Source organism: Crinia signifera, chromosome 3 (genome assembly GCF_055691185.1).
Source record: "Crinia signifera chromosome 3, ASM5569118v1, whole genome shotgun sequence".
Lineage (NCBI taxonomy): Eukaryota > Metazoa > Chordata > Amphibia > Anura > Myobatrachidae > Crinia > Crinia signifera.
The window spans coordinates 285,935,325-286,079,503 of NC_139219.1; the positions used below are offsets into that span (position 1 = coordinate 285,935,325).

Below are 144,179 nucleotides of genomic sequence, written 5' to 3' on the forward strand. Positions count from 1 at the left end.
CGGTTAAAATGCAGGGTCCTACCCATTTCAGACCCGGTATTTTGGGATCAAAATCGGGTCTGAAACGGTATTTAGGACCCAGCCAATGAGCTGGGTCCTAAATTCAGCGCAGTGAATATTTAATGAGCGCTCATTAAATATTCATAGCACTGGAGCCGCCCACCGCCGACCCCCCCGCAAGCGTTAACATTACCCGATCTCCCGGGGTAACATCCCCCGATCTCCCAGTGCAGTCTTCAGCCCCCCTCCCCTCCGTGCAGCCGGTACCTGAGTTCGGTTGCAGATCCCGGCAGTAGTAAGGACCGATGCGCTTATAATTTTCTTATAAGCAGCAGGAGGCTGCTTATAAGAAAAGTGACTTTCGGAAAATGGCTACCCCCACACAAAAGACAGTTTTTTTAAATGGATTTTCCTATGGGGCAGACATTTTCCGAAAGTCACTTTTTTTTATAAGCGCATCGGTCCTTACTACTGCCGGGATCTGCAACCGAACTCAGGTACCGGCTGCACGGAGGGGAGGGGGGAGCTGCATGGAGGGGAGGGGGGGGAGGGGGGACGGGGGGGGGCTGCACGGAGGGGAGGGGGGGGGAGGGAGGCGGCGCTGAAGGCTGCACTGGCTTTGACCCTGTATTTGGAAAGTTTCCAAAAACGGGTCTGCCAGTGTCAAAAAATCGGCACTTAAACGGTAATATACCGTTTAAGAGGTGCGGTGTGAAAGGGGTTTTACCTGGCAGACCCGTTTTTGGAAACGTTTTCAAATACAGGGTCAAAGCCAGTTATGCGGTCTGAAAGCAGCAATAGATGACTTGGTTGTAGAAAAATGTCATTTTGAGAAGGAGGTATGAGGACTTATGTATAATTATTGTTGAATGCCAACATTCACTGGAATGAAACATTTAAAATATGGTTAGAGGTAAATATCTACCACTGAAGGTCAACAAGGGCTTAGGTCGACGCCTCAGAAGGTCGATGTGGGCTTAGGTCGCCAGGGTCATTAGGTCGACACAAGCATTAGGTTAGCATGGGCTAGGTCAATAGTCAAAATGTTTACATGGGGGTTTCACTTTTTTTTTTGTCGACTCAGTCGACATGGACACAGTATTGCAGTAATGGTGCACCATGTCCCCTCGCATGGCTCGCTGCGTTTACCACGGTGACTCGCTATTCTCCCTCCACGCCCTAGTGGATGGTAGGGCATGAAATACCACCTGTCGGCACATGTCGGCTCAAAAAATGTGTAAAACCCATGTTGACCTTTTGACTATAGTCCTATAGACCTAGTCCAAATCTAATGAGTAGAGACAACCATGTTAGACAAGTGTAGTCAAAGGGGCATTCAATCAGTAGGCAATAGTGGCAGTTGTTTTTAAACATGATTTCAACTGTATTTTCTTTTTCTCTTCTTAATGCCTGTACTGAAATAAGTATCCAGTCAGTTTTGGAAACCCTTACCCCCTGTGTGGTTTACAAGTTCTGTACAGTGTAACAGTGTAATATCATATGTGAAAAACCGTTAACAGGTCATTAAATGCAGTCAAATATTTATTGAAACTTTGTCAAAATCATCAGCCAGATTCAACCTGATATACTGTTGGCCACACAAAATAAAGCCAAGACGCTTCCTAAAAGTGTGTCACATTGGGAGTATTAGGTTTTGACATATAAATGGAATAAAAATGTGGTTCTATGACACAATCACAAGTACAAATGGTCCTGTACTGACATCTGCGGCACTGACAGATCATAATGATGGTCAGATAGAACCTTTAGTTGCTTCTTTTTTCTGCATATAAATATTTTTTTATATGGTGCTGCAAGGGACTTTACCATACAGGGTTAATAAAATGAAACATCAACACATCGAATAACTATAATAAGACTATACAACCAAAATGTACAGTGGTGTTAATGGGGCACGTGTGTGAAAGGGTAGAAAGGCTCATTATGGCTAGTGGATGCATGTAATGAAACTTTGCTTGGGGGAGTATGACGGAGCAAGAAGTAATTTGCGATTCAGGGGGTGATTCGGGTATGATCGGTCCACATATAATTTGCTGCGTGGACTGATGTTCCGGGTGTGCGCAGGCGTATGGGTGAAAATACGCATGTGCAGGCCCAATGTGTGAACGCCTTCGGCAAGGGAGGGAAGGGGACGGAGAATGGACTGGTGTATGGGAATTTCAAGCATTTTATGGGCGCCCCCAGGAAAACACTGGCCGTTCCCCTTGGAACACAGGCGGGCCAATGGCTGCTCGTAGCGGGCAGCTGATGTCTCGTGACGTCAGTGCCTGCTTTCTTTTCGACCATCTCCGGCCCAGATAAAAGTCAGTTCAGACTGACTTATCTGTGAGCGGGCAAAAAACCGTTCGATGCTCGGCGACCTTCGAATTATTTTTTGCCCATTGGCCACATCCGAATGGATCTGTAAGCATACACATGCAATCGCATGCAGGCGCGGACATTTGGTTGGCGGTGGGGTGGGCAGGCATTCGCTCCCCTGAACGATGCTTAGCAAGCGGGTCTGAATCAGGCCCACAGTGTTCCTGTGGGTGGACGCACAGGGCCAGAGTAGCTGGTGGGAGATGGGAGACAGGGATTCAGAGCTAGTTGTAGTTTTGTGAAATTTCGCATACGAGTGGGTAGAGTAAAGGCTTGAATCTTCGTCCCCACACCCATGGCAGTGGCAGCTACATTAGCTATCTCCTTCCTCCGCAGACTCCAGGCAGCTCCTGTGTATATAGCTTTATGGGGGCATTATATGTGTGGCAATACAGGGGGCGTTATATATGTCGCACTACAGGGGCATTATGTGTCTGGCACTATTGGGGCATTGTGTGTGGTACTAAAGGACCAGCATTATGTGTGTGGCACTACGGGGAGAATTATGTGTGTGTCACTACGGGGGACATTATGCATGTGGCACTACAGGGGCATTATGCGTGTGGCATTATGCGTGTTACACTATGGGTGGCATGATGCATGTAACACTATAGATGGAATTATGTATGTAGAACTAAGGGGGCATTATAGGCGGGCAACAAACATGTAATCCCCCCAGACAATGAGCATGTAAATTCATGGACGTGCAGTGAGGTAAATTGCTCAAGAGTCCCTGACAAGTACCAGAACCAGATATGCACACAATATATGAGCCATGGGGTACATACCGGCATTATACACATGTGCAGCTGTGTGTATTGATGGAGATTCACTGAGTTTTGATAAGAGATGTGCAGAAAAGGTAGCCAGGTGAGGCACTGCCTCACCTGCCATAGACTTTTTACTCCAGCATTTTGACTATAAAAATGATTAGAATAATAAAAATAAGAATTTTTTCATAAGTTATTTGTATTTTTGACTTCATTTATCAATTCAAAGCGCCGGCATATGCGCTAGTATGACAGGAAAGGCTGTGCCTCACCTGCCTCACCCCACCGCACACCGCCCCAAGCAATGAGCATGTAACCCCCAGGCAACAAGCATCAAATCTATCCTGGCAATAAGCATGTAACTACCACTGGCAACAAGCATGTAGTACCTGTGGCAATGAGCATGAAACACCCCCCCCCCCCTTATTGTGTCAAGGATGATGTAACCCCTGGAATCAAACATGTAACTCCTGACAACGAGCATGTAGGTAAGCACACTTATATGGCTTAATATGTAATGGGCATTATGGTGTGTAGCATAATGTTTAATGAGCAATATGGTGTGTGGTATAATATGTAATGTATACATGTATACACCATATACATGTGGTATAATGTGTCATGGGCATTGCTGTGTGTGGAATAATGTGTAATGGACATTACACCGTGTGGCATAATGTGCAGCACATACTTTTTGTACCGTACTATGTGATGCGCGGGAGCGCGCATCGCATATTACAGAACGGAGCCGGTCCACAACGGACCGTGTATGGGCTCCTTTACAGTGTATATTTTTGGCACATGCCTTCGGCGGACTCTGGGGGGGGGATGATTAATTCTGAAGTGCATATACATAAATAAGTCACCTTCTATTTAGTTTGCATTTATGGTCACAATGGTGCACCCCCTAAGCAAATGGTCTGCACACGCCTATGATCGTATCCCCAACCTGCTGCTGGAATTCTGTAAGAGCAACTCATTCAATCTCCAGGACAAAAATCTCTTGCAACCTCAGATGGGAGCCCAAACTAACTTCCATTGTCAAAAAGGCCCAACAGCGGCTGTTCTTCCTGAGGCAATTGAAAAAATTCAACATTCCTGCGGCTCTTTTACACTGCTATCGTGGAGTCCGTTCTATGCTCCTCTATTACAATCTGGTATGGAGGGGCCAATGAATCTGACAAATGAAGCCTGCAAAGAGTGGTGAGGACAGCAGAGAAGATTATTGGGACAGACCTCCCCGGATTCAGTATGGAATCCCGACAGCCGAAATGCCGACAAGGGGGGGACGTGGATCGCCCCCCCTTGCGGGCTCGCTGCGCTCGCCACGCAGCAGGCCCGGTGCCTCGCTATGCTCGGCACACTAATTTATTCTCCCTCCAGGGGTGTCGTGGACACCCACGGAGGGAGAAAGTGTCGGGATTCCGGCGTCGGGATTCTGAACGCCGGGATCCCGACCGCCGGGATGGTAACTGCATCCCACTCCCCCTGTAAGGTAACAATACTTAAGCAGGGCCAAGAAGTGCGCTGGGAAGATCGTGGCGGACAAACTCCACCCTGGCCATAACTTGTTTGATATTCTCCCATCAGGTAGATGCTTCAGGTCCATCACTGCCAAGTCGTCAAGAACCGCAAAAAGCTTCTTCCCGATAGCTATTCACCTATTGAACAATGTACTCTAAGGTACTGGTAATCTAAACATCTCACTGCCCTGTCTTACTTTGCAAATCATAACATGTGAATTGTCATTTGTATGCCCAACTGATGCAATGTATGTATGTCCTGTCCAGGGACGTGCAGTCAGGGGAGGCAGGGGAGGCAGAGCCTCCCCTGTCATAATGATGAAAATGATAAAAAGAAGATATTTATATATCTTCTTTTATTATTTTCATCATTTCTGCCTCTCCGGCTGCCTCCCACCATCTTACACTGCTGCATGTGAGGATGGGAGGCAGCGGGAGAGGTGCCTCCCGCTGTTAACATTAAAACTCCGGGCAGCGGGGGGCGGGTAGGGGTGGGCAGGGGGCAGGGTGCAGCATTGGGCTGTAAAAGCCCATTAAAAATGAATGGGGAAGCGTCACTTATACTGATGCCGCAATGACAGGGGCACCAGTATAAACGCACGCCCCCAGATGTGATTGGGCCAGCAGATCCAGTGCTGGATCTGCTGTCCAATCACATACATGCAGGGCCCTGGAGAGGATGCAGCAGCGCTGGCAGCGGGGAGTTCGGTGCCTGCAGGGAGAAAGCAGATGTCACTCACCCGTCTCACCGCCGAGAGGACTGGCCGCCGCCACCGCCGAGGACAGGTGAGTCCGCCGGGTGGTGGGAGGGGAGGGGAGGGGTGGCGCATGTACCGGCGGCCGCTGCATATGTAGCACCGCCATGTCCGGGGGGGGGGGGGGGTGGTGGTGAGGTCAGTGCGGGAGGCAATGACCTCACCGCACGTCAGTGGGCCTGTCATCCCTCTTGTACCATGCTGGAAGCTGCACTGTATCCACAAAAAATTCCTAGTATACGAGAGTATACATGGCCAATAAAGTGATTCTGATTCTGATAAGGTTTAGAGTGCGGATTTAGTAAAGTCAGAGTCAAGAAGACTCGGCCTACGGTGGTCTACCCATGAAATATGGCCTACAAAGCCTGATACAGATGGGGACAATGATAGTGAGGGGAGGTTTAGTAAATGCTAGTGGTATTGCCAAATATTTTTAATTAATCTTGTAAATAACAATTTTCGCTAGAATTTAATAATTAGACCCTTAGTGGTTGAGGTACTAAGCCTGGCAGGGAGCGATGCACTTAGCCTGGGTGAGTGATAGAGGTGTGGATCAGTTGGTCACCAGCAAGTTGTTAGACAGTCATTAGGTAAGCACTATTAGGTTGACATGCATTTAGGTCGACATGCAGGAAGGTCGACATGGGTTAGGTCGACAGGGTCATAAGATCGACATGGTCATTAGGTCAACACGGGTTAGATCCACCGTCAAAAAAGGTCGACATGGGGTGTTTCGCTCATTTTTTTAGCCGAATGTCGACACAGTCGACATGGACACAGGTTAAAGTGCACCGCGTCCCCACGCATGACTCTCTACACTCGCCATGCATCGGGCTCAGTGCCTCGCTATGCTCGGCACACTATTTTACTCTCCCTCCACACCCTAGTGGATGGTGGGGCACGAAATACCGCCTGCTGGTACATGTCGGCTCAAGAAACAGTGAAAAACCCCATGTCAACCTTTTGACTGTCGACCTAACCCATGTCGACCTAATGACCCTGTCGACCTAACCCACATCGACCTAGACTCATGTCGACCTTCCTGCATGTCGACCTGGACACGTCAACCTAAATGCATATCGAGAACAAAGGAAAAAAATCACTATGCGCCGTATGTACACACAAAAATACAATTTAATAACAAATGATAAATCACAATAAAATCAATTAGTTGCATGCATGCAAGCTAAAAACTGGGAATACAATTGTTACCAATTAATAACCGCTTGAAGTAGATGTTCATAATTACCAGTACTGGTCCCAGGAATGCAAAAAAATTCAAAAAGTTGTTTCACAGATAACACAGCAACTTGCTGTCAATCCCTGCTGCGGGATAAGTGTCCCATCAATTCTGAATCGAAAAAGCCGCCCTGAGCGCGGAGAAACGCGTTTTTGAGGACCCTGTACCCCCTGAAGCTGAGGACCAGAGAGATATGCAAGCCATAATCTGACTTTGCAATTTCAACCTCTCAACTTGTCGGCGGGGATTCATACCCTTTGTACGGCGCTGCGAAATACTTGTGGCGCCTTATAAATAAAATTATAATAATAATATAATAATGATGTCATCGAAGTGCTAATGATATAGGGGCAGATGTAAACTGGAGATAAAGTGGAAGGAGATAACGCACCAGCCAATCAGATCCTGTCATATTTCAAACACAGCTGATTGGCTGGTGCGTTATCTCCTTCCACTTTATCTCTAGTTTATCTCTTCTCCAGGCTTAATACATCTGCCCCATAGTCTCCTCTCTGGGCTTCTCTAAAAGTAGGTAAGCAGGTCTCTGACCACTGTATCTCTCTCCAAGGCTTAGCACATAGCCCCCTTAATCTCCAGCTACATGTAGAGTTTTTGCACATCATGGCAAAGTACACAATATATATACAGGTATTAGATCTAGGGCCAGATTCTCTAAGCTTCAAAAGTGATAAAATGGAGAGTGATAAACAGCCAGCCAATCAGCTCCTACCTGCCATGTCACAGGCTGTGTTTGAAAAATGTCACACAGGAGCTGATTGGCTGGCTGTTTATCACTCTCCATTTTATCACTTTTGAAGCTTAGAGAATCTGGCCCCTAGTCAGAAATAGGACCCAAATATTAACCATCTCTATATTGCACCATTTTTCTATCCACAAGTGGTGCCTGAAGCTTCCAGCTTTGGCAGTGCGGAGGCATGTGCGCCTAGCAGTATATAAACACTCGCTAGTTCGCCTGACTGTGTGACTCCAGTTTTTTTATCTGCACAGTTTTACACTGGATTTACAAGTGCTAGCGAGGTGTGTATATATATAGAGAAAGAGATAAACCCCATGTCTCTGTGCTCAGTGGCTATAGAGTGTAATCCTTTTACTTAACGTTCCTAAGGTCTGGTTACAGCTTCATACCAGGCCACCTCCTCTGCAGATTTCTCTTTATGGAAGTTTGGCAGATCAGCAGGAAATGTTTTGGCTAGCAGATCAGATTCATTACAGAGCTAATGCAGAGGTCACGCTCTGTCCTGAATTACTAGGATGACCCTTTTTGTGTGCAAACACGGTGAAATGTTTGCAAATATTGGTACCAGGTGGAATTTTTGCCGATAGGAAGCTGCCAGCTTTGCTCAGGATGTTGTGTAAGCCTATACGTGGCCTATTTCTGTTCCTGAGGCCAGCAGCAGCCCTCTGTCAGGGAAGGGGTTAACAATCTATCCTTAGAAGCGCCACTGCAATTTGATATCTGTAAATCAAATTTGGGACCTCTGTATAACAGGACTGGAGATGCCGGCCTTATGTACCATAAATCAAGGAAAACTGTTTTGGGGGTTAATCTCTGCTCCATAAAAAAAAAATACCATAAATGGGGGGTTGCTGCAAGTTCTGACACGCAATAACAGCTACATTTATTTGTTGTCATGTTGCACTCTACTAATAAAGTTTATTTAAAATCTGTTTGTTTCTTATTAGCCAATCCATTGTAACCCATGGTAACAGTATCTTCTGCAGTGCTTGACAGTGAGTTTGCCTTTTACATGTATGTTAACCTCTTTTTATAGTTGTTTTTCCAAAAACTTGGTGGTAACCTCACTTCTGCCATTGGAGGCTTTATAAAAGGTTATCTAACTCGACTAGTTTACAATACATAGCACTTATCCTCATGTATCAAATTATAATGTCTCTATAGATTGTAAGCTTGCGAGCAGGGCCCTCTTATCTGTTATACCCCATTCTTGTTTATTACTGTTTAGTTCCCAATTATAACGTTTACCAGAACAGATGTCACTTTGGTCCTGATTCGGGGGCAGTTGTAGACAGCAGGGACGGACTGGCCATCTTGTAGTTCTAGCATATACAAGAAGGGCCGATGGCCGGATGGGGCGGTCCAACCAAGCCGCACATTAGCCTCCCATTTGGCTTCTTGGCTGGTGGAGTGATATAGGGGGTTATTCTAGTTCATTCTTTCTGACAAAATCCTTCTTAGATGGACAAAACCATGTGCACTGCGGGTGGGGCAGATGTAACTTGTGCAGAGAGAATTAGATTTGGGTGGGGTTTTTCTTCAAAGTGAGATCTATATTGCAGTGTAAAATAAAGCAGTCAGTATTTTCCCTGCACAGAAACAAAATAACTCACCCAGATCTAATTCTCTCTGCACATATTACATCTGCCCCCCTGCAGTGCACATGGTTTTGTCCATCTAAGAAGGATTTTGTCAGAAAGAATGAACTAGAATAAACCCCATAGTGACACACGCCTGCTGTGTATCAGCCACCAACATTTTACACCACCTCCCCATCCGGTCCTCCACAGGCAACCAGGGTACTCGTTCTCTGGGTCTCACAGGTACATAATCTCATTCCTGATACCGACACCAGATGAGCAGGAGGCACTTTGGAGGTTCCTCCACACCTTTCCCTGGGACAACTTCAGGCTTTCTGCTGGTAAATAATTACAGTACCTTCTTTCTGAAATCCATCAGCTGGGACGCATGGTGCTGTTATTAGGGTCATGTATGGGACATAGAGGCATACCTCCCAACTGTCCCGTTTACCACGGGAACGTCTCAGTTTTTGGGGATGTTCCCATGTCCCCCCCGGGGTCAGCAGTTGGGAGTCCCCGCTGGCACCTGCTGGGCCGCTTGTCAGCGGTGAATGGACACTTTGGGCATGCGCACAGTGTCTATTCACTGCAGGCAGAGGGGCATTAGTGGCAAAATATGGGTGTGGTCTGGCATGAGTGACGTGATTTGAAGGCCACGCCCCCAAAATTTCAGGCACTCGGCTGTGCCGCACGTGAAGGTCCCACTGAGCCACCAATGAAAGTTGGGTGTTACGGAGAGGTAAATGTATGATCCTCCATTATGTACATCTCCCCCATGTATTACAGTGACCATGTGTGCCTGGTAACAGGGGCACTATGCGCCGCTGTCTATATCAACTATCTGTAAGAAAGTGTGCCGCAATGCATAGTTGCCTACCCTCCTGCATTCTGCAAGAGACTCCCTGAAATAACAGCAACAGCAGGAAAAAAGGAATGAGAGACAGATACATTTACATTGAATCATCAGCACCATTTCCCAGCACTTTACCAAGTATAGTAGTTCTTACTAACTGCTTTGGGGCTCATCTACATTTGTCATTTTACAAGATTCCTCTCAGATGTAGCACTACACACCCACGCTTCTAGGTGCCATGTTCACAATCTCTTTGCACAATCTCTTCATATATGGGACTAGACACACCCTTTGGGTGGAGCATGACACACCCCCTCAATGGGGCGCTGTGCAAAATTCTACCACCAACTATAATCTCCCTGAAACTAGTTTTCAAAAGTAGGCAAGTATGGTGCAATGTAGGAACGGTCAGTAGCACTGACTGTTCAGACAGCTGCAGGTAAGTCACCATGGCCCTTATTCTGATCGGTGCGGACTTTTCCGAATTCTTTCGGATGGCGTTTTTTAGCCGTCTGCGCATGCGTGGAGAACGCTACGCGCATGTGCCACGCATGGTCTCCGTACTTGTTCTCACTAATACCGTACAGAAATGTGCACCGCAATCACTCGGCCAATATGGGTGTGTTATGGGCGTCATGCGGAATGACACAGGGGCGTAGTTTCAAAGTGGGCTAAACTGGGCGGAAACATGGGCGGACACGGGGGAGTACACACATTTTGGTAGGCGTGCATTCGGACAGCACGCCGAATGCACGCGAGCGAAAAGGGAAGAAATGTGCGGTGTACAAAAGGTTACTCTTGCTTTGCGGACACCACTCGGTCATGCGCTAGGCAATCGGAACGCCTAATCAGGACGAACGCACCTCAACCAATGTCACCTGAACCCAATACAATCACATACTTGACCCATTACTTGTTAATGACACGCTTCTCACTGCTACAATTGGAAGCATTGCAGCTTAAAGGGAACATTACATGCTGCACTTGTCACACACTTTTACACTGCAAATAATCAACACAACTTAATATTAATAATACTAATACACATGGCACTTGTGCATGTATCAATTAATACAGACATTTGGGGGGCCAACATAACATTTATTAAACAAACTTTGGTAAAAATTTCAAAACCATATCAAAACAAATGGTACCATACCAGGACAAAAATGACATAATACATAATAAATAGCCACAGCAGAATCATTGGGAACACATCAGGTGGCTTCACAACAAAAGTACAGCACCAACACTTCAAGTACAGCACACAGTAATGGTAGCCGAAACAGGGCAACAGGTGAACCAAACATGACATTTGAACCGCGGGCAAAAGTGGTGACCCTGGGCACGGATTTGGACACAGGATGCTGACACACACAGCTCAATGGAAGATTTGGGAAGACATAACGGAGAAGATTAATGGGGACACAAGTTCATTTGCGAGCACGTTTGCCCCTGGCAGGCTCCTTGCCACGTGCAGCAGCTCTTCGACCTCGTCCACGGCCAGAGTCCGATGGTGGCTCATGTGGAGCACGTGCTGGTGAGGGGGTGGATCTTCTTCCCCCTCTGGCAGCAGGGAGTGATGAGGTTGGTAATGCACCCGAAGCGGGTGACATTAGGGCCCTATTGCTGTTAACTAGCTCCACCATAAGTTCATTATGGCGGAGGAGGAGGTCGTTTTGCCGCAGGGCTTGATCAGCCAGCACCTGCAGGCTACCAGCAATAGCTTGGTGGCTGCCAGCCATAGCTTGCTGGCTGGCACTCATAGCCTGCAGGCTCTCAGCAATACTCTGCTGGCTGCTGGTCAAACCCTGCAGCACCTCCTCGGCCCTACGCACCCGCTCGAATGCCGACTCTCCCTGCTGCACAATACTATCCAGCACACGGCCCCACATGGACAATTCAGCCGCAGACAATCCCGGCGGCTGCTGCACGGGCCTGCTACTGGGGCAAGGTGGCACAGACTCCACAACCTCCTCAAGAGAATCTTGACCAAGCGGTGGCGATGCTGTTGAACAAGAAAATTCCAATTACCACACATTCCATGCAAAATGTAAAACATCTACTTATGGCCTGGCAAATAATTACCTTCAAGAGTAGAAGCCATCACTTCCGCTGGGGACTCGCTGTCTATAGTGCTCACCCCCCGGACCTCCTCCACTGCTATACAGCACTGGGCCATCTCTTCCAGGGGGGTGAGCTCCAGCTTGGCAGGCATGGGGCCAGCCCCAGAGGTCTGGCTGTGTTGCCACCGCTCGGTCAATTTCTTCTTGAGGTTGCCTTTGAAGTCGTGCCACCTGCAATCAAAGTGTACATATTAATACATGTAACTCCTCCTGTTTGCTGTAGCACCCATTGCAATCTGAAACATAATACAACATGTGCCTACTGACACCAAACTTACATTATATTCTTTTTTCAAACCAACCCTTAGAAGATACAAAAACAGTCACCCTCCAATAACTATTAATTCAATGTCATGGCCAACATGTCTGTGCGTCCAAGCAACGTGAACACCCATTGCCCAACTCCATCTAATATTGAATGTTAACATTACTGGACTTGTACTACTCAAATGTTACACACATGTACTTGCCTCTTCTTAACGTGCTCCGTCTGACGAACTTGTGGAGCCACTGCATTAATCTCCGCCGTTATCTCCTCCCAGATCTTCCATCTCCTTGTGTGTGTCAACTTCACTGCTGGACACTCAATTAAATCACATGCCCGGGTCACCAGGATGTCAAGCTCCCGCGGTTCATATGCCATGTTTCGTGTTGTTGGTTCCCGTGTTGCCCCACTGCGGCCACGGGCACGGGCACTGCCACGGCCACCGGTTGCTGTACCTGAAGTGCTGGGCTGGCTACTCTGTTGGGAAGCCACCTGCTGTGTTCCCAATGATTCTGCTGAAGCTGAGGATGGCCCAGCAGCTGATTGGCCTGATGTTGATGGGCCATCTGGGTCCTCTGGGTTGAGGGGGACATAGGTGGTGTTAGCCTCCATGCGTGCCAAGAGATTCTGCACCACCTGGTCTTCTTCTGAGTCTGAGCCTGGCATGTTTGCAACAACTGTTTGCCTTTCTAGGTCAACTTTAAATACTATTTCTGTAATTGGCGTTAATCAGCTGCAACCTGCGTTCCGTACGGCCGCGTCCCGTACGCCAGCGTCAACCGTGCGGCGCATACGGCCCGCCCATTGGTGTTGACAAATAATTCACAAAAACATGGAAAACTCAGTAAGTCTGATTTATTTGCTAAATGCAGATTCCAACACCAATGACCAAATACAACTGTGGTCAGACATGCAATGTATATTTGCATGTACTTCTGTACTGTGCACTTGTTTGCTATGTAGTACAACTGACACTACTCATTCCATATGTCAATCCAGTCCACCACTTAGCCACAAGTCATTAGTGCTAGCATCCAAATCACATGTGAAAGCACTCCACATTCAGGTTAGATGCTAGCTACTTTTCATTCCACCTCTGTAGTAGGGGCCAGTAGAAGGTAAGTGTACACATGGCAGAATGTGGAGTTAGGTGTAAGTGTCTAGAGATGCACACTATTTCACCTGTTGCTTATACCCATGTTTGGTGAATGTTATAGATTAGATATAATATGTTTCCATCATATTTTACACTGTTTAGAATGGGTGTGCGATGCAATGGGTTAGCCGTCTGTTCGGGCGCATACACGCTGTTAGTGTAAAAATGAACAATAAAGTTAATACCAAATATCACTCTGATCAACCAATGACAGCACATGATTGTTTGATTTGTGCCACTCCTAAAATGGCGGCTTATGGAAGAGCAGCACCCTTTTCTGCAGCCGAGCTGAGGGCACTGGTCTCCGTTATGGAGACCAGGCTGGGGCGTGCTGGCCCCTTCATTACAAATAGGCAGAAACGTTCTGCCTATGCGGTGGCCCGCCGGCGGATATACGCCGGAGGAGGGGGCCCAGGAAATTGAGGATGACGAGGGGTGGGCTGTGGAGGCACTGGCACCCGTGGAGGACGTCAGCGAGGCCGAGGATGGCGCATTGGAGGCCCCTGAGTAGGAGGTGGAGCCCGATGAGGTTGTCCAGGCGGCCGGAATTGGTATGTATACATAAGGATTTATTTATCCGTTTGGCATGTACTATTTGCTATGTAACACTGGTGATTCAATTGATTTTTACAATACTATAAAATGACAAAAGAAACGGGATAGCAACAGACACACTTTGGGGTTAGATAGGGTGGGCAAACCATCCCTTTCAGCCAGGACACATATTAATGACACAGGTTGTGAGGATGTCTTTCATCTCGATTTTAAGTGCCACTGAACCTGTGTAGTTAATCTGTATCCTGGAAGAAAGGGAGGACTTGCTAATGTAAGTGTTTCATGTCCCTGCTGCTTGCCTACAATCTGTAGCCTCATATAGGGTGAGTAGAGTTTACTGGTGAATGATCTTTGTAAACTAGATTCAGTATGGCATAAATGGAGTATGGACAGGCGTGGCTTAGACTGGAGTAACAAGTGGTCAGTGCCCCTGGGCCCTCCTCTAGCTAACCACCCCCTGCGGCCTGCATGTATGTTTTGCACCATAATTGTGTGTGTATTTGGTCTTAGTAATGCTTTTGAGCATGGGAGTGGGTTAGTGCTGCAGCCTCCCCTAACTGGCATTCTGATAATGATTTCTGGAGCAGACCATCAGCAGGCAAGCCATGCTTGATTGCACAAATGTACTGAGCATTCCTGAGAGTTGTGTAACTCCCCTGCCAGGCTCCATCATATAACAGACACTGAACTTTGTTTGCCGATTTGTGATTGGTGCAGCGCGTGGCATGCTTCTCAGAGCTTAGTCATGGGTGGGTTTGGATTGAGAAGGAGCAGTATGATTGTGAGGTGTTCTACAGAGTAAAGGGTAGAGGGCCAAAATCAGGCTTTCCATGTAGTATGTATGCATGTATGTATAGGTGTATGTCTCATATATATAGGTAGATATGTGTGTATATATATAGAGTTATATATAGATATATATATATATATATATATATATATATATATATATATATATACATATACACACACACCTCTCAGAATGCATGTTTAAAATGTAGGTTTGACTATGTTAAATGTATGCAGGAATATCATTAGTCATTTTTCATTTTGAATTTCCTCCACAGATGAGCCTGCCCAAGCAGAGGAGGGTCGCCGTGGGGCCCTCGTAAGACTGCGAGGCCTGATGCGCCTCATGTTAGATGAAATGGACCGCCTAATAGATGCGGAGGATTAAATTATTGTTTTGTTGCCATTTGGTTAATAATAAATCGTTATTTAAAGTTCAAAGTTGTCAGTGTTTTTTTCTAACATGCTAAAGTATATGTGTAAATTGTTTAAAATGTTTAAAATAAGCAAAATGTACATAGTGTATATAGATGTATGTTAGGGTCACATGCTGTAAGGGTTAATGTGTGTAATGAATGTAGTAGGAATGTGGGTCAGTATAGATGAGCATTTAATTGATTGAAATTGATAACAATCCCTTTTTCAGGAGGTTGCCTAATAGCCTAAGTGGGTCATGTGATCGCTGTGTGTACTCAGTACAAAAGTGTTGGATTGTGCATAAATACTCCGCATCGGGGCGTACGGACAGCTTTCCGTACGTTCTCACGCGGTAAGACCGTGCTTGTGCGGGAAGACCGTGCAAGAATCTGTACGTTTCCCCCGCACACGCACGGTTTGTATGTCGTCCGTACACACGCCCTGTTCTTAAAGAGTGACTCCGTCCGAATGCGGAGGACACGTGGGCGTTTCTACGGACGATGCCCGCACGCCGCCGCACAGCGATTCGTGCGGCACGCACCGTAAGAATTCGGGAATATCCGCACCGATCAGAATAAGGGCCCATATTTGTTACAGATATAGTTCTATACAATCACAATGTATAATTAATAACAGTATTGACTAGTCAGATGTTATAGGGGACAAGTACATTTCCTGCTCCTTCTATGATCAGACCTGCTGCAGCATGCACAGATGCCAGGATCATTTGTAGCCTTATAGCTTTAGCTGCCAGGTTATGTGAGCTTGTAAAGTTTTCTGACTTTTCTACTTGCCCTATATAATAATATATTTATTTACATAAATGGTGGCATTTGTAAACCCTAAATTGTGTCGACAAAATCAATTACAGTGGAATTCCAAAACATGAATTTCTCCCAAGAAGGATCTACACCCTAGGCACTGGGCATGGCATGCTGGGGGCATAACCACCAAGCCATTCTGTACCATAGGCCTGTCATCTCATTCACACATTGCAGAAACCTGGAACCAGTACTATTCTTCTGGAAAATAGGTCCAGGAACTCCGAGTCTGGGGTGGTTCGATTTAACAAAAATAGAGAGAGAGAGAGAGATAGAGATGTATACATTGTATTTACAAACAAAATCACTCACAGGTGACTTTAATATAAAAGGTATCTTATGGAAAGCACTGTAGGTTTCAGGAACCCAACTACGTAGCATACAGTATTTACAAAATGGTGGCGGGCCGAGAGTGAGCACACCCTTGTGGAGCTAAACTCGGCATACTGTGCAGTAAACCAGTAAAGGTGGTCAGTAAATGGCGATAGCACTTCACATATCCATCTGCGGCACTGTACTGTAGTTTTCATTAGTGGAGCAATTACCACCTAGCTGCAAAGCAGTGTAATTACATGCAACGGCAGGCTTTCACCATAGTACACCTTAGTGCGCCATAACAGGACATTCCTCATGGCGTCACAGCGAAGCCAGGACGGTAGGCTAAACAGGATAGTACTGTTTTTGGCAGGTATGGAAAAAATGCTGTTAGGTACGAATGCTTTCAAAAATAGATGTGTTAAGAGTTTATTTTTATAAATTAACAAAATGCAAAGTGAATGAACGGAAGAGAATTCTAAATCAAATCAATATTTGATGTGACCACTCTGCTTTCAAAACAGTATCAGTTCTTCTAGGGACATTTGCACATAGCCAGGTGTATAATAGCCTAATTATACCAAACAGGTGATAATGATCATCGTTTTCATATATACAGTAGGTTGAAACACAGTCAATAAAAGAAAGAGCTGTGTAGGATGCTTAAATCTGGGCGAGGAACAGACAAACTCTGCTACAAAAGTGAGGCTGTGGAAGACAGTTTCATGTCACTGGTCAACACCATTGCCAGAATGAGCACAGCAAGAAGACACAGGGTAGTTATACTGCATCAGCAAGGTCTCTCCCAGGCAAAGATTTCAAAGCAGATTGGGGTTTCAAATGTGCTGTTCAAGCTCTTTTAAAGAAGCGCCAAGAAAAGGGCAACATTGAGGACAGAAGATGCAGTGGTTGGCCAAGGCAACTTAGTGCATCAGTTGAAAGAAAGACACATCATACTTATTTCCCATCTAAATCAGAGGATGTTTGGCAGTGCTATCACCTCAAAATTGGCAAAACCAGTGGGATCCAAGTACACTCATCTACTGGTCAAAGAAGTCTTGACAGAAGTGGTCTCCATGGAAAAATAGTAAAAAAAAAGTCATACCTGATGTGTAAATGAGGCCAAGCGACTCAGCTATACACGGAAATGCAGCAGGTGCTCTGGACTGATGAGTCCAAATATTAAAAATGTGCCTGTAACAGAAGGCAGTTTGGTGAATGGCTGGAGAGTTGTACAATAATGAGTTTCTATAGGCAACAGTGAAGAATTTTGTAGGTTCTTTGCAAGCGAAAGATTATATTTAGCAAATGGAGGTAGGGATTTGGTCAGGATTATTGGTGCCCTCAATGCTGAGAAATACATGCAGATACTAATGTACCAAGCAATACAGTCCAGGAGGTATCTGATTACCTTTAAATTTATTCTGCAGCAGGAGAACGACCCCAAACATAAAGCCAATGTCATTAAGAACTATTTTCAGCGTAAAGAAGAACAAGGAGTCCAGGAGGTGATGATATGGCTCCCACAGAGCCTTGATCTGAACATCATCGAGTCTGTCTAGGATTGCATGAAGAGAACGAAGGATTTGAGCAAGTCTAAATATACAGAAGATCTGTGGTTTGTTTTCTAAGATGTTTAGAAAAACCTTGCTGAGTTCCCTCAAAAACTGTGTGCGTGGTCACACCAAAATGTATGTAATACAAGGCCAGATGTAGCAATCTTCTAAAAAGGATTAATGGTGAGTAATAAAGAGCCAGACAATCAGCTCCTAACTGCCATGTTACAGAGTGGGTTTGAAAATGGCAGGTAGGAGCTGATTGGCTGGTTGTTCATCACTTTACACTTTATAAATTTTTGAAGCTTTATACATTTGGCCCTATAGTCTGTTCATTCTCTTTGTATTTTGTTAATTGATAAAAAATAATCTATTAACACACACACACACACACACACACACACACACACACACACACAAACACTGCTATCTTTGAAGAAAAATAGTTTCCTGAACCCTTGGGATGGGCAAATGTGGGTGGTATTGTGGGTAATATGGGTGGAGGTGTAAATAATGTGGGCAGAGCTACATTGGTCGAGACATCTAAACTAATTAAACTAATTAAAAAAATCTGTAAAAGCAATAATAAAAAAATTGCAAATTAACCCCCCTATTGTTTTTAAATTCCTAGACTCAGGTTTGGCTTGTGTCCTCTTGGGCTCCAGGCTCCCAGCTCTATACACTTGAAAAATATCTTAGAGAAAACTTCATCACACATTTTTGTTTCTATTTCTACATTGTACTTTATTTCAGTTTTATTGTGATTATGCATTCACAACAATACTGTACAACAAACATATTTTTCTCTGAAGATACAAGATGCCATGTAAGTCCTGCAAAAGAGCTTAAAGGTCGCCATCCTCCAGGTGAACAACAAAGAAGATGCAGTGGAAGTCCTGAAAGGATGGTAGCCAGAAAAAGTCAAAGCTCGAACATGGTGCCCTCTTATGCTAATTTATTCATGAGCATGTATGAAAAACAACATATTATGGCCCATCCCACTTATTCAAAATTCATCCATTTTTACAGTAAATAGATGATTTGTTTCTAGTGTAGACTGAGGGGGGTGCAGGCACTGATTGAGTTCATAGATGCCCTAAATGCATTGAACACCACAGTCAGGTTTACTATGTAATTTAGTGAAACTACAATTAGTTATCTGGACGTCTGTATTGTTAGGAAATTGATGGATAAAAACTCCCTACTATCAGCTGACTCATTTCATCCTTTACCCCTCAAAAGAGGCCTACCACTATTGCAATTGCTGAGGGTTGTGTGCATTACATCTGATAGGGATACCCTTCCACAGGCATTATCCGAAATGAGTGCACGCTTCCTACAACGTGACTATGATGCCAAAGAGATCTCAGAGGCTGTGACAGGGTGCTTGGAAACCCCACATGATAATAAGTTATCTAAACAGGAGAAGAGTTTGGTCAATAATAGACAAATTTTTTCAAGCACCTATTCGATTGCCTCAGTTCACCTCCATAAAACTGTCATGAAATATTGGCATATAGTGCAATTGGATTCAAATATAGGACGTTTTTGCCAACAAGCTCCACTTTTTGTTACAAGAGGAGCCGTAACCTCAGAGATGTACTTGCCCCTTCGGATATCGGACCTATTTAGAATCGTACTTGGTTACAAACAAGACATGGAGCATTCAAATGTCATGGCTGTGTGAACTGCCAGTTCTTGACTGTTGGTGACAAATTTTTCGATCCGAGTACTGGAAAGTCATATGAGATACGACATCATCTAAATTGTAATAGTCGGTATGTTGTTTACGCAATTGTTTGTCCCTGCCGACTAATCTATGTGGGCAAGACCATTCAATTTTTGAAGGAGCGAGTAGCACTTCATCGTTCATCTATCAAGAATGTTTTTGCTAAGATGGACAGTAACACACCCAAAGTGGCAAGGCATTTTGCCACGGTCAAACATTCCATACGTGATTTTTGTGTAATGCCTATCGATCAGATTCCACCTCTGAGACGTGGTGGAGACCGCAACAAGTTGCTTTTACAGAGGGAGTGCCTGTGGATCCATCGTCTGAATTGCACTGCTCCCAATGGTCTAAATGAGTATCAATCATTACACTGTTTCTTATAGGGTTACCTGATTGTGGTGTTCTTGTTCATATAACCCATTATCGGTATACTTGCCTGTGAAAAACTCTCTTCTGCACATTCACTTATCTGTTCAGATCTTCTTTGCTTAGTTTTGGATTTTTTCCTTCGTGTTGCTAATCACTTTTCTTATTTCAACCTTTTTTTTTTCTGTATATGAGCCATATACTATCCTTGTGTAGCATTCCTATGTTCACATTTTTTTGTTTGTTGCGTTATTTACATGTGTGTCTGATCTACCCACGAACCCTGAGAGTGTCTCACCTAATATGTTCAAGTTTTGTAACCTACTACTGTTATATCCGTTTAGGAGGAGTAGCAACAGTGGTCCTGCTGTCCCTCCGTGTAAATAAATGTGATTTTCTGTTTTTTAGGCTTACAAAGTGACATAATAACAATGTCCACCTATCAGGTAGCCGGAGTTGTTTACCTGGTTACTAGGTTACATAGTAGTGACAGCGCGGCTCTGCTGTCACCTGACTTCCGACTTCCTTCGGCGTCTATGGTCACTATGACGATTAGCCTGTATTTCCGGTCTTTAGCGTGATCTGGAGGAGCAGCGGCGTACTACAGGTGAGACAGTTTCTCTTCTCCCAGGAAGGAGACAATCAAAGTAGGCAAGTATGATTTAACAGACTCCTAGAGCGCTGGCCATGCCCCCACAACAGCAAAAACAGGTGTGTGGTCTCACAGGAGTGCCGCGATTGTAGGCCATGCCCCCTTACGGCGAGGCTACGCAACCTATTTGGCTTCAGCACGCATATATCCCAAATTCAGTCCCCATAAATTTGGGAGGTATGCAGTCCTATGAACCAGTCACTGACCTCCTGGTATAACTGTCCTGCACGGAACCATTACATCGTTTCAGTCTGTTTAGAGTTGCCAGACACCTGATAACTGCTTCCAAAATATACAAAGCAATTAGCCTGTGATTTCATTAAAAAAAATTTATACTGTTTTTACAGTAGTGATCATTCAAAATGTAAGGGAAGGACTGACCAGGTCTATTTCTTCAGCAAACACTTCTGGATTATGGAAGACAATGCACTACTGTTGAGCAAACCACTCTATTATCAGTATAGTTACTATTATCATTGTTGTTTATTCATAAGGTGCCAAAACATTGGGGGTTATTCTGACCTTATCAGTTCTCTGCTAATTTCCAGAGCCCTGCGATCATATAGCCACCGCCCTGCCAGAGTGAAATCCCGCCCTGTGAAAGGCTGCGAATGGCTTGGTTTTGCAAAACACAATGATGGTTTTCAAACTAGGATGAGCGCGGAACCCCGTGTTTTGATTTTGGTTCTAAGTCATCATTTTGTTTTGGATAAAGCAAAATCAGCCTCAAGTGTTCAGTTAAAATCATTCAAATAAATCAACGAAAACAGCTAATATTTACAATCTAAAACCCGAAATTCAAATTTAAAATTTGAAATCCAAACTTCATAAATATCCAAAGCGGGACCCATTTTGGAACAGATCTCCAGAGGAGATCTGGACTGGGTTTTGGCTTGGTTTGGATTTTTGGAGAACTGAACACACACATCTCGAATTACAACCAAAACCAAAGTACTAGGTCTGTGCATAGAACTCATTTCTAGTATAAGACTATAGATAACCCCACCAACTTGCATGTTGTCCAAGGCATAATACAGATAATTGATTTTGAAGACTGTCCATTGTTTTTTTTTAGATTTTCCTGTGGAGACTATGGGCCAGATGTATCAAGCTTCACAAAGTGATAAAATGGAGAGCGATAAACAGCCAGCCAATCAGCTCCTACCTGTCATGTTACAGACTGGGTTTGAAAAATGACAGGTAGGAGCTGATTGGCTGATTGTTTATCACTCTCCATTTTATCACTTTGTGAAGCTTGATACATCTGGCCCTATATCCCCATCAATGTTACTTAGTAACAAAGTTATTAAATTAAAATTAGCCTTTCTAAAAATAGTTGTTCTAGTTGATCCCAGATAACATTGCTATTATGGTCGCTCGCTGTCATAGAAGGGATTAGAAGGAGAGGATTAAGCAGTAAGTATTTTCTGGATTTATCATGCCAGCGTTATAGGCAGAGCTTTATAGGATTATAACAAAGGAAAGTACAGTATAGTTCATTACTTTACAGTAACAGGAAATTGCAGCGAGTTCATCTGCACAGCGCCCTTTAATCTATGTAATTTATAATCTACCGGTGTTCATAGAGGATGATAACATGGCAGGTGCGAAGGATGACAGACATTAAAGGGATTGATCACTTAGAACAAAAATCAGAAGATGCAAAGCTATAAACACATTTTTACATATCACATATCATTATTATTTTTAATATCCTTTATTTATATGGTGCCTCAAGAGTTCTGCAACACCTAACAAAGTACATAACCAAATGAACAATACAAGACCCCCACACTCCCCCCCCCCCCACACACACATGCATCACCTTTTATAAATACATGTTATGCATATTATGTTTCAAATAAAGAGAGTGTGGCATATATGGCCTGCTATGGGGGAGAGTCAGCTTCAGAACCGTTATCATTATCAACCGTTATCAACCGTTACCTTTCAATTGAGTGATTTAAACTTGCAGGGAAGGAGAAGTGCCCCCTTGGGAGCAGGAGCCTGGCAGCAGATGACTTCATTGCCTCCCAGAGTTACGCTCTGCATTGCTGCATCAACAGGCATCACACTGAAATCGGCATCCAGGTGACTGAAATGTGGGATAGGAACATGTTATAGGAGATAGTTTATGAAGGAGAAGGAAAAACACATGAGGGGAGAGAGCCCTGCTCGTGAGAGCTTACATTCTAAAGGAGAGGGGCAGACAGATGGGGAATGCAGATAGGGAAGAAGTGAGCATGTACCACAGGGTTAGGAGGATGAGAGAGCTGGGTTCAAGGTTGGATTGGCCCATGGGGGCATAGGGGAAACCTATGGTGGCCCCACTTCCTCTTCTTGGGATCAGGTTCCAGACTATGCACATTATACTATTGTGTAGTTCCTACAGTGCAGTGCTGTTATTAATCTGTTACATTACCATACAAACACTTGCTTTATTTGCAATATACTGTATATCGTTTTATCAAGGGATCAAACCATGCTCTCTATAATGGTTAGAAAACTGCTGTGGTGGCTGGCCACACCCCTTCTGGAGACTATCTACACCTATAACTTGGATCCTTACCACTGCATTTCTCCAGTGGGCCCTTTATGTCCCAGTCTGACACTGCCTGGGTTTGAAGAAGAGGTGAGTCTTGAGAGACCGTTTGAAGTTTTGCAGAGAGGTGGAGAATCTGATGGGGAGAGGTAGAGAATTCCAGGAGGAAGCAATCAGTTAGGTGGAAATATTCAAGTGTTCAATCTCAGCAATGACTTTATATTATATATATTATATATTAAGGGAAATGTTTTTATAACTTTAAGACAGTGGTTCCCAAACTGTGTGCCATGGCACTGTGGGGTCCCATGGTTGGTGGTTCAGAGCCAATTCAAATTATTTATGGTCAATGTAATAGGCAAAACCAGTGCTTGTGGCTTCCAATCATAAAATACGTGGACAACCCTAACTGAACCTGAGGATGACATATAAACACAACTTATTCTTATTTTATATTTTGGGGGGAATTTCTCCATAACAAACATTTGCCCCAGGGGTGCTGTGAAAAAAATTCTGATAAATTAGTGTGTCATGATTCAGAAAAGTATTGGAACCACTGCTTTTAGAGATGGTAGTTTTCTAATTTATTAATAGGAAATGTGATGTTGTCATTGCCGACCATTGATTATTAAATATGATATAAATATTTAAATAACTACATACATTCTGCACACAAGGAAAACATACTGACACAGTGACACACACATACTGACAACTGAGAGTTACTATCCCTACTAGCAATAGCCTGGACCAGCGGCCACATATGGCAGGACATTGGCACTCATATTGGCATGCACACAAAAAGACATTGGCACACACAGAAAGAGATTATCACAGATATTGGCACACAGATATAGAAGGATATTAACACAAATACAGACTAGACACAGAACCCAAAAAACATTTAGACCAAAGAGGCCAGCAAAATGATGAGAACCCCATTGAAGCATTCCCTGACTGTGGGGACAGAGAAGGTGACGTCAGGAGCCTCCTCCTCCCCATGGCCATCACAGCGCCGAGTCAATACTTACTTGGTGCTGCAAACAAGGGGAAATCATTTGATGGTGAGTGATTGCAAATGGTTTTTCCCATGTGCATGCCTGTGATCGCATCCACAGCGGTGCACAGGGGTGGGGTAAATCTAGTGGTGTGGCATTTACCTGATTGCTGGGCTGCGAAGATTCGCAGCCCAGGGATCCGGTCTGAACCAGACCTTAGGACCCAGAGTCTGCAGAGAGGTGCAACCTCCAACTTGATGTGCTACTGTTCTTGGCAGCAATGGACTGGGCCACCAAATCGAACTCTCCCGGCTTGTAGGAGGGGAATAGTGGTGTGTGATGCCCCCCTCTCTCCTGGACCTCAGCGGTGCACAGAGAGAGCCGCCAGACCCACCGCAAGTCCAGCTGCTCTGTGCGCCGATCGGTACGCGGAGCCTCCACCTTGCACAAAGAAATTGGCCCCTCTGGCATTTGCCGGAAGCGACTGCCAGATGGCCAGTCTAGTCCTGGTTCTTGGGCAAACAACATGTATCTTAGCCTATCATGAAGTCTGCCTTCAATATAAATATACCAATGGTGGACATGAATGGGCTACAGAGCAGAAATTATCATTACAATTGCCTTTAGCAGACACTATACAGTAGTGACATATTCTCTGCTTTAGATTTTGCTGTATAGTGTAGTAAAGATACAAAAGAATACAAAAAAAATCAGTAAAACCAGAAATAGATGTAATTGTAAATTAAGCAAATAAGTGTGCAAACTTTGTACCTGGAACAGTGCTACAGAATTCAAGTAATGTAGTCATTATAGAAAAGTCCATCTCCCAGCATGCTTTGCCTGGTAGGCATTGTTTTAGTCTGCTTGAAACACTCAAACTTAACTCTTGTTAGTAAACACATTGCAAAGTCAACTGCAAATAGTTGATCGGTCTCTTCCTTTATGCCCTTCACATTCATCCCAGTCTAGATTTCCAGGACATGTGCATGGGCAATTAGCGCTCGGGGAACAGCTCGCTGCAGGTGGAAAGAGAGGGAGGAAAAGGCAAAAAGCCATTCTAAAATTATCCAATGCATCCATCCGGCAGGAAGATCTGTGCCGGCAGCTGTTCTTGGTTGAGCTCCAGGGAGAAAGTTAACAACTGAGAATTGAAGGTCTTATCGTGTCACATGCAGGATCACCACACATGTACCTATAAGCTGGGAACCTTTGTGCATGCTAATGTAGACCACACAGTCCTGTATATAGGGATTATGCTCGTTCAGGTCTGTGGAAATGACAATATGTTACTGTATTGCTAAGACAGGTATTGTAATCAGTGTATATTATTATCATGGCATACATACAGTATGACCAACCATAACACCTGCCGTAGGGGCCAATTCTGGACCAGCAGTAATCTGAATTCGGCCCCTGCCCTGATGGTTGGGGTTTGCGCATGCGCAGAACAAGCACACACTGACAGCGAACAGCTGAAACGAGTTAACCACTCAACGGACCATTCACAGCGGGGAAGGAGGGAAGGACGGGGGTGGACGGGGGGCGGATGGCAGCGGCGACGAGGATCATCCATGCAAATGCCCAGCCTTTTATGAGCCTCCCCATGAAAACGCTGGGCAGTCCCATGGGTACGCGGGTGAGACAATGTCTGCCGGGGGTGGGCCCCATCTTCGTCCCGGCATTCGAAAATATAAGCTTACTTGCCTACCTGCCCCTCTCCATGAGGGAGAAAATGCTCTGTTCCTGGACTTCCCTGCTAATGTAGGATTGCCATCACCTGTGGCAGTGGCATAACTACCGAAGGTACAGGGGGTGCAGCTGCTATGGGGCCCGAGCTGTCTCTAGGACCCAGTCACACTGTACTGCACCTTAACTACTTTACTGTATGTTAAATGCAGCAATATGCTTTACAGATGAGCGCTGGGCTAAAGGATCGCTGAATACAGATCCCGCACAGTAACTAGAAATGTAAACATACAGTACGGTACCGTCTGTCTCCCACATGGAAGCAGGGCTGCAGATTGCTTTCAATTTACTAGGATAATATCACTCATGCTTTTATTTCTGCTGTTAATATATGGTACTGTAAGGTACAGTACCATTCACAAGCTGCATTAGGTGCCAAACTGCCTTATCGGAAAGTGCTAAAAAATACCCCAAAAATGATTTTATTTGCAAAGAAGACTTTTGTAAAGCAGTGCACCCAGTAAGCTCACATTCATCATGTACACTATCCATTGAGGCCTAGCGGGTATTGCTACAACATTAAATGGGGCAGATGTATTAAGCCTTAACAAGAGATAAATGCCAGGGTGATAAAGAGAGATAAACGTCCAGCCAATCACCTGCTAACTGCCATGTTACAGGCTGTGTTTGAAAAAAGCCAGTAAGGAGCCGATTGGCTGGACATTTATCTCTCCTTATCACCCTTGCATTTATCTCTTGTTAAGGCTTAATACATCTTCCCCAATGTACTGTACCTGGGATTCAGTTCCCTCTTTTTGTGTCCACTGGGATTTTTGTACATTAAAATGTATATATATTCATTTTTGGCTTCCACTTCACTTGAGCACATACTGTAATTTGAGGTGCGCTTGGCCAGTTTCATACAAGGTGCATACTATGTGTGTGTGTGGACTAATGTTTAGGGACTATGCTCCACTGTCTCCATAGCTAGGCTCCTACCCCCAAACGTTCATCTCTATGCTTTGCCACTCAGCTACGTTGGATGCTAAATCGCTATTTGCTTAGTTGAACATATGGCCAGCGCTTCACTCCCGAGCATCGCTGTTTCAACACCCACACAGTCTGGAAGCTCACTGCAAACAGCTCTGTCTCCTACATATTTCTTCAGTGGTTTAAAAAAATAATTTGATTTTACATTCGATTTTGCATTTAGTAAATCTCCAACTGCAAAATCTAATAAAAATACACAAACCCCCTGCTCCCCCCAAATCAAACATTAGTAAATAAGGTACTTATGTAATATCTGGACTCCCGTTTTTCTTATGAGATCGCGTCCGCTCGCCACGCTTCGGGCACGGTGGCTCGCTGCGCTCGCCACACTATATAAAATCAACTCCATGCATAGTTGGATAGTAGGGGTATGAAAAAATGGGGTGCATTTAACATGGGAGCCCAGATAATACATAAGTACCGTAAATAATTTTCTGAACCTTTCATACTCGCAACACTCCCAATCCCAAATTCACCAGATATCTGCAAATGTTCACTTACATTTGAGCATCAGTGGAGGAATTCATGCTCTAAAGTAGACTTCCTCCATTTGAAATGTATGTTCTCATCCTACAATGCTGCCATTTCCATCTCTAAACAGTCATACATACTACTAAAACCTCATCTCCTCTCAATCTTCAAACCACCGGCTACTGCCAGCTCCCTCCTCGGCCCACCCGACCTTCCTCACTCTCTGCCTTTGGCTTTGCCACCTACTTCACATCCAAAATTTTGTCTATTCTTCAAGACATCACATCCCAACAGACCCTCAACACCATGCCACCTCTTTTTCCTGACCACCCCACCCCATCCATCTTGCACACTCTGACTTCTTTTTCAACTGTATCTGGAGATGGAGTAATGGCCATCATCTGGTCCAACCCACAACCTCTCCATTTGATCCTATCCTCTCCCTTGTCCTCCACCACCTCTCTCTTTCTGCCTGTTCCATCTTGCCCACCTCTTCAATATCTCACTCTCATCAGACACTGTCCCATCGGCCCCTTGATCGTAACACTACTTTCAACTAATGACCCATCTTTCTCCTCCCTTTTGCCTCTAAACACCTTGAGCATATTGTCTACGGTCACGTTACTGTCTTTCTTTCCTCCTGCTCCCTGATTGACCCAGTTCAGTTTGGCTTCTATCATGTCAAATCCCCTGAAACTGACCTTGTGAAAGCAATGACCTCCATTCTGCCAAATCCAAGGGCCACTAATCTCTGCTTATTCTCCTTGACCTATCGGCTGCTATTGACACTATGGACCATTCTCTCTTCCTTTGGTCTACATGATACTGCCCACTTTTATCTATCCTACCTCTCTGACTCTTTTTATGACTCTCTCACACTTCCCCTAACTTGAGGTGTCCCCCTGAGGTTCTGTTCTTTTTCCTCTCTATCTGTCCTTTTATGGTAAGCGTATTCACTCTTTGGACCTCCAATATTATACCTTTGGTGATGATACTCCAATCTACCTTTCTTGTCCTGACCTCTCACCCTTTCCCCTCACACTTTTTTTAGTTGTCTTTCTGCTATTACTTCTTGGATGTCTCAGCACATGTCTAAAACTGAGACAATCATCTTCATACCCTCTTATATAACCTCCCACATATCAATATCTATTGATGGCACAACTATCTACTCTAGCCGTCAAGTATGCTGTCTTGGAGTTATTCTTGATTCTGTCCTCTTAAAAAAACACATTCAGTACTTCTCGCAGTCCTGCCATTATCATCTCAAATATATTTCTAGGCTCAGACCATTTCTCAACCAGGATAAGACCCTCATCTACTCTCTGGTCATCTATAGGTTGGACTTCTGTAATTTCATTCTGTCTGGCAACCCTGACAAATAACTTTCCTCACTCCCATCTATCCTCAATGCTGCAGTCTGGCTCATCTTCCTCACAAAACATACTACACCTACTCTGCTAACTTCTAATGTAGACACCCAAAGGAGGAGTTACCTTATGGATGCGGTGGGGGTTGTGCTTCCCCGATTTCACGGATCTCAGTCTGGAGTCTTCTCTTGATACAGGAATGGATACAGAACACTCGACTACTGGGTTAGGTTGACCTTTTATTTCAGAATCTGTCCCTGAGGATGTCAACCTCTTTTATTGAATAATTTAACAGTATTAAAACAACAAGTGAACAAAGTGCAATAGTGTAGACAACATGAAGGAAATGTTTTACCATACTATTAGATAATGCATAGAAGGAAACGTTTTACCATAACACTAGACAATGCATAGAAGGAAACGTTTTACCATAATACTAGACCATACTCCTTACTCATGAAATCAATCAGTGCTTCTGACATCTATTCACCATAGACTCTTGGCATGCACATAACCTAAGGTTACCGGTAACCATTACCATTAACTAAAGTCCCGGACTGCAGGTCCTAGTAACCTGACCCGTGCACAGGGATTTCGGTGGGGCCCAAACGGTGATCCTATCTGAAGATGGGCCAGGGGAAAACCATAGAAGAAGGGCTCTTGGTTTGCTGTGAGTGGGGTCGCTTTACTAGGGCGTGGGTGACTCCCACTTGGAGTCCTGGAAGGATTAGCTCAGTCTCAGGTGTTGGTAAGGAGGCCTTTGGGCCCTTATAGTTACCCTGTTTCCTTACCGGCAAGGGGAATGGGAGAGGGGCCTTGGTGGCCAGGCTGTTACTGCCTTTTCTATTCCTAGCAGTGTTCAGGTCACAAAGGGCTTGAGGTTCTGTCCTTATGCTCTGTCACCAGGATGGGCCTCTGGGACAGGCGTCTCAATGGGGAGACAGTCTATGTGCCTTACTCAGTGGGCAAGTGACTGACAAACAGTGCCCTTGGGAGAAGCTATAGCAGGGATACTGTGACTGGGTGCCCCGAGGGCTGACTTACTGTTGGCGTCTTCAGAGACGGGCAAGATGGCGGCCAATGCGAATGGCGGGGGATATAACCCGTCTTGCTCTCTGTGTCCCGCTGGCTGTGGTAGCGGGGGTCACCACCTTCTCCGCGGCCTTTCGGATGCTGGGCAGCACACTCCGCTGTGCTGTTTCTGTCCCCTCGTGGATCACAGGCACCAGGGTGGGTTGGGCGCCTCCACGCTGCTCTCCATGTGCCTCTGTAGGCGGCGGGGGTCGCGCGCTTCCATGCGCCGCGTCACTTGGCCCGGTGCGGGTGCTGGAGGTCGGCGGGGGTTTACTCACCAGTCCCTCCGTTAAGTCTCTCCCCGGCGCGCAGCTGTCCAGCTGCTCCGCTGCCGGTCCTCGCCTCACACGCTCCGCCACGCTGCTCCTGCACACGTGCGTCCAGCCTCTTACTACTTCCTCCTTCCTTCCGGCTCCCTCCTAGTCTCTTTCCTCCAATCAGGTACGCTCCCTGACCTGTCCATCATGGGCTGCCGCCGGATTAACTCTATGTGCGCTGGCACTGACAGTTCTGGGGCTTACACTAACCCATGTCTCACCCTACTCAACTTTTATATCCTCACTTCTACCCCTTCTGTGTCACTCCTGTCTGTCTGCCCCTCCCCTTCAGAATGTAAGCTTTCACATGAAGGACCCTCTCCCCTCATGCGCATTTCCACTATTAAACCATTTTGTACTTCCTATAACTGCACCTAGCCCTTGATATCTGCCAATCTGATGACTATATAAATGTCCTGTCTTCTGATGCAGAAATGTTTATATATCATGTAATTGTCCTACATTGTATTGTACTGTACTGTACTGAAAGAGCGGAACCCAGGATAACATAACCCCTGTGCCCCTTTTATTAATTGGGCTCTGGTCAGGAGATAGAATCAAATGCTAACGTTAGATTACACAATTCATACACAGTATATGAGGTGTGGCCAATGAATAATGATACTGATGCTATTATTTTAATTGTACAACATGTATTTGAAATCCATTCCTCTTCTATCTACTTCCCTACTGTATCCATACACCTCGGCATTCCTGTCTTAAATGTTTCAAAGCCCTGCTGTATCTCATTATCTGTCAGATGTCCAAAGTCTTCTGTCGTTGTCTTCTTTACCCCAGTATCTGATTTCAAATGGGTTGCTTTGTGTAGAGATTTGAATTTAGTTAAATAGCGAGGTCACACGGTGCTAGGTCTGACTAGTAAAGAGGGTGTTCTAACACTAAAATGTGTTTATTGGTCAATAACTGCTTCACAGAGAGAGCTGTGTGGGCTAATTCGTCATCTTGATGGAGGATGAAACCAATTTTCCACAATTTTTTGTACATAATCATAATTTCCAACAAAGTATGGAACATTACATTAAGTAATTTTGATGCAATCTTGTGCTTTCTAGAACCCAGTCTGCCAAAATAACACAATTGATATCAAAGAAAACAATGGACATGGCTTCTACTTTTGATTTGACATATTTTCTTTGATTGTCTTTTCCAGTACGCCGACTGGTGTTTTGCTTCATAATGGAAGATCCATGTTTCATTACAGGTAATTACTTTATCTAAAAAGGTGAATCTGCTTGAATGTGTTCCAAAATGTCTGTACAATTTAAATTTTCTGTTTGACCGGCAATGAGAAGCTTTGGAACCATTTTACTACAAACTTTTGTAAGTTGAGATCTTGATGAAAAACTCTCCTAACATTTTCTTTATTAAGGCTTAGGCCACTGTCTTCCCCTTTCACAGATCATTTGGGAATCTGCTTTCTTCATGCAGATTGTCTGAGAATATGAGTGTAATAATAAAATCCAGCAATCACACTACTAATAGTATAAGTGCCAGTCGGAGCAGTTCAGATGCACTCGGCCAATTAAAAGTGCTCGCTGATCATTGTCATCAGTGCAAATTTTACACAAGGGTTGGGATTGGAGCACCTGTAAGGGATCTGTCTCCAGAGAGGCTCATAGTCAACCTTCTTCAGGACAACATAAGACACATTTGCACAAACATGTCCTCACTGTACTTTGGCTATGCCTGCATGCCAACTCCAACCTCCGTACCACCTCGGTAAACGTAAGCTGCCATAAGGATGCTTTGTGTATTGCACAGTGGAAAAACATGCAGTTTTCTGTCTTTGTGTAATATCCAATTTCACAATGTACAGTATGTGGAACAGGATAGAAAGAAGAGAGTAGTCAGTATTCAGTATATGCATCTCTCTTGCAGTATATTGCAGCATTGTTTGCATATAATCTGAGAAATGTGTGCATATGAAATTAAAGTGTTAGCGATTTTCCCCAAGGTGGATGGCTTTCCAAAGCAGGTAATACCAGCAGATGAGTGGCCGGGCCAGCAATCCGCTCATCATTGCCCCGTACACACAGGGCGGCTTTCAAGCTGTATGGGCCTTTAGAAACTTTGCTTTCTGTAGTGAATTCCTAAAACAGCACTATGGTAATTATTGTCTAATACTGAAAAACTGCTTAGCCCACCCGTGTCTCTCCAGCTGCTGTGTAACTATAAGTCATAGGATGCCCTGACAACCATCGAGTGCAATCCTGCCATACTGTATGTATGACCTGACCATCCTAACACCTCTCCTAGCTGTCTGTTCCCCCTATCTAATAATCACATTGCATACTGTATACACAGACCCGACTTCATTTACACCACAGGAGGCCTAAGCATTAAGAACTTAGTTTAGAGTTTAAATAAGGTTTTAGCTTGGCACCCGTCCCAAGGGTTCGCTTCAACAAGCTTATGCAGAGCCAGGGAAGGCTGGCACATAATGCAGAACAGGTGGGCAAACTGCTGCTAAACCATGTCCCAGGGAAAACGAGAGGAAACCCCATCCGCAGGGGGTCTCATTTATCAGAGTAACTGAGTACAGAATCCTCAGGGTCCCCTTTCTCCAGGGTGCTAATGGAAAGCTGGAAGCTGCAACCAGAATTTTGTTAGCATTGGCTCTGTAGGGAGGGGGGAAGGAGAGAGGACTGGAAAGTAAAAGCTGGAGTCTGCTGCTTGTTGTCCTGCAGAAAGACTACACAAGCACTGCAGCAGCTCCCTGCTCATCTGACTGCCAGTACAGTGTGTGCTACCGGGAATGGAGATAAGGCAGGACTGTAGCTCCTTACGCATTGATCTGATGCTTGTAGTTCAGTCTCAGGACAAGCACATAGGAGCAGACAAAGATGAGGATTCTGGTCACCAAAAACAAGGTACAAACCAATCAATGCAGCTATGCTAACAACACCCCTGCTTGTAGATGTGCATGGTGTGTGCAAAAGCACTAAATAAATTCTGTTAACAACAAAAGTATAACAAGACAACTGCAGATGACCAGTGTAGCTTGGACTCTGGTGCCGGAGAAGCCATCTTTGATGTGGGCAAAATAAGGAACTTGCTTTGAAGGTAAAGAAACACATAGTACGTATTAATATTGGCTGCATTAACAGGAGGTGGTGCTAGGTTGCTATATTCAGACATTATATAAAGAATAGTTGTTATAAATATTATTGGAGTGTGTTTTGTTTATTATGTTAGTATATGATGGAATAATGTCATAAGATTACAATTAATTGTGCGTGACATCACTGGCGCTATGCTGCAATGGTTCAGCGCTGGATTTAGCTGCAATTCCAAAGCAAGACTATGATTTAATTTAGCTGAGGAAAACAAGCAGTAGAAAGGTTTTACTATGTGTTATATTAAAATAAAATGATTGTTGCAAATAAATTCTTAGGGATTTCATTTAGAAAACACGCTTGATTGGAGGCACCAGTTGCGGTGCATACTTTCATTTACATGCCTACTGGTGTGATCTACACAAAGGGTCACATGTAACGCTGCCAAAATTCTATACACTGGCCGGATCAGGAGTCTAGTGCGAGAATCCACCCGTATTATGAGTTGGACACGTTTCTGCCACTGCTCGCACCAAGCCCTCAGCTCACTACAGCACCATCATCAGTCCGCACTTACACCTACCCCATGCTAGGCAGAAGGGATGCAACTGAAAGTAATGTCCACCAAGCATACATCCAACTCAGAATAGGACAGAGAGACATGACCATGGTGCCTGGAGATACACAAAAATACCAAAGCTCAAGAGATGGATTTTACAGATGCAAAAGTAACATTCCTATCCCTTTAGGGCTACATTCCTAGTTTTCCCTCTTTTCAGGCTCAGGTATGGAATAAATTATTCGACACAGTAAAATACCATTCTGTACTGAAGTGCATATGGAACTTGTAAAACACATCATATTAAAAGTATAGTGTGAGTCCTGATTTCCCCCAGATCAGAATTAAGTACAGAAGAGAATAAGGCTAAGGCGCCTTTCCACTGAGCAGGGAACACCTAATACAGTGCCTGCTTTATTTTATTTCAATAATTTAATTTTGCAAAGCGAAAATGTTATTTAGCTCCACTTGTGTCAGTACAGTGATAATGCCGCGGAACTAATTACAGCAGGCTTAATATAATTGTTCACACTATAATAAATAAATCATGTGAGTGTCTCAGAAGTGTTTTTCACTAATTACTGTTCATTATTGCCAGTGATTAACATGGATATTATATACAGCAGCATTTCAGTCAAAGATCTCATTGATCTGTTTTTCGCTTCAGAACTTAATTTACTGACAGTATCAAAGATATAAGTTGCTATTTCAATGTCAACTCATTCTGTAATTTATTTATTTTTTATTATTGTTCTTGTAATGTGAGGTCCTTTCGTCAAAACAACAATTTTGTTTTATTGTGGTATATTCAAGCGGACAGGTGACCTAAGTAGCTAGCACAGCCGATAAATGATAATGGTTGGTTGTGTTTATTGTTACTGGTCAATGATTACTCATTGTATGCATCATCCAATGACATCTGATTACCATCCCCTCACACAGTGACTCCACCCCTGAGGATGCCTCTGGCTGCCAGACACTTGATCAGTAGCTATGAGAGCCAAGGTAAGCCTTACTGACCTTTCCCTTTCAACTCGGGTCCAGATTGTTGATGTTAATCATATATTTAGTATGTGACATTATGTATATTTATCTAAAGCAATGTGCACAACTATGGTCAGTGTGAAATATTTACAATACAATTATTAAGTCGCAAATAGCGATTAAGGAGTAGATGTATCATAATGCTTTTATCGTTCCTTAATTGACATTATACGCTTCACCATATTACCGTGGGGAAGTGGGTCCTGTTATCGGCAGCATGTATTATTATTGTTGCATCCGTTATGGGAGTGTGTATCCTCCACCCGACGGGGACACTTGTCCTCCCATAAAAGATGTCTCCAACCTTCTAATATTCCGCACCGCTTGCTGGTCTTCGGCATCTTCAAATTAAAACAGCACATGTACAGGTTGATGTTCACATGGGATGCTGGGAAATGGACGACGCTGTTTACCTGGCGCATGTGCTGTTTTAATTTGAAGACTCCGAAGACCAGCAAGCGAAGCAGAACATTAGAAGGTTGGAGACCCGCAGCGCCAGAAAAAGCTGGTGATCAGTGAAAGGGCCGCATAAGGAACAAAGTCGAAGTTCATGCGATTTTTCATTGTAAAGACCCGATTTTTAATTGTATAGTCAACCATGGGTGATTTCATACCCCCACTATCCAACTACGCATGTAGTTGACTTTATACAGTGTGGCGAGTGCAGCGAGCCACCGAGCCCAAAGCGTGGCGAGCGCACGTGGATTACTTTACATGTATTCTGCGTCCGCTCGTCACACTTCGGGCTCGCTGCGCTCGCCACACTATATAAAATCAACTCCATGCGTAGTTGGATAGTGGGGGTATGAAATTACCCATGGGTGACTATACAATTAAAAATCGGGTCTTTACAATGAAAAATCGCATCGTATGAATTGTATGCCACTATATTGCATGCGATGGGATGAAAAAATCGGGTGCCCAGATATTACATAAGTACCAAAAACTGTGTGTACTCTTTTTAAATCATAATGACAACAGAAACTACCCAAATGACCATGATCAAAAGATTACATACCCTGGAGATTTTGGCCTGATAACATGCTTGACACAAACAGGTTTCAATGGCTACTAAAGGTAACCATCCTCACCTGGGATCTGTTTGCTTGTGTGTGTGTGTATAAAAGGTCAGTGAGTTTCTGGTCTCCTAAAAGACCCTTGCATCTTTCATCCAGTGCTGCACTGACATGTCTGGATTCTGAGTCATGGGGAAAGCAAAAGAATTGTCAAAGGATCTGTGGGAAAAGGTAATTTAACTGTATAAAACAGGAAAGGGATATAAAAAAGATATCCAAGCAATTGAGAATGCCAATCAGCAGTGTTCAAACTCTAATTAAGAAGTGGAAAATGAAGGATTCTGTGGAAACTAAATCACGTTCAGGCAGACCAACAAAAATTTCAGCCACAACTGCAAAGAAAATCCACAATCCACAAATAACTTCAGCTGAAATACAGGACTCTCTGAAAAAAAGTGTTGTGGTAGTTTCAAGATGCACAATAAGGAGGCATTTGCAGAAAAATGGGCTACATTCGAGTCGCCAGAAGAAAGCCATTACTACGCAAATGCCACAAAGCATCCCACTTACAATACTCCAAACAACTCAAAGCCTCAACATTTCTGGAACAAAGTTATTTGGAGTGATGAGACCAAAATTTTACGTTTTGGCTACAACCATAAACGTTACATTTGGAGAGGCGTAAACAAGGCCTATGATGAAAGGTAAACCATTCCTACTGTGAAACACGGAGGTGGATCGCTGATGTTTTGGGGATGTGTGAGCTACAAAGGCACTGGAAACTTAGTCAAAATTGATGGCAAGATGAATGCAGCATGTTGTCAGAAAATACTGGAGGAAAATTTGCACTCATCAGCTCGGAAGCTGCGCATGGGACGTACTTGGAAGTTCCAATATGACAATGATCCAAACACAAGGCCAAGTCGACCTGTCATTGGCTACAGCAGAATAAAGTGAAGGTTCTGGAGTGGCCATCTCAGTTTCCGGACCTCAATTTCACTCTGGGGAGATCTCAAACCTGCAGTTCATTCAAGACAGCCCAGGAATTTAAAGGAACTGGAGGCTTTTTGCCAAGAAGACAGGGCAGCTTTACCATCTGAGATAATAAATCGCCTCATCCACAACTACCACAAAAGACTTCAAGCTGTCATTGATGTTAAAGGGGGCAATACACGCTATTAAGAACAGGGGTATGTACACTTGATCAGGGTCATTTGGGTAGTTTCTGTTGTCATTATGATTTAAAAAGAGTAAACACAGTTGTTTGTCAATAAATGGCTTCACCCAACTACTAACCATGAGTGAAAGAAAAGTTTGTGTGTTATCATTCATATTCTCTGACAAATTGACAGAAAATCACACATTCTGCTAGGGCAGGCATGTCCAAAGTCAGGCCCGGGGGCCAATTGCGGCCCGTGCTGTCATTTCAAGCGGCCCCCAGCCTCCAGTTGGAAGTGGGCAGAGCATCAGATGTGGGAAGCACAGCACAGGACACTAAAGGTGGGGCCCCGGTGAGCGCGCCTTTACCTTGCTGTCTGCTGCAGTGAGGAGGTGCCGGCCCCCACAGTCAGATGTGTTTGGTGTCCTAACCCTGCTGCTGCAATAGTATATAACCCTACTCCACAATCACAGTGACAGCAGTGTTTGGGGAGGGGAGCAGCAATGGGGAAGCTTGCTCCCGTAACATGCAGAGCAGAGAAGGGCAGCATCGGGAGCCCAAGCATCTCCTGTCCTTGCAGTGCCTGCTTTGCCTCTCCTTCCTCTGGCTCACACAAGGGGTTGGGAAACATACAGAGAAGGGAGGGGGCAGAGTGGGGGACATACAGTGAAGGAGGGTCAGGCTTGGGGACATACAGTGAATGCAGTGAATGGAGATAGTGATGGCCATTCAGAGAAGGGGGAGCAGGGGCAGGCTGGGGGACATACAGTGAATGGGGGCAGAGTGGGGTACATAGTGAATGGGGGTCATACAGTGAATGGGAGTCATACAGTGAAGGAGGGTCAGTCTTGGGGACATACAATTAATGGAGGCACTGATGGACACTAGGAGAAGGAGGCAGGCTGGGGGACAAAGTGAATGTGTGCAGAGTGGGGACATACAGTGAATGGGGGACATACAGTGAAGGAGGGGCAGGCTGGGGAACATACAGTGAATGGGGGCAGGCTGGGGGAAATACAGTGAAGGGGCAGGCTGGGGGAAATACAGTGAATGGGGGCAGAGTGGGGGACCATTCTGATGTGATTAATGATTCAAAGAATGTCAGGCTGAATGGTCGGCCCCCACACATTTACACTTCACCAAATCTGGCCCTCGTCGCAAAAAGTTTGGACACCCCTGTGCTAGGGTATGTAAACTTATGAGCACAGAGCAAATGACAACTGCCTGTGGATGTTGGGCCCTCATATCACCCTCATGGAGTCTGTTTCTGACCGTTTGAGTAGACACATGCACATTTGTGGCCTGCTGGAGGTCATTTTGCAGGGCTCTGGCAGTGCTCCTCCTGTTCCTCCTTGCACAAAGGCGGAGGTAGCGGTCCTGGTGCTGGGTTGTTGCCCTCCTCCACGTCTCCTGATGTACTGGCCTGTCTCCTTGTAGCGCCTTTATGCTCTGGACACTATGCTAATAGACACAGCTTGCACTGATGTGCCATCCTGGATGAGCTGCACTACCTGAGCCACTTGTGTGGGTTGTAGACTCCATCTCATGCTACCGCTAGAATGAAAGCACCGCCAGCTTTCAAAAGTGATCAAAACATCAGCCAGAAAGCATAGGAGCTGAGAAGTGGTCTGTGGTCACCACCTGCAGAACAACTCCTTTATTGGGGGTGTCTTGCTAATTGTCTATAATTTCCACCTGCACAACAGCATGCGAAATTGATTGTCAATCAGTGTTGCATCCTAAGTGGACAGTTTGATTTCATAGAAGTATGATTGACTTGGAGTTACATTGTGTTGTTTAAGTGTTCCCTTTATTTTTTTGAGCAGTGTATGTATGTATATATATATATATATATATATATATATATATATATATATATATATACATACATATATATATGTGTCCAGTGTCCGTGTGACTCCGAAATACTGCCATCTGTTGGCAGTTAGTGAAACTAATTCTACTAGCTTTCGGAGCATTAGCTTCGAGCACGCTTACTAAAATGTATACACAGCCCTTGGGGGTGTGAATTGGCCCTACGGATAATAATGCTGTTGTGTGTACTGCTATCCGTTGTTAAGTATTATTGGCCTTTTTAACTACTCTTGCATTAAACAATTTGGATTATTTAATATGGATGTGCTGGGATTTACCATTTGCCTATCCCCTGGATTTGCTCAAGTGGTTTTATGATGTATGTATGTATGTGTATATATATATATATATATATATATATATATATATATATATATATATCAAGTAGGTTCTTTTGAGCACTAGGGACAAGTGTGCTGTGTGATGTACAGAATGCTGCCCTCTGGTAGAGGGATGCCGCCCTCAACAGAAGAAGCTATACACGGAAAAGAACCAGTGGGCGCCTTCTGTACACTATAAAATGTATTCAAAAATACACAAAACATATATCACAATTCACAGAAAACACATTAACAATAACTTTGCATGCATGCAAGAAAGTAAGAAGTATATATATATACTCTAAAAATAACTTCAATGCAATTGCATAAAAATAAAAAAATAAAATCTGCAGCAGATAGTTACCAAGTCCCAATTGAATGGTATAGTTGTTGGGGTAGAACCGATATTTATAGTCCCACAGGTGGTCAAGACCTTTCCCAGAGAACAGGTGGCAATATATGCAATATTGGGTAAATTCCAGAATGGATCAGACAGGGGCAAGTAGATCACTTACTCGTCACTCTGTATGGAAGCCCAACAATGAGTAGTGGCGTATGGCTGCAAATCGAATGGCACTGTCTCTCACAAGATAGATGGGTATGTCAGGTAAGGTGCTGTATGGGGGATTAGAGAGGGTTATTGTCTGCATGGTGGAAGGATGACTTTTTCTTCTCCGTGTTCTTGCATGACCTCTCAGGTTACAGTGCCAAGCCCACGCTTGTCCTATACTAGGAATATTCCCCTTTTGCACTTATTTAGGAAATCACAACAACTAGCTGTATTTTTACCAAATGAATAGAAAATCTTCAGACACTTTAAGGTGGCAGAACTTGGACTATATGTCCCATTAGTTTTATGATTACATCATGACTAAGAGCTAGATCATATTTCAAAAGGATTTACCTACATCATTTAGGAGTGTTCTTCATCTCTCATGATTCAGCTGTTCATCTTCCTCTGTTACATTCACCAACTCACCACATTTCACTTTCTAGAAACTACACCAACTGCTTAACATAGTATTTTATTTTTGCCTTAACTGACCACGGGATACGGTCATTAGGTCTACACCAACTAGGTCGATACCACTAGGTCGACAGGCAGCAAGGTCAACTTGGGTTTTGGTCGACATGGGTCAAGGTCGACATGGGTCTAGGTAGACAGGTCATTAGGTCGACACAAGCATTAGGTAGACATGGGCTAGGTCGACATGGGGTTTTTCAGTTTTTTAAGCCGACATGTGCCCACAGGCGGTTTTTCATTCCCTACCATCCACTAGGGCATGGTGGGAGAATAAAATAGTGTGCTGAGCGTAGCGAGGCACCTTACCCGAAGCATTGCGAGCGAAGTGAGGGGATGCGGTTCACTGCAAACTGTGCCCATGTCGACTGTGTTGACATTCGGGTAAAAAAAACAGTGACAAACCCCACAACGTCCTTTTGACTGTCGACCTTGCCCATGTCAACCTAATGCTCGTGTCGACCTAATCCCATGTCGACCTAGTGGTGTCGACCCAATGCTTGTCAACCTAGTTGGTGTAGACCTAACAACACACACCCCTGACCACTACCATTTTATAATTTATCACTTATACCCCCCCCCCCCAATATATAATGATCTAATTTATTTTAACAGGATTAAAAGTACAAAAACATACAAAAATTGTCACACCCCTACACCCCTAACAATAGGACACCACCAGATTAATATCTCAAAAGTAGAGGTTATTTTTCCCAACTTTTTTTTTTCTCCTTCATGATTTTGCATCGCCTCTGGGCTTGTTGTATAATAGAAATGTTACTTATTTCACACATCTATTGGAAAGCACATTTCTTGTGCTTTCACCAGTCTATTAAATATTTTTAAGCATATTAAAGCACTACATGTAAAGAAGACAATCTGAGATCAAATTTTTATTTTATTTTTTTATTTAATTAATTTGAGATCAAAAGCTACAGTAAATCAAGCAGTATTTAAGGAGAAAAGGTTGAAGGTTTGAATAAATAAATGGGTGGTCCTTACGTGGCAGTAGGGTTGAGCTTTGAATCATGTACATTCAAAGATGCTTCCGAAAACTTGAATGTTAGTCGCAGATTTACTTTACAAGTGCCGTGAAGCGGACTTGGGTCTAAATGAGATAAGGTCCCTACTTTTTGCAGTTAGTAAATAATGTCTTCTGCATAAAGAGGCCAATCCCAGGCCATTTTTTTTTTAATCCTGCGACTTAGTAGCGGTTCGGTTAGTAGCGGCGCGGTAAGTAGCGGGATGTACTGTGCAAGGTTGGTGCATCCCGTCCTGTAAAATTTTTCCTCTCTGTGCATTATTCATATTCCGAAACATCTGTGAAAATAGGACACATCTTCCAATTCAAGCATCTAAATGGTAAAACAGGATGTGTCCCTGCACCGCATGATGTGCTAAAAGCTGCAAGTAGCTGCTTGTGCGTCACATCTTATGGTGTTTCTGGGTAGCAGCGGGGCGGTAAGTTCCAAGACACACAAAGCCGCTTTTTCTGATGAGACTGTCGTAGGAGTTTTGTGCCTGCTCAATCACAAGTGGAGGTGCAACTGATCTGATTTGTACTTGTGTGGGCTTGATTCAGGAGCATGCACAGGGCCTTCAGGGGGGTGAGCTGGGATGCTGTTGCTGATGTTTGCAATATAAACTCAATGCTCTCAGGGCTAAGTGAACTGACCCTTGATGTAGTGAAGGCATCAGTGTAATCATCTGTGGGCTATTTATTATTCTACATAGACATAGTTGATCATAAAAGATTATGGGGTAGATGTATCAAACCTTGGAGGGAGATGAAGTGCTAGCTAAAAAGCTTCTAACTGTCATTTTACAAACTGTACTTGAAAAATGACAGGAACTGATTGGTTGGTCCTTTTTCTATTTCCACTATACACTCTCCAAGGTTTGATATATCTCCCTTTGTAAATGAAGCTCCGGTCCTCCTTTATACATATACGTATGTCTTCTAGGATGGCGGAAGCCTCAGATTGTGACCTGAAATCACAGGGATTTAAATCCCTCTGGAGCTCCCAATTCTGGGATTAGTAGGCGCATGCTCAATTGATACCACACCTATCCGCCTGCCCTTCGTACCACGTCTGTCCATCTGCTGTTCCAACACACCGCTCCCGGACACCGCTCCATCCAAAAAGGTGGTCCTGCTGCTGCCTGTCACCACCGCCCAGCCCTGTGTCAGTGCAGGGTGGGGGGTTGAGTTTGTCTTTACATTGACTAACTCAATTCCGTGTATCCTGGGAATCCTCAGTGTTTTTCAATCACGGAATTGAAAGAATGCCCCAGGATTGGCAGCTCAGATGTCTACCCTGCAATACATCATCTGCCAGCTGTCATCACATATAGGAAACACAACATAATCATTACCTACTGTATCATGATTCCCTGAACCCACTGCATTGCTGGTGTCCATTCCACATCATGCGGAAACCACCATGCTGTATTGTTTCCTGCTGCAACTGTATTCACAGTACATCAGAAAATAGCTTCCTGCACTGAGAGACTGCATGTAATCAGGTGGGCAAATGATGCAGCAGGGAAGAATAGTGTATCATCCATCTGTATCTACAAATAGCATGTGGCTCCTGGCAACTTCTCTGTAACAGCAAGTGGTGCATGTCACAGAGAGGGGATTGTTTTGGAAAAATCTTAATTTAGCCATAGGATACCAGTGTTCATTCTAGCACCCTGCTTCTTTCAGAACCATTGCAGTTCCTCTGCCCTGCCTGGGGTGTCGCTCTCTGCTGCGATGCTTATAGCAGTGTGATCTGTATTATAAGCACTGATATACAGACCAGAGCTGTGCTCGAATCCCCACAGCAGACATTGGTGTTACCCTTTATTTGGGCAGATTCAACACAATGGGCATGGTGAGAATATAGGGATTATCAGATGGAAGCATCCTCAAGTATTTTCCTATGATGCATTAGTGTAAAATACACATGTAACATTTTGCATGTCATTGAAACATATAAAAATTGTCCTTTCTGTATCAGGAAGTCATGTCCGAGTAGAAATTCATCCCAAAAATAGTAGGCCCAAGATCTTCAACAGGCCGCCAACCCCAAAAGGTAAGGACTGTTTTTTAGAGGTTAATGAATTTTACTTTGAAAAGTATCAAGATTTAAAATTGTCCTCTTAACCCTTTAAATGCCAAGGTTGCTGTGAGAGATGTGAAAAATATCCACTAAATATGCAAGGGTTGAGGTCGAGGAATACGAATCACCAGAGCTGGCCCTAGGCATAGGCAAACTAGGCAAATGCCTAGGGCGTTTGGAATGCCTAGGGGCATCAGCAGCTTCTGCTGATTAAAATGATATGCAGCATGCCTATGTGTGTGTGTGTGTGTGTGTGTGTGTGAGGCTGTATCTGCATATGAAATATTCATGGAAATCACTGTAACATAACATTCTGTATGCAGGTACAGACACAGTCGCACACAGAATATAGGCATGCTGCATATCATTTTAATCATCGTAAGTTCCTTGTGTGTCCTAGTCACATAACAATTCAAATAAGATGAATTTTCAGCTGAAAAGGCATCCAACGTTAGCAGAACTGGCCAGGAGCTGCATGGCCTATTGAGGCAAGATGTATGAGGAAACATCTGTATCCAAGCAGAGGCAGAGGTCACAGTGTTAGCTGCTGTGCGAGTGCTGTCTGCGGGTGGGTTGGTTGTGCAATAGTGTTCGGCATATGTGTAAGGGGCATTATGTGTGTCATGTATAAATGCATTAATAATGTGCGACATATGTGTAACAGGCATTATGTGTGTCAGGTGTATAAGGGCATTAATAATGTGCAACATATGTGTAATGGGCATTATGTGTGTCGTGTATAAATGCATTAATAATGTGCAACAAATGTGTAAGGGGCATAATGTGTGTCATTATGTGTATGAAGGGCATTAATAAAGGTTGGCATAATGTGTAAGGGGCATTATGTTTATAAGGACATTAATAATGTGTGTCATGTGTGGTATTATCAGGGGTGCCGAGAGAAAGGGGTAGGGGGTACAAATTACCCAGTCCAAAGTCTGATGGAAGGGCCCAGTGGGGGCCCCGGTCCCCCTCCCCTTAAGTGACAGCAGCAGCTGCAGCTCTTCTCCTCTGCCCAGCACACACTGCATTGTGCTGGGCTGCAGTGTGGCCATTGAGGTGCACAATACAATATTTTCTCAGGAGTTTTTTCTAAGGGTATAATGTGAATAATGTGAGAAGTAATGTATATAAGGTAAAGTGGTACTACTGTGTGATGTAACGTGAATAAGGGACACCATCGCATGATATAATGTGAATAAAGTTGCACTACTGTGTGGCATAATTTGAATTGGGGGTACTACTGTGTGGCCATGCCCCTTCCCAGCAAGAACACACCCCTGTTTGGGCTGCGCACCGAATGTGTGCACTGTTTCTATTTAAAATATTGTGGGTAGAAGCACCAAAATGATGACTGCTATGAAGAGGGTTGATGGTGCTGGGAAAGGAGAGCAGGGTCAGAGGCGGAACTAGTGGCGGTGCTAGGGGGGCACCAGCCAAAACCTTGCCTAGGGCATCATTTACGCTAGGGCTGGCTCTGTGAATCACTTTAGTTATTGCAGGCAAGTGATTTGAAGTCAATTAATTGAAGTTTTGTTGAACATTGCACCCAAAAACAGTCGCTGTGAGCGACACTAGCATTTTTAGCAAATATTTTGCACATCTCTCACAGCAATGTAGGAACACAAAGGGTTAAACACTCTGTCAAGCAGTGGTTTGCCTAGTACATTTACCCCAACCTCCTGTCCTATACTACCATTATGTGCTGTGTTTTGCGAAGGTCTAATTAGTATATATTGTACATGTCCTGTTGCTCATTCATGTCATTCCAAGGGACCGGCTGGTCCAAGGGATACGGCCAGTGGCAGCGAATGTTTACATTAATAGACTATTATGGGAAGGAATGCAGAGATAGCTAGACATGACGATATGACAGCTGTGACCTACTGCAGGATAGGCATGGTGAAATCTGCTATAGGACGCTTTATATGGACCACTGACATCCAGTTACTGTAGCCTATAAACCAGGGGTGGCCAAACCGGTCCTCGAGATCTACCAACGCTCCACATTTTGCAAATCATCTAGCTGGTGCACAGCTGTAGTCATTGCTAACTGTCACATTTCCCTGTACACCTAGCTAGTGCACAGCTGTAGTCATTACTGACTGTCACATTTCCCAGTACACCTAGCTGTTGCACAGCCGTAGTCATTACTAATTGTCACATTGCCCAGTACACCTAGCTGTTGCACAGCCGTAGTCATTACTAACTGTCACATTTCCCAGTACACCTAGCTGTTGCACAGCCGTAGTCATTACTAACTGTCACATTTCCCAGTACACCTAGCTGGTGCACAGCTTTAGTCATTACTAACTGTCCCATTTCCCAGTACACCTAGCTGGTGCACAGCTTTAGTCATTACTAACTGTCCCATTTCCCTGTACACCTAGCTAGTGCACAGCTGTAGTCATTACTAACTGTCACATTTCCCTGTACACCTAGCTAGTGCACAGCTGTAGTCATTACTGACTGTCACATTTCCCTGTACACCTAGCTGGTGCACAGCTGTAGTCATTACTGACTGTCACATTTCCCTGTACACCTAGCTGTTGCACAGCCGTAGTCATTACTGACTGTCACATTTCCCTGTACACCTAGCTGTTGCACAGCCGTAGTCATTACTAACTGTCACATTTCCCAGTACACCTAGCTGGTGCACAGCTGTAGTCATTACTAACTGTCACATTTTCAAACCTGCTGAATTCATTACTACTATAGATCCACAGGTTGCCTGAAACACATGAACTGTTGGTAGAGCTTGAGAACAGGTTTGGCCGCCCCTGCTCTAAACCTTCAAGCTTTCCCTGGAGTCACTTCAGCAGGTATAATTCCCAGTCACCTTCAGAAATGTCCTCATATATTGCCTTATAGCCACCCCTCTATACCAATCACACATAATGGGCATGATTCAGACATGCTTGCTAGGCTGCATATATTTGGAGCCTAGCGAGCAGGTTAAAGCGGCACGCCTTCCCCCCCACCAGATCACCTCTCTACACTGCGAGCAGATGTGTACACTTATACCTGCGCTCGCAGGCATCTGCAAAGAGAAATGATTAGATAGTTGCTCATCATCAAATGACTTTTCCTCTGTTCACAGCAGAAGCCAGGGCTTACTTTTCTGCTGCACGCTGATGTCCGATTTGGGGGCGGGCACTGATATCATGTGACGTCATACACCCACTCCGGGCAGGCCAGGGAATGCCTTCGTTCCTTGGGGCCCATCCAGCGTTTCTATGGGCACGCGGCCTACAAGTTAGGTGTCCATCCCAGAATGCCCCTGGCTGACAATCGATGTGCCAACATACATGTACTCTTACTATGTTCAACAACCTACAAACCCCAAACAGTGTTGTGCGGCTGGATAATAAAGCCAAACTAGGGGCAGAATCAGTCAGCTGTGAGCAGCCATAGCTGCTTGCATTTCGTTACGTTAGGCAGATTCTTATTGCAGCATAACCTGCCTTCTGTACGCAGCATGTGTAACCGAATCAGCCCCAATATAAAACTCGCTTCCTATATACTGTATTGCGCCTTGTTACCTCTTTATATGCATGTTGTTATTATCCGGTTGGGTACTTGTTTCCTAGCACGGCCACACCGATTCTAATCGGGGGCATCGCAGGTAAAAAAATCAAATCGGTCGCATCGCATGCGTGCTAAAAATCGCATGCGATGGTCCCGACGCGATGCCCCCGATTTCCCATAGGGAACAATGTTAAATGCCTCAATTTACCCAAATGAACAGGGAACAATGTTAAATGGTCCAGAAACCCCCCAAAACACCCCAGAACAGTGAAATGGCCCCCCAAAATTAGTTAACGCCACCCCACGATCAACGTGAACCCGAAGCGTGGCGAGCGCAGCGAGCCCGCGAGGGGCGGCGGTACGCGTCCTCCGACCTTTTCATACCCCCACTATCCACGTCGGCGTGGAGTTGAGAATAGAATAGTGTGGCGAGCGCAGCGAGCCACCGAGCCCGAAGCGTGGCGAGCGCAGCGAGCCCCGCGAGGGGACGCGGATACCTTCACAGTTATACGCGTCCCCTCGCGGGCTTCACAGGTGTCCGTGGCGACGCGGACACCTGTGAAGCCCGCGAGGGGACGCGTTTACCTGTGAAGGTATCCGCGTCCGCTCGCCTCACTATTCTATTCTCAACTCCACGCCGACGTGGATAGTGGGGGTATGAAAAGGTCGGAGGACGCGTACCGCCGCCCCTCGCGGGCTCGCTGCGCTCGCCACGCTTCGGGTTCACGTTGATCGTGGGGTGGCGTTAACCAATTTTGGGGGGCCATTTCACTGTTCAGGGGTGTTTTTGGGGGTTTCTGGACCATTTAACATTGTTCCCTGTTGATTTGGGTAAATTGAGCCATTTAACATTGTTCCCTATGGGAAATCGGGGGCATCGCGTCGGGACCATTTAATGCTTATTTAGCCGCATGCGACGCGACCGACGCGATTTTTTAACTTTTCAATGCATTTCAATGGGAAATCGGATCCATCGCGTCGGGGGCCATCGCATACCACTATTAAGGGCACAAGATCAATGCGATTGTGGCCGTGCTAGGAAACAAGTACCTCCGGTTGTTTTATTACCGTGCTTGTTCCCAAATATAAAGCGCTGCATAATGTGATGCCACTATATCATAAATGTTATTGTTATCATTATTATTAGTAATAATAACAAACTCTTTTCCTGTTCCATGATACTATAGTGATATAGTGTTAAGCTGGCCATACATCTACAGATTTATTGTCAGATCTGGCTGGTTGGAACATAAACCTGGTAATGGATGAGAGCAAATGACAGTTGACCATTTGCTTTGAAATGCTGGAAAACTGCCAAAAACTCAGATATTACCAGGTTTTTGTTCCAACCAGCCCAATCTGGCAATCGATCTGTAGATGTATGGCCAGCTTTAGTCAAGCCTTTTTATATTTCCAGTTTATTTAGATATTTCCATACACATATATGAAACATAGCCCAGGCTATGATTATTCTTAATTAAACTCTGATATATAAAGCACTCATCTCTCGTATCAGCATTGCTGCCCCTGTATACAAGTCATAGGGTAACACCTACACTGATGATAACAGCATAAGGGTAATTGTGAAACATTCTGCGGAAGCCTCTGTACCTTAATCATCAGAGCTCCAGGTGGCTAGTAATACGCGGACAATGCACAAAAGTGCCCTGGGTTAGATGCCAAGGCACTGTAAAGTCTTCCTAAACGGTGCTGAAGTGTAATGTCAGTGAGTACTAGAACATGTTGTCTGTTTCTTGCAGATATGCCAGTTCCTACTAGAAATGGCAGCAGTTGGGAGCAGATGCCACAGCCCAGTGCCAAAGACTTTTATGGTAAGGTGCCTCTGCATTACATCTACAATTCCCCAACGTGTATATAGTTCCTAACACTTCCTCATGTATCTGTATACTGGTTTATTTGAACACACTGGAAATGAGGAAGTATTTGAAAACAGTAAATTCTAAGATAAGTCATTTACCTTCTACCACACTTTTTGTACATGTCCCAAGCTCATGAGCAAATTATCCTCTACACATAGTTGTGCTGCTGCAGGCAGGAAGAAGCTGCAGACTGTATTAAAGTGTTAATCCTTATGGCTTTACAGCTGTGATGGACAACGGCAGGCCGTCCTGTAAGGGTACAATGTGCCACTTTAGTTCTCTTCCTAGTGACCACATGTCACAGCACACTACAATCACCGATTCCATGGTCATATCGCAGGTTGCTTCTTGCAGTGTCAGTCTCTTATGCAGCCCATATACTTGTGAGATATAGGGTACAATCATGCGATTTCTTCAAATCGCATGGATCGCACGCCAATCACGTCACCCGACGCGATGCACGGGCACATTGGTCGAATCTCGCATCTTAAGATATTATGTGCTGCACATAATATTTAATCGCATTGCATGTGGTTTTAAACACATGCAATTATCGCAATGCGATGTACGATGTACGGCCAGTTTATTACCTCCAGATAGACCAGCCCTGATTCCATCACCCAATTTCAGGTCTCAAGGGGAATCCGATTTATCGCATGATTGCATGCACCTCGAATGCAAAAAGAAGAGATTTGAGATGCGATTTATCACACGGGGAGCTTCAAAGTATATCGCGAGCCATGTGTGGGTTCAAGGCCAAATGCTAGCCATCAATCTTATACACAATGGCTGTAGCTAGTTACTATTAATTCCTGAAATTAGTTACAGTTGGAGGTGGGTAGAACAGAGCCGGCCCTAGCCTAAATGACGCCCTAGGCAAGATTTTAGCTGGTGCCCCCTAGCACCGTCACTAGTTCCGCCTCTGACCCTGCTCCCCTTTCCCAGCACCATCAACCCTCATCACAGCAGTCATCATTTTGGTGCTCCTACCCGCAATATTTTAAATAGAAACAGTGCAAACATTTGGTGCGCAGCCCAAACAGGGGTGTATTATTGCTGGAAGGGGCATGGCCACACAATAGTACCCCCAATTTAAATTATGCCACAGTGTAGTGCAACTTTATTCACATTATCATGCGATGGTGTCCCTTATTCACGTTACATCACACAGTAGTACTACTTTACCTTATGTACATTACCATACATTACTCCTCACATTATACCCTTAGAAAAATATCCTGAGAAAATAATGTATTATAAGCACCTCCATGGCCACACTGCAACCCAGCACGAAGCAGTGTGTGCTGGGCAGAGGAGAAGAGCTGCAGCTGCTGCTGTCACTTAAGGGGAGGGAGCTTGGGGCCCCCACTGGGCCCTTCCATCAGACTTTGGCCTGGATAATTTGTACCCCCTACCCCTTTCTCTCGGCACCCCTGATAATACCACACAGTAATGCCCCTTACACATGACACACATTATTAATGTCCTTATAACCATAATGCCCCGGTACTTGTGTACTAGCACGGCGCCCATCGCAGACCATATCGCATGCAATGGTATGCGATGTGACGCGATATCGGCCGATGTTGTACAATGGCATACAATTTTAAAATTGTATGCCACTGTATATGGCATAGAATGCCATACAATGCGATGCGATTATAAATTGTATAAGCACCCTAATGGGTGGTTACAATGGTTAAATGCACCCCCACGCCACCCCCAAGTATAAACGTGAACCCGAAGCGAGCCCGCGAGGGGCGGCGGTAAGCGTCCTATGTCCTAAGCGACCTTTTCATACCCCCACTATCCATGTCGGTGTGGAGTTGAGAATAGAAAGCGTGGCGAGGGGACGCGGATACCTTCACAGGTATCCGCATCCCCTCGCGGGCTTCACAGGTATCCGCTTCCGCTCGCCACGCTTCGGGCTTGGTGGCTCGCCACACTTTCTATTATCAACTCCACGCCGACGTGGATAGTGGGGGTATGAAAATGTCGTAGGACGCGTACCGCCGCATTTAATGCATTTAAGCATTGTAAGCACCCATTTGGGTGCTTAAAAGCGCTTATACAATTTAATATCGAATATGAGTTAAAATCGCGTCGCATCGCATGCCATTGGGTGTATGGCATACGATTCGATTAAAAAAAATGGGCGACTAATTATCGGGGCGCCGTGCTAGTACACAAGTACCAATGCCCCTTACACATTATGCCAACCTTTATTAATGCCCTTCATACACATAATGACACACATAATGCCCCTTACACATATGTTGCACATTATTAATGCCCTTATACACATGACACACATAATGCCCATTTACACATATGTTGCACATTATTAATGCCTTTATACATGACACACATAATGCCCCTTACACATATGCTGAACACTATTGCACAACTAACCCACCCGCAGACAGCACTCCCACAGCCGCTAATACTGTGACCTCTGCCTCTGCTTGGATACAGATGTTTCCTCATATTCAATAGGCCATGCAGCTCCTGGCCAGTTCTGCTAACGTTGGGTGCCTTTTTTGCTGAAATGTCGTCTTATTTGCATTGTTATGACCAGCACACACAAAGAGCTTCCGATGATTAAAATGATATGTGGCATGCCTATATTCTGTGTGCGACTGTGGCTGTACCTGCATACGGAATGCTATGTTACAGTGATTTCCATGAATACATTATTTCATATGCAGATACAGCCTCACTCACACATAGAATATAGGCATGCTGCATATAATTTTAATCAGCAGAAGCTGCTGATGCCCCATGGCATTCCAAATGCCCTAGGCCAGGCATGTCCAAACTATGGCCCTCCAGCTGTTGTGAAACTACAAGTCCCATTATGCCTTGCCACAGTTTTGCTACTAGTTAATGCTGAAACAATTGCAAGGCATGCTGGATGTGTAGTTTCACAACAGCTGGAGGGGCACAGTTTGGACATGCCTGCCCTAGGCAATTGCCTAGTTTGCTTATGCCTAAGGCCGGCTCTGCGGGTAGAACCTGTAGTCAAAAAAGGCAGTAGAGCGTTGCAATATTATTTATTGTTTTAAATAATAATAATTTATTTGTATAGCACTCTTTCTAAAACTGTACACAAGGTGCTATAAATAATTATAATCCCAATTGTTACTGGCCCAATGTGTAGGATGTCTGAGTCAGGCCTTATGGGCAGAAAGTAAAATGTAGTATTTTCCCAATGACAATGATACTTGTTTAAGACTATGTGAAGATAATATTCACAAAGGTTGTCTGACATGGTTTGTAGGTACTTATATGTCAGTTGGGCGCCCACTAAGCTATTTGCTTAGTTTTCCCCGGCCCGTCACGGGACTCACTACGGTCACCACGCTTCAGGCTCGTTGGCTCACTGCGCTCGCCACACTATATAAGGTCAACTCCATGCCAACATGGATAGTGGGGGCATGAGCGTACTAACTATAGTGGGCGCCCAACTAACATATAAGTACTGGTTTGTATTGTAATATAAGCATTTGTGTGGTACATGCCTGTTTATTTATCTGCTCCAAACACTGTATATTTTATCAGCTTACCCTTGGGATAAGTCCAGCCTCAAAACAATGCCAATCAACTTAAAGAACTTTGAGAAACTGGATGCTTATGCTGTGCAGGTAAGTGGGGCGAGGCCTCTTTACTGCATTACTCAATCAGCTATTAACGGGCCAGATGCACTAAGCTTCAAATGTGATAAAATGGAGAGTGATAAACAACCAACCAATCAGCTCCTGCCTGACATGTTTCAAACATAGTCTGTGACATGACAGGTAGCAGCTGATTGGCTGGCTGTTTCACTCTCCATTTTATCACTTTTGAAGCTTAGTGATCTGGCCCAATATATGTTATTGAATCAGCTATTTTAATTACTTATTAAATTGGTTATTAATGCCTGTAGTTGAATCAGCTAATGTGTGTTGTTAAACTGATTATTAATGTCTGTTATTAACTTCTGTTATTGAATTGGCTATTAACATCTATGATTGGAATGAAGTAGAGAATGATGCACATCCCAGCATCTGCATGTTAGCAAACCCTATAAATGACAAGAATTAGGTGCAGGGGGCTAAGGAAAGTTGATATGGCAAAATAAAGGTAGGAAGGTGTCCTGTCTCACAATGTAGCTAATGCTAGGTACACGGGTGTGGACAGGGCCGGATTATAATGGAGGCACAAGGGGTCAGTGCCCCTGGGCCCCCCACTAGCTAGGGGCCCCCTGTGGTTGGCATGTATTTTTAAAAAAAAAAAAATTTTTTTTTTTTTTTAGCTAAAGGTTTTGTGCATGGGAGTGGGGTAGTGCTGCAGCTTCACCTATCTGCCAATGTGACAATGATTAATGGTGCTGAGCATCAGGAGCCAAGGCACACTGATTGCACAAGTGTGCAGTGCATTCCTGGGAGTTGTCTAAGTCCCATGACACTTTAAACCAGAGGGCAGAGGCTGAGAGGATTGTGCTGAGCTCTTATTGGTGGAGCTCATTACATGCCCATGGAGAACAGCAGCAGCAGCTTAGTCATGGGAGGGTTTTTAATCAAAGGCAGCACTAGGACTGTGAGGTCTCCTACAGAGTAAGGTGCAGAGGGACAAACACAGGCTTTTCATATGGTATGTATTTATGTGTATGTGTGTGTGTGTATGCAGTTACCCAATGACCAAGTTTATACTGCCTTTACTCTGTGTTTTGACAGTGTAATATTCTCCCATGCAGTGTGCGGCCAGTAATGACAAGTGCAAGGGGGCCCCCCTGGCTAAAGTACCCCGGGCCCCCCGAAGGCTTAATCTGGCACTGGGTGTGGATCGTTTTATCGACCACACTTAGGTCGACAGTCATTAGGTCGTCACCGTTGGGTCGACAGGTGGGAAGGTCGACAGGTGGGAAGGTCGACATAGGTGAAGGTCTACAGGTGTCTAGGTCGACCTGGGTTTAGGTCCACACAGCGTTAGGTCGACAGGTCGACTTTTTTTTACTGTTTTTTACCCAAATGTCGACCGACATGGACAGAGTTGGAAGTCAACCGCAGCCCCTCGCATCGCTTGCTTCGGGCAAGGTGCCTCGCTGCGCTCGGCACACTATCATAAGTTATCCTACTGCCCTATACTCTATATAGCCCACACATCCTCACATATTTTGTCTTTATTTACCACACATCCTCCAGCCCGTTGCAATCTGGCTGGACCATTTTGAAGCTATCCTTGTGAATCATTGCCTATTTTCCTATAGAGTGTAATTAATAATGCCACTGTATAGGTCATTGGTACGACCTCATCGAGAGTACTGTGTTCAGTTCTGGAGGCCATATCTCCAGAAGGATATAAATACATTAGAGACTGTACAAAGACGGGCAACTAAAATGGTGCATGGCCTACATCACAAAACGTACCAGGAAAGACTAAAATATCTTAATATGTATAGTTTAGAGCAGAGAAGGGAAAGGGGGGACATGATAGAAACTTTCAAATATATCAAGGGTTTTAACAAGGTACAGGTGGGAGACATTCTTCACAGGAAGAGGAGCAACAGAACACAAGGACATGCACTGAAACTAGAGGGAGGAAGATTCAGGGGAAATTTGAGGAAAAATTACTTCACAGAAAGGGTAGTAGATAAGTGGAATAACCTCCCATCAGAGGTGGTAGAGGCAAATACCATAGTACATATTGATATCCTTACAAAGAAATAAGGATCAAATATGGTTGAGGTAACATGTTTAGAAAAGGGGCAGACTAGATGGGCCAAGTGGTTCTTATCTGCCGTCAAATTCTATGTTTCTATGTAAGCTTTTGAGCTGGGCTTTCCTACCTCTGTCTGTTATTACCCAGTTGTGTTCGATCACTGGTGTTTCCAATGGCAAAGCACAACGGAATTTACTGTGCTACTGTTTATAGGAAACGGTTAATAATAAAATAATAGTTATCATTGTAAGGGACACTGAAACAAGAAACTTGTCCAGTTACTGTGGTCATCTGTTACTATGTCAGCATGGCAATGTGTCTGTTTTCAGGTGGGCAAACCAAGTACAGTAGAAGAACTAGTGAGATCCCTGGTAAAGATGGCACGTACCGATCTGGAGAAAGTCCGGGCCATATGGATGTGGGTCTGTCACAATATAGGTGAGAACAAATGCACCAATCCAGCATATTGTAGCATAGTAATGGTAACAAGATCAGTGTCTTCGGATACAAAGTATGGACCATGAAATACTCTGTGTGTCTTTGCCACATACTGTATGCTCCTGTTGAGATATTTACTGTATATATAATGCTGAATTTTGTTCAGATAATTATAGATATTCGGACACAATTATATAGTATCAGAAAAAAGCCTGAATGATCACACTGGCAGACAAATGAGGCACTTGCCGATACTGGGGGGCGACGGTTACCATGTTGCAGCATGGCATAGCTAGAGATGCCTTCTTCATGCCTGCAGTAAGGCCAACCAAAAGACATTGCTAATAAAAGGCATTGGCACGCAGGCATCAGACATACTGTGACAAGGAATCACATACACTGGATAAGATGAAGTCTGGTCATTTTGTAGCAGGCAAACAGCATACCCAGCAAGCATGGTTACAGCATTGCAGCATACAGGTGTCACAGCATACTACAAACTCCTCAGTGTGTTCCAGTGGTCCTTACCGTAGCCCACACCCCGGCCTATCACCTGGTGGCTATTCCATCATCAGAAACCATGACCTCCTGCCTTGTAAACACTCATATCAGGAGAGCACAGGTGCTGCTAATCAGCCCAACCCTGATCACATTCATTTTCCTGCTGCTGCACTAAAACCTGGACCAGATCCTCCACATTACATTCATGTGGAAGTATGCTGTTCCTACCCCAATACATACTGCCCAATATGTCATACCGATCTGCTGGATTGGACGACATATCGACTAGTGTGTACTCAGCTTAAAGCCTAACAAGAGATACAGTAACCCTTGGTAATGTTGCTACACAGCAAGTTATGGTATAATAGATGCAACTTCATAAATCCTGCAACCCACTGCATTATAATTCCCAGCACATGGATTTAATAAGTTGCAGCTATTATACCATAACTTGCGGTGTAGCACCAAGAGCTACTTTATCTCTTGTTAGGCTAGAGAGCCCTAGTTTACTTCATGTTGTTTTAGACCAGGGGTGGCCAAACCGGTCCTCGAGATCTACCAACTGTCCATGTTTTCCATATCACCTAGCTGGTGCACAGCTGTAGTCAATACTAACTGTCACATTTTCAAACCTGCTGCATTCATTCCTACTATAAATCCACAGGTGGCCTGAAATACACGGATTGTTGGTAGATCTTGAGGACAGGTTTGGCCACCCCAGTTTTAGACATTATTTAAACGCATGCTAAACAGAGGTTTCTTAATTGTGTTGGCTTAATCAACAAGCATCATTGCAACATTAAATCCGATTTCTCCTCCCATGTAGAGTATGACTTAGAAGGGCTGGAAGACAAGTCAAGGTGGTCTAGTGACCCCAGCCAGATCCTTCTCACTGGGAAGGGAGCCTGTGAGGGATATGCAGGCCTGTTTGAGAACATGTGCAGGTAAGAGGCAACACAGACAGGAGGACCTCAATGGAGTTGGATTGAGCAACAGTTAATACTAACAGGATCACATCGCCTAGAAATAGGTAGATTATGTTATTAGTAGTGAGAAAGTCTGTATAATGACATAATGAGTAACAGGTAATGACCTATGGAAGGAGATACACCTGAAGGATTCAGGTTCAATTACACATGGTCCAGTAAAAAAAAATTGGTATCTACCATTTTCTTAAAATACCTTTCACAGGGAAAAGGTAAATGGAGTATTGGGTCAGGCTTCAGGTGCATGTAAAAGCCTGCAGGCATCAGCTGGTTCCAAGATTCAAGTCTGCCCAATGCTTCAAAGCAGCAATCAGTAAAAATGCAAAACAAGGATGGTTTGATCTTTCTAATGATTGTTTCTTTAAAGCATTGTGCTGTTCACAGGCTATTACATTTACCACCGGGCCTCTTGGACTTCTGGCCATCGATATATCCTGTGGTGACTATATTAGGCCAATGGAGGTTGTAATGTAAGTCTTTGGTAGTGCAGTCATCTTCACAGCTAGTACTAATAAAATGGCTGTGAGTCTGCGACAGCTAATACAGCCACCAGCATTAACACACCCATAACACACCTATGATAATCCCATAACGTGTCCATGATACCCCCTTAACAGGCCCATGATACCCCTATAACACACTCACAGTCCAGTCTCTTTTGTGTTCACTTTTGGCCTTCAACCCGGCGCCCATAAATCACAGTGGTCTTCAGACCATTGTGACCCCATACAAGTTGTGAATGCCATGTTCATATAACTGGATCGCCTTTCTGGGTATATGCAGTAGCATGTAATTACTGAAATACATAAATATTGGCATAGGGTACATCTCTGAACCTGGCCCTATATGCAATGTGTCTTACAATTGATTTCCAGTGTAGACAACCGATCGGAGTATACATGCAATAATTGAGTCCATTGCATATGAGTATGTGATGTGAATAACTACATGCCTTCAGGGTATAGATCAGTGGACTGGCTCTTGGGTGTTTGGAACACAATACGAAACCTCCCGAAAGGCCCCCATACATTAGCCCAACTTGTCATAATGTAAGGACAAGTCAGACCTGATGTACCCGGCAGCTCCTGGGAGGGCTCAAATACGATTATGCACTTGATGTGCCAAGTTTTGGTCAAGATCACCTACACCAGGCATGGCCAAACTGTGGTGAAACTACACATCCCAGCATGCCTTGCCATAGTTTTAGCATTCCTTAATAGCAAAACTGTGGCAAGGCATGATGGGACTTTTAGTTTCACAACAGCTGGAGGGCCGTAGGTTTGACCATGCCTGGTGTAGTTGATCTTGTCCAAAGGTTCCTCTGCTATATCCGTGGCTTCCTAGCTATTTATCATATAACTGAGCTGTATTACTACAGCATTACTCGTATGTGTTTCTTAATACTTTTCTCTTTACTCATCTCCAGACTGGCCGGCATACAGTGTCTGAAAATCGGTGGCTACTCTAAAGGCCACTGCTACGTCCTAGGCCAGACTTTCTCTGGGGAGACGAACCATGCCTGGAACGCTGTGTACCTGAACAAGAAATGGCACCTTGTAGACACAACATGGGGAGCAGGATTATCGGACAGAAGCAGTAAGAAATTTAAGTTTCGGTAAGCAGATACCTGTAACTGTGAAGGTCATTCACAGACAGAACTTCTGACCTGTGGTTATCTCATCTACACATAAACCCAGCTTCATACTTTTACTCCTTTCTCACTAGAAACGTCACATTTTTAACTGGTACAAGTGCGGTTACATTAAGTCAAATATGCCTTTATGGGCTACTGACTAGTACAAACAGGAAGGTGCAGACCAGAAAATAGTTAGTGGTGGAAGAGAATATTTAGCCTCACTTCTAAGCTGCACTTGGTACTGAAGGGGTATGTTTCTTATTAACAATCAATCAATAGCATTACATCATTAATAAAACACCAAGGAATGTCCTGTAGAGGTTGGCGACGACCACATCTCTCTTGATGTGACTTGAATGTCCATGAAACTAATAGCATTCAACTCAATACAGATCATGTGGTAGGAAAAAAAAACGGTCACAGACATACATAATGGGGGGTATTCTGGTTCACTCACAAAGGCAAATTCACTCTCTAATGGACAAAACCATATGCACCGCAGGTGGGGCAGATGTTACATGTGCCTTTAAAATGCCCAACAAGCTATAAAATAATGTTATGTTGGGTTTTACTGCTGCTTCCAGGCAGGTTGGAGGTGATAATGTAAAGCTGGCCATACACTTATGCTATTTTGCCCGATTACACCTGATTTCGATGCATTGGGATGACAAATCATGTGATAAATGGTAAATCGCCTGTGTTTTAGGTCCGATCCAATGGCCCGTGTGCATCGGATCAGAGCCTCTAGATTGCAAGTACTGCAATAAGGATCAGTCGGATTGGATAGCCTCTGGCAGCACTTGCTGAAGTCGTATACGGTGTATCATAGGTGGTCCTGATGTCCAGAAAGCTGCCAGGCAGCTCAAGGAGGATCGGCTGTTACTTATCCACTTGGGGAAGTCCCAGCAATGTATGGGGCCAATACTGCACTTGAAGTCAGCGCACAGCTTTATACTTACCATGAGTCTCGTCTTATATTTTCCCCTCCAACCCACCTGGAAGCAGCGGGCATCTGGTCGATAGGTCCACAGTGTTTAGGTCAAAAGTCATTACTTCGACACCATATGGCCAACATGGTTGACAGACAAAAGGTTGACACATTAATGGTCGACATATGAAAAGGTCAACATGCATTTTTTTTTTTTTAAATCTATACTTTTTCTGAACTTATTCATGTTTTATCATTCACGTCACCTCCTACTGGGACATTTTGTCCATGTCGACAAATTGTTGTCGAGCTAGACACGGTCTACCCTTTATACCATAACTGAAGCAGCTCGCTTACAAAAGCCCGTTGTCTTAAACCCATGCGAGTGGAATGGCCACAGCGAATGTCTTCATAAGTCTCTTATATACGTAGGTACAATGAGTTCTACTTCCTGACTCATCCAGCTCTGTTCATAGAGGAGCATTTCCCCGACAACCAGAACTGGCAGCTGCTGCAGGTCCCGCTCTCTCTTAAACAGTTCGAAGGAAGTTTGCGTCGGATGAGCAGCTTCTACAATGCTGGACTAATTGCATCCTATCCGGAGACGCTCCAGGTGGAAACAGGTACAGCAATGCATTTAATGCAACCAGCATGCTGGAGGTTCTCCTCTCACTATTGTTCACTGGAATAAAGAACTTATAGAAATATAAAGTAAGGAATACCACATGCTAGATTTGCTATCCGTCGGGATTTCGTGATCAATGGCTTTGACCAATGAATAGTAATTAATGCCAAATAAGTCTGCTTTAGCATTAACCCTTTGAGTGCCAATATTGCTGTGAGCGGTCCTCAAAATACCCGCTAAAAAAATCACGGCGACTGCTCTTTTAGTGTAAATCAATACACACACAGCCAGGTCAATTATTTGAAGTGAAGTTAAATATTGCACCCAAACAAAAAACAGTCGCTGTGAGCGCCGCTGGCATTTTTAGCGGATATTTTGTGGACCTCCCACAGCAACATTTGCACTCAAGGGGTTAATTACTATTGTCCTTTGAAATCCATCGAACCAACTCCATCTGCAGCCATAATGTGTTCTGTGGATCTCTCCCGACAGTTAAAGTCGGCCTATTTATTGGTGCAAAATATCTGTCACCAGCCAGAACTCTCTATATGGACATGCCCTCGTACATCATGCCTCAAAATGCGAATATTCCTTATCTGCCTTAGAAATGCTTTGCTACGGTGTTTTCCTAGAAAACACTGTAATATAGCGTTTCATATGCAGATACAGGCGCTGTCGCATACAGAATATAGGCATGCTGCATATTTTAATCAGCTAAAGCTGTTTGTGCTTTCAGCAGGCACGCAATCAGACTCAGAATTGCCTGCAGATCTTCAGAGATTCCTTGGTTCAACTGGATGACCTAGAATAAATGCGCAAATTGAAAAGTCCCAGATAAGGCTTATTTGCACATTAGTGTTACTGTAGTTAAATAACAAAGGAAAAGCATGATGCCAACATTATTTACAAAGAATAAACATGAACCAGTAATTGTGGAAAGGTTAATGACCTCAATCTCATTCTCTTTCAGTGAATGGAAAAGCCAAATTTTCCATTGAGGGACGTTCTCCTGCACTCTTTTCATTCACCCTAAATAAAAAGGAGAAGCCTGGAATAATGACCTTAACTAAAAATGGGATGCAGCTGGAGGTGTACCCACAAGAGACCGGAAGACATAGGCTAGAGCTGTTTACCAAACCTTATGACAGCACAAAGGAAACTTATGAAAATGTTGTTGAGTATCTCCTCGACTGTAGCTCTGTAGATCCCGTGTTCAAGATTCCCAAGGAACTTGATGTTATAGTTGGCCCAAGCTGGTTGACAGACCAGAAAGGGTTATTACAGCTCACATGCCGGGAGCCAGTGATTGATACTCAGGATGGTCGCTGTACAGTTGGGTTCACTCTAGCTAAAAGAAACACTGTCGTAGCAACTTTACATAGCGACCACATGAAACCTGATGATGAGAGAAGGTATGTCCTTCAAACCCTACGTGGAAACAGGGTGGAGTTCAAAGTCCATCTTCCACAACAAGGTCACTATGCCTTAAAAATACACAATTCCACTGGCCCGGGAAAGTTTGAATGCTTCTGTAATTACCTTATCATATGTACAAATGCAGAGGTGGCTTGGCCACCCTTCCCGCAAATGTTGCAGAACCCTGTTGGGCCAACTGCACTAATGGAAAAGAAAGGTCTTCTGCAACCTTCTTGTCGAGATCCTATTATTTATACATCAAATGGACATTCGTCCATATCGTTCACCTTAAAGGAAGATATCAAAATTTTGACAGCACTTCTGTGCGACGACGTGACTCTGAATGACTGTGGGGAGAAACGCTATGTGACACAGACGCAAAGAGGGCAGCAATTAGAACTACAGGTGCGGTTGCCTCAGGCTGGCTCTTACGTTCTACAGATATTTGCCAACAGCAAAACCTCGCCATCCGACTTTGAATATATCTGCAATTACTTGATGTGTTGTTCTGATATAGAAACAACATCCCGCATAGAGTCACCCTTTATACCACAGATACCAGTAGGCTCCGGCAACACTGTAGACAAAAAAGGTTTTATCCAACCAGCACAGTTAGGACAAGTGATCAATAGCCCAGATGGGCGCTGCTCCTTAAGCTTTGCCCTTGATAGAGATATGAGCTGCTTGGCCACCCTTCACTCTGATGATAACAAATGGAATAGTCAAATGGAAAGACGTTACATCTTGCAGGTCCAGAAACAGCGTCAGGTCGAGTTCTATATCCAGCTTCCCAGAAATGGTTCTTATGACCTCAGAATCTATGCAGATAACAAATTTCAGCCAGGAAACTATGAGTTTGTGTGCAGCTATGTTATATCATGTTCGAATCTGAAGACACCATGGCCTCCGTTCCCCAATCTTCTGCAGAACCCTGTTGGGCCTACAACTGTGTCTGAGAAAAAGGGCCTCCTGCAGCCCTCCCAGACCGAGCCAATCATCCATTCAACTGATGGACGCTGCTCGTTGTCGTTCACACTCAAAAAGGAGATGGGAATATTTGTCCGGCTTCAATCAGAAGATGTGCTGCTCACAGAAGAGGGAGAACGGAGACATGTGCTGCAAGTCCAGAGGCAGAACAGGGTGGAATTTCACATACAGCTGCCACAAGCAGGGATGTATGTCCTGAAGATTTATACCGAATCCGGGCAGGGCAATTTCAAGTTTGCCTGTAACTATCTAATTTCTTGTCTTAATTCTCAAGTGAAGTGGCCCCTGTTACCATCGGACCTATGCAACCCTGTTGGACCTAGCTATCTCTCAGACAAAAAAGGTCTTCTCCGCCCATCGCACCTTGAGCCAACCATTCGCACAGATGATGGTCGTTGTTGTGTCAGTTTTGCTATGGATGAAACGATTGATATTATAGCTACCCTCCACTCTGAGGACATCACATCAGAGGAAGCCAGGAGAAGGTATATATTCCAAATGGAAAAAGAAGGTAGGGTAGAGTTTCAGATCCAACTACCTAAAGCTGGTAGCTATGTGCTGAAAGTGTGCACCAAGAACAAGTCAGACTTAAGCAATGTTTACGACTATGCCTGTAATTACCTTATTTGCTGCTCGAACACAAAAATAAGGTGGCCGTTCTTCCCCATGAGATATAACTCTTGGAATGAGAGTTACGAGCTGCTGGAACCGCGGACTGGTATTCTGCCAGCCAACAGTGAAGTACGGTTCAGAATCAAGGCCAGAGGACTTGCAGCAGTGTCAGTCAAAGGCAAGAACTTTTGGCCTCTGATTCTAGGTCGCGACGGATGTTGGGAGGGGGTGTGCAGCACAGCTGGAAGTAAAGACATTCAGGTGCTAATGACAAATAATCTGAACAAGAATTATGCACTGGTGCTAAGTTATCAGGTGAAGGGCGCCGTTCATCAGCGTTTAATAGAAACCTCATATTCCCCCTAGCTTGGAAGTTGGAAACGTCCTTTCCAAGGCCTCAGCTCCCTTACAATATGAATCATCTTAATGAGTACACTTGTCAGAGGTGCTAAAACTAGATATGATTGATGCACTACAGGGAGTGCATGTTATAGGTCCTAGTCCTGTAATCAAAGCCGGTTTCAAAGAACAATTAATAGTTCTACTGCTGTTATTATTTCAAACACAGCCCTATCATTCGCTATCATCAGGACAATCTGACAAGAATACAGTACAGTGTATATATATTAATTACCTGTTAATACTGTAGTATTGGCAGCGGCGGGCATTCTACTGTAATATGGACAGTTAGAAAGTACAGCTGTGGACTGAATTTAAGCAATCACAAAACAGAAAGATGGATCGGTCGGAAATCGGACAATTGGCCAAAAAATCGTTCTAGTGTGTGGAGGCCTTTAGTCATGTATGCATTTACTTTCTGTGTTACTTTAAGTTTGCATCAGATATTGTAATGTAAATGTATTAACCTACCCTATAAAAGGAGCACTTCTACCAATAATATTCAGCAGTTGCTCCAAACAGCGCATCCAGGTTCTGCCTTCGGTATTGTTCATTTTGAGCAACCAGTAGTTGGGAACAGAATCCGGGTTTGGGAGGGTGCATTGGCTTCAGTTGGCTACCAAAATACTGCTGGATCATATCATGGGAACTATATATGTTAAAATCATATAGGAATAACTTGTTCATGTAAAATATATCTTCACATCAAATATAAAATTGCTAACAGAAAAGGTCTAGGGCCCAGATGTATCAAGCTTCAAAAGCGAAAAATGGAGAGTGATAAACAACCAGCCAATCAGCCATTTTTTTCAAACCCAGCCTGTAACATGACAGTTGAGAGCTGGCTGGCTGTCACTCTCCATTTTATCACTTTTTGAAGCTTGATACATCTGGCCTCTGGTCTGGGTTAGGCAACCGTATGGCTCAGCTGTCATAGGACTACAATTCCCCGCATCCCTGGCCAATCACAGCAGCTGGATAACAACACATTGACTACCTCTGGTCTTTTTTTAAGATAGCTGATAGAGGTCATTTTTATAATCCAGAGGTTCAGGTCAAATAAGCGTTTCCTTAGAAGTGATGAAAATATGAAATTTGCAATCTGTGAAAGCAGAACATTCAGTTGATAACGTCTCCCGCCCAGTGCTGCACACGTATGTACAATGTAACACAACACACAGCTAGGCAAGATAGCAAATACAAATATGTAACAGTGACCCTGCACCTTTAAAACTGTCTAATTCATTAAGGGACAGTGAAATGTTATGTTTTAGAGTTCTGCCTCTTTTTTATCATTACGGTATTTTATAAATAAAAATACATTTGCAGGTTTTATTTAATAAAAATGAAAATAAAAATGGAAATAGTTGTTTTTTTTACAAGATTATTAACAGCGAAGAGAACCTATTATGTGTATATGTGTGTGTATCGGGGTGTGTGTGTGTGTGTGTTTAACCTTTTGAGCGCAAAGTTGCTGTGAGAGATCTTCAAAATATCTGCAAAAAATGGCAGCGCCGCTCACAACAAAGTCAATTAATTGAATTTAATTAAATATTGCACCCAAAAAAAAAAAGGAACATTCGCTGTGAGTGGCGCCGGCATTTTTAACCAGATATTTTGAGGATCTCTCCCAGCAACGCTGGCATTCAAAAGGATTAAGGGAGGCACCCCAGCATTCTATTTAATTAAAACCGAGTGCCCATCGGTAAAGTAGACTGTGTACATGTCCAGCGTATCTGGATTATATCTGGTTCAGCCTGATTGCTTTAAGAAAAAATGTATATGTGCACTTCCGCAACAAACTCTTCATATCCGCATAACAGGAAGAGAGCGGTCTACACTTCCCACACAACACAAAAAGGGAGAGATACCTGTACAAAGTCCACTAGTAAAACCATACACGGGTACTGTTTGTACAGTATACAGAGAGTAAATGTACACACAAATATATGGCAACATGTACATTCACATTGCTGGATTCATATGTGTTGGGTGTATAACCACCTTTACACTTATGTAATCATGCATACAGTATGTTCATTAGAAATACTTGTATTGTAATTACCCGGCATCCCTGGCAAGCCTAGTGATCTGCATCTCTCATCCACACTCATCACTCGCTCCCATTCCCGATTGCAGGACTTCTTCGGGCTGCACCCACTCTGTGGAATGCCCTCCCAAGACTCTCTTCCAGTCTCCAAACCTATAAGCGTTCCCTGAAAACTCATCTCTTCAGGCAAGCTTATCAAATTCCAGAACCAGTCACAGAACCTTGCATTCTGGTGGAATTGATGCAATAAAGAATACAGTATCCATCCTGATGTATCAATGCCTATTTCCCAATAGATTGTAAGCTTGCGAGCAGGGCCCTCCTACCTTTTGACTGTGTGTAAATACCCAGTTTGTTGTATCACTGTCTCCTTTTGTAAAGTGCAATGGAATATGCTGCGCTATATAAGAAACTGTTAATAAATAAATAATAATAGTGAGCGCCTCTCACACAGCGCCGGTAACCGCCAGATCCCCTGCGCTGGGGAAAGCCAGCTATCATGCGGGCGCCGGCAGAGAGGCGCTCCATCTGTCTGAGATGCACGAGCGTCTCATAAGCTTGTGCGTCTCAGTAATTCTTGCAGCAGGGTACGACAACCCTGCCCGTGTCCGCTTCAGGGAGATGGACAGGGTTAGGGGTTCGGTAGCACGTGAGTCTCATGCACAAAAGGGCGGGTGCTGTGCACAAGTGCATCTCATGCAGAATAATGGACGAATTTGCCAGTGCTCCGTGTTACATACTGGCAAATGCCACCATTTCAAACCCCCACAATCTTCACCAGCCCGAAGCGTGGCGAGCCCTGCGAGGGGACGTGGTACGTGTCCTCCCGACCTGTTCATACCCCCCACTATCCACGTCGGCGCCGAGTTGATTTTCTAAAGTGTGTCAAGCGCATCGAGCCACCGAGCCTGAAGCATGCCGAGCCCTGCAAGGGGACGTGGAATACACGTCAAGTAATACGCTTGCGCTCGCCGCGATTTGGGCTCATTTTACGCTTGCGCTCGCCACGCTTCAGGCTCGGTGGCTCACTGTGCTCACCACATTTTATAAAATCAACTCCATGCCGATGTGGATAGTGGGGGTATGAACAGGTTGGGAGGACGCGTACTGTGTGCGCTCACCAAGCTTTGGGCTGGCGTGGATAGTGGGGGTATGAACAGGTTCGGAGGACGCATACCATGTGCGCTCGCCACGCTTCGGGCTGGCGTGGATAGTGGGGGTGTTTTGCAGCCATAACTGACACAATGTAATAAGTGGTGACACAATGCTGACTGACTACGCTAATTGCGTATTGCTGACTGACTACACTAACTATGTAAGCTCCGGTTAGCCGCGAACGTACTGACTATAAGGACTACAAGCTAACTGTGTAACGCTGACTGACTTCGCCAACTACGTAAGCTCTGGCTAGCCGCAAACGTACTGACTAGGTGGACTACGCTGGCTGCTGGAACAAGACACTAATACTGACAGGGACGCTGACTCTACGCTGGCCGGGGGAATACTACGCTGATTCTGACAGGGACACTATGCTGACTACTTAACTGCCGCCGTGAAACTACACAAGTAACAAACTTTTTTTTTTTGTAGCTATCCACCAATCAAATTACAGCATTTTCTACCTGCCTTCCGGACAGCAAATGGCTGTCAATATGCTGTTTAGGGGATGGCTAGTGCTAATGTGCTGGCAGTCATTCAATTTATGGAAGCATGCTGAGAGATGGTGCAGGACCACAAGAGGGGCACGTTAGGGTCATTTTTGTATTGTTCCAGTGAATGTGTGTGTGTAGGCGCTCCAGTGCACTGCTTTTCCCAGATCTCCTATTTTTTACACGTTTCAAATTACAAAAATGTCCAGTGAAAACATGTCAAGTAAAATTGGAATGTCCATGTAATTAGCGCACTCGTGGGTTGCAGTATGCACACTGACCAAACACACTTTTCAAATTCAAAGCAGCCAGCCATACTGTATATTGGTCTGGACCAACATTCATGAGAATTCTGCCTGATTAATTCCCTGCAAATCAAGGTCTCGTGAATACTGGCTATGCTTTAGTAATGTTGTTGACCTGCCCAATGATGTCACTGTATCATAGTGTATACATTAGGTGACTAGTGAATGCGAAACTCACCTAGAAGATCATTATCATTATTGAGCAAAGAAGAAAGAAATATCTGGGCTTCTTATCCACTTAAGGCAAGTTATACAATGACCAAAAATAAAATAAAATGAAAAGTACAATACAATACAATGTATAAATTATATAATTTATTTTCAATGTAAAAATATACCTTTAAATATAAGAATTTTGTACATCAAAGATAAAATTAGGCGGTCCATTCACAGTTTATACAAACAAAGAAATAAATTAACAAGGTAGTTTTATTTACGAAGCGTTGTGTTGTAAAACCCAAAGCTTCTGTTTATGCCTGATATTTAAAAGGGAAATGCGGTTACTAGCAGAGAGCTACAGTATCTAGGAGCAGGGCCCCGGCGCAGTAGCAGGGCTCCCACGCAGTAACAGTGTGTTGCTAGTAAAAGCACTGACCTTTTAACTATTTTGCATAAACATGATTTTCAAAGCACCGAGCTGCTTCAAGAATAAACTCCAAGGAGTCAATACATGAGCTTGGTTATAATAAATATTACAAATACAGACATACAGAATGTGTAAAAACAAATAACAATGAATGAATTCTAAAACATTAACAGGATATTAACTGCAAAAAAAATGTATTCAAATAAAAGTAAACATGTCTGTAAAAGTACAGGGTGTGTATGGTTTAGATGATGGTGGCAGTGCAGTGGGACCATCAAGGAATACATACAGCAGCTATTTTTTTGTCTAAACACATAAAAAGATTTCCAAAGACAAATTAGAAATTTACAAGGTTTAAAGAAAGTAAGACTTTCACTGAAGATTATTGCGGAAGCATGGATAAGTAATCAAAAGTGGTGCAACCCTTCAATGGAACCCCACCATCAGCAGGGTTCCAGGACACATATATCGCGGTTACCTGTACTCAGGGCTATTTTTCAACAGGCTCCAGCAGGAAGAGGCCCTTATTCTAGTTCACTCTTTCTGACAAAATATTTCTTAGATGGACAAAACCATGTGCACTGCAGGTGAGGCAGGTGTAAAACCCCACCCAAATCTAATTCTCTCTGCACAAGTAACACCTGCCTTACCTGCAGTGCACATGGTTTTGTCCATCTAAGAAATATTTTGTCAGAAAGAGTGAACTAGAATAAGGGCCACAATTCCTGCTGGAGCCTGCTGAAAAATAGCCCTGTCTGTACTGATACCTTTGGTGTGAGAGATCGGACACAGGTACAAACGGATTAGGTACAAACCGTTTGCAACTCAAAAGAGAGTTACAGTAATGCAATCAGTGTAAAGCATAGATATTGTATGATATGAACTCATTGCTGCCATCTTGTGGACAAAATATGTGCCCACACACCACGGCGATATATACTCTGTCACCAGGCAGCATTCCGTCATGTGTTACCTGGAGTCAGTGAAATGCTGAATTGTTCGCTGACTTTCTTGCTTCAGTTCCTCAATGTGAGAGTCCAGTCTCTGAAGAAGATCCTGTGAGCGGATCTCTTCCTCTTGCAGGAAACGTGAAGCTACGGCATTGGCTGGCGAAGAGGGCGGCATCGGGAGCTGCACAAGAGAAGAATGCTAATGAGAGGCCACATTAAAGAAAAGCTCGGCTATATAGATCTATAATAAGCAATCCAGCCAGCTCTTGTGGTTTTGTATGTAGAGATCAGAGGACATATATAGTGTACTGATGTCTTAACACGTAATACATGAGAGAGGATAAGAATATATACACGGAACATGGTAACGCCACCTCTGCACTAAGCGTCATGGGTAGCCACGTGTAGGGAGATCCCGCTTACTGCGCGTATTAGTGCAAATAGACTTTTACGGACGTAACCATGATTCGGAGTTACATGAATCTCTTTCCTGCTAAATGACCATGTGGGGATGACAGCTGTGCTGCGGGAATAAGTGCGAATAGTGGCATTAGCATATAGAATATAGGTGGTGTACTAACTGATCACCACCTTATAAATGTGAAAAGATCCATAGATAATAGAATGGAAATAAAAGAACCTCCCTTGCGTCGGCAGGAATAAGTTAACTCCAATGCTCGGTATACCTGATAAAAATGTTTAAGCACTGAACACTGGAAGTAAACTTCTGTATTGTGTACCTACTGTATATACGCATACACACATAATGAATAGGAGCCAGCTTTCACAACCCCAATATCTGCCCTGCCGCAGTCACGGAACATTGCCACAGCTGATAACCAAACCATTTCCATTTAAAGTAACTTAGCACAAGCGCCTTACTGCAGACACAAGGCTCACCTGTGGCTCCAGGCAGGAATCCTCATCTTCATCCTGGACATCTCCGTCTTCCCCCTTCTCCAGAGAGCTTGTCCTGCTTAAGCCTTTCAGAATGAAGGCAGCTTCTTGCTGGGAATGGAGAGTTTGCAGCACCTCCTCGTATCGCTGCGACACCTTATTCAGATGCTCATTCAGCGCCTTCAGCTCCTCTTCGTGTCGGCTCAGCAGTTCCTGGGATCTCCTGTGTAGATGAAAGAAGAAGCAGCCCATCAGCCCCACCGCGGCTGGAGTTCATTTAAACCATAATGAACTGATCCATTTTTAGAAAAAGGTTCCTCAATGGGCAATACCGTAGATAGGAAACTAGGGCAACATTAACAAATAAATGATAAAATGACTCTGCTCACTCGCCAGAATGGAAAGGATCAGAATCATCTCCCACCCCGACAGGATTCCAAATAACCACACAGGCCCCCTTAGTAAAGCATATTTCATAGGAAGGGAATCAATGGGGCAGTGACGGATGAATCAAATCTCCAGGGGATATGGTGGCTAGGTTGACATTACAAAGGTCGACATGCATTACGTCGACCACTGAAGGTCAACAGGCCTCATTTCAACACATGCAAAGGTCAACTTTGCATTAAGTCAACAGGGTCATTCGGCCGACACAAGCATTAGGTCGATATGGGGAAGGTCGACAATCCAAAGTTTTTTTCTTTTGTGCCGACAGGCAGCATTTCATGCACTACCATCCACTAAGGCGTGGAGGGAGAATAGAGCGGTGTGCCAAGCGTAGCATGGCGAGCACAGCGAGGGGACGTGGTGCACCCATATGGTGCCCATGTCGACATTTGGGACAAAAACAGTGAGAATACCACGTCGACCCTTTGACTGTCAACCTTCCCCATGTCGACCTTTTGAATATGTTGACCTTCGTTTGGTCGACCTAATGATCCACACCCATCTCCAGAATAGATGAAGAAAATCAGCAAAGAGGAGGAGGACAGCGCAGCGCTCTCCGTGTTCTCACCACTATACACCGGACTAGCAGCAAACATCAGCAAAGAGGAGGAGGACAGCGCAGCGCTCTCCGTGTTCTCACCACTATACACCGGACTAGCAGCAAACGTCAGCAAAGAGGAGGAGGACAGCGCAGCGCTCTCCGTGTTCTCACCACTATACACCGGACTAGCAGCAAACATCAGCAAAGAGGAGGAGGACAGCGCAGCGCTCTCCGTGTTCTCACCACTATACACCGGACTAGCAGCAAACATCAGCAAAGAGGAGGAGGACAGCGCAGCGCTCTCCGTGTTCTCACCACTATACACCGGACTAGCAGCAAACGTCAGCAAAGAGGAGGAGGACAGCGCAGCGCTCTCCGTGTTCTCACCACTATACACCGCACTAGCAGCAAACGTCTACAATCTGCTACATATACTCCTACAGATTGTACGTTTCCTTTATTAGAACGGCACATACTAAGCATTTGGTATACTGTTATGCCACACTTTGTAGTGACACTGGGCATGAAGCAATGGTGTGCGCAAATCCTATGGTAACTGTGATTCCGTACACATTGGTTCCACAAAATGATGCTGATGTTGCAGCTGCATATGTACGGAGACGCCACCACCACCACCACGGGCATACAAAGATGCACCATCAATCATCTGAGCAACCCAATGGTTGCTCAGAATCTCTGTTGGAAGTAAGCCATTGCATGCACAGACACATATGCAGGCTGACATATGCCACTCAAATGGTGGGAACATGCCTGCAATTGACTCTCCAGCCCCGCTACTTCCCACAAATGATTGAATCATTCATTCTGCATCCAAAAACTTACTGCCATTGCAGTCAGTAGTCCATAAGGACGCATGTGTAGTTTGCCACGGACACATGGACAGTACAAAAAGAATTAACTAAAGCCCGCAAACATTGGCATTGTGGCAACATATAAATCAGACCCATTGTTATCAGCATCCATTGTTTTATCCATCTCTGCTCTGATGAAGAAAATCAGATTTGGGTTCCTATAGCGATTTAGAAATGCTAAATTCAAACCTCAACTGAATGCCACATGAAGCTAATCACAGAATGTATGAGAGGTTATTAACATAAACATAAGTAATATTCAAACAGACATAAAACAAACATCAAAAACCACGGCCCACGAATTAAAGTGAACTCCAGAATAAAAATACAATAAGCAATATGATTAGAACGACTTTTTATACACAGAAAGAACAAGGTTATCGTGACGGCTATCAAGAGTCCCAGAGAGTCCACTAATTAAGAAAAAGTTTATCCAGAAGGTAAATGGATCACAGAAATCCACATATGTGACAATTATGTGTCAACGTGTTCTAGATGAGCTAAAACAGAAGTCAACACGGATACAAGTGGCCACCTAGAGACCGCTCACCTCTCCACCGCACTCTGAATGTCAGACGGTCTCGTCTGCAGAACAAGCTCCAAATTTCTCCTGGTCTGTGACAGTTCTTTTTGTAGTCTCTGGTTCTCACACTCCAGATTATCCAAAGCCTGAGAATGCAAAGAACATTGGATAAAAATGCAAAAATAAAAAGGGATAACTATAAAAAAAAAAAGAACAAAAAAAGAGGATTTCTGTTCTTACCGTTTAAATCTTTTTCTTTAAGTCCATAGGGGACACAGGGAACACAAAGTAAAGCCTAGAGTGTAGGGTCTGGGAACCAAATAGTTACTAATTTTCTCCCAGCATACCCTCTCCACTGTACCCCGCCCCCAGCCACTGGCCAGCAAGACAGTTGAGGTAGCAAGCCCATGGCAGGTGTGACAAGAATGAGAGGGAGAAGGAAGTCCGGCACACAGTAAATCAGAGTCACACTCTCAGGTGCAGCATCCAGAGATCCGGTACCCTAGGAAGTAATCCGAGAAAGCCAGGAGTGTTATGGTGGATACCCTGTGCCCCCTACGGACTTGAAGAAAAGGATTCAATTAGGTAAGAGCATAAAGCCCATTTTCTACTTTCATCCACTAGGGGGCACATGGACCACTGGGATGTCAAAAAGCTGTCCCTTCCCCTAAGGGCTACTCATTACAGCCCCCACCGGTTGGCTGTAATGAGCAGTTAACACAGCAGAGGCAAAATGAGCCAATGCAGCATAGGTGCCTGCGAACAGTCAGACAGCCACCTGGCCAAAGTCTGTTTTGAAGTAGGCCAGACCCGCCTGCGAGTGGATAAAATGAAGCAATGAACTTAGATATGAGAGTTCCTACTAACGTGACGTCATTGCACTTTCAGCTGACACCAAAATACTGGGGCTCAGCATTTAAGGACTGTTCAGGGATCCTACCTAAACCTGCATATTTACCTTTATCAGGGAAAAGAGACATTGGGCGGTATTCAATGAGCCTGATTCGCCATGTTTTTATGGCAAATTTGTCCTGTTTGGCGAATTTTTGACTAAAACGGTGAATCACCCTATTCAATGACCACATGGCGAATACATTTGAAGGTTTTTTTCGCCATGATTCACCGAGTAGCAATCACTATCTTTTTATGGAGAAGTGGAATGTGAACTTTTAAAATAAAGTGTTTTGTTTTTTTCATTTGGTGTCAAAAAATCAGGAATTTTATTCTGAGGAGGGGCATGCTATTTTTATTCATGTGCTGTATATATATATATATATATATATTTTTTTTTTTTACACAGCAGCCAGCAGGGGGCGCCGGAGCCGAGCCGCTCATTAGATATTCATATATTCACTGCACCCGATCGTTACGATCGGGTGTAGTGAATATACGGTCCCCTGCTGGCACCCCCGGGGGGCAGCCTGTGCTGCCTGGCACCCGGGGAGCCCACCTCCCCCCCACAAACGTTCTGGGGCAGGCAGAGAGACTTCCATCTCTCTGCCTGCCACCGTCCTCAGGCTCCCTGCGGCGTTCGCCGCAGGAGCTCATATTCGCCGGTCAGGGGCAGCGAGCCCCTGACTTGTTGAATACCGGAGCCGGCGAGGCTCCGGAACGTGGCGAATGTGCAGCGAATCCTAAAAAGGATTCGCTGCACCTCGCTGGTATTCTCATTGAATACCGCCCATTAGCTTGTTGCTCTGGAAGGCCTGCGCTGAGCCCTGCAATCACTGGCGAACATCCACCCCCTATGCCCCATGGTGCTAACCACAGCATCCACACTGCAGTAAGTAAAGAATACATCCACATGGCCTTACGCAGACAGGGGAGAACCTTCCTCAGTAGTAAGTACACTGGAAATCTGTGCCCGGGAGCTGCAAGCTGGTTAGCTAACTGCGCAACTTGTAAGAGCACGGAAGCCCCTGCCGATTTCTGACTGGTATCCATGACTGAAGGAGCCCTGAGAAGTACATTAGTACAGGCTCAACAGCTATGTTATAGCGGAGAACATACCACCATTGGGGTTTTTGTTTTGAAAGACTTTTTAAAGTCAACCAAAAGTACCCCCCCACACACATACACACAGACGTTATAAAACGGGGATGTGTGTTTTACGGGGTCATGCTATAAATAGCAAAGCAACATAAATAGGGAGATAAGTAGGGCAACAGAGAGTGAAACAGAGATCCCAATGTTGCTAAGCAACTTCTCCACTGTTACCATAGAGGCAGATGCTTTATCAAATGAGATAAATACTACACACCCTCCAACTTGACCCATTCCATTAGGTACAAAATGCTCTGTCCCTGGACTTCCCTGTCAGTGGCAGTTACAGAGGTTGGACTCCAGCACAGTCCAAAATTCAAAGAGGGAAAGGGGGGGGTCACATCAACTGTCAGTGTGTCCTGGACAGTGATGTTGGTGGTGGCAGTAGGTGTGGCTCCCCTTTTTGAATACTGGACTGTGCTGCAGGCGCACATCTACAACTGCCACTGGTAAGGAAGTCCAGGAACAGAGCCTTTTGTACCTAATGGAATGGGCCATGTTGGAGGGTATGATACTATTATATGACCATAAAGAGCAGTAATGAAATGAAATATATCACTGCAATGTACGTTTCTATACATGCACACAGAACAAATAGCCAAATAGTGCTCCACCAACCAGCCCCCATCAGAGCAGGAAGGAGATAACCTGACCAGCTCTGGAGAGGTATACCTGGGGAAACATGACCAAGCTACTTTCCGGAGATGTGCTAAGGCATGCATACTGTACAATGGCTGCACAGCATTTCTATAAGGAAACACTGGGGACGGAGTATAGTGGAGAAGGGAGTCTGCTGAGAAAAAAGGAGTAACTATTTGGGGCATAGATTCTCTCCTCTCCAGGCTACACACAGTGTTCTCTATGCCCCCTAGTGGACAAAAGAAGAAACAGAATATAATCCAATTGGTTGCCCATAGCAACATACTATCGTCAATAGAACTCCCATCTTAGTAAATAAACCCCACAGTATTTCTGAGATGTCAAACAATAAATATAAGATATTGCGCATCACCGCCCCTGTCTTACCAGCCGCACATCCGGCTCTTGCTTCTCCACAATCTCAGTCAGTTGTCGGTTCTCTGCTTGTAAGGTTTCCAGCGCTGCCAGGGAAACCTGCACAGACATAACAGTGTCTGTAGTCCAAATGTCATTTAATCCCAGAGCCATATTTACCCAACAAACCACCCACCACCGACTAGGATCACAAGCAATGGTACACACCTTTGCCCCATCTCTTTCACTGACAATGCCAATGGGATGCCCAAACTCTAACCCTAAGTACATACCAACAAATGCACATCACAGATTATTACTCTGCAAGCGAGCAATTGGTGTCATAACAGACCTAACAACTTCAGCCATCCCTTCTTTGCTCCCTCCCGTAATACCAAAACCCCATGCCCTGTCCTCTACTAAACTTTAGGTGTAATGTGCTTAAGGTTATCCAGGGTCCATTTTATAATAAGACCACATCTAAACATTATCCATGTCTATTAGCCATTTGCCTCTGGCATTACAGATCAGCAATTTACTCCAATGTGCTGGTTCTCAGAGCTTTATGGATATATTCCGCGTGAATAAATGGGGAGAGGACGGGGAGGGAATTTGTCTGCACACTCTAAATAGGGCACTATTCTTTTTTGACCTGTGTTGCCCGCTATTTTGTATCTGTTGCGGGGGTGCTACTCAAGGTAACTGTAATATACAGAAGAAGTGTGGTGGCACAGAGGTTGTGCAAGAAAGATGTTACGCTATTTGAGTGCACACAAAAAAACTGTTTATTTGTGGCTTGTATTTACTGTATTGTTTGTAATGATAGATTCAATAAAATTTAACCTTTAATAAACTTATTTCAAAAAAATTCCCCTTTGTCTTGATTCCTTTATTTATATAGGAACAAAAGAGGATTAGTTCATTCTAGGTGAAATAAAGAGTTAAAATCACATACATTTAGACATGGTGCTCATACAAAGAAATGAGAAAAAAGTGAAAAATAGGATTTTTAAAAAAGATGTCAGAGCCCGTTTTCTGCTGCACTGTGTTTGATTCTGCTTTATTATGAGTATTCACTGGATCTGTTTCTTTCATACAATGTTGCCTTTAATTGGCTTTCAGCCCAGTTTTCCTCCTTTGATGTGTTTTACACAGGGATGTATGCTGGCTACTATTGTTGCCAGTTTGTTTCTACTACTTGGCTCTTATGCTGTGTACACAGGGGGGCAATTATGTATGAAATCGCTGGCAAAATGGTCGCTCAGTGACCATATTGCCAGTGATTTCATGTTCAACCGGCGATAAATGGCTGGGTGCGCGCTCCCGCGGCCAGCCCTTCATGGTCGCTGGTCGCAGGAGCTTGCACCTCCGATTCTTGCTAAAAATCCCTGGTCGCTGGTGCACAAAGCACTGTGCACCAGCTACCAGCGATATCTAGCCTCCAGCGCCGGACAGGACCCGCCCACCCGCCGCGTCATAGTGTGTCACACGGCCCCCCCTGCCCGCGCATACAGCACAGAAGCTGCTGTGCAAATCTCCCCCCCCCCCACTGTGCCAGCACCCACACCTCCTGCGCGCCCCACAGCCGCACTAGCCATTAAGTGCATAGGCTGTCTTTAGAGGGCATTGGTGTTGGGCAGCATGATAATGTTCATGCTGCCCATCGATGGTGATTTGCACCATCGGTGGGCAGCATGAGCATTACCATGCTGCCCCACACCAATAGTATGTGACCACAATATAAATGAAGGGGGCATTGGTGTCGGGGTGGCAGGGGCCGCATGGCCGTCTTGTGCCCCCACACCCCTGGCAGGAGCGGGGCACTAGCGGCTGCTGCCGCTAGATTATCCTGCCCCTACAAAGATGACCCTTGCTACATCTGTATATACACCATATACACTTTTATTCCCTTCCAGAAGGACTTCCCACAACCCATGTCAATCATAAATGAATTTAAACAGAGGGTAAAAAAAATCTAGTCAAAATTGCTAGCAATTTTCAGGAAAAATTGCTGGTCCCTCTGAAAAACTAGACACTGAGCAATATATTGCTGAGAAATATATTGCTGAGATATATTGCAAGTACACTGAGCAATATATTACTCAGCAATATATTGCAAGCAATATATTGCTAGCAATATATCTCCCCCGTGTGTACACAGCATTAGCCCAGCATATTTCCACTTTAAAGAGAAGTGTGTGTGTAATGCTGTGTACACAAGGGGGCGATAGGGGCTGAAATCGCTGGGAATATGGTCGCTGAGCGACCATATTCCCAGTGATTGGAGTGTGCACCAGCGATGGGATAAATCGCCGGGTGCGCGCTCCCGTTTTCAGCCCCTGAATGGTCGCTGGTCGGAGGAACATGCTCCTCCGACCAGCGACATCCCCTGCCTCTTCACCCAGCAGTGTTTAAATTTTCATCTGCGACCATCTCTGGTCGCAGATGAAAACGGGACACGGGGCAATATGATTGCTGAGCAATATATTGCTAGCAATATATTGCCAGCGATCATATTGCCCCGTGTGTACGCACCTTTAGATTTGATTTTGATTTCAGCTCTCTCAGAGCTTGGGTTTATATTTATTAGATCACGGAAGGGGTGGAGATATTCACATATATATATATACACGATTCTGCATATGGATTACACTTTTATTAGGTATTGAGCCTCCAGTATTTGACCACCAATTAGTGGTATTTGTACCGGGATTGTTTTTGCAGTCCTAAAGATTTCAATTTCTGTGTGTGGTTTTTACTTGTTACACTTGAAATTGTGTTTTATGTGTATTTATTTTCGTGTATTGATCTTTTGCTCTGCTCACTATTGGAGGTGTTTGTAGGCTTGGTGAACAGTTTTATATCTTATAACTGTTCAGTGGGTTTATCACTAGATACCCAACTTTACTGTCTCATGTTTTCTTGTTTTTACAGATTCTGTTTTATCACTTTATATATTTTTTACATTACAGTGAGGGTCCCCTGCCTGCACCGGCAGTCGGAGTCAGTCTCACTATAATCTCCTAATTAGGAGTCGTGATGACAGTTTGGTTACCAATTATTTTTGTTTTTTCCCACACAGCAGTATATAGGGCTAGATATTCTGCCCATTTTTTCAGGGTATATATATGATTCTCCCACCTAATATCAACATTATATTGCTCCCTCTTATATGCACATTCTTTTTGTTATATACAGGTTTTGGTTACACTCCCCTGTCTGGGTGAGCGCTAACGCTAATTCCCTATACACACACACCAATTTTTCTCTGTCTAACACATATACATTTTTCTATATCACAACATGCAGCTAGAGGTCGGGCTCTGATAGCTCGACGCACGTTTCACTTGAAAAAGCCTCATTAATGCTGCTTTCAGACCGCATAACTGGCTTTGACCCTGTATTTGGAAACGTTTCCAAAAACGGGTCTGCCAGATAAAACCCCTTTCACACCGCAGCACTTAAACGGTATATTACCGTTTAAGTGCCGATTTTTTGACACTGGCAGACCCGTTTTTGGAAACTTTCCAAATACAGGGTCAAAGCCAGTGCAGCCTTCAGCCCTCCCCTCCGTGCAGCTCCCCCCCCACCCCTCGCGTGTCGACCGAGAGCATGTCGACGCCCCCCCGCGCATGTCGACGCCCCCCGCGCATGTCGACGCCCCCGCGCGTGTCAACGCCCCCCCCCCACCCCGCGTGTCGGCGCCCCCCCCCCGTGTCGACTTACCCCGTGCCGGTACCTCCGTTGTGGACTGCAGCTCAGTATGCTCGGAAAGCACTTATGAAAAAAGTGTCTTCCAGAAAATGGCTGCCCCATAGGAAACCCTGTTTAAAAAAACTGTCTTCCGTATGGGGGGCAGCCATTTTCTGAAAGACACTTTTTTCATAAGTGCTTTCCGAGCATACTGAGCTGCAGTGCCGGGAACCACAACGGAGATACCGGCACGGGGTAAGTCGACACGGGGGGGGGGGGGGGGGGGGGCGCCGACACGCGCGGGGGGTCGACACGCGGGGGGGCCGTCGACACGCGCGGGGGGGGCGTCGACACGCGCGGGGGGGGTGTCGACACGCGCGGGGGGGGCTCCAGTGCTGTGAATACTTAATGAGCGCTCATTAAGTATTCACTGTGCTGAATTTAGGACCCAGCTCATTGGCTGGGTCCTAAATACCGTTTCTGAGCCGATTTTTGCGCTAAAATACCGGTTCAGAAACGGGTAGGACCCTGCATTTTAACCGGTTAGAAAAAACGGCATTTTCTAACCGGTTAAGTGGGACTGGACCTTTCAGACCGCACACATTACCGTTTTAAAACGGTAAAAAAACGGCAATTTACCGTTTTAAAAGTGCGGTCTGAAAGGGGCATAAGTGGAAATATGCTGGGCTAAGAGCCAAGTAGTAGAAACAAACTGGCAACAATAGTAGCCAGCATACAACCCTGTGTAAAACACATCAAAGGAGGAAAACTGGGCTGAAAGCCAATTAAAGGCAACATTGTATGAAACAGATCCAGTGAATACTCATAATAAAGCAGAATCAAACACAGTGCAGCAGAAAACGGGCTCTGACATCTTTTTAAAAAAACTATTTTTCACTTTTTTCTCATTTCTTTGTATGAGCACCATGTCTAAATGTATGTGATTTTAACTCTTTATTTCACCTAGAATGAACCAATCCTCTTTTGTTCCTATATAAATAAAGGAATCAAGACAAAGGGGAATTTTTTAGAAATAAGTTTATTAAAGGTTAAATTTTATTGAATCTATCATTACAAACAATACAGTAAATACAAGACACAAATAAACAGTTTTTTTGTGTGCACTCAAATAGCGTAACATCTTTCTTGCACAACCTCTGTGCCACCACACTTCTTTGGATATATTCCACCCCTGTTAATGTAATCTATGGTCCGGGTTCAATTAGATGTGGTTATCATGAATGAATTATGTGTAATCAGAAAATGAGGCAGCCTGCGCTTAATGCAGATTTTCACACCATCCATTTCAACACTGGTTATTGCCAGGTTAACCCAGGTGTCACTTTGGTAACAGGGGGTCCCTGAAAATAAACAACCCAGGTCCAGTGACTCACAATTACAATAAGGGTAGCAACGGAGGTTTGACACAGAAACCACCTGTGTATTGGGGCAGTGTGAATGGTACGATCCAGGTCATTCAACCAGGGTACCATTTACAGTATAGGAAGAGTCAGGGCATCGGAGCTTGAAGGCGAGATCATCGCTACGAGCTGGCAGAACAGTTAACATTGCATCCGTGTGCAGTGTAAACAGTGCCAATGAGGGGCAGAGCCGGGATGTGAATGGAATCTGTCCTGGCATGGACAAGGGTTCCATATCCCGGGTTGAATCCAGGATTTTGGTGTGAAAGGGGTATAAATGTACAGGCTGAAGTCTCTAGTATTAATTCAGAAAAAGGACTATCTATAGTGTGTAGGCAACAGGTGCTTTGTTCCTCCATGTCTGCTCCTACCTTGTGCTCCGCTGCTTCTCGGTCAGCTCTCTCCTTCTCCGCATGAAGCTTCCTCTCCCAGTCTTTGGCTGAATTACAGGAAGATGCAACACTTATGCTCTGCTGGTGCAGCGCCTGAGTCAGCTGTGAGACCTCCTTCTTCATCCCGTCCAGGACGCTGCTGTAGGAAAGTTCCACCTGGGAGAGCTGACTCTTCAGCTGCCAGAAGACAGTACATAATGTAGTATAATATACTTTATATAGCGCTAACGTTCTCCATATCATCATTTACATCAGTCCTGTGCCAGTTTTACTTACCCACACTACAAATATGGGCAATTTAAAATAGAACCTATTTAATCTACCAGTATCTAGGTGGCCTCAGGAAATGATATAGAAATATAGAATTTGATGGTAGATATTAACTACTTGACCAATCAGTCCGCCCCTTACCATCATATTGTTTCCTCAATCGCTATTTTATCCTTATTATTTGCAAGGTTATCCTTTGGTCTATCCCATGCATGTGTAATTGCTCTACCACTTTCTGTGAAGTAAATTTTCCTCAAGTTTCCCCTGAACCACCCTCCAGGGTCAGTGCATGTCCTCGTGTTCTAATATTAATGTTTCCCTACTGGGCCTTGTTAAACATTGATATATTGATTGGTGATCCAGGACCAATTTTAATTATTTATGGTTAACGTAATAGATAACACCAGTGCTAGTTTCTGCCAATAATGAAAATGTGGACAAACAGAAGACAATATTTTCCTTGACTTCTTACCTGGACCAAAAGAGGACATCTAAACATAATTTACTTAATTTAGTATTTTTACCAACATTTCTCAATAAGAAATGTTTGGCCTAGGGCAGGGGTGTCCAAACTTTTTGCGACGAGGGCCAGATTTGGTGAAGTGTAAATGTGTGGGGGCCGACCATTCAGCCTGACATTCTTTGAATCATTAATCACATCAGAATGGTCCCCCACTCTGCCCCCATTCACTCTATGTCCCCCAGCCTGCAGCTTCACTGTATTTCCCCCAGCCTGCCCCCATTCACTCTATGTCCCCCAGCCCTGCCCCTTCACTGTATTTCCCCCAGCCTGCCCCCATTCACTGTATGTCCCCCAGCCTGCCCCCATTCACTGTATGTCCTACAGCCTGCCCCTACCTCACTGTATGTCCCCCATTCACTGTATGTTCCCCACTCAGCACCCATTCACTGTATGTCCCCCAGCCGGCCCCCCTTCTCTTAATGTCCATGAGTGCCTCCATTCATTGTATGTCCCCATGCCTGACCCTCCTTCACTGTATGACCCCCATTCACTATGTACCCCACTCTGCCCCCATTCACTGTATATCTCCCAGCCTGCCCCTGCTCCCCCTTCTCTGAATGGCCATCACTGCCTCCATTCACTGTATGTCCCCCACTCTGCCCCCTCCCTTCTCTGTATGTTTCCCAGCCCCTTGTGTGAGCCAGAGGAAGGAGAGGCAAAGCAGGCACTGCAAGGACAGGAGATGCTTGGGCTCCCGCTGCTGCCCTCCTCCGCTCTGCATGTTACGGGAGCAAGCTTCCCTCTTGCTGCCCCCCTCCCCAAACACTGCTGTCACGGATTGTGGAGTAGGGTGATATACGATTGCAGCAGCAGGGGTAGGACACCAAACACATCTGACTGTGGCGGCCGGCACTTCCTCACTGCAGCAAGGTAAAGGCGCGCTCGCCGGGGCCCCACCTTTAGTGTCCTGTGCTGTGCTTCCCACATCTGATGCTCTGCCCGCTTCCAGCTGGAGGCTCTGGGCTGCTTGAAATGACAGCACGGGCCACAATTGGCCCCCGGGCCTGACTTTGGACATGCCTGGCCTAGGGGTTCTGATTCTCTAAAGTGCCATGACTCAATAAAGTTTGGAAACCACTGCTCTAATACTCCTCTGAATTTATATCCTCCAGAACTGAACACAGTATTCTAGATGTACCAATGACCTATACAGTGGCATAAATACTTCTGTCTTTCTGCTGCCGATTCTTCTCCCTATGCAACCAAGCATCTGACTTGCCTTCCTCATTGCTTTGTTACATTGCTTTCCTTTAAGTTATCTGAAATAGTGACTCCTATATCCCTTTCCTCCTCAGTAGTTTCCAATGCGCCTTTAAGACTATAATTTAGCTTTGGAGTTTTGAGACCCAAGTGCAAGATTATTTGGCATTAAACTGTAGTTGCCATGCTCTTGACCATTCCACTAGTCTACCTAGATCAGTGATGGCTAACCTTGACGCTCCCGCTGTTGTTAAACTACACATCCCAGCATGCCCTGCATCAGTTTTAACATGGCCAAATAGTAAAACTGATGCAGGACATGCTGGGATGTGTAGTTCAACAACAGCTGGAGTGTCAATGTTAGCCATCACTGACCTAGATCATCAACCATTTGTTTTACCCCTCCTGGTGTGTCTACCCAGTTGCATACCTTTGTGTCATCTAGAAAAAGGAATAATTTCCCTTCATTACTATTTGCAATGTCAGCAATAAAGATATTAAATAGCATTGGTCCAAGTACAGGAGATTAGTATGTATGCTATATGCCATAATTACTAAACTTCTGAAATGACATAACTTAGAACTATCTGAATATGAATCACTAAATCCTCGTGTGCTTTTCTTAGAATATATATCTGCCACCCTGATAACGGGTGTGGTACAGGGTTCCGACAGTCGGGATCCCGACAGTGTTTAGCCCGACGTCGGGATCCCGACTGGCCGGACTCAGACAGCATGGTGAGCGCAACAAAGCCCCTTGCGGAGCTAAATAATAATAATAAAAATAATAACGTACTTTCAATGTTAATTGATTTACCCTGAAAACATCATGCATACACAAATTATCAAAAATAAATTGTAGTGAGTGTTCTCTTCGCACGGGCAGCTCAGTCATCATCAAGGATGCATCATAGTGTCATGGCTGGTCATTTATCATTGCGATCACATGATCACTCACAGCTGTGACTGGCTGCAGGGGGGGGGACTCTATTGGATGGCTGCGCCAAAAAAAAGTGGACTTTGGGCCTAATTCAGACACTGCAGGTGGGGCAAATGTAACGTCCTGATAGAGTTAGACTGGGGAGGGGGGCATTTTAATTCTGTGCAGGGTAAATACTGGCTGCTTTATTTTTACACAGCAATATGGATTTCAGATTGAACACACCCCACCCTAATCTAACTCTCTCTGCACGTTACATCTGCCCCGCCTGCAGTGCACATGATTTTGTCCACTGTGAGAACAAATCTATTCTGCGATCGGGTCTGAATTCTGCTTGCCACCAGCCTGACCTCTTACAAGCACCGATAATCCATTAGAAGATACATTAGTACTTTATGCAGCAGCTCACTTACTTTCTTAATCTCGGTGCAGCATTTCTTGTGTTCCTCTTCTAAGTGCTTCTGAGCTTCCACCTTGTCCTTCATCTCCCTGGTGAGCTGCTGACACTGGTGTGTTACTAAAGAGATATTGTCCTCCAAACGGGTCACCTCGTCCTGTAGCCTCTGCTCGTTCAGTCGGCTGATGGACAGCCGAGAGCTCATCACTCCAACCTCGTCATGTTCATCGGATAGCCTGGACCCTCTTAACCTTTCTTCTAAAGACCTGCGCCCACAGACAGTACAGATAAATAGGATGCCGTATCCTCTGTATCTGATACAGGCAGAAATTAAGCTTCTATATGATAAGTAAAGGCAGTTAAAATATTAGTCAACTAAACATTGTACACCCCGTGTACATCACCAGTCGCAGGGGATATCTTGCAGTGTCAAATGAGCAAATAATAAATCTTAGTTGTATGTTGTCTTATCAATACTTCATGGAAGTGAGCACCAGCTGATTGCCTAAAATTATTTTCTAAGGGCCCCTGGACTCCAGCCTATGGAGTAAAATCCATATCCTGTGGAACTGCATTTAATGCACTGCACTGCAATTGGTCTGCAATAATTCCAGGGTGTATTGTCCATTGGAGCTATATATGCCAGCATAATTGTATTATAGGTAGCATGTTTCAAATTGTATTAAATGTTGTTTTGTGTAATGGTATGTTATTTGTTTTAATAAAACTGTATTTTAATTGTTCTAATTGATTCATTATTAAAATAAAAGTGCCCAACGGTATTGTCCTTTTATGTCTTATCAATTAACCTCATTGTAAGGTTCTCTTCCGCTTCACAGTCTCTTTAAATACTCCCTAAAGTGAATCTGCATCTTCCACTCTTGGGTTGGTGGAAAAGGTAGAACCCTGCCCATGTCTAACCACAGAGGGTAGAGGAGGAGATACAGATGGAGCCCCTCTCTTCCTTGCCCGGCTCTCGCCAAAACCGTCCCTGCTGGTGAGAGCCGGCGGAGAGGGACTCCATCAGACTGGACGAGCGTGCGTCTCACGCGCACACGCATCCCAGTCTCTCGGCGGCCAGGCAGCCGCCCCGACCCCCCCCCCCCCACCTGCCTCCGCTTCAGGGAGATGGGTAGGGTTGGTGGTCGGGGTGGCGATGGGGACCGTCGATGCGGCAGGCAGCTCCGTCGCCACTTGGCACGCGAGTGTCTCGTGCACGGGCGCCCCCTAGCGATGGCCAAAAGATGACTGCAAAGATGACTCATGCTCCATCTGTAAGCCTACAGGAAACACCTTCACCTTCTCAGCCCTACCTGCAAAGTAAAACATTGTTTTTTTCACTTTCACAAATCTAAGAGCCCAGTCAGGACAGTACCAGTACAATGGGTTTACTCTTTAGCTTCTAATGGTGCACCTTCTACACCACCAGAATACCAGCTATGTTGGTGCAGAAGTGAGCGGACAACAGTATTTGCACGGAGCGTCATTTTGAAACAGGACTGTGCATTGGTAGAGCATGTTGGGGGGGGAGGGGGGGAGGTGGGGGTGGTGTTGTACCTTGATTTGCCCTCATGGAATTCTGCTGCTCTTGTTGAACTGTCCCTATCAGACAAGGGTCCTTTATTATCTGCCCATGGAGGGGTCTCTTCTATTTGACATTGGACCCTGATTTGCCCTTGTGGAATTCTGCTGCAAATCTAGTCTATTTGTATCACAGTTTTTGGCAATATTTGAGGTCCGATTTTAAAACCTGGACCCTATCACATTGACAGAGTTGTATGTTTTCTATGGAAACTTCCCGATTCGGGTTTGAACTGTATAAGTTGCTGGAGACCAAAAACATGCGAGATTACAAAGTTTACAAAACTCACACATTTTGAAAACCTGGACCCTATTACACTTGGCCAATTGTATGGGAATAAACATTGGGCAACTGGACAGCAGAAGTATGCTATATTCACAGAAACATATTCAGAAGGTTAGAACAGATAGTGGATAGCAGCAGTGGTGTCCAGGGGTGGGGCTACAGCACAGATCAAAATTCAAAAAAGGGAGAAACACTAACTGCCAGTGCATCAGTTTGGAAAGGCAGATGGTAGCAGTTGGTGTAGCTCCCTTATTTGAGTTTTGAACTGTGCTGAAGCCCCACCTCTGGAGCTGTCACTGGACAGCAGTAACACACATTAACATTCAGCCTTCCTGTTTAGGAATCACCTGATGCTGTTCTCCTTGTCGTTCAGAATATGATTTACCCTGGACATCTCTCGGTGTAGTTCTTCTTTTTGGGCTTTAGAGCCTTGTAGGAAGTCCGTGTGCACTTGTATGGTTGCTCGCAGCTCAGCTTTCTCTTCCTGGAGAACCTACAAGAGTTAAATCAGGTCTCCCGGAGTCTGTCTAATGATACATGTCATATATCTCATTATATTTAACTCCTTCTAGTCACAATTGTGCATTTTATCCACTGGTGGTATGCTGAAAAATATGCTACTTCTTTTTAAATAAATAAAATATGTATGGTACCATCATGTACTCTTCTTTCATGTCAATAGATTAAGTCAATAAAGCTTTGATTGCATTGTTGCGGTTCCTCTGCGCACACAGATCACCAAGCCAGTAATAAGATAAGAACGTTCTCCTCTCACCTTTATGGTTTGCTGCGTTTGCTCAAGCTCCCGCTCTGCTCGCTCCCGTGCTGCAGTAGCAGACTCCAGCTGCAATCTCAAACTTTCCATTTCTTCTTCTTTGGCACAAAGGCTGTCATTAGCCCGTACCAGCTGGCCACCGAGGTGTTGCCGCTCTGATCGCCCAGCCAAACTAGTTTGCTCCAGCATTTGTTTGCGGCTCTGTGACTGTTGCTGTGAGTTAAGATAATCAGAAAATAACATGAAAAACTCATTTGTAGGACTACATTAAGCGGGAAAAAAACAGTTGGGTCTAGCTTGTGAACTTTTACTTGTGTTTTTTTTTTGGTTTCCTTTTTTTATTTTATGGTTCTGCTCCATACCGCAGTATATATTGCACAGCAATATTGTGTTTTAACCTTTAACTATACCTGCATGATGATTTTATAACATTTCGATATATTGAGGTATTAAATTGTGATATCCCTATTCCCAGGGCTGTGTTACATATTCTTTCTATAATTATTACATTTGTTTATGTTTACAACAAATGCTATTCAGGTTCTTCTTAGATCCAGTGACTTTCTCTCCTGGAAATGGGCCCTGTGGCCATGTGACTATTGAGGATATACAAGATACAGAAGCACTGTAAGCCTATATGGATTGCTCTGTAGAAAAAAGAAAAAACATTTCAGGGGTAAATGTAATAAAATCAGATGGGTACGTATGAGGCAATCTCGGCTGGGAATTCCAATTCGGAAATTTACTAAAAGCAAAAATTTTCAGAGTTTGCTCAAATATAAATGAAAATCACGACAGAATACACATGTATGAATCAACAGACCATTGGCAACAACTGAGCAGGACTTTCCATAGACACTAGTTTAGATGTCTTTTCAATTCCCAGTCTGTTTCGAAGCTTTTAATAAACTAATTCAAAAGTAGAAAAAAAACCTTTCTACACTAGGTGAAGATGACCGAGCAGTCAGTTGTTGAATTGAAGTAAACAAAGATGAAATGCCTTATTCTGGTTCACTCCTTCTGGCAAATTCCTTCTTAGATGGACAAACCATGTGCACTGCAGATGTTACTTGTGCAGAGAGAATTAGATTTGGGTGAGTTATTTTTTTTCTGTGCAGGGAAAATACTGACTGCTTTATTTATACACTGCAATATAGATCTCACTTTGAAGTAAAGCCTCACCCAAATCTAACGCTCTCTGCACATGTTACATCTACCCCACCTGCAGTGCACATGGTGTTGTCCATCTAAGAAGAAATTTGCCGGAAGAAGTGAACCAAAATAACCCCCTAAACCATGAGGTGTTTCTCTGTGTATTGCCTGTTTAATGTGTTGGTGTTTACTATTTAAGATTGTGAGTGTTAACTGTGGTTTTCTTCCTGTCCTATGGTAATGAGAGAGAAGCTTGATGCTTGGCAGATTTAGCACCTCTCTTATCTGATTCACCTCTCTATATCTTTGTTGTTTGTGTGATGCATCAAATGTGGTCCTTCTGCATGTGATGTATCGCATGCAACCCTGTTCCCCATTGCCGGGAGTGGGTCCAAATTGGAGGTCAGATGTGCAGGCAGGTCCGAGCATCGGGTCAGATTTAAGTCAGGGTGTTGTATTTGTAGTTACAGCATATTAAAAAAAATATTTGGTATAAACCAGCCAACTCTAATTTTTACACTTCTAGCTATCAACTCAGCAACCACAGCCCAGGAGAGCCAGGAATAGGGAATAGCGCCAGGCTTCAACCCTGGGCCTTGGGTGCTTTGGAGTGGGTGACCCCACACCCCCCAGGGTCCTGGCCAGAGCTGACTAGTTGGGGGTAATGCCCCGGTCGCAGGGATCAATATAAACTTGTCCCCCAGTTGTGACATCATCTCACTGAATAGTGGAGTCCGGTACAAATTTGAAAAAATACGGGGGACACAGAAGCTGCTTTTTTTTTTTTTTACACAAAACAGAACCCATCACATTTGTGACTAACCGAATTGTAACTCGGCTGGAACACAGCAAATAAGTCAATTTACTCAGGATCTGTCTGTTATGGCTTGTGACCGACTCTGGAGTCTGTGCTGGATGTCGGAACACTTACCTGGCATGGTCGCATAGAATGTGATCACACCAGCAAGTGCATTATATGATATTTTCACAATTGAGGTGACCAGACAGATACACGGTGTGGGTGGCTGCAGGAAGAGAATCTTCCCATAGCTGCTGCTCTCAGGGGGATGTTCCAGGTCCTCCTGGTTCTCTAACCTCTGCCAGTGTCTGCGATATTGCCAACAGAACACCCCACCCAGCGGCTGAAGACATTACCATGTATATTAGCCCCAGTTGTATACCTGTTGTCTACTGATGGCCACGATGTTACAGATGTTCCAATCAGATGTTCTGATGTTTGAAGCCTCACTTTTTTTTTTAACAAATATCAAATAAAATATAATTGTTTTTATTTGTAATAATAATAATAATAATAATAATAATAATAATAATACATACATACATACTTAGGGCAGTTTCACACATTCCGGCTCCTGCCGGGCGGCGAAAACCCGCACGGCCAGGAAGCCGTGCAGCACACAGTAGTTTATCATGGAGGGGATGGCCACAGCCCGGCAGCCGTCCCTTCCAGTGGCGGGATCCGGCCGCTAACGGACGGCCGGGCCGTCCCGTGTGAATGGACACAATAGTGTCCATTCACAACTACTGTGCACGGCACGGCTTCCTGGCCGTGCGGGATTTCGCCGTCCGCCATGAGCCGGACAGTGTGAAATAGCCCTTACATGTTCTTCACCTATTTCACTCATAAAATAATACCCAACAATTTCAGAGCAGTTTTCGGGAACAAAAATTGTCATATAAGTGGCTAGCAACAAAGGTAACACTGGCAGGTCCATGTATACTGTACCTGGTATATTTCAGCTTGTTCAGCTAAAGTCCTGCGCTGTGCTTCCAGTCCTGCCACCTGCTGCTGATATATCAGACGTTGCTTCTCCCAGTCCAGAGATCTCTGCCGGAACTCCTAGAAATAACCCCATGCTCATTATCACATATTTTAGTACATACAGTGAGCTGCAAAGGGTATATGACAAATTAGACAAAGCCATTTATGAACCTTTACCACAATGGATTTTGCCAAGCAATATATACTTCCTTACATCTTGCTCAATGTTTTGAGACTCAGGAATGTTAACACTCACTACTGATGTTCATGCAAGGCTGCGCCCTCCCCGATTTTGAAATGACAAAGTAGCGGCACCTTGCTGAAACAGCATGCCCATGACGTGCCATCGTGTGAATAGTTGCCATGTGCATGGCATCTATTCACATTTAGCGGAGAGCTTGGCAGAAGCCCAGCAGCTCCGTAGGTGCCAGGCATCAGTGACGTCAGTAGCCGGGCACACTCAGAATAGTGGAGCCATCCCATCAACAATAGCAGAGCTGGTGGGGCCATGCTCCTTGCCCCATTCGACCAGTTTAAAAAAGGGTTTAATCCAATAGAAATGACGGGACAGGACCCGAAGCAGGGGGTTCATGTAAGAAAGCCCATTAACATCCATTAGTAGAAGTTGTTCTGTAAGGAGTTCCTTCAATATGATGTTCAGGGCTGATCATTTTGATCATGGGGTATTCTGGTTCATTCGCTCGGATGTGAATTCGCATCCTTGCGAATGACCAAGATCTCGCTTTCCGAATGGTGGTACACCGGCCCACCATTCGCAAGTCGTGTACGTTCGCACTGGCTGCGAATGGATGTTTTACATAACCATTTATTTGCCTGCCGTGGGGACCCTCCCACATCTTTCGATGGGCAGGTGGAAGGTGCACACATATGTAAGGTTGCTCTAAATAACCTTACATATGTGTGTACGCTCGGGGGGAAGTGGGCGGGCAGCTGAAATCCAGTGATGTCAGCAGCCTGCCACGGTTGCATTAGCATGGGAACGCACATCTAATGGGCCAGCCCGCCGCCCCACGATCGCAAGCATGGGTGCGTGCAACCAGCGATCAGTTTGGTCGCCGTGGATGCACGCACCAAGCACATGCACATGTGCAGATATGCGCAATGCAAAAGCATCGGCCCCATGCGAACAGACCAGAATAAGGTTCCATGTGTATTACTTAATCTAACTATTTTTAGGACTTTGCAGAAATGTGACTGGAACTTTAGAAGAGATTCAGAAAATGATATATACTGTACATAATACTTACTGTATATAAATGTATTAGACATCGCAGTACAGCCTTGTGGATGCAACTCCTTTTCTATCGAAGGAAGACTCAATAAACAGAACAAATTCCCAATATCCTAAGGACTTACCTCCAGCCTGCGTGTCAGGCGGCTGACCTCGGACCTTTCTTCCTCCCCTCTGCTTTTCACCTCCAGCTTCTGGTGTCTCCTCTGAACCTTCTCATATGTCTTTTTCAACTTGTTGAGCTGTAGTAAAGACAAATGTAGCAATCGGAACATGTCTTGGTCTCTAAATACCAACCTATCGAAGGAAGTCGTTCAGTCAACTCTGGGCACAGAGATCAGCTCAAATCCCTTTGTCAGCTTTATTGTAGCTTAAGACAACATCCTTTTCCTTTTTGTCTCAAGACTAAGGGGGATATTCAATCTCCGGCGAGCACCTCCCATCGGGGAGATGCCCGCCGGGCCCTATTCAATGCTGTCTTCCCCGACAGCATTGAGCAGGGTATCTCGGCAGAACGAGCCCGACATCTAAAGCCTACTTATTAATTATGGCAAAACGCTTAAAAACAACAAAACACCCACAAAAGAAAACCCTATGTGCAAGATTCTGAGTTGCGAGCAAAGCAAAAGAAAAATGCTAGTTACTGTGCACCTTTGTCAAATTCGCATTACCCTGCAGGTGGGGTAGATGTAACATATGTGCAAGATTAAAGCTGGGTACACATTAAGCGGCATGTTTACCAGGCCAACGGTGTGACCTATGTAACAGTATATCGGCCGTGACGTACACACAAAATCGTTCTATGGCCCTCCAGCTGTTGTGAAACAACAAGTCCCATCATGCCTTGCCACAGTTTTGCTATTAGGGAGTGCTAAAACTATGGCAAGGCATGCTGGGATGTGTAGTTTCACAACAGCTGGAGGGCCACAGTTTGGACATGCCTGCAATAGAAATGTGCATGATATGTTGGTCCACGATATATCATTTAGTGTGTACCCAGCATTAGATTTGGGAGGAGGGCGTCGAACCACAATAATTTGTAGCAACGCAAAACTACAGCTGGCCAGTATATGTGGGATACAGGCAAAAGTAGCCAGTATTTACTCTGCATTCAAAAATAATAAATCCTCTTCCAACATTCAAAACCAGAGAAGGCAGAAGGGAAGGAGAGACTGCGGTGTAACTGGGTTCATGTGTGGTCCTCCAGTATATTACCTGATGCACATTAATCAGTTCCTCTAACTCCGCTGTAATAGTAAATGTGCAACTAAAAGAGCTACAGTTTCTGCACTTATTCTGTATACAGTAATATGGCTGACCAGAGCAATAGTGTGTAATAAATATACCTCTTCCTGAAAGTGTTTCAGCTGAGACTCATATTCTGTTGTCTTTAAGCAGTTGTTTTCCTCCTGTTCCGCCAGCTGCCTTGTCAGAGACTTAATCTGTGAATATATCCATTATATAGTATTAAGGGAAGCCTAAATCTCAATCACAAAGGAGAATAAATCAAACTTATTATCAATCTATAGTCAGAATTCAAAGTGACTTCAACCAAACCTCCAAACGTACAGTTTCAGTGGTTCCCAAACTGTGTGCCGTTGCACCCTGGGATGCCTCAATTGCACCTGGGCAATTGCTCAGGTGCCTTGGTTCACTGGTCCAGGACCATTTCAAAATATTTGTGGTCATTCTAATAGCTAAAACCAGTGTTTTTGGCTAACAATCATAAATTATGTGGACAATCAGAAGGGAATCCTGTCCATCACCACTTAGTAGAAGCTAAGGGTAACATATAAATGCCATTCACTTAGTTGAATATTTCTTGAATTCATTTTTCAATAAGAAACTCTTGGCATAGAGGCGCTATGAAAAAATCCTGATACTCTAGGCGCCCTATATTTCAATAAAGTTTGGGAACTATTAGTATAGTTAGCTAATGATGGAAAATGATTCAGGGACTGATTCAGGGTAATGAGAGATTATCAGAGACTGCACATGTACTGCTTTCGCAAAGAGATTGACAGGTAGTGGACATTTGGAAGGGTTACTATGGTGTTAGCGGGGAGTGGTTGTACCTGAGCATAAGGACGGCCATTGCTGCCCCCTCGTCCGATGGCGTACAACTGCAGAAACAACTGTACCATTGTTGCAGCATTACACTGAATGTGCGTGCCTCTGAAGACACGCAGGCTGTGCTGCTCTCCTGGGATGCAGTTGGCTCTCCAATAGGGAGTGAGATCCCAGCTGCTCATTTATGCACACGCACAAAATTCTGCCCGATCGGCCATGACGCCTATGTGTATCCAACCATTCAATGTTACAATCTACCAGCACTGTCTACCTGTCACGCCCTTTGCAACTAATTCCTTGTTGTGACCGCCATCACAATTCAGTTGCTGTGCGTGCGCAATGCGGCCCAGATGCATACACAGTAAGAAAACATTGTCTGATTTGCATACAATAGCTGCGCTGAGACCACATCTCAATGAGGCCCATTGTTATGTGTCTTTGGCAAGTCCCATATCAGTACCGGATTGTGCGTTGCATGTAGTAGGAAATTGCTTGTCTTTGGGCATCCCTGGGCACAAACTTTATGTAATATATATATATATATATATATATATATATATTATATTGAAAGTTAGAGGATGGACAGCGCCATTCGCAGGATGTGAATGAAGAAAGAACTCACTACCACACTGGGTTCTTGGTTCGACGTTTCCGTGGGGCAAGACTTTTTTTAAGAACTATCGCATACAGTAACAATGCACCACATATATACACACACACACACATATATATACACACAAGTTGATTGAACAAACACCCCCTACTAGTGCCTACACTACCTCTTGATTCAGCCATTCTTCTCGTGTCCTGGCAGAACTGAGCTCTTGGTCTCGCAGTTGCAGCAGAGTGTTTAATGTCTCAGTGTGGGCTTCCCACTCCGACTTCTTGTGATCCAGCATGATATCGATTTGCCTCATGAGTTCTTGTAGCTCCAATTCACAGGAACCAAAAATTGTTCTGTCAGAGACAGAGATGGGAGTAATCACTGGGCATCCATTTACAAAACACCTGGCACATTTCTAGATATATTGTTACACTACCCCTGCAGAATGCTCAACTTTTAAACCTTCATAGTTTAGCCTTGTTTATGGTTTAAATCAGGCATGTCCAACGTTGGCCCTCCAGATGTTGTGAAACTACACATCCCAGCTTGCTTTGCCACAGTTTTGCTATTAGAGAATGCTAAAACTATGGCAAAGCATGTTGGGATGTGTAGTTTCACAACATCTGGAGGGCCAACGTTGGACATGCCTGGTTTAAATGAACCATAAGGGTAAGGGGATATCAGAGCAGTCTATACTACATCTGTCCTCATTTCAAATCTACCTTCTCTAACAAGGAACAACCGCACTCCTGCCAACCACCCCATCGTACAGTACCAATGCCTGCTCCTGCGCTGTGGTGGAAATCTAGGCGCACCTGAGCAAACTGGGGCACTGGCTGCGACCAGAGATGATTTTCAGCCACCCAGCTGTCAAGTCTATACAAGTCCTAGTGTGTGCCAGGCTAGAATGAGGTGTGTAGAAGCAATTCTTACAGAAGAAGCAGACTATCAGAAAAATATTATGCCTACAGGTTATACCACAATGTATTCATAACAGAAGTAATACACCAATATACAGGTGACAACCGATGGAAGCAGACACAGATAAATGTGCTAAATAATGAGTTCTCACCCTATCTTCTCGTTCTTCTGCATTTCTTGTAACAGAGCCTCCATCCTGAGGGCCGGGACACCTCCAACAACAAAATAAACATTATATAATGTGGACAACTCAAATGGAAGTTATAGGTTTACTGTTTCAGCATCGAAACGGCTGTATATTGAACAGTGATACTACAAGTGCTTAGGGATTTATAATTATTATTGTTGTGAACATTTTCCTGACAATATGCTTACTGTTTGCATAGATGACAGATCAATTTTTAGTTGCAAATTAATATTATAAGATAAACTGGGAGGATGCACACAGTCCAATATAACCACCCACTGGGCTAAACAGCTATGGTGAGATCCCACGGGTGTGGCACTACAACTCCCAACATGCCAAGCTATCTATGCTGAGAGCTGTAGTTCCACAAAGTTAACCTAAACCTGATTCATTCAATAACATAAGCACACTCGTGTTCTAGTACTGTAAAAGTGTATTTTATACTATTTCATAGGGTAAGGTTAGTTGATACAAGTAAAAAATAAATACCAGTTGTTTTTTTTAATTTCTACTACGGTTCTGATTACTATTTACAGAAGTGATGGAAATCAAAAGGTTGCAGTATGTAAGTGTCTCAGGGCGCTTTTCCGGAGCCAGAACTATATTGATGTGTCGGCAATATAGCACTTACCGGGAGATACCGGAACAGACCCGTGAATAAGCCTCCAGTCCTCCCGGTAATTCTAATATTGTTGTGCTGTTTGAAAAATTGTAACCTAAATTACAGGGGACTTTGTGTGTAGTATTTTACGGGGTGCAAAAAACTAACAGCAGCCATTTGCACGGAGACCAACCCTACTAAACATAGGCCTGTGCTGCACGCAAATATGGCGCCTTCCGTGGAGACCGAGAGATAAGGGCTGGTCGTGCTCTTGTGCACAGAACTTGCCCGCAGCTATGGTTAAGGGGAGGAGTCTGATGGTGGTGTGGGGGAAAAGAAGAGGAGGGGGGGCTGATCTTCCTCCCTGCTGGCTGCGCTGCTGCACTACACGCACAGTCAGGCGGCTACAGGCAAAATCAAATTGTACACAGCACTGACAGCAGTGCTTCATAGTAATGCAGCTGAGATGGAAAAGCCATATATTATAGCTGCATTCCCTTATAATAAGGTTGCCCCTATTATCTACTCAGTTAATTTATACCTGTAGGTGTTTTTCCACCGAGAAAGCAGTATTTCTCGTCTGGCAAACATCTGCCTCCCCAGATGTTGTGAAACTATAAGTCCCAGCATGTCCTGGAACCATTTTGCTATACGGGAATCGGGAATGCTAAAACTGTCATGCTGGGATATTTAGTGCACTATTTGCTTTAGAGGACATACTTTGTGAGAGCAAGCATTATATATATATATATATATATATATATATATATATATATATATATATATATATATATATATATATATATATATATAGAAGTAGGTATTTCAGTCATTTCTTTTTTTTCTTTCCTTACCATACTCATGGTACCCTACATTTTGCAGCTAAGCCATGCATCAGCTGTTCCAACTGACGGCATCACCACCTAATACAGAAACCTTTCCAGTTCATCACTTTTAATGGCCGCAGAGGGCCTATCAAGTGCTAAATAAGGTTTCCGTCAGAAGGGTGAGTTTTTCAATCTCGGAGTGCTGCTTTAAGATAGCAGGCAAGTGCAGTGTTCTTATTTCTAAGCGTTGCATTTTTCCCCATTGTGGCTTTCAAAGAGTTAACACAGCTTGCAGATATTTTAAGGCCATGATGACTTTATTACACTTTGGGGGTTATTCAGCAAGGATCACAAAAGCCAAATATTTCTCTAACAGACAAAATCATGGGGGTTATTCTGGTTCACTCTTTCTGACAGATTCCTTCTTAGATGGACAAAACCATGTGCACTGCAGGTGGGGCAGATGTAAAATGTGCAGAGAGAATTCGATTTTGTCGACTGTGCACTCGCGATGCTTCAGACCATTTATTCTCCCACCACGCCCTAGTGGATGGTAGGGCATGAATACCGCCTGTCGGCACATGTCGGCTCAAAAAACTGTGAAAAACCCCATGTTGACCTTTTGTCTGTCAAACTAATGACCTTTCGACCTAGAACTATGTTGACCTTTTCCCATGTCGACCTTTTCCCATGTCAACCTAATGGTGTCAACCTAATGATTGTCGACCATCATGCTGTAGACCAAATGACCGCATCCCATGCAGATGGGCTGCTTGGGGGGCACCCTAATGATTTGGTGGCACTTGCCCAATGTAGCTGCCGTTACCGGCGCGACTAGCCATCTGTGCACCAGCTCATCCATGACCTTGTCCTGAACTCAGGTTGCCCTGGCCTTTGAAGAGAATGTGACTACTGCAGCATGCTGCCTGTCCTGACCACTTACTTGGAATTTTGAACTGAAGTTTGCCTGGATACAGTTACATAAGCTTCTTGCCAAACCTGACATGACATCCTCTATCAGTTCTCTACAGCATTTGCTGTAATTCACTGGGAGATTCATAATCTGTCTTCGCTCCTCGCCTGGTTTTCATCTAAAAGCAACCAATACACTTTTGTCATTTACCTAGCACAGGGCCTTATTATAGTTCACTCTTTCTGACAAAATCCTTCTTAGATGGACAAAACCATGTGCACTGCAGGGGGGCAGATGTAAAATGTGCAGAGAGAATTAGATTTGGGTGAGTTATTTTGTTTCTGTGCAGGGTAAATACTGGCTGCTTTATTTTTACACTGCAACATAGATCTTACTTTGAAGTAAGACCCCACCCAAATCTAATTCACTCTGCACATGTTACAGCTGCCCCACCTGCAGTGCACATGGTTTTGTCCATCTAAGAAGGATTTTGTCAGAAAGAGTGAACTAGAATAACCCCAGGGCCGGCTCTACCACTAGGCAGCTTTAGGCAGCTGCCTAGGGCGCCGGGATCTGGGGGGCACCACCAAGTCTGCAAATCAAAAAATATGTCTATGAGGATCCTTGTTGTACTTAATGCAGGTGGCGGCTGTGGAACTTCTAAGACCTCACCTCTATACTTTCCCTTGAGTCACACTTCCTACATTGCTGCCCCCTCCTCCTTGTACCCTGTTGTGGGTGGCAAAGGGGAGGGTGCAGAGGACCTCCAGGAAAAGCAGGGGACTTGGCCACCTTCCCGGGGGGGGGGGGGGGGGGGGGGGGGGGAGGTGTCACAGGGATTTGATGACCACATTTTCTATAAAAAAATTGGGAGGGGGGGGATTTGGGGGGGGGGGGGGGGGGGAGTAGTTTGAAGTTTTGCCTAGTGTGCTGAGAATCCTTGCACCGGCCCTGAATAACCCCCATAGTCTTTGAATAAATGAACATGGGTAACTTCTTCACTTTATCTCTCTCCAAGTCTTGATACACCCCGGCCTTGGTATTTTCTTGCCGTGATCCTCTTCAGTCCACTTTCTGTTGTCCCCATCTTCATATCTCTCATTGCGCCTAGCAGAAAACCTTTATTATAAACATGTAAAACTTTTAAACCGCCTAATAGCTGATGCTACACTTTCCTTTTTTCTAATTACTAGAGACAGGATTATATGCATTTGCATATTTGCATATGCATTTGCATATTTTGCCCATTCTCACTGGTTATTGCATATTTTACCTAAAATCTAGTGATGGTGCATATTCTGGGCCCTGCCTCCATTCCACCCGCGAGTCACAGCACTGCTTTGCCCTGCTGCTGCTGGCCAGGTAGTGGTAGAGTGTGCAGGCTGGGGCAATATGTGCGCAGAGTTAGGAACCTTGGATGTACGCTATGTCTGACACTGCTCTAGGCTGCCAATCCATGTTGATAACAGTCAGTCAGGGCGGATGCCATTACAAAGCTCCTGAACCTTTGCCTGCCCCTGGCCTGGGACTTTACACCAAGAGACAGACTTCTGCAGCAAAGGAGGCAGGCAGAAGGGTTGTGACATCACGCGGCACGGAGAAAATGCCGTGTCACAGTGAGTATGCGGCGCAGGGAGGAAGCCTTCCACTGCGCCGCCCTCACACGCTATGCTGACATTTGATCCATCGGCGCTGGAGATGAGGGTCCGTGCAGTTGATGCAAGAAGAGCTTTGGACGCTGCAGTCTGCTGTACCAGCCAGCATACTGACATCTGCAGATGCTGTGGGCCTATTTTTGAGGTTTATTTGCAACAAATTGTATGCTGATTTTTAAATAAATAAGTAAAAAAATTACTTTTTTTTTAATTTAATGTAGCATAGCAGTGGGAGCACAAAGGATGACCCGGTGGCTGGCGCATGCGCTGTCGCGCTAGGAAGACGTCTTTCGTTAGCCTGTAAATGGTGCCGGAAGACACTGATGCCAGCATCCTCCTAGTGCGACAGCGCATGTGCCGGCCGCCGGGTCACTCATTTTGCTCCACCTACCACTGCGCTGGAACAATTTGAACACCTGTGTCTCCGGCTCCTACTGCTGCACCACCGCCTGCCATTCTGGGCCCTCCTGGTGGAGCCAGTTTCATCTATCTGGCCAGCATGCCATATCTTCCTTCCATGGATGCGCAATTGTCTCACATGTACGCACATCCCATTCTCGGCGAACAGCGCGCAAGACTGAAAGCCGGATAGATTAAACTGGCGTGTCGGCTCTTTGTCTTACCAGAACAGATTTTTTGGCTCTTCGTCTGATTGGTTGGCCACCCCTGTCACAGCGTTACTTATTTAACAGAACTCAAGAACCACAATGGCAAAAAAGACAGCAGAGAATACTTGTGAGCGGATACTCACCTCAGCGCTTGGTCCTGGGAATTACAGTTTCCCCGGGGTTTGTACAATGATTCCATTACAAGGGCAGCAAGGGAACGCCCAGCGGTTTATGCATTTACATGCCATCCACGCCCGCACCCTTTTCAGCCATCTCCGGCTGAAGTTAAAGTCAGTTTAGACTGATTTTTTAATTTCTGAGGGGAGAAAAATCATTCGATGCTGGGCGACCATGGAGTCTCTCCCCCCTTCGCTGCATGTCAGGGGATGTGTTCTCATACACTAGGCTGTGAGTATACGCAGCCTAACAAACAGGTCTGAATCAGGCCCTTATTATCATGTATATTTCTTTATTTATTAACAGTTTCTTATATAGCGCACACATATTCCGCAGCGCTGTACAGAGTATAGTTGAACATTCACATCCGTCCATGCCCCAGTGGAGCTTACAATCTATATTCCCTACCACATATACATGCACACAGACATTCTAGGGTTAATTTGTTGGGAGTCAATTAGCCTACCAGTATATTTTTGGATTGTGGGAGGAAACCGGAGCACCCGGAGGAAACCCACGCAAGCACGGGGATAATATACAAACAGCGCAGTTAGAGCCATGGTGAGAATTGAACCTAGGACCTCAATGCTAACCATTACACCATCTGTACAGGATGGGTCGACAGTCATTAGGTCGGCACCATTGGGCTGACAGGCGACAAGGTCGACAAGTGTCTAGGTCGACCTGGGACAAGGTCGACATGGTTTTAGGTCAACAAATGTGTTAGGTTGACATGGGTTAGGTCTACAGATTGCGAGGTCGACATGGGTTTTTTCACTGTTTTTGAAGCCGACATGTGCCGACAGGCGGTATTTCATGCCCTACCATCCATTAGGGCGTGGTGGGAGAATAAAATAGTGTGCCGAGCGCAGCGAGGCACCATGCCCGAAGCAAGGGGCTGCGGCTGACTTCCAACTGTGTCCATGTCCACTGTGTCGACATTCAGATAAAAAAACAGTGAAAAAAACCCATGTCGACCTCACGACCTGTCGACCTTGTCCCATGTCGACCTAGACACCTTTCAACCTTCACCCATGTTGAACTAGAACCCTGTCGACCTTGCTGCCTGTCGACCCAACGGTGTTGACCTAATGACTGTCGACCTAAGTCGGGTTGACAATACGATCCACACCCATCTGTACTGCCCCATGTATATAATGCTGAGTGAGAAGAGAATACATTTAACAGCAAATAGTAATCAAATTCAATATTGCTATTTTTAATACCTGCTAAATTTCCACAAAATATATAATCAGGGCCGGCGCCACCACTGACTGCAGGGACCCCCCGCTGCCGCCGCCAGCTTTACAGCGCTGCAGGACAGGTACCCGGGCGGCAGACACAGGGGCGCCCCCACCCCGACTCGCCTGGGGCGCTCCGGTGCCTTGCACCGGCCCTGTATATAATTAATAATTAGTGATCTTTCTAGGATCAGGGCAGGGCGCTGGGGTATGGGGGCAGCATGAGGGGGTCAGTTCGGGCCCGCCAACGTCACATCCCACCAGAGTGAGGAGACACAAGGTGCTTGCTGCAAGTGGGCTGCATGGCTATAAGGGAGTACTGGCTGACAGCCTCCATGTAAAAGCTGATCCTCAGCCTGGTCAGGAAGAAAGGTCCCTGGACTATGGAACTTCTCATGAGTGGCAGAAGTCGTGGATGTTGGGACTTTATAATACAGGGCTGCCTAGGGAATTCAGGGGCAAACGCAGCATTTTCAGAAGGGGGTTTCCAGAGGGGTGGAGCAAAGCATGGAGATGGACACTTAGGTGACCCAGTATATGCCGGGTCAGTTAAAGTTTTATAGATAGACCAAATGTATATAAATAATAATAAGAATAATAAAATATATACATATATACATACACACATACAGGGGCATCAACAGCAGTGTAGGCCCCTGGGCATAGCAATGTAATGGGGCCCCTACCGATCCTCCAGCGGTAGGGGTGGGGGAAGCTTTGATGTCCCACGGGTGGTAGGGGGTGTTATATAAAACGCTCAGCATGTAGGGCCTGGATCAGTAATTTCCACTAATTACCCCTTTACTGCACAGATGGTGGGAGATGAGGTGGGAGAAAGGGGCATTGGGCTGAATGAAGGGGCCCTGATACATAACTTCCAGGGTGGTAGAGGATGTTTAATATGCAGAGAAGGGGTGTATAGTGGAGTGGGCTCATTATTCATAACTTTCTGGTGGGAGGACAGCTTGCTTGACTGCAGAAATCTCCAGTTCCCGGAAATAAATTTCTTAGATTTGAATGGAATTAAAAACTAGAGAATCCCACCTACCAAATGGTATTGGGGACTAGGGGATCAGAGTTCAGGAGGCAGAGCAATCTGCCAACGAGTATATAAAACTACATACCAGGTGTGTGGAGCTGGAGCAGTAACCAGCTGCTGGAAGGCTGATAGTTCTGGTTCTGGGAACAGGAGGGACAAGCTACTAGTGACCATCAAAGGGGGAGAGTCCCAGCTTTTGGAATGTACCCTTAGAAAAACTCCAAGTCAGACAGAACCTGAAATATCTGACTGGGAAGAGCAATTAACAGGCTTGGATGGGGACCACTGCTTTGAAGTCAGATATGTCCGGTTCCCAAGGGCCGATTTTTAAAATTCTTGTACCTATGGAAAGAGGGGACCCTCAGCTTTCAGACTAGGGCCCTTAGACTCCTGGGGGGGTTATGGGTACTCAGAAACCCCCCCTGCGTGCGCTACTGGAATTCCTATGCAGTTTGGAATATAGTAGAAGCTTGCTGTAGGGAGGGATGGCACGGTGCTCCTGAGGTAACTGTGTGAGGAGCGGCAATCGCTCAGGTCCCCGATGGTTGGGGTTTGTGCATGTGTGATTATGCGGATGCGCAACACCCGCAAGCGACTGGCTTTGGCGAGTTTCACACTCACCACAGAGGTGCGGGCAGGGGGCAGTGAGGGGGAGGAACGAGGGGATTGCCCAGCATTTTGTGGGTGTTCCCATAAATGCTGGGTGTCCCCCTGCAGAGGCAGGCGTGGCGATGCCTGCTAGGGGCAGGCGGCTGACATCACATGATATCAGAGCCCACCCCTTCTTCGGCCATCTCTGTCCTGGATAAAAGTAAGTAAGAGTTTTAGCCATGAACGGGACTAAAATTACACAATCACTGCATTTATGCCCCGCCCCCTCTCCGCAGCCCGCGAATCACAGAGTTTTCCGGCATGGGGGGTGGGGCCAAGTGATGTCAGCCTTGCTCCCGCCCCCCTGACGTGTTGCCTCTCCGGGTTTCTCCTGGAGAGGTGAAATTGAAAGTAGGCAAGTATATGGGGTAGGGTAGTATACTGTACTTGCCTATCCTCCCAGAATGGCTGGGAGGCTCCTGAAACAATTTGGCCCTCTCAGCCCACCCTTGGCCACTGAGAAAAAGACCAGGATTTGCTGCCGCTATATAAGAAACTGTAAATAATAGTAAATAATGACATCCGCCTTCTCTGTGTCACCTCTCCGGGCTTCTCTCAGAGAGGAACTGAATATATATGTATATATATATATATTTATTGGTAGGTGCCCATTATAATGTTGTGATGGAGCCACAAAGTTCTAGCTACCCTCGCACCGCTGGGAGTGCCCCAAAGGACACCAGCATTTGAATATATATCAGCTGAAATAGTGTCCAGCAAATCTATAATTTACTGCTCACGTGCATTACAATTCAGTTTAAAACTGCAGGTCAATGTGTCCAGCAGGGGGCAGACAGAGCCTGCAGTTTGTCTTCAGTTCTTTCTAACTTTATATGAAATGGTTGTGGGCTTTTAGTTGCACTTTGGTTTTTCAATGGTGCATTTATATCTATCTTCAGATATGTGCCCCTCAGTATCTACACGAACATATATGTAAATTGTAGTACGATGTGGCTGCATGATTAAGACTCAGGTTATAATCATCATTAACAACTACAGCCAGAAGCAATGAGCAGCAAGTAGATATTAAGTGACCTTTTAGTAATATAGGCAGATGCACAGTAACGAGAGCACCATATAATGCTGGACTGCTCCTAACCTGTCCTACTACAGGAACAGCGCATGTACCAGGGTTGCCGACTTTTGTTATCTCCTCTCCGGGAGAAGCCCGGAGAGGAGACTCTCAGCAGGAGTTCGGGGGCGGGACCTAAGCGTACCGTCATTAAGTCCCGCCCCATGATGGAAACTGACTCGATTTGCCGATTTCCTCGGAGGGGGTGGGGCTAAAATGACACGATTAAGCCACTTTAGCCCCACCCCCTCAGCGGAGATTGGCAGATCTGGTTATTTAAATGGCGAGGTGAGGGGGAGGAAGCCGTGATGGGGGGGGGGGAGGGGAGGGAGCGGGGGAGGGTTGCCCACCTTTCCGGGATACCGGGAGGGTGACCCTGACATATACTGGAAATAGCAATATTGCAGATAGCATGACTCTTCAAACACCTGAATGTTTACCAAATTCTATCATATTTAGGATGGATTGAAAAAGTGGAGCTTTATTTATTTGTTATTATGGGAATCCTATATTGATATCCTTCCACTCAACTAGAACACAAATACATTCTAGCTTAAAGAACACCATATGGTACTTTACTAGACCAGCAGTGCAGGATCCTCCGCTCTCCTTAACATGAAATATTCATTGGCGTAACTTCTCCCAGGAAAAAAAGAACTGAGTTGTAATCTTCTTGGAATAGATGAAATATTCATTGTACCACTTTCTTGTTCATAAGAAAATAGCAGCTACAAATATGGACTTACATGATTGTACTGTATACTGCACAATGAAATGTCACATTGCATATTTTTTGTAGTATTACTATGTGAAATGTATTGGGTTTCAGTAAAATCTCTCTGCAATGTCAGAATAAAAGTTGTTTAAAAAATATATATGTGTATATATGTGTATATATTTGTATTTAAATTAGTTCATTAACCCGTTGAGTGCTAGCATCTCTGATAGAGCATACACACGGTGAGATATGCCCTATTTTTCTATTTGATTTTGCTTATAGAAGCAAAATCGAATGGGCATTGAATGTTTCTTTCTGCAGTAAAATGAGTCTCCCAAACATGGATGGTGCCACGTGCATTCGCAGTAGACGCTGATTCAATGCTAGAGCCTACGGCACCATGGACAGGAGGGAGCACACTTGCAGTCTGCACATGGACACCCTCCTCTGTTCAAATGAAACTGACATAGCCCAATAATAATCAGTGGAAGGTAACATCAATCCATACAAAATAATCTCATGGAAATACCAAGGTAGCACATGTCAGATGAAAGACTGAGGATCTGATTGTGGCCAGGGCCGGCTCTACCATTAGGCAGCATTAGGCATCTGCCTAGGGCACCGGGATCTAGGGGGCGCCACCAAGTCTGCAAATCAAAAAATCAAGGATGTCCATGAGGATCCTTGTTGTACTTAATGAAGGTGGCGACTGTGGAACTTGTAAGACCTCATCTCCATTTTTCCCTTGAGACATACTTCCCTACATTGCTGCACCCTCCTCCTTGTACTCTGTTGTGGGTGGCAAAGGGGAGGGTGTAGAGGGCCTCCGGGGGGGGGGGGGGGGAGTAGGTTGAAGTTTTGCCTAGGGTGCTGAGAAGCCTTACACTTCAGACTTCTATGTTGTTTGGCTATTTGCATACAATTCTGCTGAATACTGGTCACCACCACCACCACAAAGTAGACCAATTCTAGAGGTCCAAAAAGTGCAAAGAGCGGTAAATGGAAGTGCTGGAGCCACGCCCCTTTAACGATGCCACATCCATTTCTTTGTTTTTTGCCCTCTCCTTTTCAGCACATGTTTCTTAGCTTCTTATTTTTAAACTGGAATAGGGCATGGCAGGGACAATGAGCATACTCTAGAAGAAACTGGTTTGAATTAGCTAAGGGCTGTGTCTGTCAGTTTAGTCTAAACGGCATGGGGTCCCGCCTCTTGAGCATAACCAGCCCCAGGCTCATTGAACCGGTCCTGGTTTCAAAAATACAGGGGGCAAAATGTGTAGGGGTCCCCTGTATTTAAGAAACCAGCACCAGGCTCTTGGACCAGTCCTGGTTCCAAAAATACGGGGGACCAAAACATATTTTGGAATCAGCACCGAGCTGGAACAGCCAGCTGTGTCATGCCACAGCTGGGGGGGACACTTTTTTACATAAGTTCCCCGGCCATACCGTGCGCAACGTGGCTGGTCATCCCTGGACGTTGGAACCTGTGGGAGTGGAAACCCCCTAATAAAGGCCCCCCAGGCTTCACCCATCCAAGGCTGAAGCCCAGGGCTGTCCCTGGCATCCCAGGACAATGTACGCCAGGCTGATGTGTGCCAAAATATAGTTAAACACATTGCTTAATATGGGCAGTCCCCCTTGTCCAAGTGAGTAGCAGCCAGTACGGGTTGTGGCAGTGGCATAAGTTTCTCCCAGCTGCCCAGAGGCAAGACATATACTGGTTACCCCCCCCCCACACACACACAACCTTATACAATCTATGTGTGTGTCCCTTCTGAAATGTATATTTATATCTCTATATATATATATATATATATATATATATATATATATATATAAAGAGAGACAGAGAGGACACAACTTAGAACTCAATCACAGAAGCGATATTGGTGGCTTTCAATTAACTGATTTAAACTTGCAGGTTAGAAGAGGTGCCCCCTTGGGAGCAGGAGCCCGGTGGCAGATGACTCCATTGCCTCCCAGAGTTCTGCCACAGGGTTGTGAGGTATGCTATTGAAATGTATCACCATACATATCCACTTAGCCCACAGAATAATTGCTTCTACTCGCCAGAGCAGTGGCATAACATAAATTTGAGTGCTAATGGAATTTGACCAAAAAAAGTGTGAAAATTGACAATTTTATCATAAGGACCTGTAATGTTTACCTTATGTATGAAATATAATCTTTTTTACACATTTTTTATTTTAATTTTTATAACAAATGTGAGCGACGGTGGCATTTTTAGTGGATATTTTGCTCATCCCTCACAGAGATGTTGGCCCTCAAAGATAATTGTAGGCCCCAAAGCAAACGTTTGTAAAGGTGGAAAAATGTATTTTGCACATGTTGGTTTTACAGATAAGGTGGGCCACTGTTCCCTCTGGGCCCCATAGCAGCTGCACTACCTGCACCTATGGCTGTTATGCCCTTGAGCCCGAGTGCACGATTTGATTAATATGGCGGTTGTGAGTACCTGCATTTCAAAATTCCATTTATATTTACAACAAACACGCATTACATACTGCACCATAAGAAGGGTCCGTGTGAAGTAAATCTATTTTAGGGTCCTTTCCCTGAATTGCACACTATCTTATTTTTATTATGTCCTGGCTTTAATGGAAATATGCAATAAACATTTTTTGGAGGCAAGCAATATTAAACAACAAAAAAAATTCCCATCTACCAAAATTAGCCAGAGACAGAATGTACGAGGCATGCGGCTGGGTTTGAATCATGGGGTTAAATTTAGTTTGTAAACAACATTGGAGTCTGCTGTTTGGGCTATTTTCAGAATTACATTTCAGTTATTCCAGCGCTTAGTGGGAAACGACTCCGTTAAAACTTTAATGACTTCTTTCTCAATGGATAATGCCATAGGATGTTCCAGAGTCATTTAGTAATTTCATCAGTAATGGAGACAGCTATGCAAGGAATTAAGGGAAAAATGCTGTCTTTAGGACAGGGAGTGCACAGTAATGGGCATGATTAGGAGTGGATCTAAAATAACTTCTATTGCAGCCAGCTAGTCTCCCATTGTTTTAAATATAGGAATCCCGTTTTGAATAGATTTGTTAGGCCAAAATGATCCCAGAGCATCTCTATATGAAGAGCCTAAGTTTATACTTCCTAATCTTGTGAAATTTTCGAGAGACTCACACATTCTGAGTGAGTATACCAGATCTCGCCCACCTCTCTTGGAAATTGGCAGCTATCTTATGCCTATCCAGAAGTGGTTAATCTTGTCATCTTGGGTTGAAATTGTGGTGCTGTACCGCTGGGGGGCGGGGCTGCCGGTGCACAATGTATGGTACCACGCCTCCTGAACCTCCCACTTCCAGTATGCCCAAGGCTTACACAAGATCTAATTCAACCTCTATCCATAGTCCTTACAACACTCTAATGTTGAGTGCACACAGTATAAGCAATATATTTCCATACTGCGCTTGAAAAGCAGAAATAATTACACACACGTCCCTATATGGATTTTTGTGCGTCATTGACTTGAAGGCCCCTACACCTGGAGCCAAAGGCAGATTTAGACTAGGACCCTCCTACCTCCAACAATCCATCCATAACACTATATTTTTGTTGCTGATTGTAGCCGGCATCAGTAGAGTACCTTGGCATGTGCATAGTCTACTGATAAATGCACAGCTGCGGACAACATCGCCATTGCGTACAAATCTGAATCAGGGTCTTTTTGGTAGTAGGCCTAACACCTGTGTCACATTTACAGTAAATGGACTGCAAACAGTGGATGAAACTATTCTGTGTGTCCAAACTTTTTTTTATCCTATCAAATAACATCAAAGGGAATTTTGGAGTGTGTGCAGGTCTACATGATGTCATAACATCAAGCCATACTTGAGCAATGCTCCTCTGGGAATGTTTTAGATGGCCAGGATATCTTTATGGGGTTTCTTGACATCCGCTGGGAAATAGGTAGGTGCCATGGTTGACTTGAGAAAAATCTGCCTCAGTCAGTGTAGGCCCAGTACTGTAATGGTGGTGTTCATGTGTCCATTATGGAACATTTAGGGGTGGTCTCCTCCGCAGTTATGCATTGATGATTACCAACTCTGACAAGTTTTGTGTCAACACTATTGCGGGGTATACACATATGTAAACCTGGGGCACATTTGCCACAGGTGCTGCTGTTACTAAGTTGTATCTAAATATATATAGAAAATTGAACGTATGTGTGTATGTTCCAGCATAACTGGAATGGGATTGGTTTGAAATCCCGGCGGTCAAAATCCTGATGCCAGAATCCCGACCGCCGAAATCCCGACAAGGGGGGGACGTGGATCGCCACCCCCCCCCCCCTTTGTGGCTTGCATCGCTCGCCACACAGCGGGCCCGGTGCTTCTCTACGCTCGGCACACTAATTTATTCTCCCTCTTCACCCACAGAGGGACAAAGTGCCGGGATTTCGGCGGGCAGGATTCCGGTGTCGGGATTTCAACTGCATCCCACTGGAATGCCTGGAGCAATTTACATCAAAAACTTGGTACACATATGACTTTTAATCTGGAAAGAATACTGTGGGGCTAGTAAAACACGCTTAGCACCCCTGTAGGGGTCCGTTGGGCAAAAAAAGGGGTCCATTCACTGCATAAAGTGGGTCAGGGAAGCAAGGTATGGCAAAGATGCATAACATATAGGGGGTAGTGGACATCGATTAAGTTCAGATTAGGTTCACAACCAATAAGACCTCCCATCCCGACCTTGCTGCGGACTCAAAGAGGGGTCCGGCCACTACATAAAGTGGGCCAGGGAAGCAACATATGGTAAAGTTGCATAACTCAAAGGGGGTAGAGGACATTGATTAGGTTCACAGCCACTAACACCCGCAATCCCGACACAGCCGGGGGCTGCAGCCCCCCCCCCCCAGGTAAAATCTGCCACTGTCTCTGCCTAAAGTGAAGCCAGATGCAATCTGTGAGACTGCTCTGGCTTCAATGTGACTGGCAGTGACTTTCTATTGTTCCCTCCCTCTGGGATGCCTCTCTCTGCGCAAATGTGCTGCAGCCCCCAAAACGGGTTCTGCGCATGCGCAGTACCACGGACCATACTGCGCATGCGCCGGACCCGGGAACCTGATTAAGCCTCCAGGGACTGTTGCACAGGCAGCCGAAGGAGGCTTGGGCCAGTGCATGTGCAGTATATATGAAGTTACTGCGCATGCGATGGCCCTGTGCAGGGGACCAGAGGCCGGGAAGCATGGCAGCAGCAGCGGAGGGGCCCGCATTGCGGCAGCCCCTCTCCTCCAAAGCGGTAAGAGCCGCCACTGCCCGGGGCCTAAAAAGGGATCCCGCCACTACATAAAGTGGGTCAGGGATGTAAGATATGGCAGAGTTGCATAACATAAAGGGGGTAGAGGATATAGGGTTTAAGGAAAAACAACTTTAGTCAGATCCGGGAGCCCACCACAGACAGGTGTGTGTCGGTCACACCATGGGCATGGCGAGCGGTTAAGCTCAAAACAAAAGAAGGATAAACTTCATATAATGCTACCGGTACTACAGCTAGTAAGTGTATAACGAAAGAACCGTAGGAGGGAACCCGACTGTCCTTGGCTTATGATCTGCGCCTGTTGCGATTCTGCTATTTGCAGCATTCCTAGATAAGGTCATTTTTATTTGAATAAAATATACATTTCTATAAGTCCTAAAGAAATCCTAAGCAAGTTCTGCTATCTGTAAACATTCCTTTGCCTGCAGGAATGTAGAAATATTAAGTAAAAAGTTGGGAGGTATGTGGGGAATTTCAGCCATTATGTATGTAACCCGTTCTCTCCCAAATCATTTTCCACACAGGCTCTGAAGCCAGTTCTAGCAGACAGCCAACCTTTCCTTTGTTATAGCTCCTCATTTATGCTATAGACATTAATAGTAAGAGGGAGGTGCAGAGCTGACTGTATGTAGCATAGCTGCAAATGCCGCTTTGCGTATACAAAAATAAATGCTATATACCAGTATGAAGTTATATGTATCTGGACTATCTCCTATCTATTTGCTGTTTCATTGACAAAATAAGGGCTGTAGTTGCGGGCATCCACGTACAGGGCTGCCACTAGGAATTTTGGGGCCCGGGACTGATTTCCAGCAGGTCCCAAAGCACAGCCTTCTTCAATGCAGGATACCTGCAGCCAATCAAAATGCAGCACTGGCTGGTGAGCCAATCAGAGCTTGTGTTCCGGCAGCCGCTCTGATTGGCTAACAGTACACGAGCTCTGATTGGCTCAAAAGCCGGTTCAGAATTTTAATTGGCCGCCTGTGCTTCGTTCAGTGCACCGAGCACAGCGCAGGCAGTCGGGGGCAGGGCTGCTGTGGGAACACCCAGAATTTGATGCCCGCTCAGGGCAGGCGGCTGACGTCAAATGACCTCAGATGAATCCATTAGTTTTGGGAATTTGCTACATGCAAAAGCAGACAATATCTATCCTGCACAGAAAAATATATAACTGCATTTGCTCCCTTGCCTGGCAACATGGCTTGTTTCAGACACAAAGGGAGTTATTCAGACCTGATCACCGTTGTATGAATTCACAATTTTCAAACAACTGCACATGCGTACGGAGGGCAGTACACATGCGCGAGGCCAAACAGCGTAAAAAATCAGCGATGAATCTAATCGCAATCCCTTTGCAAATTGACTGAAAGGAATTCTACATTTGGGTGTGGTAACCGGCCATTTTCTTGGAGTGTCAGGAAAAATGCATCACCCTGTGCAAAATCTTACAGACTTGCAGTTTATGATAGGAATGTGCAAGTTTCATCAGAATAAAAACCTTAATAACAGCTACGATCTTTGGACCATCCCTATAATTAGTTACAACTTTCCCTTCTTCAGCTTAAATACTACTGGTAGACTCATTTTTTCCTTACAAGAGCATAAAGGGACGTAGAGTTTTTTTCTTTATTATTTATTGTGTCATAAATACTGTTTGCAGCATGGAACATCAATCTATCATAAGTGGCAATGTCTGCCCATGCTATTCCTGATTTCTGGCTTACTGACCCATGCGTGTAACCACCGATATACTGTAGATCCATAAGTTGTAAAGTTCTAAGGAATTGCATTTGCTGTAAGCCTCGTTTTCTCTTCATAAACTGCGGTCACTGGAAAAGTTAATGGGTGAAATTTGATAGGATGAGAGATTCAGAAAGTGAGAGACCTCATTGAGCCGGACCTGGTTCCAAAAATATGCTGGAAAAAAAGTGTAGGGGTCCACCTTATTTCTAAAACCAGCCCCGGACTCTTGGACCGGTCCTGGTTCCAAAAATATAGGGGACAATGTGCCATGCCACAACCGGGGGACACTTTTTACATAAGGTCCCCAGATCGTATCATGCTCACCGTGGCTGGTCAGTCCTGGATGAGGTACCTGGGGGAGTGGGGACCCCACCAATAACGGGGTCCCCCCCATGTTTCACCCATCCAGGGCTGAAGCCCGGGCTGTCCCAAGTGTATGTGGGCTGTGGGCGCGGGGCTGATAAGCGTCAAAGTGTAGAAAAAATCATTGCTTTTGACAGGTGAACTACAAGTCCCAGCGGGCCTCCCCCCGCATGGGGGGACTTGGCGAACCACAAGGCCAGGCATGCGGGGCATTAATGGGCCCCCTTGGACCTGTAGTCCACCTGTAAAAAGATAGTAAAAAAAACACAGACACAGAGAAAAGTAAAACTTTATTTTATACACATTCATTTTACACCTATTCTCACAAAATCCAGGGTCCAGCGTTGTCTCCGCCTGTCAGCTGCAACAGCTCACCCCGCACTGACTGCGAAGTGAGCCGGCTGTCCAGAGAATCGCACTGTCAGAGTGGTACAGAAGCTCTCAGCCCTGATTGGCTGTAGGCATCTCCACTCTGGCAGCGCGATTCTCCGCTGTGATCACATTTTATTTTAACTTTTAGACATTTTATAAGACAGAACCATGCACACATCTCAATGATCTCTGCATGGTTCTGTCAAATTCACCTTTTTTCCCACAAATCGCATACTATAAAATGTGCGATTTTCGGAAAACCTGCAAAATGGGCGTTTTTGTGAAAAATTTGCAAAAACAAATACATCGATTCCTATTAAATGTCACCCTCTGCATACAATTTCCCTTGCTCTTCCCAACATGTGATAGCTTCACTACGATGTGATATAAGATCATAATATGTGTAGAACATCAACCAATATCTTACCATCGAGCCTGCATGCAGGACTATCATACGATGTCTCATACGATGCCGGGGAGTGCACAAATTACACATTGTGTGCACACATTGTACAATATTGTACTGAACTGAACTAAATCGTAACAACCGTGTACAATATTGCATAATGTATATGGGCCCTTACAGGCTATGTTTGAAAATATCACTTAGGAGCTGAGTGATTGGCACCTCTCCCCAGCTAAAGCTGATTGGTTGGTACCTCTCTGCAAGCTTTTGACACACCTCTCCCAATGTATGGCACAAAATAAACCACATTTTCTTTGGTTTAGCTCCAAATATTAGAGATCCCCCAGATATACCATGGAGGGAGCAGAAATCCTCTATTAGGTGTCCCTATGGTAGTGGCTGTGCCAAAATGCCAAGCTCTGGACGTAAACAACACTACATATGGCTACTATATCGCACATTTCTTCGGGACGTGCTCTGAACTGTCCAAGTCTTCCAACAAGAGACACATGATGCATTTGTATAAAACTATTATTTTTCACATTATGGATTAAGGTAATTTTTTATTTTATGTCGTCCGTACAAAAATGCGGATTGTGATAAAAAAGCCCCTTAGTGTATACAACATATTTTGCAGCAAGTCTACAGTATGTTTCATTGGATTGCTTTACTTGATGTCCAAATGGGTTAATTCTGAGAGCACGAGATGGTATTTTAATTTGTCCCATATGCTCTCCCTGTATGTACACATACCAATGACAAGAATGCCGGGGACATGCAGAGCCAAGGAAAACCTGGCATATTATATGCGTGATATTATACACCAACAGCACAGCAGTAAATGAAACAAGGTCCCTAGAGCCATTTATTAATTTGTTCTGTTTATTATGTTTTTAAATATTCACCCTCCTATCCCCCCCCTGCTGCCTCCCTTTCTCCTCTCTCCTTCTCTGGCGTTCGAGGTATTATGAAGTGAATCTGGGATCCAGTCCAGCACGAGTGGAATTTGGATCACCATAGCAACTGTATTTTGGGATGGCAACAAACATTGGTAGAAATGAATGCTTTAAATTCATGAGCAGGTCTCTGAGGGCCTGGAAAAGGCAAGAGGAATTTAAAAATAGGAATGAAGCGCAGAGAGGAGGGAGAAATGTATGAAACTATGCCGGAGAGAAGAGCAGTCAGGAAAGCTGAGAGTGACTTATTGTGACCACCGCTCTGTCTTGGCTCATGTCGCCTATGTGAAAAAGTAAATAATGTTTCACATTTTCTGGGTATGGGTAAAAACCGGACCAGGAAAAGACAACCCGTACCGCCGGACCGGACATAAAAATCTGCTGACTGGAGCTTCTAATGTCCGGTCCGGGGGGTGTCCTGTCTGGGGGTGTCCGGCCTGGGGGGGCTGCCTGTAATGCCTGTCACCAGGGAGTGGAGGAGGGGGAGAATAAAGCCTCCCTGTATGGTCCGGGCATGTAGCATAAACCAGAACGGTCCGAACCACACGGGGAGGCATCAATCTCCCCTTCCCCATGTCACTGATGATAGCTATAACAGGGAACCCCCCCAGACAAGACACCCCCCAGACGGGACACCCCCCCCCCCCCCGGACCGGACACTACAAGCTCCAGACTGCAGATTTTGATGTCCGGTCCGGCGGTCCGGGGTTTAGTCCGGGTCCGGTTTATACATAGTCCCACATTTTTCTGCTTACCAATATTTTCAGGTTAGGGAAATCTTACTTGCTGTTGGACAAATGGATATACAGGGGACACATCTATTGACAGACTTTGAAAAAGCTGCATCTCTACAAGCAGCGAAATGCGTCAGGTTTCTACCTGGACCAGGAAAAGCTGACACCCTTTTTGACCCTCCACTTGGACTCCTACACTCTGGGCTGCTCAATTCCACTCCGAGAGCCACTTCACCTTTGAAACATCCCGCAGCAGCGGTGCACCATTGCTGGCATAACGTAACCAGAATTTCAAGCAGGAATCAAGGTTGGTCTCACATCACTGAGATCATTGACCAGCCGGTCTTAAAAGCTACCAACCCTGAGGACACCTGCTTATGGTCATCCCTTCCTATTTGGAGCCTCTAGCGACGTGAGAGACACCTTGCAGCCATCCACCAGCTGCCCACCCCATTACATCTCTGGGGTCCGGACCCTCCGAGGTCCCACAGTCGCACCAATTTGAGGACCGTCACAAGTTTTGGAACTAGATGACAACGGCCACCAGTGGTAACTATCAGCCCACAGGGTTATCTGAACCTTTAATTACCCCAACTCCCCTCCGAACTGCACTCATTGGGTCCATACTCATTCAGCCTCTGGTCCAGTTCCATTGTTTTTTATCATTTTTATGGTCATTTATGTATATTCTCATTGTACATTTTTTATAGTAATTTTGTATACAACTGCCACATGCAATGTTGTTTTAAACAATATTAAATATTTTGTGATTATTTCATCAATACCAGCGCCACTTCCTTTTTCTTTTGTATTTTGACACAAATGCATCAGGTCCAAGTTCTAGTGACATAGCTTCAGATGAAGTTTGCCCTAACATGTTGTGGGATAGTAAAATTTCCCTGGATCTGTCATCCCCATAATGTCCACTGCTAATTGTAGCTACAGGCACCATTTCTTGTAAGAACGGCATTGAGTACATCTTAAGTTGCTGGCCAACAGGCCCAAATATTGTTACCACAGTACACATCAAAGTGATGTAATGAAGGACATAACAATTCCACTTTCTGGCCTTCATTACTTGACACAGTGCCGCATTCCGATTCAGCTGGAAACTACGTATCGCTCCCAGATGGCTCCAATGTGGTTTAAAGGTCGGGTTAGTAAATTTGCCATAACCTCCTCAGATGGTAAAGAGTGCCATAACTTATCATAAAGATCCCCTTCCATTCCCAAACGATTAAACCTTATGGTACAAAATGTTAGACAAATCATTTAGATTGTCTCTTTGTAGTCAGTTATCTTGTTCTGCGTAGCTCTGTGTCATCAGCAAATGGGGACACCTAACTTTCTGGGGGATCTACAAAAAATAAAATATTTATTATACAAGTCCACCACTGCTGACATATTGTCACGATAGGGGTACCTTGTAGATCTGCCAGAGGCCCGGAGGGTAAGGTGTCACGGTCTGGAGGAGACTGAAGAGTAGCAGGTTTGATATAAGTCTTTCTCATAGAAGAAGAACCGGAAGATAAGGCCAGCTAGGGAAGCTGCGGAGCAGGAAACCCAGAAGGACAACTGGGTAACTGGGATGGAGTTCACAGAGGATGAAGATGATTTGCCCAGGAATCTTTACCAGGTGACTGGACTGGACCATGAAGAAGAAGACTTGTCCGGGAACCTTTACCAGATGACTGGACCGGATCGTGAAGAAGAAGAAGACTTGTCTGGGAACCTTTACCAGATGACTGATAGCTGGCACCAGGTGTGGATTTATGACAGCCGGTGCAGGCACTAACCGCAGGTGTCGGATACTGGCCGCAGATGTTGATGACTGTCAGCAGGCACATATGGCTGGCAGCGGGTACAGATGACTGGCTGCAGATGTTGATGACTGTCAGCAGGCACAGATGGCTGGCAGCGGGTACAGATGACTGGCAGCAGATGTAAATGACTGTCAGCAGGTACAGAAGACTGGCAGCGGGTAGGGCTGGTGCTAGGGTGTCTGGCGCCCTCCTGCCAACCATACATTTTGCGCCTTTCACATTGTCATTGCAACAAGCTGCAGCCCGATTGTGGGAGTGTATGCGATCCTATGGAGGATCTCGGGTGCATGTACATGTATGCATACACCATCTCAGTGCTGCGTCCGCAAAATGTTGCAGGCACTAAAGGTGTCCATACACGCTGCGAGAATCGCATAATTTATGGGCTAGATTGCATCGCACGGCATGCATGCAATGTGTGTGCGATGCGATCCGAAAGCAGTACAAAAAGTATGTGCAGCACTCGTGACTGAGGGGAAAGGAGGGGAGAGAAGGAGCAGATGGAAGAAGAGGGGAGGAGATAGAGTGGGTGGAGTGTTGAGGACTGGCAGCGGCACTGGCACAGCATACTGAGAAGGGGGAAGGAAGGGGAGGCGGCGCTGCTGCCTGTTCGTCATTTGATTGACAGCTGACAGGCACAGGGAGCAATGGGTAGGGGGCGGATCCGGACATGACATGTCATCCAGGCATTCACAGACAGCGCTACATGCCTCAGCGCAAGTGTCCGTGAGGAAGAGGGGGCAGGTCCCAGGAGGAGGACAGTGTGTGCGCGGTGCAGGGAGCTGCTCAGCCTCTCCATACTGCCGCCCGCTGTCAGACAGGCGCTGCGGGCGGCGTGCAGAAGGCAGTGACAGTGAGTGAGGCAGCTTTAGCAGAGCAGGGAGGGAGACAGCGCCTTTTCAGCATGGTGCCTCCCTGCTTTGCAGGAGCTGCTGAGTGGGTAGCGCCGGCCCTGGTGGGTACAGATGACTGGCAGCAGATGTAAATGACTGTCAGCAGGTACAGATGGCTGGCAGCGTGTACAGATGACTGGCAGCAGATGTAAATGACTGTCAAGTAATGAATGCTGGATACAAGTGCAGGATTCCAGGTATCAGGTGCTGAACCTCAGGTAATGAGTGCAGGATACAAGTGCTGGACCAGGTAAGAAACGCTGGGAAACAGGAACACCAAAGAGCATAAGCTGGAGCACAGGTTGAAGCTTCCTCCCAAGGGATTGACAACAAAGCACTGGCGTCTGTATGCCCCAGAGAGCTCAGCTTTATCACCCTGGGTATATCCTGATTGGTGAAGCTGAACTGAGGACCGGCGCCATTGGCCGGCTACAACAACATGGCAGCGCCCGGGCTGGAGACAAACGCCTACTGCTAGTTCCCCCGCCGGGAGCGCACACTGGAGACCCCAGGAAGATGGTCGCGGCCGGGAGAACTGGACGCCGCGCTCCCCGCCCTGCACCCGGATGGATGGCCAGTAGACCCCACCGCCGGAGATGAACAGGTGAGCGACGCGCCCCGGTACCGGCCGTGACACATATATAACTAACATTTAGCTTCTGTCTTTAACAGTTCTCTACCCATGCATTTTTGTTTATTATTTATGTAATAGGCATTATGAAACCATGATAACACTATTGTATCATTCTCTTTAATACTATAATACATTTAAAATCACATTCCTAAGAATACCTTCAACTAGATTTACATACACCCAAAGTCAGGTATGTATGTATGTATGTATGTATGTATGAATGAGACTAATTAAAAAAATAATCTAATAAACAATATACACTAAACATTGTGTATATAATATGTGATTGTCACATTCTCTCATGCACCCTGTTTATTTTTCATAGCTTATGTTAACCACTTCCCTAGATGATTAGTGACAGGTGTGTTGGTAGTTGCTCACCTATAAAAGCACAGTCTGCTGTGAGCCTCAGACCAGATAGCATGCCTGGATTCAAACATTGATGTGATAGCTATGTGTATTGTAGCCATTTTGAGCAATAGTGTTAGGACCTGCAGTAAAGTGGGGTCCCGTGAAGGGGGCTGCAGGCTTAAATGCATTGCTCAATACATGAACTAAATCTTAACTTTGTATTAATATTACTTAATTTAGTGCGTGCAATTCATATATATATATATATATATATATATATATATATATATATAAATATTTATATTTGTATTATTATTAATAATAATAAATGTTATTTATAAGTCCGAAGGATAGATTGTAAGCCTGCGAGCAACCTCCTACCTCCATGTCTGTTTGTATCTACCCAGTTTGTTTAATCACCATTGTTTCCAATTGTAAATTGCAATGGAATATGCTGCACTATATAAGAAACTGTAAATAATAATAATAATAATAATAATAATAATATAGTGCATGCAAAGAAACTACTAACCAAAATGAACACCGCAAACAATTTACACAATTATCAACCAAAACATCATTGGCTGAAACCTGCATTTGGCTTACAAGGTACCTGGAGTGCTGCCCAGCCGGTCCTTAGGATGATGGAGCTAATCTAGGGGGTTATTCTAGTCCATTCTTTCTGACAAAATCCTTCTTAGATGGACAAAACCATGTGCACTGCGGGTGGGGCAGATGTAACTTGTGCAGAGAGAATTAGATTTGGGTGGGGTTTTTCTTCAAAGTGAGATCTATATTGCAGTGTAAAATAAAGCAGTCAGTATTTTCCCTGCACAGAAACAAAATAACTCACCCAAATCTAATTCTCTCTGCACATGTTACATCTGCCCCCCTGCAGTGCACATGGTTTTGTCCATCTAAGAAGGATTTTGTCAGAAAGAATGAACTAGAATAAACCCCCTAATGTGTGTAAATGTTCCCTGATGTAGTTTGGTGATGATAAAGCAGTAGCGCACGCAGGGGGGGTTTCTGAGTACCCAGAAACCCCCCCTAGGAATTTGAGGGCCCTAGTCTGAAAGCTGAGGGTCCCCTCTTTCCATGGGTACAATAATTTTAAAAATAGGCCCTGGGGAACTGGAGATATCTGACTTCAAAGCAGTGGTCCCCATCCAAGCCTGTTAATTGCTATTCCCAGTCAGATATTTCAGGTTCTGTCTGACTTAGAGTTTTTCTGAGGGTATATTCCAAAAGCTGAGACTCTCCCACTTTGAGGGACACTAGAAGCTGGTCTCTACTGTTTCCAGAACCAGAGATATCAGCCTTCAATCAGCTGGTTACTGCTCCAGCTCCACACACCTGAGATATCTGCAGTCAAGCAAGCTGTCCTCCCACCAGAAAATTATGAATAATAAGCCCACTCCACTATACACCCCTCCTCTGCGTATTAAACATCATCTACCACCCTGGAAGTTATGTATTGGGACCCCTTCATTCAGCCCAATGCCCCCTTCTCCCACCTCATCTCCCACCATCTGTGAAGTAAAGGGGTAATTAGTGGAAATTACTGAGCCCTACATGCTGAGCGGTTGATATAATACCCCCTACCACATCAAAGCTTCCGCTCATAGCACCCCCCACCCCTACCGCTGGAGGATAGGTAGGGGCCCCAATACATTGCTATGCCCAGATGTCTACACTGCTGTTATGTATGTATATATATATATATATATATATATATATATATATATATAGATATCTATATATCTATATATATATATATAGATATATAGATATCTATATATATAGATATATAGATATCTATATATATATATATATATATATATATATATATATATATATAATTTATATACATTTGGTCTATCTATAATACTTTAACTGACCCGGCATATACTGGGTCACCTAAGTGTCCGTCTCCGTGCTTTGCTCCGCCCCTCTGGAAACCCCCTTCTGAAAATCCTGCGTTTGCCCCTGTAAAGGATGCATAGTGACAGATATTTCTAATGTTAGACAGTAGCATAAGTGCCAGTAGTACTCCTTCTGCAGACATTGGTGAGATGAGAGTTCTGCATCTGAGGAGCAATGTTTCCTGGTCAGTATGCCTATGTTGAAGCTTAATCAGCCCGTCCATCGGATCCAGATACCCGGATCCAATAATTGTGCATTTGGTGACACAACATGATTGACAGGGGGCTGAAAGTAATATCACATGCACAGAATGGATCTTGTGCCCACACAACACCGTTGGATTTTTATGGAAACCATCAGGTTTTCCTATAAATCTGAATGAGGCCCTTTGTTAGGAGCAGACTATAGCTTGTCATGTGCTGATTATGCGCTACTGACATGCATAGGCCATTTCCGCCATTACCTGTTTTCAGATTTGTTCACACAACATTTAAGACTTGCTGATTTTAGCCCCACCCATTTTAACTTAATTAATTGCCAAATAGTTTTAACAATTTATTTCAAGTATATTATAAAGTTTACTAGGTGCATATTTTTTTCTTTTAGTTTTATCTTCTTCTTGGATGTGTTGAAAACAACACCGTTTCCATTTTATTTAAATTCTCAACTGAAATGAATTTGCCGGCTGCAGCATTTGCATTCTCAAACGTCTTTGTAAATATTTCTATGTTTTGTTGGCATAAGGGTTCTGCTTCCACTTTAATGCTAATGAAGAATTCATAGATACAATAGTGAGGCCAAGCCTAGCAAATTTGTTAAGATGATTCATGACTACTCCATGCAATATTTCCCTAGAATTACGACTAACTGTACTCTCTCTTCTTACTGCAGAGGGCGCTAATGTACTTAATCAAAGTATCATTTCTGTTTCTTTCTAAGGACAATGTCATTATTGTGCAGTACAGTGATTTTGTATCAATCTGTGCCTAAAACCCCAAAAAAGTGATCCCTTTTCATCACAATCAACAATTTTATTTCAATAATACTGTAAAATGATGTCTAGGTGGTAGCCTACAGCATTATACTGAACTAAAGGCCCTCATACACTTATACCCCTTTCACATCGCACCTAATTACCGGGTTCATGCCGGTTTCTTGCCGGTTTGACCCGGTAATTGGTGCGACGTGAAAGGGGTTATCTAGTCCCGCCTAACCAGTAACAACACTTACCAGTAAAAAGAAGGGTTCTCACCGGTTCATTGCCGTGTTGGTTTGCGGTGTGAACGGGTCATGCGACCCATTTGCCGTTCACAAAAATGGAGGCGGCAGTGCTTGGAGCAGTGCCAGCTCTAAGCACTGCCTCCTCCCCAACACCCGATGATGCTTCACCGATCTGCCCCACCCACGCATGACATCAGTGAAGCGGCAATATTGCCAGTTTGCTGAGGAGTGTAGCCCATAGGCTACAATGGGCTACTGCCATCTCAGAATGGCGGTAGCCTGGGGATGCGATGCACTGCTGCCCGATGTTGATACATCGGGCAGCTTCGCATTCCCCATAGAAACCTATGGGGAAGACAACCGGCGGCGGTACAGGAGGGATTGCAGATTCCTGCTGCGGTCCCTCCTATATACATTGGGGTGATACTTAATATTTGCGGCTAACCCCCGACAATTGGGGTTTTCGGGGATTTAGCCGCAAATATTGAATGATAAATGGGCCCCTTAATTTTCTAATCACTCTGTGTAACAGTACATGCAAATAAAGTCAAAATATATATGTATGAAGCAGGTATGTAGTGATATGACAATGGTCTAGTACTGGGGTCCTCAAACTATTTTGCTCTGGGACCCCATCAGACCATAAAAATAATGACAGGACCCCAGCAGTTACTGCAGAAGGTCATCACATCATAGGTGCCGATTTATGTTTTTGCTGGTGGGTGCTCAAGCCAAAAATATAGAGGAGTGGCTTCATGGGGAAGGGGTGTGGCCACAAAATAATACCAATTTATATTATGGAGCACAGTTGTCTCCAATATTTAAATTACAGCAACATAGTTCCACATACATAAATGCCCCCACAGTACAGGTACATAAATGCCCCCACAGTGCAGGTACTCCGCGGACAGAATACACTCTTCCTGGCATACTGTTTCCCAGGTGGCGGGTCTGGCAATGTGGGTGCTGCAGCCGCAAATTACCAAGTTAATATGGCGGCCCAGCAGCGGGACTCGGGCCCGTGGGTGCTCATCAATTTCCGTGGGTGCTCGGGCCCTTGAGCACCCACAGAATCGGCACCTATGCATCACATAACATGTGTAGTCAGCAGACAGCACATACATGGCAGCATTGTGGAGGCACAAAATGATGGGAGGAGTCTAAAATAACAGACAATTCAACAGATTTTTCAGACTCCTTGAATCCGTGTCTGAGATTACAAAAGTAATCAGCCTGGTGGTCAGCAACATGGAGTCGCGACCCCATGCTGGGAAGGTAGGGACTCACTTTGGGGTAAGGACCCACAGTTTGAGAACCGCTGGTCTAGTACAATTAATAATGCAAAACACACATAATTGTTTGGTGGGCGCTTCTTTTAATGAAATACAGTTCTAAAAAAACAAAAGTCTTTGGTAAAAGGTATTGCTGGTATTGCTAGCTGCAGGGAGGTGTTCATAAGGGTGGGCACAGCATTAGGGGGCTCACCCCTAACACTCCATGTGCACACGCCTATGATTCTAACCAATTAGTTTTTATATCACACCAGTCCTGATATCTTTACACACTTCAGTTATCTGGATTTTAATTACATTGTACAATTTATGTGCACACAGAATAATCTAAGGGGAATAGTTATACTAAAATAATGTGAAAGGTTGCTGTTGCGCTTTTGGAGCAGTTTACGTGAAAAAATGCTCCAAACCCTTCAACTGAATTTTTTTTTTAGTAACCAGATCGCATTTCCCCATACTTATAATGGGAAATGCGATCTTGAAAAATGTACTAAATTTTTTTTATAAATTGTAAAAAATACTGCATTAAGCCCTGTGATAACTATGGCAGCATTATAGAACTCCCTGCTGCTCCTGTAATTCTGGTGCTTAAAGTAATGCTGCAAAGTAGCGGCTCGCTTTACAGTACTGGACAGGGAGCCCCTATGAACGGCAGCCCTCCAGGTGCTCAGGTCACCAATCCAAGGGTGTTAGTAAGTAGATATGTTGGATGGGTAGTGGCATTGGCGGTAGAGCTTGATGGCATCAGTGTCCATCCACAACCCCAGTGAAGTCCACATGATCAATTCCTCTTCGAGATTCACCTGAAAAATACAAAAAGATAGGTAAGTATGCTGCATTCTCAGAAGCGAATGGTGATGAATCGGCCCTTAACATTGATAAATGGGCTGCAGTGAGTACTCACGCAAATGGGATTGCTTCATATGCATCATTATTTGTAAACTGCCTACACAATTAATTAAACAATTCTCAGTATTGAAGTACTGAATGTTCATAGTGATGAAACTGTGATGACAATATCTCTGCACATTGTGTGATAAATGTAAGGTCTTCTCAAATATGATCAGACTATGCTAACAATGATTTGTCTGTTCTTATCAAAGCAGCCACCCACTGGCTGACCCCGACGCTGAACGCAATTTATTAAGGGGGAGGTGTATGATGCAGTACAAAGAATGGCGAAGTGTGCCAGTCAGTGGCAGCTGCAGAGGTGGGGCTGCAGCATTGACCAATATTTGAATAGAGGAACCGGTGTCCCTATAGTAATGGCAAATGGGGCGTGGCTTGTGTCCACAACTTTCCTACAAGCCCATGCCCCTTTTGCACAAGGGTCATCATGCCCCTTTTTGGAAGGGTGCAGCACGGAAGGCACAATTCATTTAATGAAAAAGTTGCAGATTGCAACTTTAGCTGGGTGCTTGTTTCTACTATAACCAGGGCCGGCTCTACCATTAGGCAGCTTTAGGCAGCTGCCTAGGGCGCCAAGATCTGAGGGGGCGCCACCAAGTCTATTAAGGATGTCTATGAGGATCCTTGTTGTATTTAATGCAGGAGAAATTAAGTACCCCTATACTTTCCCTTGAGGCATACTTCCCTACTTTGCTGCCCCCTCCTCCTTTTACTATATTGTGGGTGGCAAAGGGGGCCTCCAGGGAAAGCAGGGGACTTGCCCCCCCTTCCCAAGGGGGGGCTGGGAGTACCCTCCATTTTTTGGGGAGCCTCCCTGCCTTTCCAGAATGTTTGTCAAGTATGCCTTAAGGGGTTGAAAAGTGGGTATTGGTAGCAATATGGGGGGGAGGGGGGTGCAGTAAGTTGAAGTTTTGCCTAGGGTGTTGTGAAGCCTTACACCGGCCCTGACTATAACATTATTACCTGAATTTTGGACTGTGATTGAGCTTCTCCAGTCCTGACCTTTGCTCTGTGCGACCGTGCTGTTGCCTGTAGATTTTGTATTTCCTGCTCTTCTGGCTCATGACCCGGTTTCCTATGACTTTGTCAGTAAATTCAGTTTTGCTACTGCAGACCTGGATCCTGACATTGACTCCATTTGTAGCACTGTCTCCTTTCCATCTTGGTCTATTTTCTAAGCATTCATTATTCCCTCCTAGGGACAACAAAACGTTGGCAAGCATAGAAAATGGCAGACAGAAATGTTAGTGAAAGACGTAAGGCGGCTTGTGTAGCGAATGTCATTTGTAATGTGTGGAGGCAGAGGAAAGATGCTTGTGCTATACAATGCCATTGTGTAAAGTCACAGCTGAAAAAACGACCCAGTGCCCCTATTCAGGCACTAGGGTAGGTAAAGGTTAAATTGAGGAAGTAGAACAGTGTGGAGGAAATTTACTAAGAATCCGAATAGGAAAACTTGTATTCGTATTCTTAATAGGAATTAATACGACTGGCATCGACGTGGTATTTCATTTACAAATTTGTATTCCGGAGGGGAATTTACAAAGCGGTTGTATTTGACTGAGTCATATCTTCCGATGTTGCATGAATTCAAATTTTTGCCGATACGAATTTGTATTTTAAATACAAATTCATATCGGCAGCCTGCACGGATCAGTCAGATCCGTGCAGGCTGCAGTGTAAAAGAAAATTAGAAAAATAAATAATTTTTAAAACATGGCGTGGGGTCACCCCAAGGCCATAACCAGCCCCAGGCTCAAAGAGCCAATCCTGGTTATAAAAAAATCAGGACCAAATTAAATAGGGGTTCCCTGTATTTTTTTAAACCAGCACCAGGCCCAAGGGCCGGTCCTGGTTCCCAAAATACGAGGGACAAAACGAGTAGGGGTCCCCCGTATTTTGGAAACCAGCACCAGGTCCAAACAGCGAGCAGGGTAAAAAAAGCATTACCCCCTGACCGGTCTGCCTGGGCAGGGGTCCTCGGTAAGTGGGGACCCTCCCAATGAATGAAGGGGTTCCCCCCTCCAGAACTTACCTGCTCAGGCAGAAGCCTGGGGCTGTCCCCGGTACCCCTGGGTTGTGGGTACCGGGCTGATCTTAGTGTAAAAATAAGAATAAACCATTGGGTTCTGCTGGGGAACTATGAGTCCCGGCAAGCCTAGTCCACATACTGTGACTTAGAGAACCACAAGTCCTAGCATATGGCCCATTAATGGGCTTGCTGGGACTCAGTTCCACAACAGAACCTATAGTTAAATAAAAACACACCAGAAAAAGAAAACTTTATTACATACTGTACACAGCCCTTTCATACAGATACTTACCTATCTTGACACCATAGGTAGGTCTACCTGCGTCCATCTGGTGGTCCTGAAGAAATCCAGTGAGGGTACCCATGGAAGGAATCCATACTCACCAGGGTCCTCCAGCCTAGATCGCATCCTCTTGGGTCCATGTAGGCATCCAGGGGACTTAGCAAAATAAAAACAGGAGACACCAGAACGGACTGTGAGGAGGAGATGCGGGATGTGTTTACATCCTGCGGCTTCTCCTCCTGAATACCGCTTCTGGCCGCAAAATGGGAGGCTAAACGATAAGTACAATATGTGGGCAGTGTGAGCATGTGCATGGGGTGTTAGGTTTGGGGGGGGGGGGGGGAGGCTCCTATGGTGAGGCTACGGGTAGGGTGGTGAGAAGACGGGGATAAGAATCAGCTGCAGGGGGGGAGGGGGTTTAGAGTTAGGCTACAGGGAGGGAGTAAGGCACTTTCAAGGGGGGTAGGGTTCGGCTGTGGGGTATTCTGTGGCTTGGTGTGTGTCTTACAGTTTGGCATTAGTGAGGGGACATTTGTTTAGGCTGTGGAGGTCAGGAAGGTTAGGGCTTGGCACTTAGAAGGGGGGATAGGGTTTATTTTTGGTAGTGGGGGTTAGGTTTAAGTATACAGGGTAGGGTCAAGCTGCAGGGAGGAGGGGTTAGACTACTGGAAGGTAGGGTTAGATTGGGGGGTAGGGTGGCTCTACGACTGTTATTAACTTGGTCAGTACATTTAGGGCAACACAGGCACTGTATGGGGTTTTCTGAATTTGTAGTGCTTGCGAAGTAGCAAATTATTGCTGTTATGTTAGCATGGAAATAGTGTGTGCATTGTATGCACCTCTGAATCAGACCCATTGCCTCTTTTAGATTCTTCCTCATCCCTCTTGTGCCACTGGAAGAGCGGAAATCATCAAGATGTTCTTACAACATGCCCAAGGGAGCAGCAAGTATCTGTTTGCCCGGTGTCTTCCGTTGCTAGGTCCTGTGGAACTCATGTAGAGGGGGCCTGGACTCCTGACTTCCCCAAATATCCCTGTAAATGTAAATGATTCTTTATGAGTGTTCTACTCTCATTTGAGAATATATATGTAGCTCGAAAACACCTAGAACTGCTGCATAGGGAAATGGTAATTGTTTGCTGTATCAGTGGCAATATGGAAAGCTGCGTATGCCAGGAGAAGAATGCAGTGTAGGAGTGCTGGCTGCGTCTTGTGCTGTTTCATGCTGCTGATTTATCAGACTGGAAGATTCTTGTAGACATTTATTATAAACTATCCTTATACAGCAGCTTTGGAATGTTTCCCTGTTAATAAATCCAAACTACAAACTGCAGAGAGATGGGATGTAATAGGCCCTTACTAGTCCAGACAAGATCTAAATTGTTATTAAATAAAGCACTTCCCCTCATACACAATAACACCACCACCGGTGTGTGCTACCTGGGCTGTATGCAGACATTTGCTGGGTGCGTGAGAATGGCAATTAGGGGCTGATTCAGACCCATTTGGCCGGGTCAGAACTCGGCCTCTTATGCGATGGTGGGGGGTCTGCCTATGCGCACGGGCAGACCTCCTGTGCAAAGCCTTTGGCTACCATCACACTTGCCTAGGCATTGGCACACAAAGGGGAGGGCCGGGGCGGGCAGAGGGCGGTTGTAGTGGAACACCCAGCATCTTATGAACGTCACCATGGAAACGCTTGGCGTTCCCCTGGGAACGCAGTCAGACCGATGCCTGCAGGACATCAGCGCACACCCCATTTTCAAAGCTCTCCGACGGTTCTGACTGACTTTTATTACCAAAGGGGAGAGACCATCGAATAATTTCTCTCCCCTTTGGTCACATGTGAGGGATGTGTTCTCGTACATATCCCCTCGCATGCTAACGAGGGTGTGCGGGTGACGTGGGGAGCCGTACCCAGATGAGCCATAGGAGAGTTCAGTAGATTACCAACATGTACTATGGCAGAACAGAGAAGAGGATTGAGGCCGGCATGATTCGACTAGGAGCAGGAGGCCAGGAAGATACGACAAACTGGGCTTGCGGTGCAGGTTACCGGAATTGAACTGGAAGCAGAGATGCATAGCAGGAGGCCGGAATGACCTGACTAGGAGCAGGAGGTCTGAGTAATCCAACAGAGCAGAGCTAGGCAGAGTCTCTAACAACCAGGAGCTGGTTCTAGACTGCATGCAGGTAGATCAACATCAAAGCACTGGTGATTCCCTAGTGTTCAGGGACTGGAGATATACCCCTGGCTGGATTATGATTGGCCATGGTAATTCACTGACAGCTGAGTAATGGTGGATTGGATCTATTCCAGTCAGCTGATCCGGACTGTCAGGACTGCACCCAGTAATTGGCTTGGAAGGAAACTCTGACATTAGTGAACCAATTGGTGTTTGTAATTCCCGACAGGGTAGTGCTGCCATACCACACTTTGTGACACCGCCACTGTGCACCGAGCTGGCTTCACTGTGACTGGCAGTGACTTTTTTTTTGTAACTCCAACCTGCCAGTCACCCAAGGCAATCCTATCCCTCCGGGATGCCTCTATGTGCTGCTTCGGCTGCAGCCCATATAATCTGGGGAATGCGCATGTGCAGTACCGAGGCCAATACTGCACATTAGCCTGGCCATGATTCCGCTTTTATGGGATGCTGCTGAAGCAGGCCATAGAAGCTGGGGGTGCGCATGTGCCTGGGACCTCAATAGGGACCAGCGGAGATGGCAGCAGTGAGGATTGGCAGCGGAGGAGGAAGGGGTGGCATCGTGGCCAGTGGCAGCCCCCCTCTCACACTGAGATAGGAGCTGCCACTGCTAGACACTACTCATGGGAATATTCTTATTTCATCAACTAGAAAACATTGGACTTCTGTTATTGGTAGCAGTGGGGTTCCAAGGGAAGAAGCTCATACAGATCTACAGTACCTCTGATAATATTTTATTAAAAATGTTTCTCCATTTTATGGAGGTTTTCAATGTTTCCTGATAATTCTGCTCCGCAGAAATATCGGAACTTGAGTATTCAATCCCAGCCATTGTTGCCTGTGAAACAGCCAGGACTCGCCGCTGCAGATTTGAATATTTGAAAAGCCAAATTAGTAACGGATTTGGCGAAACAGCAGAAAAAGATGTGGATTGGCGGATCTACGTCCTTTCCGATTTTTGGATTGTTTCCAAAAATCTCCCCCAAAAACGAAAACCATTGAATAGAAAAAAAAACACCTTTATTTCCGTGGATCAGAATCATTAAATACGGAGGGGGATGTACGAAGCAGTGAAAAGAATGGAGAAGTAGACTAGTGAAGAAGTTAACCCTGGCAACCAATTAGCTTTGAGGTAACATTTATCAAGTGATTTCTATACAATTATATGTAGTTGCTGTTTAGTTGCCATAGACAACTTTTTCAAGGGTATGGGTAAAAACCGGACCAGGACAAAATCCCCGGACCAGACATCAAACTCTGCATTTTGGAGTGTCCTGTCCGGGAGGGAACCTGTGACACCTGCCATCAGGTAGAGGAGGAGGTTTAGAATAAAGTCTCCCTGTATGGTCCGGGCATGTAGCAAAAACCGGACGATAGCTGTGATAGCTACCACAGGGACCCCCCAGACAAGACACCCCCGGACCGGACCCCGATTTTGATGTCCTGTCCGGCGGTTCGGAGTCTAGTCCGGGTCCGGTTTTTACATAGTCCTCTTTTTAACTCTCTTCACTGCTTCATACATCTACCCCTATGAATGGTATTATAAATGGTATTATATATATTGGCATAAAATAGGCATAACACAAAAACTTGCAGCTTGTGTCTGGCATCTGATGGAGTTAACAATAAATTCTGCACAGGGGATTACTGCATAAGTTAAATCCAAAAATTGCATCCAGGCCTCAGCAGTGGTTAATGGGTCTATAAAACTGGTTTAGCTATGCTGTAATGGATCTCCGTGCTGTATTACAGAGTAACATATTTTTCTTTGACATTCTTATAACTCTCCTTCTCGCAAGAGGCCTCTCCAATTACACCTTTACATTCCCATTCTGGATTGCTCCCCGTCACCACTTCCTATTCAAGGAAATTCCACAATGTGATCACTCTTTGGATAAAGGGGGTCCTGTTTCCACGCCACTAATTACACATTTCGTCATGTACTACTTGTTGCATGCACTTTACATCACCAGTGTGGATATAACCCACTTTTTTTCATATATTTCGTGCTGCTTTGGCAAACCATCTTTTCAGCCCTGTTGGAGCTTCGCTCTCTTTTTGCCGCCTGGAATGGCTGAGAACAGTGGAATTTCTCACCAGTACATGAAAATGTGGAGATCAAAGGTTTGTACAAGTACAGAATCACTTCCCCCTTCAACAAATTCCAAGAATGCCACAAAGCCAGCCCAGTCTCTTATCTACCATAACCACAAGGCTGATTTCCTTCTATAATGTTCTTGAGAAATGCTGACATTAAACGTATATATACTGAGAACTGACATATTTCAGCCATTACTTACTATTACTAATCCTGTGTTCTAAAGCTTTCAGACATACGGCCATATTTATTAACATTACTTGAACTAAAATGAGGTACAAAAGGATGTGTTTACATCCTTTTTACATTATTTTAGTATCACAGGAATGTGTTAAACCTTTGTGTTAACCCTTTGCGCCGAGTGAATTTGTCAAAATTGGTGTGAAAATTACCAAGCAAACTTTTTTATTCATCATGATGACCTGTAATGTTTACCTTATATATAGGAAATAAAATCTTTTTTTTTTTTTTACACAGTTTTTATTTGAATTTTATTTAACAAATGCGAGCGACGCTGGCATTTTTTTAGCGGATATTTTGCACATCTCTCACAGAGATTTTGGAATTTAAAGGGTTCAAGGCTTTTGGAGCAGGACTTTCAATTGAATTTGCATATTTTATAAGTAACCAAATTGCATTTCCCATATGAATACTGTGTCTAATTGTCAATTACTTTGCAAAAAAAGAACGTGCGCAGTGCGGCTGCAATGATGGCTGTCAGACAATAATTGCTCCGCTGTATAAACCTTGGCATTGTGCACATCTCTGAATCAGGCTTCGGTTACTCTAAAGTCCAGATACGATGCTGCTTGAAATGGGAAGCTTAACTTGATTGGTACAAGGTAATTCTTGTCAGTGATGCTTCCTCACAAAACAGATCCCCTCCCCAAAACAGCAGCCCAGTGATAACCTTTCCTTTCACATCCCAACGGCTGTCACTCCTGCTCCATCTCCTATATATTTGGCTACATCTGTCACTCAAAGTGGGTGTCTGTGTCTATAACGCTCTGTTCCTGGACTTTCCTCTTAATGTGTGATTGCCTTCATCTGTGCTGAAAACCTTTCTGAGAAATTAACCTGTTTAAAACAGGTGATGGCAATCATACATTAAGGGGAAGTCTAGAAACAGAGCATTGTGTCCCTCCTGGAGAGGGTCATGTTGGGAGGTATGTGACAGAGAACCAGCCCAGTGAGCCCACAGACAGTGCCAGACACCCACTGCCTTCCCATGTTGCCCAGCACTGCTACTCCACAGCCACCAGGTGAGCGCCCCCCTCCCGCGATTTGCGGCAAAACCTCCCCCCCCCCGCGCCCCCCCCCCGCGATTCGCGGCAAAAATACCCGCTCCTCCATGACCCCCCCTACCGCGATTCGCAGCAAAAACACCCCCGCGACCCCCCCTCCCGCGATTCGCTGCAAAAAGATCCCCCCCACGACCCCTCCCGCAATTCGCGGCATAACCACCACCCCGCGACCCCCCCTCCCGCGAATCGCGGCAAACCCTCCCCCGTGACACCCCCTCCCCCGATTCGCGGAAAAAACACCCCCCCCGGGACCTCCCTCCCGCGATTCGCGGCAAAAAGAACCCCCCCGCGACCCCCCCTTGCACGATTGGCGGCACCCCCCCTGCGACCCCCCTCCAGCGATTCGCGGCACCCCCCCCCGCAATTCGCAGCAGCCCCAGGATTAAATGGCACATGCAAAACACTGACATGGCTATGGTCGACAATGAAAAAGGTTGACATGAGTTTTTGAAAATTTATTTTTAATTTTTTTCATTTTTTCATATTCTTTGTCATGTGTCGACATGGACACCAATGAATATTTACATGTGTTGACCTTTCTGTGTTGATTTTTTCTTGTGGCGATTCGTGTCACACCCCCCCGCAACCCCCCCTCCCGCGATTCGCGGCACCCCCCGTGACCCCCCACCTCCCGCAATTCGCGTCAACCCCCCACCGGAACCCCTGTGAACCCCGCCTTCCCGCGATTCGCGGCACCAAACCCGCGACCCCCCCCCCTCCCGCAATTCGCGGCACCCCCCGTGATTCGCGGCAGCTCCAGAATTAAATTGCACATGGAAAACACTGACATGGCTATGGTCGACAATGAAAAAGGTTGACATGAGTTTTTGAAGTTTTTTTTTTCATTTTTTGAATATTTTCATATTCATTCTCATGTGTCGACATGGACACCAATGAAGTGCCACACTTATGTCAACATTTACATGTGTTGACCTTTCTGTGTTGATTTTTTCTTGTGGCGATTTGCGTCACTCCCCCCCCCCACAACCCCCACTCCCGCGATTCACGGCACACACACACACCTCCCCCGCGATTCTCGGCACCCCACCCCGTGACCCCCCCTCCCGTGATTCACGGCACACCCCCGCGACCCCCCCTCCCATGATTCGCCGCAACCCCCGCCCCGTAACCCCCCCTCCCGCGATTCGCGGCACCCACCCCCGCGACCCCCCCTCCCGCAATTCGCGGCAGCTCCAGAATTAAATTGCACATGGAAAACACTGACATGGCTATGGTCGACAATGAAAAAGGTTGACATGAGTTTTTGAAGTTTTTTTTTTCATTTTTTGAATGTTTTCATATTCATTCTCATGTCTCGACATGGACACCAATGAAGTGCCACACTTATGTCAACATTTACATGTGTTGACCTTTCTGTGTTGATTTTTTCTTGTGGCGATTCGCGTCACACCCCCCCCCACCCCCCCCTCGCAACCCCCACTCCCGCGATTCACGGCACACACACACACCCCCCGCGATTCTCGGCACCCCACCCCGTGACCCCCCCTCCCGTGATTCACGGCACACCCCCGCGACCCCCCCTCCCATGATTCGCCGCAACCCCCGCCCCGTAACCCCCCCTCCCGCGATTCGCGGCACCCACCCCCGCGACCCCCCCCTCCCGCAATTCGCGGCACCCCCCCCCCGCTATTCGCGGCAGCTCCAGAATTAAATTGCACATGGAAAACACTGACATGGCTATGGTCGACAATGAAAAAGGTTGACATGAGTTTTTGAAGTTTTTTTTTTCATTTTTTGAATGTTTTCATATTCATTCTCATGTCTCGACATGGACACCAATGAAGTGCCACACTTATGTCAACATTTACATGTGTTGACCTTTCTGTGTTGATTTTTTCTTGTGGCGATTCGCGTCACACCCCCCCCCCACCCCCCCACAACCCCCACTTCCCGCGATTCACGGCACACACACCCCCCCCCCCGCGATTCTCGGCACCCCACCCCGTGACCCCCCCTCCTGTGATTCACGGCACACCCCCCGCGACCCCCCCTACCATGATTCGCCGCAACCCCCGCAACCCCCCTACCGCGATTTGCGGCAACCCACCCCGCAACCCCCCTCCCGCGATTCTCTGCAATCCCTCCCCTCCCGCGATTCGCAGCATCCACCCCCCCACAACCCCCCCTCCTGCAATTCGCGGCACCCCCCGCGACCCCCCCTCCTGCAATTCGCGGCACCCTCCGCTACACCCCCTCCCGCGATTCGCGGACACCTAAGTTGCAATACAGGGCATCTTTCATACAATTCTAACCATATTTCTCATATACAAACGTTCACAAATTAAGGGGGCGCAGCCCCTTACGACGGTGTGAAGAGCGCCCGTAGGGCGCGATGAATCACCTAGTTGTATCATAAGAATTTTAGGAGAGCACTCTGCACTGCTTATCTGTCCAGCAATCAGACCCCCAGACTGCAGGAGGCACGAACTCTGACCTCTGTGCAGTCTGTCCTTGTGTCTCCAAAGATACCCATATGGAGATGGTGTTACAGAGGTCAGTGACCCCACATAGTTCCACTGCACAGCCACTGCATGTATAGTGCCAGTGTGCAGACTCTGCTAGCACTGTACAGATGCATGTGTCTGTACAAACACCTGTATCACGCCACCTGCTCTCGCCTATACTTTTTTGACTGGATCCGGTACCTGCATCGTACTGTATGAGTACTTGCTGCATTAGCCTCAGCGGTGTAGCTACGTATCCCAATGCCCGGAGCAAGGACATGTTTCGCGATACCCCAATTTGTAGCAGGCCGCCACCTTTGACGGGGGAAGAGAGGGTGTAAGGTGACAGGGGGCATGGTGAGAGGGGGTATGGTGACAGGGTGAGGTGATGGCAGTAAAGGTGACTGAGAGAGAAGAGGTGATGTGACAGGGGAAGTGGCGAGGAGGAGAGGATGCAAGGTTAATTCTCACCAGTGCCGTTCTCTCCTGCTCCCATAGCCGCAGTGAAGGCTCTCCTGACATGTGCTGACAGCCACTGGGTCCCTGCTCCTGTGAAGGGTCTCTTTGCGAGCGTCGGCAGCCGCTGGGTCCCTGTATCACAGCCGCAGCGGTGGTTCTCCTAACACGTGCCGGACTGCCGGCAACCCCATGGTCCCGGGGACTACATCATGCTGCTGCATTAGCAGGGCCACGGGTTGCGGTTCCCTGCTTTAGGGGGGGGGGTGTCCTGACTCCTGCGTCGCCTGGCCGTGGCTCACACAGCCGATATTGTAAGCCACGGCCAGGCGGCGCATGAGTCAGGACACAGAGACAGCGGACAGCAGCGGCACACAGAGCGGGCGGCAGCGGGAGCACAGCGGCACACAGAGAGGCACAGGTGCCTTTTGCGGTGCATGGCTCCGGCGCCCTATTAACTCTCGGCGCCCGGAGCTCGTGCTCCGTCCTCGCTACGCCACTGATTAGCCCTGAATCATCCTGTAAACCTGTGTTCTGCCTGGTTAATAAACCAAAGACCGCTGCTACCCATATCAACTATCTATGGAGAGGCAGAAAACAAGAAGAAACTTTTTGCTGGAGCACTCTTGAACGCCCATACACACTAGTTGATTTTGAGCTCAAAGTAGCTACGTTTTACCGTTTTGAGCAACCTTGAGCTCAAAATCCTCCTGTGTGTGTTGCCTGGCAATGAGCAGTGAGCGCTGATCAGCTGTCCATCGGCTGGTTTTACAGCCGAGTGAACCACTTTCTATAGTCTCCTACTGTCAAAAATCTTTTGATTTTTTGAAATTTTCACTTCATCGCTCTGCATACGCGCCTACACATGCTTCGATTCAAAGTAATTTTCGATTCGATTTTGCTTATAGAAGCAAAATTGAAATCAAATAGAAAATGACCCTAAATCGAAGAGTGTTAACTGCCTTCAATGCAGATTTAATCCCGATGCGCGTCCCTGCGCCACCGGAATCATAAGCAGAAATAGGTTTGCCTGGCAAGATCAAAGGCAGTTACATGCTGCTGTATACAGCATCCCTCCTCGTTCCCCCACACGCCTTCTTCCCTCCCCCTGTTCAATTCCGACAACCGGCCGGTACCCGGTGGCCATCAATATTGAATCAGTATCGATGGCCGCCGGGATCGAAGCATCTGTGCGCCCCATAAAACTAACTTGTTTTATTAAAAATAAATATTTATTGTTCTGCATTAACATGATAAACACTAATAAAACATGAAATTCAGAACAGTGGTTGGAAAAGGGGGAGCAAGCCAGATCGTATCAAAATATACCATGTGTCAAATACAGTACATATCTCACGTGTAATCTCCAATTCCTGTGCATATATTGGAGAAACCTCTCATAGTAACACAATGTATCAAAAGGATACGTTATAATATGATACAAAAAGCAAGCATGATGCAAGTAACAAGACACAACGGCCCTTATTTTGGTTCACTCACAAGGGCAAATTCCTTCTCAAATGGACAAACCATGTGCACTGCAGGGGGGCAGATGTAACATGTGCAGAGAGAGTTATTTTGTTTCTGTGCAGAGAAAATACTGGCTGCTTTATTTTTACACTATATAATATATAATGCAATATAATGCAATATAGATCTCATTTTGCAGTGAAACTCCACCCAAATCTAATTCTCTGCACAAGTTACATCTGCCCCACCTGCAGTGCACATGGTTTTGTCCATCTAAGAAGGAATTTGCCTTTGCGAGTGCACCAGAATAAGGGCCAAAATGTCATGTACAGATTCATGTACTTCATGCAAACTATCTGTCAAATTGAAACCAAGGAGGCGAAACCGTGTTTTCCCATCTGGAAGAAAGACAACATGCCTTCACCATAGAACAAAAATCTCATGGTTCCTTATCTAATCTCTCTCCTGAAACTTTCAGGCCATGACGTTGTTATACCAATTACACTAAGAACATGAACCTGTTCGCCCACAGCCTCTGCATCTAGACACAAATGTATTTCCACATGCCAAACTATGCTCTCCATCTCGCTGATTGCAATCTTCAAATATCTCCACCCATAAACTATTAGGTCTGTCTTTATTCTCTTCAGCACCCAAATCAGTCTGTGTGACCATATCCCTCATTGCTGTCAAATGGAAATGATCCTAGATGCAAATATCAGCACATAAAGGATCATTGTAACTGACACATATTACTATCTGTGCTATGTATACAAATGCATCCTCATACACCTATTCCTTTTGCATCATGTGATGGGCCGCTTGGCTCAATTCCTGTGCTGTACACTTTTCCCGTCATTTTGTTAAATGATTCTTTTTTCCTGTTACTTTTTCAGTTCATTGTGCTACTTTTTCCTCATGTTTCCATCTTGGTTCTCACATAGTATACTAGGTACTTAGGAATATTTATTTTCATGGCAAAGGAATTGGTATAAAGTCACAGGTTGAGCCTAATGATGCCTGGTGTGGGTCACTCTATCGGACCTGTCTTTTGCCTGGTTAATCTGGATGGTGTACTTTTCCCTCAACTTTGCCACTCTTTCCGGCTGCTTTGTTCTTCAGTTTGCTACATTTCCCTCCGTTTTTCATGTGTGCTCACTTGTAGTGTACTAGGTTTACAAGAGTAGTGGCAATGTCAGTGGTGCAATAAATAGGGCTAGTTGGATAGCTGTATGAGGATAGGGAGTGGTAGACTGAAGGTCAACAGCTGGCCATATAATTGTAATAATCTGGTGAAAAGTGTCCAAATCGCATGTGTTTGACATCTGATCCGATCCAAAGCATGGTCCGGAAGCGCATTGGATTGGAGTCGGAGATTGGACCTGCTTGTTGCACGTCTGACCTCTGACTCAGAAAGCTGGGGAATGGGATCACATGCAATACATCAGATGCGAAAGGACAAAATTTGATTAGGGTGAAATGTTTTCAAAAATCATATTCATAGAACATGTGATAAGGTATAAATAACTGATCATCGCCCAGGAAGCACGTTTTCCCATTCTAATAACATAGTTTTGGTTATAACGACGAAGAATCCTCCTGTATATATTTAATTTATGGTTTTAACTAAAACAAATTGTGCTTCCAAACTTTACTGAGGAGCAAATATTTCAATGACATCTCTGGAACCCAGTTCAAGCCGTATATCATGTCCAGTACTCATTAATGTTAGCCATGAAATATGACTGATTCATTCTTGTTCTTCATCTGTTCTTCATTATCTTCATCTTGGAAAAGGACCATTTACCACTGCTGTTTGAACCATCATTACTAAGTATAGTCTCAGAAAATTTCAGCAACTTGGAAACATTGGTAGTATACAATTACCTGGATTCACCATTTTGGGGGGGGGGGGGGGGGGGGGCAATTGGGCTTTTTTCACTCCCTGTGGTGAATCTTTTCACTGAAAATCTGATTCACCCTATTCAATGCTCTCTGTTCGGCGAAAGCAAACAGTGAATGACAGCCAGTTCTCCGTTTCATGCTCGCTGCAATTCGCTGGTGTATTTGTCAGTTGTACACTCAGGGCCTTATTCTGGTTGGAGCGGCCGGGCCGTACGCGTACGTCCCGGGATTTTTTATGATCTGCGCATGCGTACATTCGCTAATGCGCAGGCGCGAACACTCCACAACGCCTACGGACGGGTCTCTACGTGCGAAAAAACCTATACACGAGTGTACGGGCATTGGGGGCGGCATAGGGGCGTGATGAGGGGAGCGGCCGAAATAATGAGGGAAAATGGGCGTAAATATGGGCATACACGGGGGTGTGCACCAAAAATGAGCGGTGCTACTACCGCACGATCGACTAAAGCACCGTTCATTTCGGACACAAAACAGGCGGCCGCCAACCGACATCTCAAACCACCCCTACAGATACCGCATGCCAGCGTGCGCCTGGATTTGCTAATTTACGCTGATTACTACTGTGGAAGTCTAGGTACACACACGCCATTTTGTGATAGTATGGCCGCCATTTTGGTTCGCAGAGTTGCGCAAATAAAGTTTCCATACCTGAGTATGTGTGACAATGTGGACCAGAAGAGTAGACATACTATCACACATAAATTCATAATAACACACTTACACGAAATGATATATAGTTAAAAGGTTTAGAACGCCACACATAGCTTAGTTAGCCCTGCACACATCTGTCTGTATCGTGTTTAGTACCGTTCCGCTCAGCTCATCATGCAAAGTATTCCGGTCATTGCGAATATTTCGCAATGTACACTGTCCGATAGTTATGGACATAACCCATATTCCAGAGACAGTTTCTGTTGTAAGTAGTTAACAAAGGAAACTAGCTCAAACCGGTTCTTATCCTTGCTGACGCCGAAACCACCAAACAAAGGACTCTTAAAGTTCACTCCCCTGCACCTGGTCAGACCAGGTACAGCGTCTAACCTCCAATCACAGTGGACCGGACATATGATCTCTGGCCAATGAGAAATGGCCTTTGACCTCCCCCTTCTGATCCTATAAGATAGGCGACCCAGAGCAGCCAGGGTCTCTTCGGCACAACTACTTTCCCTGGACCTTCCTACCGGACTATCGCTCATTCCTGAACGATAGTGAGCTCTGACCGGACTGCTTTTCACATACTAGATGACCACGGTAAACGGTTGCATTTATCACGGTATTTATCCTTGTAGTTATTATTGGCTGATTGTGTCTTGTATTTGTATTCTTTCCCCTTAGCAGAGAGTGTTTAGTATTCATTGTTATTGTATTGTATCACTAGTTATACCTGTTTATTCTTATTTCTGTAACCCCCTTTTGTCCATTAGGGACTTTAATACAATCTTTTTATGGAGTTCTAACCTCCTTATTTCTATTCCGTGGTCGTGTCTAGTTATTCGCATGATAGCGATAAGGTACATTAAGGAATTTGTCCTTACATTGCGGGCTCTGTCCTTTAAGGTATATTCGCACAATTGGAGACAAAGTCCTGCGAAAGGATCTCTTATTAAGGTATCAGTTCTTGGTGTATAACATACAATTGACTGTACGCTGCGCTGCGCTACGTTTTGTTCGCACGCAGTTAGGTATAAAGGGTAAGCAGGTTACGGACACATTACGTAGCCTGCGCTTTCCACTTATTGTCACTCTGGTCATATCATATCACCATTAACAATTGGGGTGCTCGCCCGGTCGTTTCACAGTCCAGAACTCAGTACCAGGCGTGCGGATCGACCTATACCAGCAAAAGGGTGGAAGTATTTATTTGTTTCCATTGCTGGATAGGCCGATTCCACGGCGGTGCGGGGTTCGGGAAGTGCTAGCGCTGAACCCGGAGTACAATAAGTGAAAGCCACGTGTTTTAAAGCATATCATACCTAAGTGTTTAGTAAACTGTACTTCTGCCTGCCACAAGTAGTTTAACGGGGTATAGTGTCTTGGGCTGCTTGTTTATTATAGTATATGTACCACGTGCGATAAGGTTCGCACACGTGGAATCTGTGTTTGTTATAGTACATAGAGGATCTCCTCTGTGCAAAACTATAATTGTTTATTGTTAGTTGCTGCAAAACCAGGGACTCCGCCACGTGGCAACAAGTCCTGGGCCTTTTGCAGCAACGTAAAGCGTCTATTGTGTATTACGCAAGGTGCGCGCGCACGTGCCCACATCGGGAAAGTTTCGCATCTTTGTACGTGGTTTACGGATTAAGTGCGGGATTTATTTCGCATCTTGATACGTAACTCTCGGACAGAGTTAAGGGATTTATTCCACATTTAAGCGCAATTACTGCGTATAGCGAAACCCGAGCGCAACCTTGCAAATACACTATAGAACACGTGGGTGGCCGAATCATCGGCGGCCTGTGAACAGCGCACGTACACACGTGGCTGTTCATTGGTACTGCACATGCAGCACACATAGGAATTAAGAGGTGAACAGTAATAAACCACTAGCTTTATTTAAACAGTATAGTAATATACTGCGAATAAAGCGGTGATTTAAGAAAAGAAAATAAGGTTTTCTTTTTGTTCATTTTCTCATAAGCAAGCAACTCAAGCATTATTTTAATAGATTCCTATAGCTTATTATAAGGGATTTATACCTGCATAAGAATCTAGTGAAAAGCTACCGGCCTGGGAAAATTTTCTGTACAGAAATATTTCAAAAATAAGCATAAGACCAAGGTGTAACTAGCGCCCAGTGTGAAACATAACTGAGGCGAACGGGTGTGTGACGACACGACTCAGCGCAGTGTAGTCCAGTGTAGGACAGTCCAGTTAGGACCCGGGTTCACGTGACGACGTGCCCATAGGAACTGCCCCTTCAGTGGAATTGATTCCGCTAGGAGGGTACAAGAAGATATATCGGAACGCACTTGTTTCCGATTAGCTACTTTAGAAATCCGATTTTTGGGGGTATAGGAAAGCAAGTTTGCTATACCCTGGAAAAATTGTGCCGCATCAAGCAAGTTGGCTAGAAGTTCGCTGCTAGTTGAATGACTTGGTGATTGAGTAACATTACCTCGCATTGTGGGCTCTTCGCTTGATTGCGTTGAAGTGTCGCTGTGTGGAGAAGTGAGTGGTTGGGGAGCTCTCAGATAAGAAATAACCCACCGATTATCTATTAGGCGTGAACGTTTATTCCTGTAATTATGGGTAATAACGGGTCACGCTGTGATAACGTGCATGTTAGGGAGGAAGCAAGCCAGCCAAAAGGATCGGCTGCTTTTATTATGTGCAGGAAGCACGGTGAACTCGCAGTTGTTTACCAAAATAAATGGAGAAAAATGACACAAGGCAGCAAGTTAGAATTTCCCAGTGTTGGTAGCTTCGATCCAGAAATCTTATCGGCAGTAAAAGATGAAATATGCCTACTCTCCAGCCGTAAGGAGAGAGTGAAGCATATAGATATTCTTAAATTGTGGCAGAAGGAAGGACAGGAACAATGGGGAATCAAAGGTCTGGCAATATCGGACACAATCAGCCACAATAAAAATGCAACCGTTGCCGCAATAGAATTAACTCCCCCACCCCCATATGTGCCGAAGGGGTTAATGACTTATAAGAAAGACATAAGTAATAAGGTATCTGTTACTAATTTGTACCCTGTCTTACCCCCTTATAAGGAAACCCGAGAGGAGAACGAGCAGCTGTTGGCACTGGCCGTCTCCCATGCCCTTAACATGCTTGAGGGAAAGGCGCAACCCACTGCTGGGGTCCCAGCACAGGAGGAGGAGACGGCTGATGTCAACAGCATAGTATTAGACACAGGTAAGTACACACAACACAGCACAGAGATAGTTGCTCCTGGGATGTTGTCCAATGGTGCAGGGGGAATACAGATCCACCCTCTGCACACAGTGGAACCTCCTTGTGGACGGGGAGACGAGGATGAGGTAATGCCTGTAAAGGATAGTGACGTACACAATACATGGACACGATTGGAACGTCATTCAATCATCAAAAATTTCCCTGATCCCAGCAAAGATCTGGCAAAGTGTCAGAAATTTGTAAGGGAGCGAGGAAATTCAGATGAGCCCACCAATAAGGATTGGCGATACATGTTGAGAGCTTGCCTCCCTTCACATATAGATGTCCAGAAGTTCATTCGAGACAGTGGTGTGGAGGGCGATAAGATCTTAACTGAACAGGGCAACCAGGAAAATATACGCCTAATAAATATACAATTGGGTGTATATTTCCCAGGGACAGTTGAAAATACCCTAGGGTTCACCATCACACAGAAAGATGGTGAGTCCACCAGCGGATATTTCAACCGTGCTTTACAGGCGTTGCCAAAACACTCTGGTATCCACAGCCCCAGGGACAACATACATCTTAAGGGAGGGATTGTCTCTGTGCTGATACAAGGTCCTAGGAAAAATCTGAGAACCAACATAGAAACCATTCACCCCAACTGCAGACAGATGTCAGTACGCACTTTAAAGAAATCTGCTGTTGATCTGGACAAACAATTTATGACAGAAAGACAAAACCAAATAGTATGTTTCAAATGTGGAAACAATGGACACATAGCCAAACATTGCAGGGTAAATAACCATAGAAAACATAACACATATGTAAGTAACTGAGAGACACAATGGGAGAAGACAGGTAGGTCTCAACACATAGCCATAGCCCCACCTAGTAGCCAACGCCGCCCTAAGCATGACACATATATGCAAACAAGGAGTAGGACACACATACACCCCACATCCAGGTAACATAAGACAATATCTGAGGGAGGAGCCTCAGATATGGGTAAGTGGAATAGTTTAAATATAAAGTTTTTTTGTACCTAACATTCCCTCCTGGTCTAGGTTGTGTCAAGCAATTAGTAGCAGCAATTGGGGTAACAGGAAAAATACAACATTACCCACTGACGAAACCAGCAGATGTTACAAGCGGGCCTCTGCATACCAAACACTCTTTTCTGTTGGCTGCGGTGGCCCGACTAACCTCCTGGGTAGAGATTTACTATGTAAAATGGGATGTGTCATCTATTACACTCCCGATGGGGTATTTCTGGACACTCCTAGAAATCTTACACAAGAAGTGCAAGATATGCTGGACAGTCCTCAGAGGCTAATGTTGTATTCCACTGTTATAGAGTCAAATCCATCTAAGGTAGCTAAAAAACTACAGCACAAATACCGAGTTCCCTTTGAACTAAAGATGGGAAGGACACAGGATCAATGGCAACCATAGCTTCAATAGAAACCCTGTTAAAAACAGAAAGTATAGCGCCCCAAAGTACAGCCTCACCATTCGAAATCTGAGGTTGAGCTGAAAAAAAAAATACCCAGTGAAATAACAAGGTTCCCAAAAGAGAACTTTTAGCTAAATACCCCTAGACACAGCCCGTAGTCACAACCACACTGGGAAACAGAAAGAAAGGGAGGGCTTAAGAAGCAGAACAGGAGTTGACAAGGGTAAGAACCAAATAGTTGAGAGCCAATTCCCCCATAGTGCTAAATCCTGGCGTCCTCAAAATAAAAGAAAAATGTTTCTGTTGAAAATAAATGTACACATTACTGTCATTAATATCTTCTACTTTTTTTTTTTTTGAGTTTTTCTCTCTCTCTTTTTCCAATTTTTTCTCCTTCCCCTACCCTTCTGTTCCAGAAACCCACAAATCATAGAAAAACAGTTCGAAGAATCTGTCGCACCCCCAGCAGAGAAATACCATTGTGAATATGCGGTACCCTGTAAAGCGAGTAGTCACAATATAGATATTTTTCAGTAAATCTTGAACAAAGTCCCAATAACTTTAAGCATTACTCCTAATGTTACCCAGGGCAACCACAGCCACCATCTTGTGAAAAGCAGTCCAAGTAATGCACAAAGCATTCCCCTTCTACAAAGAATGAAAAGGGTTGTAAAACGCATTTACATATAAATAGGTGCAATCACAATACCCATGTCTTCACAGACAGATGTGGACAATAAAGAAGGAGAAACAGGCCTGATTACAGCTTTTTGCCATGGGTAAAACTGACACAAGAGACCATGTGATTTAGAGTATTAGACCTGCTGAGGGGGCGACAGATATAGTGACGTAAGAAACCTGGTGATGCCAGCCTGACCAATGTCGTACTGCAGTGTACAATTAAACCCTATTACTTAAGCACATTCATACTTGTCTACACAGTGTAGTCGCCATAGCACTACTGGTAAACAAAACTGAGAATGTGGTGTTGGGGTGTGTTTTAACTGTTTATGCTCCTCATATAGTCTGGACACCCCTAAAATTCTGCCTAAACATGTGAAAAATATTCATCAGCCAAGTTCACTAAATGGGAACCTGCATTGATGTTACCAGTAAAAATGGGTAGTATTGTAAACCCAGCAACACTCTTACCAGGTGTGCCCACTAAGGCACAAAGGGTGGAGTGGTGCTGAGGTTGCTGGCATGGTGGAATTTAGTGGGAGCCGAGACGAATATGATTGCATGACATGTTTGAGTCAGACCTTTTGCAGCATGCCCCCAAAGGGTGGTAACAACCCATTGGAAGAGGTAATTCATTTTTTTTCTTCCCGTTCTTTCCACAACACCGAGAGGGAAAATTGTACACTGGCTATACCGTAATAGATGGAAAAGGCATAGTAGAGGCTGAACCCATTGGACATCTCACTCAGCAGCAGCAGTCTCATTAATAGTACTGCGAACTGAAAGAAAAACAGCCAATATTCATGCCGACTCCAAGTATGTTTGTTGGGGTAATACAAAAGATCTTAGGCCCTATGGCGCCTCAGATGTTTTGTTTCAGTAGCTGGCACTCTAGTGGCGCAAGCGTTGTAAGTTTAAAAGATTCTTGACAGTCACACAGCTGCCGGACAGAGTGGCTGTTATCAAGTGTAAAAACCACATCCTCAATGAGGATTCAGTGTCACTTGATAATGAACATGCTGGCAAGGCAGCTGGGTGAGCCATGCGCTCTGCGGATAATGTTTGTGTTCCCCCTACAAATGTCAGTATATTCACATAGTAATACAAGATTTGTGTCCCCTGCAGGAGAAGCAGTCTGGAAGCCGAAGGGATGTGGACAGGAATAGAAAGATGGACAAGGTAAACCAGTGACTCTAAGAACATGCCAAACTGTCAGGACAGAGATAGCCCATGGCCTGACTTGTCTTGACAGGGAAGGTATGTGGAAAAATTAGTCCGAAATTACTGTTGTGCCCAC

At 45.0% G+C, this 144,179-nt stretch overlaps 2 protein-coding genes across 6 annotated transcripts; one reads left to right on the forward strand and one right to left on the reverse strand.

Annotated features, from left to right (window-relative positions):
• The first annotated feature begins 32,771 nt into the window (after positions 1-32,771).
• Positions 32,772-64,252, forward strand: KY (kyphoscoliosis peptidase). 4 transcript variants are annotated; one of them, XM_083178387.1, is made up of 10 exons: positions 32,772-33,199; positions 34,694-34,756; positions 43,192-43,266; positions 48,582-48,653; positions 52,263-52,345; positions 54,731-54,839; positions 56,167-56,284; positions 57,753-57,941; positions 59,323-59,513; positions 60,486-64,252. In XM_083178387.1, the coding sequence occupies exons 2-10, from the start codon at positions 34,711-34,713 to the stop codon at positions 62,894-62,896; spliced, it is 3,294 nt and encodes a 1,097-aa protein (XP_083034513.1). In that variant the 5' UTR covers positions 32,772-33,199; positions 34,694-34,710; the 3' UTR covers positions 62,897-64,252. The 4 variants fall into 4 exon arrangements, with proteins under 4 accessions (XP_083034513.1, XP_083034511.1, XP_083034514.1 ...); XM_083178385.1 differs by having other exon boundaries at positions 32,772-33,006; XM_083178388.1 differs by lacking the exon at positions 43,192-43,266.
• Positions 64,253-68,214: 3,962 nt separating this feature from the next.
• Positions 68,215-94,975, reverse strand: CEP63 (centrosomal protein 63). 2 transcript variants are annotated; one of them, XM_083178390.1, is made up of 14 exons: positions 94,864-94,975; positions 94,197-94,257; positions 93,300-93,477; positions 91,797-91,892; positions 90,576-90,692; positions 89,163-89,276; positions 86,264-86,476; positions 85,836-85,972; positions 83,638-83,887; positions 80,271-80,468; positions 74,819-74,905; positions 71,777-71,895; positions 69,370-69,589; positions 68,215-68,650 (listed from the first exon to the last, which is right to left on the reverse strand). In XM_083178390.1, exons 2-14 carry the CDS (start codon positions 94,238-94,240, stop codon positions 68,489-68,491), a joined length of 1,935 nt encoding a protein of 644 aa, XP_083034516.1. In that variant the 5' UTR covers positions 94,241-94,257; positions 94,864-94,975; the 3' UTR covers positions 68,215-68,488. The 2 variants fall into 2 exon arrangements, with proteins under 2 accessions (XP_083034516.1, XP_083034515.1); XM_083178389.1 differs by having other exon boundaries at positions 85,836-85,981; positions 94,864-94,974.
• Positions 94,976-144,179: the final 49,204 nt, after the last annotated feature.

Excerpts from the sequence above, each read along its gene's own strand:
- KY (XM_083178385.1), top strand. The coding sequence starts at position 32,892 with ATGGAGATAAGGCAGGACTGTAGCTCCTTACGCATTGATCTGATGCTT. Across the intron at positions 54,840-56,166 it reads GTGGGTCTGTCACAATATAG|AGTATGACTTAGAAGGGCTG; the intron begins GTGAGAACAAAT and ends CCTCCCATGTAG. Across the intron at positions 57,942-59,322 it reads AGTAAGAAATTTAAGTTTCG|GTACAATGAGTTCTACTTCC; the intron begins GTAAGCAGATAC and ends TTATATACGTAG.
- CEP63 (XM_083178389.1), bottom strand. The coding sequence starts at position 94,240 with ATGGAGGCTCTGTTACAAGAAATGCAGAAGAACGAGAAGATAGG. Across the intron at positions 89,277-90,575 it reads GCCTGACACGCAGGCTGGAG|GAGTTCCGGCAGAGATCTCT; the intron begins GTAAGTCCTTAG and ends GGTTATTTCTAG. Across the intron at positions 74,906-80,270 it reads GAGAAGCAGCGGAGCACAAG|GTTTCCCTGGCAGCGCTGGA; the intron begins GTAGGAGCAGAC and ends ATGTCTGTGCAG.